At 40.9% G+C, this 121896-nt stretch overlaps 4 protein-coding genes across 9 annotated transcripts; 3 read left to right on the plus strand and 1 right to left on the minus strand.

Moving 5' to 3' along the window:
• Positions 1 to 10127: 10127 nt before the first annotated feature.
• Positions 10128 to 12039, plus strand: SLC18A3 (solute carrier family 18 member A3). The gene has a single exon (XM_054832138.1). It carries the CDS (start codon positions 10264 to 10266, stop codon positions 11848 to 11850), a length of 1587 nt encoding a protein of 528 aa, XP_054688113.1. The 5' UTR covers positions 10128 to 10263; the 3' UTR covers positions 11851 to 12039.
• Positions 12040 to 13711: 1672 nt separating this feature from the next.
• On the plus strand, positions 13712 to 48453 carry CHAT (choline O-acetyltransferase). 4 transcript variants are annotated; one of them, XM_054832721.1, is made up of 15 exons: positions 13712 to 13849; positions 17102 to 17246; positions 19323 to 19514; positions 21702 to 21820; positions 23231 to 23284; positions 25953 to 26133; positions 27127 to 27304; positions 31381 to 31550; positions 33586 to 33686; positions 33893 to 34021; positions 35223 to 35345; positions 36841 to 36982; positions 40145 to 40207; positions 44248 to 44385; positions 46074 to 48453. In XM_054832721.1, exons 2-15 carry the CDS (start codon positions 17184 to 17186, stop codon positions 46341 to 46343), a joined length of 1923 nt encoding a protein of 640 aa, XP_054688696.1. In that variant the 5' UTR covers positions 13712 to 13849; positions 17102 to 17183; the 3' UTR covers positions 46344 to 48453. The 4 variants fall into 4 exon arrangements, with proteins under 4 accessions (XP_054688696.1, XP_054688695.1, XP_054688697.1 ...); XM_054832720.1 differs by lacking the exon at positions 13712 to 13849 and adding an exon at positions 14028 to 14155; XM_054832722.1 differs by lacking the exons at positions 13712 to 13849; positions 46074 to 48453 and adding exons at positions 14028 to 14155; positions 44738 to 45101.
• Positions 48454 to 51849: 3396 nt separating this feature from the next.
• Positions 51850 to 53691, plus strand: C7H10orf53 (chromosome 7 C10orf53 homolog). Its single transcript, XM_054831929.1, has 3 exons — positions 51850 to 51853; positions 52695 to 52814; positions 53545 to 53691. Exons 1-3 carry the CDS (start codon positions 51850 to 51852, stop codon positions 53607 to 53609), a joined length of 189 nt encoding a protein of 62 aa, XP_054687904.1. The 3' UTR covers positions 53610 to 53691.
• Positions 53692 to 63645: 9954 nt separating this feature from the next.
• Positions 63646 to 120179, minus strand: OGDHL (oxoglutarate dehydrogenase L). 3 transcript variants are annotated; one of them, XM_054832674.1, is made up of 24 exons: positions 119935 to 120075; positions 118277 to 118362; positions 115006 to 115236; positions 109184 to 109363; positions 105447 to 105549; positions 101963 to 102078; positions 100006 to 100160; positions 96923 to 97069; positions 96230 to 96320; positions 95540 to 95719; positions 95030 to 95158; positions 94472 to 94651; positions 94051 to 94203; positions 92585 to 92687; positions 91838 to 91966; positions 89363 to 89513; positions 86059 to 86186; positions 75290 to 75468; positions 72054 to 72125; positions 70660 to 70785; positions 69976 to 70048; positions 67770 to 67933; positions 66984 to 67138; positions 63646 to 66246 (listed from the first exon to the last, which is right to left on the minus strand). In XM_054832674.1, the coding sequence occupies exons 3-24, from the start codon at positions 115210 to 115212 to the stop codon at positions 66123 to 66125; spliced, it is 3045 nt and encodes a 1014-aa protein (XP_054688649.1). In that variant the 5' UTR covers positions 115213 to 115236; positions 118277 to 118362; positions 119935 to 120075; the 3' UTR covers positions 63646 to 66122. The 3 variants fall into 3 exon arrangements, with proteins under 3 accessions (XP_054688649.1, XP_054688647.1, XP_054688648.1); XM_054832672.1 differs by lacking the exon at positions 118277 to 118362 and having other exon boundaries at positions 120048 to 120179; XM_054832673.1 differs by lacking the exon at positions 118277 to 118362 and having other exon boundaries at positions 119935 to 120070.
• Between the last annotated feature and the right edge of the window lie 1717 nt (positions 120180 to 121896).

The raw sequence follows: 121896 nt of genomic DNA on the forward strand, positions 1-121896 counted from the left end.
AGCAAGAGCCTTCCTTGGCTCCAGACACTCTTCAGCATGTCCTTCAAAAACATACGTAAATACAGCACACACAAAAATTAAGTCGTGCATACATGAGGGAAGGGGAAGGATAGCCATCTTCCCTATCAACCGTCAGGGAAAGTCATTACAGAAGGGCAAATTAGAGCACTTTAAATTAGCCAGTGCCTGGCACAGAGAGTGCAAATACTCCCCCTTGCAATAAGTCAGCATATAAACTCTTGCTCCCTCCACAGCAGTACCTACACTGCAGTTGAGGCCACTGTACACATTTCAACACCCACTGCTTGCTCACAACACAGTAGAACACCCATTTTCCAGGTACAAACACATCACTATCTTGAGGGTATGCTTATGGGGCTTAAAATATCTGCTTAACTGTCTGCTGTTAAAGGAAGCTTTGGACCAGTCTCACTCCCCCAGAAGTAGTAGCAGATGCCTATTCCCAACCCCAGGGCAGCTCTATGGCAAGCCAGCAACCTTCTGAGCACCCCACACTCCCCCTCTCCCCTGGAGCAGCACCAGCAGGCAGGTCCCTCACAGCTATTGCCGTGGCCTCTCTGGAAACAGAGGACACTGGACGCTTAGCTGCTTCACCACTTGCCTCACCGTAATGCAGCAGCAGCAAAGTGAGTCCTGGCACTAGCTGATTTGTGTTGACCCAAGAGAAACACTTAGCAAAGAAAGGGTCAGACCACCAATAACTTCATTTCTTGGAAACACTGACAGCATTTTAACCTCACTCTTTAGGCTTTGGTGATCTGGTGGACTCACAAGATCAATCCCCACATGCTCTGAGATACATGGCAGAGTTCCCCCCACACCTCCAAAGAGTTAATCCTTATGTCACCCTTTATGGCCCCAGTAGCACTTGGCTGTTGCTGCTTGAGGATAAGCTGAAGGTGACCTGCATGCACAGGTTTCTCTCCCTGAGGAAGGTAACAGAGCTGCAGCAGAAAAAGAGTGTCAAACACACAAGCACAATGCTGGGAGTGTCCCTTTGCATGAGCTCTCAATGTCTTAGCTCTCTTGCTTTTCTCCAAAACATACTTGTGTGAGAGAGTCCCACAACTCACTGATTTTCAGCACAGTTCGACTTTCTTTACGTTGACCTGGCAGGAAAGGAGGAGATTTCTATTGGCCCCAGGTGCATTACACTGACTGTGTTTTTCCAGCTATGAGTAGCCTCACAGAAGAGAAATCTTCCAGGGAAAACTCAAGCAGACTCAAGGGAAATGGAGGACCAGAGGCTTTCATTAACTCACACAGGGCTTGGTTGAACTGGATTCAGGTAATGAATACTGGCTGAGGAAGACATGAGTTCATTCTTCAAGGACTCCTGTGCATTTTCCTTAAACTTTATTAGGAGCTTGCAATGCATGCTCTAAGGGTATAAGGCTGATAGACACGCATTGTCAATTTGACTTTTCACAAGTGGGGAAAATAAAAGCTAAGGAAAAGAAACCCATTTCTTCTTTAGAAATTCTCCCCCCCCCTTTTTTTTTTTAATTAAATTCACCATAATGACCACTGCAATCTAAATCTAATAAGAAGTCTGAGTTTCTGTTTTCCATTGGTAGCCATTTGCACTGCACAATTTAGGCAACTCACTAAAGCATAAGAATAATATTGCAAGACAACCTTCTTGAGTCAGTGGGTAAGAAAAGCTTACCTAGACAGTATTAAATCACTAAAATTGATTGAACCCTATTGCTTATGCTCCGATTCCACTGGCAGGAAAGGTATGAGCTGGCTTATTTACACACACACACTAGTGAACTCATTCACACACAGCTGCTTTCTACCTCAGAGTAATAAAAATTAATAATAAAAATAATTAAACCTCATCAGCCTTCAAGCACTTGGAAGCCCCAGAGCCCCATCACCAGATCCTCTGAAAATGCATCAGCCTCCTCATGAGAGGAATTTGGGCTCAGCTCCTGCAGGGACTGGCTGCCAGAACTACCACAGTGCCTGGTTGTCACACTCCAGCAACAGATTATTCCATGGTATTGACCCCCCTGCTCTGGGTTAATTCTTTTAATTGTCTCGCCACATCTTTTCCCATTAGGCTGATGTAACTTGTTTAAGCATACACAGATTGATTTATGACAGCACTAGGGATGTTAATCAGATGCCTGCTCTCCAGTTAATGCACGCTCTGTAAGAGATGCAGGACAATAGTCTCCCATATGGGAGCTCCAGCCTTTTGCCTTGAAATCAAAGGCAGCCTCACAGCAAGAGCAGAATTACACCACACTAACAATAGGCAGCTTCCACCAGCGTTGTGGGTAAGGCAAGGTCATTGCTTCCTGTTCTCAATTCTCAAGTGCCATCTTTTTTAAATATAGCTGCAATCAAGGAAATGGAAAATCTCTTTAAAAGTTCACTGTTAGGAATTTATTGGAGCCCACTGAAATCCTAAAACCTTGTCAGGAGGTAAAGGGTTCCCTTCAAATGCAACCTCATTTGTCTCCATTTAAAGAGGCACTTTCCTTCACAGTGTACGTACAACATCCTTTAGCTCAGTGCTGCATGTTCCCTGCATTTCCCTTTTCCTGAAGGGATGTGATCCACTCTGCTAAAGAAAACTGAAGTTCTGATTCTGACACTAACCTACATAACCAGACACTGTTTGGGATTACAACCAGGACACCACCAGTCTCATCACATTTTGACAGCAAATCCCATGCATTTTCCCACCAGCAACAGGGCTCAAAGCAGGAGCTCTCTCAGCTGATTCTCCCAAGTGCTCCTCCTGCTACCCAGTTGTTGCTGCCTTGGTTAGCAAATGGACTTTATCTCCTCAGATTTGCAAATCTTCCAGAAAGCTTTCAGTACAATTTCTAAACACAAAGTTACTGGATGTGCTGACAAATCTCAACATTTCTTAAGAAATTTATTCCACTTAACAGCCTGGTCTTCTCAGATTCAAGGGGAGGAGGAACTCATATAAAAATTTATAAAAAATTGCAGGAGTATCTCTTGAACTGAGTTCCAGAGCCATCTCAGACCCATTAAACACAGCAGAGGGGAAGCTGATTTGGAAGTAACCAAGAAAAGAGAAGAGCAAATACAACAAGGCCTAAAAGTGACCAAATTGATGGCCACAGCAGAGATGGCTTTGCAGAGGAGAAACATTCACACAGTCAAAGCAGGGACCTGCTTCCAGAACTAGGTAACAATACACCCACCCTTTCACAGTTTTCTTATCTCACTAGACTTTTTCTGCAGCCAGACCACAGTCAGTGATGCTTCTCTATCAGTGCTGTGCAGTCTGGAGCCTGCTAGTGGCAGCCCTACAGCCCCTGAGCTGGTGCCAGGACTGCCCTGGGCAGTGAGCAGGATATGCCCACACAGCACTGGCCAGGCTGGCATGCTGGCCAGCACTGCCTGCCGCTCCACTGCCAAGTCCAGCAAGGACCTCCAGAAGCATAAACCCCAAGAGAGATTTCCCAGAGCTCCTCATTAGCATAGACATGCTAAGGATGAGACACCAGGAAGGCGAGGGGAAACCAGCACTAACTCCACATGCTTCTAGCCCAGGCAGGGAGGCAACAGGAGGTGCACAGCCCCCAAGTGCCAGGCAGTGCAGTCCAGGTTTCTAATGTCAGGTATCTCATATTTACAGCAAGTTCTTTGAGAACAACATTCATGCTGAGGGCAACTCACAACACTTTCAAATAAAATAAGTGAGACAACTGTAAAGTACCTTCAGATGATTCATGAACAAAGACCAAAAAAACCTTATCTAATGTATTATTAAGTATGACTTATTATTCAGCTCTATTCAAAAATACCAAAGGCTGCTTTGATAGATCTAAAAGCTCCAGCAGGACCACTGCCCTTTGCACCTTGCTAAGAAGGGCCCCAGCTGACAAGAGCCACAAGGACCATATGCTGCTCTGAAGCAGCACTGGCAACAGAGACCTCAGCGGATATTCCAGGTGACAAAAGGCACTGTGAAATTACTACCCTCACTCTCCTGCTTCTACCCACAATTTATTCCAGGCCCTCACTCCAACAGCAGCTTCAAACCAGCACTGGTTTGTCCCACCCAAGACTGACCTCACCTATGGCCTGAAGATAAGGCTCACACTTATACCTTCCTGAGGAACCAGCCCTGATACACACCAAATGTCCCTTCCTAAATATGTGTGGATACTAATCCTACACACCTGCCAGTACCTACAAGGTGGTTTCAATCTCCACTGATTTTATCTATGCTGCAAAAAGGAGCATTTTCTCCCCTTGTTCTCAAGTGTTTTCAATACTTTGAAATGCCACAGCCATTCAAAATGTTAAGGCAAAGGATGAAAGCTACAGAAATATAACTTCTTATGACCACAAGAATGCAATGAGAAGAGATGGGCAAGACTGGTGATAAATTCTTCCACAGCCACACCTAATATGCCTATAGTGTATGCACACGAGTAAATATCTAAGGCACTGAGTAGTTGTCTAGTTTAATCTTTTCTGGCTTTTGTAAGTCATATGGAAAAGTAAGATTCACTACAACATTATGTTGTTTGTCTCCAGACACTAATGCCGATTGCAATAATTTTGTAGAAAGGCATTACAAAATTTCCAGATGCCAGAGCTTTTCTTGACAGTGAATTTTCACTTAAATTGTATGAAGATACAAGCTGACTTGTATCCTGTCACTGGGATATGTCACATACAATATATCTTACAAACACGTTTTTAATTCTTTGCCAAGAGATTTGCCTCCCCATTTAAGTAAAACATTCATATTCAATTCATTCTGCTTGGGACAATGTTGATCACTTTACAGATTACCAAACCAAAATATCTGACAGGTTATTTGAAATATCCTTCTTCTGTAGCCAGCACAAGGAGAATGCCTAGTATGATGGAAACCTACATTTAAACTGTCAGCAAATCAGATTGTCAATATGATACCGCTTTTAACGTCACAGAAACTATTTGTGTGTGGAAGGTGTGTGCCCTGCTGTCTTAGTTCTGAGAGGCTGTTAAGCCACAAGGAGCTAATGAGGAATTTCATCTGGGCTACAGCAAAGTCCCAAAGGTAAGTAGACATGAGCGGCTAGTGGAGAAGCACATTAAGAATCAGTAGCATCAAAACATTTCTTCAGTTCCTGCTCCCTGCAAAATTGGATGAGAAATGAGTGCATGCATGAACCTGAGGGGTTTTGAAGCAAGAATAGGTTCTGCGGTTTTGCAATTGAAAAACTGAAAATCAGGGTAACTTGGGGAAAAAGCAATATTTTTATGGTTGGTTGGAGAACATTTTGACAGGCTTCCTCAAAAGAGCAAAGGCAGACATGATAGGACAAAATGATGGTAAAGTACTAGGAAGAGAAGCAGTCATTGGGAGGAGCAGGATCTTCCCAGATCTTATAGCTGTTTCTTGCATCTCAAAGATAGACACTATTTGTAGTCCTCATCTAGTCCGGGACTGACAAAGCAAATGTTTGAAGGATGTAAAGAAGAGAAAAGGGTGGTTTAAGGAGACACACACAGTAGACATAGACATAGTGGGAGCAAAACAGGAAAAGAAATTTCAAAGTGATCATTAGGAGACTGCTCAAGCCGTTAATTTTATTGGACAGCTAAGTGTTCTCCAAGGGGGGAAGTGGAAACTCCACTCAGCTATTTAAAAGTAGAGATGTGACTTTATTGTAGAGAATACCCTGTACTTTCGGAGTTGGAAGACAAACTATAATTTAATAGCTCTTTTTTAACTCTAACTGCACAACTGTCTATTACAACTAACAAGAACATTGACTATTGCTAGAGTTTAGACACAAACCCTGGAATTACTTTCTCTCTTCTCTTTCTCATCTATTTTTCTGTCTCTCTCTAAGCATTATTGTGAAAGAGTAAAGCAGCATGAAGTACAGGTGTGACATTTAAAAAAACAAAACAAAACAAAACAAAAAACCCCAGATCATTTACCATTCATAAAAAAATAAAAAAAAGGTTATGACAACCATTTTTAAAGAGCAGTTTTGCTTATGGAACACAGCTTTTACAGAGATGGACAGGCACACTCTCATGTACAGTCCCCATCCCTCGTCACACCTGTCTCACACATGAAGTTTTGACAGAGACACAGTCTCCCCAGAAGGCTGTGCCTAGTGGCTATTCTCACTAAAACCAAAAGCCCCGCTGGCTGAATGGGTTAAGGCTTGTCCAGCCAGTACTGCCAACCGGACCTGCCCAGCAGGAACCCGAAGCAGGACCAGGGGCACCAAGCCTTGCCTGGCCTCCCCCCACCCGGTGCCACCACATGGCGCCACCAGCCGTGGGATTTGCCAGACCCTGCCCGGACGGGCTCCCTCTTTCCTCTGCTCTGCAAAGCTCCTGTGTGTGCCTTTGTGTGCCTCTGCCTGCGCCCACGTGTCTGTCTGCCTTGGGAACAAAGATTTGAGTGCCCAATAGGAAGGGCAGGAAGCTCAACTACCTCTGACATACAGGAATATGTCAATGCGTAAGGCAAAATCACCAATGTTTTCTCAATAATTCCACTCATGGCAATAATTTATCCGCTTCTGTTTGACAGCCCCGCTATTTTGTGCACAAAAATGCTTTTGAAATTAAGTTGTCGAAAATGGACTTTACCTTCTATCTCCTCCCTTTTCCTCCACCACACTTCTAAAGATTATAGCATATTTGTCAAACTAGGTGAGCCTCGCCTATCTGGCAGAATAAGATTAGCAGGTCTTTTAATCAGAAATTAAAATTAGAAAAGAAACACGTAATTAGTTTAGCACTAAGTGCTAAAAAGTATTGCCATATCTTTAAGAGGACAAGCTCTCTATTGCAGACATTAAGCACTCGGGCTATTAAGAAAATTAATATTTTGCAGACATGAGGAACTCTAACTCTCTGACTCATTGTGTTGGGACTCTTCATAGCAAAAAAGTTTGTGTCCTGTGGAAGAAAGACTCCTAAGGATGCACAATTAACTTAAGTCCATTCCTGACAGCAGAGTGCATCGCAGCAGTTGTTGCTTCTCTCTGTAAAATCAGCCTGATACAGCATCAAAACCAACTGTCATTCCAAAGAGCAAGGACAATCAATTCAGTAAGTAGCAAGACACGCAAGCACAGATTGTACACAAGTCATTTTTTTCTGATTAACTGCTCAGATATTTATTTTGATGTTTGGAGAGAAATCTTTCTCATTTTTCCAAAATTTCCAAGGCAGGTAGGCGTTTCTTTTTAAACTAGAGTGTTAGAAGTGTAACCAACTGGTCATACTAAACCCCACTTTCCCTTCATGTTCAACTTGAAGTGATATCATCATCAGACATGCAGATTTATATGCTCATATGTGTGTTACATATTTTCTCTTGTTTCTGAAATCTTTAAGATCCTAAATGTAATCTCCCTTCCTGGTCCTTGGGCTTTTTTTGGACTCAAGAATAAATTCCTCTCTATGGCAAAGCAGTCATCATGAGCTGCATTTTCCTTCATCTACAGCCTCTAGAAAAAAGAAAGTGGTAAGAAGTCCTGGTGCAGCCAACTCTGTTCTTTATACAGACCTAAAATCTTTTCCATCTCCTTGACATTAACAGTGGCTTTCCAAAACTGCATGTTCTGCAATGGAGGACAGATGAAGTACATCACCTCCTCCGCACTCCTCCTCTCAAACCAAATAGTGTCACATCTTCTGGGCTTTGGGATAAAAGTACAAAATTTTAAAAGTCATCTTATCTCACCCTGAAGTCCCTTCCCAAATATAATTATGAGTTTCTAAGCCTAACACCACTGAGACTTTTTTTTAAATTTTAATTTATTGTGGGTCCATCAACTTTGACCACATTTGAAGGTACGTTTTCTCCCCATTGGTTCTGTCTAGTCAAAGAAGCTCACGTAGCAATGACGCATCTCTTGCAGATAAGGGTATCTGCTGATTTGATTTACTAAGAAGGCTAAATTTATTATGCAACATTTTACAAGTATAATTCTGCCTTCCCTTGATGGTAATAAATTCGATATCAGCTCCCCTGAGACAAGAAAACCAGTCCCTTTATTATCCAGACATGACCCCCAGAGCCAGATTCCATTTTAGAGACGGGAAATGGCCATATCTCTGATTAAAAGGGAAACTTTAATCAAATAAAGTGCCTCATCAAGCAAGAGCCAAGATTCCAATACTCCTGACTGCAGCACAGCAATGATCCAAAGTCGTATCTGCCCCCAACCCATTACCGCTTACTACAAACGTGATATCCATCCCAAACAGGAGGTGCATCCTTCAGCAGTTTCCTTATCATCCTGGGAGCTGCTCCTCCTGTGCCCAGTCCCTTGCAGAAACATGTTCTCAGGCTGCTACCCCAGGGTCTGTTTGAGGAATCAAGAGGAGGATGGGCTTTGCAGTCTTTGGGTTGTTTTTTTCCTCCCAACTAAATCAATCTTGCATATGACAAGTAGCCTGAACCATGCAGCCATGGCCTTCAGCTCAGTACCTTTCTAATAACATTCTTCTATTCTCTCAGACACTTTCCTTCTACACTCTGAAATGATCTTTTGAAGCATTTAAGATGCTAGCTTATTTAGACTCTCAGGTCAAAAGCTTTGTCCCTATTGTCAGTGGTGTATTTCTGCAGTTTTACAGCAGGGTAGTAAACAAATAACAAATAATGATAACAATGACAATACAGATGTCTAGGGGTATTGTTATTTTGAGTGTGCTTTAAGACTCCAGTTCTGTGTAAGCACAATCGGATCTGTATGCCACTCCATGCAGGGATCCATCTTAAAGTCTTTCTGGCCATTCAGACAGTTTTTGTGCAACAGAGCAAGATACAGCAACTGACAGATAAATCATCCCCCTTTCAGCCACAGAAGCCCAGCTACGCAAGCAAATGAAGGCGCCCAAACTCCACATCTACTCAGGAACCGCTCAGCTGAGAGATCCAGTTATTTCATACAGCTTTCTGCAGAGATCCTCCTTGGATCAGTGTAATTTCTGCTACAGAAGTAAGGATATTTACCCTCTGCTCTATGCCAGAGTATCTTCCTAATACCAAAGCCTCTGCACCAAGTGAGGCCCCTTGCTCTGCAGGGCTTCCAGCTGCAGCATTAGCCAGGCAAAATGCGGGAAGTATGTACTACGACTGCACTTGAAGATTATTTTCCTAGTATTTGTCAGAGTGCTACACACACACTTGCACTCACGCAGGAAGATGGTTACTGTGTTGCTCTCTGCTTTCCAATGGAGCTTCAGTGGCTTCCGAGTTGGGAGCGCTGCCCCCGGTGGGGCACACCCCCCGCCTCGAGGAGAGGCAGGGCTCAGCCTGGCCCTGTCTAGCCTCGTTACCGGTTAGCCCGAGATCCCCCTGGCCGCCCCCGAGCCCTGCCCTGGCCACGCCGTCGCGGGGAGTATCCTGGGCGGCGGAGCTGCGCCGGGTGTCGACGGCCTGTCCCGGCGAGTAGCTCTCGTGTTAGACGGCGGCAGCCGGTGGGTCCGGGCTGCGCCGCGGAGGCACAGGGCGGCCGGGGAGGAGGCCGCGGCTCCTTGCGGCCCCATCGCGGGGGCAGAGGGGGCCTTTGCGGCTCTCACCGCACAGAGGCCGAGCCGGTAATCGCCGACCTCCGCAGGCGAGCCAGGCTCCGGACCGCCCCTGCAGGGCGACGGCAGCGCGGGGCCGCAAGGACACGCGACCGCTGCCCGCAACACCGGCAGGCGCACGTCGGACCCAGCCCGCTGCCCTTGCGCCGTTCAGGCCCAGAGGGAAACGACGGAGTGAGGGCTCCGGGAGGCTGCCGTGGGAGCCGAGGCCGAGTACAGGGCCGCCCGGGGTTCCGCGGGCAGCCGCGCCGTCGAGGCGGCGAGAGCTGCCAGCGGTCCCCCGCCTCAGGGGTGGGGCCGCCTCCCCACCGGCCCCCCAGGCACACCCCCGGGGCGAGCAGGGACCGGCAGCACCCCTGCCCCGCAACCCCTTTACCGAGGCCGGGCAGAGCTGTCGCCGCTAGCGCGGTACAGCGGGGCGGGGCCGAGCCGGGCGGGCGACGGGGGGGCGCGGGGCCGGCGCGGTCGCGGGGGCGGGTGGGGTTTCCGTGCGCGGCGCTTATTAGTGTGTTGATGGAGGGCCGGCCCCTCGGAGCCGCCTCGCAGCGGCGGCGCGGGCTGGCGGCGGCCACCGGGAGGTGAGCGGCGGCGGGCGGCTCGGGCGGCGGCGGCGGAGGCGGCGGGGCCGCCCCCGCCGTGCCCCATGCGGGCAGCGGCGGGGCGGCGGCGGCGCTGAGGGCGATGTCGGAGGCGGGGGGCGCGGGCCGGGCGCGGGCCGCCGTGGCACGGCTCTCGGAGGCGGTGGGCGAGCGGCGGCGGCGGCTGGGCACCGCCATGGGGGAGGCGCGGCGGCAGCGGCGGCTGCTGCTGGTGGTGGTGTGCGTGGCGCTGCTGCTGGACAACATGTTGTACATGGTCATCGTGCCCATCATCCCCGACTACATCGCGGCCATGCGCGGCAGGGAGGGTGCCGCCGGCCCGTCCGCGCCCGTGGCGGGCAACGAGAGCGGCGGCGGCAACCGGAGCCTCCTGCAGGCGCGGTACCCGCCGGCCGCGGGGGGCAATGAGGACGTGCAGATCGGGGTGCTGTTCGCCTCCAAGGCCATGCTGCAGCTGCTGGTGAACCCGCTCAGCGGCACCCTCATCGACCGCGTGGGCTACGAGGCGCCGCTGCTGGCCGGGCTGGCCGTCATGTTCCTCTCCACCGCCACCTTCGCCTTCGCGGAGAACTACGCGACGCTGTTCGCGGCGCGCAGCCTGCAGGGGCTGGGTTCGGCCTTCGCCGACACGGCCGGCATCGCTCTCATCGCCGACCGCTACGCCGAGGAGCCGGCGCGGAGCCGCGCCCTGGGCACGGCGCTGGCCTGCATCTCCTTCGGCAGCCTGGCCGCCCCCCCCTTCGGCGGCGTCCTCTACGAGTTCGCCGGCAAGCGGGTGCCCTTCCTGGTGCTGGCCTGCGTCTGCCTCCTCGACGGGCTGCTGCTGCTGGCCCTGGCGCCACCCTGCGCCGCGGGGGCGCGGGCCAACATGCCCGTCGGCACCCCCATCCACCGCCTCATGGTGGACCCCTACATCGCTGTGGTGGCAGGTGCCTTGGCCACCTGCAACATCCCCCTGGCCTTCCTGGAGCCCACTATCGCCAACTGGATGAAGGAGTCCATGGGGGCCAGTGAGTGGGAGGTGGGCCTCACCTGGCTGCCCGCCTTCTTCCCCCACGTGCTGGGTGTCTACGTCACTGTCCGGCTGGCTGCCGCATACCCCCACCTCCAGTGGTTTTACGGGGCCCTGGGCATGGCCATCATTGGTGCCAGCTCCTGTCTGGTGCCAGCCTGCAGGAATTTCGGGCAGGTCATCATTCCCCTCTGTGGCATCTGCTTCGGCATCGCCCTGGTGGACACAGCCTTGCTTCCCACCCTGGCCTTCCTGGTGGACGTGCGTCACGTCTCTGTCTATGGCAGCGTCTATGCCATCGCAGACATCTCCTACTCTGTGGCGTATGCCCTGGGGCCCATTGTGGCTGGTCAGATTGTGCACACCATGGGCTTTGCACAGCTCAACCTGGGCATGGGGCTTGCCAACGTGCTTTACGCCCCTGTCCTCCTCTTCCTCAAAAATGTCTGCCAAATGAAACCCTCTCACTCGGAGAGGAACATTCTCCTTGAAGAAGGACCTAAGGGACTCTATGACACCATCAAAATGGAGGAGCGCAAAGGCATGGGCAAAAGCCTCCGGCCAGCGGGTGAGATGGATGAGAACGGCATGGACTCCTACCGCAGAGACCTGACAGGGGTGTCTGAGGAGGACTCATCAGACTATGAGTACAGTTAGGTTGCCCCACACAGCCCAGCCCTAGGAGCAAAGAGGGACATGTGGGAGAGAGGGAAAGGGGGGGATGAAAGCGTTAACTGCATTATGTTTCTGTACCAATGTGCAATATATACAGTTTAACCTTTGTCATGATGTAATGGCTTTCTTCTTCTAGACTTATTTTTAATTGGTATTTCCTTCAGCATTCTGGCAAGGTGGAGGGGGTGGGGAATGGGGGGACAATCCTAAAGAAAATTATCTGAATAATCATTGGCATAAATCGGGGGGGGGGAAGTGTCCTTCCAAAAAACCACCAACATCAAAACAAAACAAAAAACCCCAACAGCCTCGTAGCTGGGGTATAATTGTGCAAAGTTTTCTCAAGCTGAAACTGTGTGTGACATACTGTATATCTCTGTAAAAAATATAAGAAAAGCAAAAAAGTCTGTGTAAAATTTTGAATGGTGTATTCAGGGACTTAGTAAATCTTGTGTACATATACTTAGATTTTCAGTTGGTTTCATATATTTAAGAAGAGCAACAACTATCACAACATCTTATTCTTCTTTGGGAATAAACTGAAGTATTGTACTTTTTTTTCTCTGTTGTGCTGCTCTCCAGTAAGTGCAATATGCTGTGTTATGTTGAAGTCTAAACTACAAGAATAATACGATCTGAATAAACGGAATTGAAGGGGATTGATTGTCTTTGTTTCATTGTTGAGGGCTGCTTGAGGGAGGGAGCTGGTTGGGCTCAGTGTAACCCCTAAGGTAACAATTCCTCATAACACAAACCTCATCGGTTACCAGAATCGCCCAGGAGAAAACCCTGTACAAAATATCCTCATTTATTCTTCAAAACATATCTTAACGGGTCCAAGCAAACAACATCGCACTGCAAACATGCTATTGATCACCTAAAACCAGCTCCTTGTATTCTCACACGAATTTAATTTTAATTCTTACAATCATGAATTTCAATTTTCGAACATTCAAAAAAATGACATTACCAGCAATTAGAGACACAATGCTGGAAAACGCCTTTCTTGGTGCTGAATGCTGCCCCAATGTAGCCGACAGGAACTAAACAAAACAAAAGATGGGTGAAGTGCTTCATTCAAATCTTTGCAAAAAGTGGAAACCTTCAATCCCACCACAAGGGAACCAGAGTGCATATTTTGCCCTGTAAATTTATCTTGATATAAAAGAAAATCGTTTATTTAAATTCCTAGCTCATTAGGAAACAAAATAAATTACTTATAATATCAAGAGGAGAAAAAAATTATATAAACGGCCACAGTAACTATTAAAAAGCTTCCACCCGTCCCTGGGGAGCTAGGCGCCACGAAGGAGCCGCACAGAAATCGCCCGACTGTTCCGCTGAGCTGCGCGGGACGCGCGGTCCCGCCGCGCCGCAGGTCCTGTCGGGGCGGCCGAGTCGCTGCTCATGCGACGCAAAACTCATGAAAACACCGCGCCGGTGCTTTGGCACGGCGGGTTTGCCGAAGAAGCAATGGCCACCGCAGTAGTAGCTGAGCCTCGCTTCCCAAAACCGCAGCCGCCCTCTTTGCGGTAAACGGCAACAGCGGTGCCTCCTCTGTCCCGCCGCCCCGGGGCTGCCCCCGCTTCTGGCCCGGCACGGTCCGCTGCTGCCGCCGCCGCCCCGGGGCCGCTGTCGGCCCCAGGGCATCTCCCGCAGATCCCGAGCCCCTCCTGGGACGGCTGCCGCCCCGTCGCGGGCTGCCGCCCCTTCCGGCCACAGTGCCGGCAGCCCACAGGCAGCACCGCCCGCCCTGTTCGGCCACGGAGCTTTCAGGAGCCGCAGACGCCCCACGGTGACACTACTCGACGCTGGCGACAAGCTGTGTGGCAACGCGAGTCACCGAGAGCTGTAACCCGCAGGGGCTCCCCTTGCCGCCGCCGGGGAGCCTCTCGGCTGACCCCGACGGTGGTAAGGGCGCGGGCAAACTCCGTTCTGCCGGGCTTCCCCCGCCGCCCTCCCGGGACACTGCCGGCACGGGGTGAGCTGGCGCCGGTGCCACCACCAGGCACAAGCCTGCAGAAGGGGCAAACAAGAGCGGCGCGACCCGGGCGGAGGGAGGGCGGCAGCGCCTGTTGCACGCAGCAGGAGGGGCGGGCAGGGCCGGGCCGGGCGGTGCTGGGGGCGCGGGGCGGGGAGGAGCCAGGCGGCGGCGGGGACGAGCTGCTCTCCGCACGCCCCCGCCCAGAGGGGACCTGGCCGCAGAGGAGGCGGCGGTACCTTGGACAGAGCCGCCGCGACGCGCGGAGCCCGCCCGGGAGCTGCTCCGGAGCGCCCCGACGAGCAGGTACGGGCGGGCGGGCTGCGCGCCCCGCGACTCCGACGGCGCGGCTGCAAGTGCCGGGGCGGGAAAGCCAAGGGCCCGGGAGCGGGGGCGCTGGGTCCCGCGGCGCGGAGCCGAGAGGGCTCCTCTTGCCAAACTCCGCGGCGCCGGCGGCTCCCACGGGGCCGCCCCGCTGCCCGCGGATCCCGCCGCGACGGACGGTCCGGGAGGGAAGGGGCTCCGCCGGGGCTGAGACGCGGTAAAGTCTCGGGGCGCGCCGGCAGCCTCCGGCGGAGCGTAAGCGCTCCCCGACGGGCCCAGCCGCTGCTGCAGCCCGCAGAGAACTGACGGATAGCGACAGGGCGGCTCCTTTCGTAATGTCAACGGCCGCAGCAGCGCACGCTTCACACATGTATTCCTGATAACGCATACATTCCTCTTAACTTTGAGCATAGATTCCTGAGAAGTTTAAGCTTATCTTCCTGCTAACACTGAGAGTGAGGATGAATAGATGGGGGCTGAGTGTAATGCCCCAACAATGTTATAGACTGCAAGTTGCCTCCCCGAGTCCACAATGTATGGAGAACTCCAGTATAAGCACATGAGCTTATTTCAGTCCTCTGCTGTCTGCTAACAGAGAGATCGGTGCCTTTTGTTGTGGATTTGAGCTGCTGCTTTCAGCACCACCCTGCTCCCCAGCCTGCCGTGACTCGCAGCCACCCTGCTAAGCTGCTCACCCCAGCCCTCCAGCTAAGCCAGCTGTAAATAAAACCAGCTAGGATTATTTTTCTTTTGCCTAATAACTTTGACAATGCACCTCACAGCCATTCCAGTGAACAACTTTGAAGTCATCTTGAATTTCTGCAGGATTTTCTCTTGTGTCAGTTTCCTTGTCCTTTACTAAGCAAATATAGGATTGGGCGTGATGCTAAGCTGGCAGCGCATGAACCAGAGACAAAGCCTCAGTTCATCCCCATGACAGAGAAAAGTACAGTTCAGGCCACCACCCCCAAACTCTTTATCACACTGATTTTACAGATACGTGAGTCTGTTATTAGTAGCATTTCTCACAGACACAGAGCCAGTATGGACTTGCCATCAGCGTGACTCCATATTGCAGTTTGACAAAAAAAACATAAGGAAAGAAAGAAAGAACAAAAGTCCCAGCGAGAAGAATACCAGCTGGATTTTTCCTTTAGGAGAATACAGTTTTAGGGGCTCTGAAGACAAAATGGCTGCTCTGTATTTGAACGCAGATGAAAAGCCGAGGCCAGCCCATAAACAACTGGGAAGACACAGTCTTCCAAGAGTTACAGGGCATGTATGTCTGCTATTTGAAGTGCTTTGAACCTGGGTTACTAGGAGAAGAGTGCATGGCTAAGTGATGAGACCTGTGTAGCACATGAGAGGGAGCAGAGCAACGCAGCGGGTTAATGTGGCCTTTCTGTGAAGGAAATCTTTCTCACCTGGGTTGAAATTGTGAGCAGATGACAGATCAACACGAATTTGCTGTGTGGCTCATTGCAGAACCCCAGGGACACCTCTCAACCTTATACAACCTACTTCACAGCACATGGCCCCACTGGCAGCCGGTGCAGGACAGGGAGAGGACAGGATCAACACAAGGTGTCAGTGACCATATACACATTGGCAGACCCATGCTGAAGCTGCAAGGCTGGAATAGCCAAGCTGATTCCTCAGGAGAGGAATCATGCACAGCCATCCCTGCCCATTGCTAAACAAAACTCTTCATCTCACTTTCATACACTGTAGGGCTTTAATCAAATTGTTTGTAAAAGCTGTTGTAGAAATAATTCAAGTGCCCTGAATGTATAGTCCCAAGGGCTTCAGAAAGAAAATATGACATTCTTTTCTACTTAGTCAGCACATGTTGTCTTTTATACTTTGCGCACACACAGTGCAAAGTAATTTAAAAAAAAAAAAAAAACAACAAAAACCTAAAACGCTGTGATCTGTCAAGACCTGACTGAACACATAGAACTTACGCTGCTTTAGCTGTACTACCGTAATTGAAGGACAACTGTTTGGTGTGGGCACTATTATATCAGAAGAAATATGTGTGCCATCTAGCTTATTCTTGTACAGAAAAGGAGTAAGAGGCATCTATAGGAGTGAAAACCAGGATAAGCACAATACAAGAGAGACACAAGTGGAAGTATTTGCTCTGTCACTGATGACTTCTGTGACTTTTGACAGGTTAAGCCATCTCCCTGGATAGGTATATGCTATTTTGGAAAGACTGGTGTGTGAAGCAGCTCAAATGCAGTGTATGACACCCCTCCCAGTCCTCCCACTGCCAGCCTAGGCAGGCTCACAGGGTCCCCCAGCCCAGAGCTATGCCCCAAAGCACTGGCACCCTGCAAGCTTCTAGCCTGCAGGGGGCAAAGGCACATCTTCATCAAGCTCCTTTCCACAGTTTCCACATCTTTAACGCAGAGATGGCAGTACCTCGCTGTGTCCATGAAACTGTGTAATGACAAATACATTTAAAGACTGTGGTGCTTTCATATAAATTGATAAAGGGAGGACATATAAGATCCTTAGATAGAAAACTGCAACCTTATTATTACCTGTGTCGATGTAAGTATATTCAAAGAAAAGTCACCTCTCTCCTCCAGCTAACATATAACAGTAATACAAAGTGCGCAGATCATGGCATAATGCATTGTGAAGTAAATTAGAGTGACAAAATAAACCATGCTGAGAAGGGACCATTTATGTGCATCAGATAGTTCTGGATAAAGAAATTTATAGTGAAATGAGACAAACAGAATGTCAGAGCAATGTCCACAGGGCTCAGTTCAGCTACTTTTGAATGTTGTACTTCTATTTCTCTTCAGTTTTGCATTCTGAAGCTTCTGTGTATGCTTGTGCAGGGAATACTCTCCATGTACATTTTGGTTATAAATAATGGGTACTGACTGGACTTTAAATCTTTTCTATTTCCAGAACTGAGGCGTGAGGCTCCATAAGTGCCCCCAAGTGGGTTCAATTTCTGTCCTCAACAAAAGATATCTACAGAAATGCAGGAATGCCTGTCCTAGAAAAAAACATGCAGAAGAAAGAGAAAGATACATGCAGTAAAGATGAGACAGTAAGTAACTGTTTCTGGGAAAAGAAAAAGAAAAAAAAAGAAAGGTTGAAGATAGATGATTTAACAGCTTTTAATGCTGTAAATTAATATAATAATTGTAAACCAAGCTCTGTTCCAGAACTGATTTCTTCATTTCAGGGAACACTAGTTATCCTGCAGCAGTTTATAATCAGGAACTTTGATAGTTCTGTAATATTAAGAAATAATTATATGCCATCTCTGACTGTAGTAATGCATCTGCTGTTGTCTAATAATATTTCACTTACTGGAACTCTTCATGGGATTTTGGGAGGAAGAGTGTATTTGGATATGAGAAGCACTAATGTTAGATCAAACTATCACATATGATTCATTTTCAAGCTGGTTTAAAAGATGCCGATGTGGATGCCTATAAGTAGTCAACCCCTTGGGTTTAAAACCTTTTTCCTAACCAGAGTCATGAACTGTAGAGTAACCTTACCCAGAAAGATGGTGCCAAAGCCAGGTATCAAAAAGAAATACTATTTGGCACATCTATTGCCACTGACCAAGAAATCAATGACAGAAGAGATATGCCCTGACTAAACATAGCTTGAAACTGTAGAATTACCATTCTTTTATTTCTGAGATCCAGGGCACATTACAGGCTAAATTGGATTTGCATTTCCATTAATAACAGGTAATCCTATGACACTTTTTATGAGTATCTGAAATCTTCAGTTTCTAGATGGGGAAATATAATGCAGCACTGACTTTTCTGTGGATGTCAAAAGGCAGAGCTGGTATTTGACCTCAGAGGATACCCACTCCCTGCCTTCTGTTCAGAGCACTTCCTTCTACCCCCTCCCTCCCTGCATGCACTAGCGAAGGAGTTTGCAGCTAGCCTTGCTCTGAGCAGCAGGTGGGACTACATGGCTGCCAGATATCTCTTCCAACCAAAATCATGCTATGGTCCTGCGATCCTTTGAAAATGAATGTCTATTACATCAAGAGCTAGTAAAAAATATATATAAACTTCACCTGCTTTAGGAGACAGGCAAAAATCAAATTAGAGGAATAAACCCTCCAAAAGTTTATGGTCTACACTAATTGCTAACAGACAAGCACAGCTGACTTAGACAACCATTTCTCAACTAGGAGACATGTCCACCTCCCTGAGGAACCATGCTTAGAGCATCACAGCCTCTTGCAATTTCCCAGCCTTTCATGGATTACCTCCTTGCTTGATTTTCCCACTGTCCCCATAATTCCTCTGGCTTTTAAATTACTAATTACACTTCACTTGGGTAATTCAACATTAAAAAATAAAGGAAGCTTAATTGCATGGACAGCATCAGCTTCCCAGATACTATTGGTTTCTGGCTCCAAACAGGATAAAGCAAGTATAAGCAGAAATGTTTTATCAAGCCACCTAGGAGGGTTCCAGACTGGCCGACAGCAGAAGTTTGGCAGGGTAAAACACAGATTTAGTTGAGGATTGTATGTAGTCAGTGCTAATAAACAGGTAGACCTGCACGTTTTCTATTTCTGCAATTTTATAGTGTCATATTACCAATCAGAGAAGCATTAACCCACAGTTTTACTGATCACAAGATAAATGCACTTATTTACTAATGAAATACCTTCTCTTAATGCATTATTTTATTATGCTGTAATTTCTTCGAAGATTTTCTAGAGTCTAGCTCAGACTATATGCTTGCATCATGCCTATTTGCCTGTTTGTCCTAGGATTTCTAGAATTTTTACCAAGGAATATTCTCCTGTTTTCCACTAGTTTCCTGACTTATCCATTCGAAATCCTTATTGGTCAAAGGCCTACAAATAGAGCTACTGGAGACGTACTACTGCTTCAGTATTGCATACAACTGCATACTATGTCCTAAAATCCAGGCACTTTAAGATCTAATGAAACTCCACTGAAGTCAAACAGTTACATTTGCAGTAATCAGTCATCTCAACTGCTAAAACAGAATAAATGTATTTTAAAAGGGATGCAATATATTAATCAGCAACAGAAGGAAAAAAAAAAAGAGGACGGTTTGGGAACAAGTAGAATTACTTGTTAATCTCTTTTTTTTTTTTTTTTTTAATGATTAGGCAGTGCCAAAACTTCCAGTCCCACCACTGCAACAGACCTTAGGCATGTACCTAAAGTGTACAAAACACTTGGTGCCAGAGGAGCAATTTAGAAAGACCAAGGTCATTGTGGAACAGTTTGGAATTGCAGGAGGCCTGGGGGAATCCTTGCAGCAAATCCTCGAGGAAAGAAGGGAAAAGACAACGAACTGGGTAAGCAGAGAAAAATGGATGATGCTCATTTACAAACTCTTTGTGATGTTCTATATGTGATCACTGCTTTCTTTCAATGGGTCAATGCAAACAGGGGTCACATCAGATTCTACCAAAAGGAATGAATATTTCAGACATATTAGGCTAGAATTTTCCAAATACCTCAAAATCCATGTCATTATTATGTTTTCCGATCAACAATTTTGTTGACATAAATGAGGGAATTCATGCACCTCAAGTGCATGCATGCAGGTGTCAGCTCTACCTGTAGGAAGCACTATATTACATCCTTTTTGGATGTAATTTCTTTTCCTTTAATAACAGGATTAAGAGTTTTTATTAAAATAAAAAAAGCTTTATGATAGGGCTATAAAAAGTGGCTTGCATACCCATTTAGCCAAAGCTCTGATGCAGTCAAATTATTCTGGAATGGAATACTTTAGGATAAGGATTACTCTTTTTAAATTAAACTATTATTTGTCATTTATTGTCACACCATACCAATGTAGTTACCCTGTAGTATTTACTTCGTTGAATATACACACACATGTATACATCTCTCTCTCTCTCTCTCTCTCTCATAGACCATGATGAGACCTCAGCCTTTAAAAAGTCCAGCTTTCTGCTTCCCAAGACAGGAAAATTAAATGAGCCATAGACAAAACAGATTTTATCATTCCACGAAGTCACATTTCATGCTGCCTACATTAACCATGTTAGAATAGGGCAGCTGAAAACTAGAAACACTGATTTTATTGAAGTCCTTTTATTCCAGCAAGGAAGAGAGACACTGAATCATTTCATGGATTCAGTGAAATCCTGCAGGCTTGCTACTGATGTCAGTGAAGTGTGGTTCTACCTTAACTTTTCAGTTGTGTGACCCGCAAGAAAACTCCATCAAATTGCTGCTATAGTCAGAAAAAAGGCTACGGTACTGGCAGTGCTTTTATTTTAAAAGCAGTGCTTAATTTCTGAGCTACTTGTTGCCACAGTCTGAGAGCTTCACTAAATGCCACCCAATCCCATTTTGTTATTCTGATCGTAGAACTTCATGGTTTTGGTGACTAAATTAGCCATCGCTTAAATAATGTTCCTGATAACAATTAGTGTTCCAGGAGACAACTGTTCATTTAACCACTTACAGCATGAAAATTACAGAGGAAGGATGTGTAAGCATTTTCTGAAACATCTCAACTTTAAATACTGGTTATTAAAATTAAATACCTGATTTTTAAGATAAACAAGAAGTGTTTTTATTTGGAATTTAACTTGCCACGAGTACAGCTCTAGCCTGTTCTCCTGAAGACTCCAGAGACTGTGGGGGAAGCATCTGTTCTAACAGCAATGAAATATCTCAGAGGAAAACTTTTTCAACTGATGCATGCATTCATAATTATTTTTGCATAATTTTGTTGTTGTTTATAGTTACTATATGCAAAACATGCCCACTAAACTCAGAAAGACCATTTGATCTTTTTATGAAAGCCTCCATTTTCCAAATAATGATTCTTCAAACTCTGCTCAGACATAAAGGTTGAGGTTACTGTACATCTGTGTTTTCAATAAAAATGGTTAGAAATTTAATGTGTGCCTGTCTGCGTCAAGCATCAGTAATCTGCATTTGTGTCAGTGGACCCAGAGGGAATTCTCCAGGGGCCCTATCCACATGCCAGTATCTGCAGGACTGAGCCGTTAGGCTCAACAAATTCTTTTCCCACTCTGTCTTGCCACAGGACAGTATCTGATGGCTAACAACAGAGCATCTTGGAATCATTGACAAATATTTGAAGCCCCTGGAGGAAAGCCATTGCTGGTAAAATTCTGTCTGTCTCTTAAATATATCCTGATCACTATTCAAGAGTCAGCAGTTAGCATGTTGTATTCAAACATTTTTTGTTGTTGTAGAGAGAAGCAAACAACAAAATACCCAGACCACCAGAATACAGAGCTTGTTTACTTTTTAATGGAACACACTGTAAATTGCCATTGATTGAAAAATAGGATTATGGAATTGCGGCTGATTTCAGCTGAGCTGAGGTCACAGAGCCCAGACTGAAAATGCTCAGCAGCTCCATTAATCAGAGCCCATGCCTGACACCAGGAGCACCAAGCACTCTCCCCTCACCCCCAGACTGCCTTTCTGCACATTGTTCGTAGCTTTTAAGGTTTCATGTCCCCTTCCTTCAGGTGTTTAACTACTGGCTGGATGACATGTACCTCAACAACCGGCTTGCTCTTCCAGTCAATTCCAGCCCAGCAATTATCTTTGCTCGTCAGTATTTCAAGGATGTAAATGACCAGCTGAGGTAATGTACTACGACTTCGCAGATTTTGCTAAATGAAAGGATATTTTAAATGTACTGCTTTTGCAAAAAGACAATCAACTTTCATTAAAAAATAAGGGCTGAAACCATTAAATGATTTCCTACAAGGCCTGCTGACTGAGGGTAGTGTTTCTGGGGTTACTCATACTGATATTTAGAAATAAAAACGTCATTGCTATTACATTTACTGCATGAAAAAAAATACCATAGGATTTATAATTTTTTAAAGGAGAATTTGCAAAGCTTTTCATTGTATAGGTCAAGTAAACCATTTTGCAAGAGAATACAGAAATACTAATTTCTGACACACTGTTTAAAGAAAAACAATCTTCAACATGCCATCACTATGACTTGTTTCCACCCTGCAAACTGAAAAGGCCACGCTGGCATTAAATTGTCCCTCTCAGGTCCCCAAAAGGGCACCAGAAACACAGGGGATCTAAGAATAAGAATTCAGAAATCATTCCTCCCCAAGAACACTGTTTCCTTCAGGCTCATCCTTCCCAGCCCTGAACTGACCTTTCTCCTTTGAGTTGTTATGGGCAATTACAATCATTTAAAAAGTGAAAAGGTAAACAAGTAGCCAAGCACAGAATATACCTCTCCAGACACCCTTAAAACAGAATTCCATTCTTCAGCCTTTGCCAAAACATTCTCTCCTTTTGAAACAGTAAACCAGATCAAATCTACCTTCATATATTGCAATTTTCCTCTTTGCTTTTAGCACACTCTAGCTGCTCATTACTGAAAGAATTAACTGCATGTGAATTTACGCTATTATAAAACAGCCAGAACCTTGAAGCCGATATGTGTTATTTTAACATTTTGCATAGACAGAACATGTATCTTTTTACTTTAAACATAACTATAAATGCTTCCATTCATTACTGACTAAATTTACTGTGCACGCAGCTTTCGAAAAACCTCCACTTTGCATTTTCTAATGCATGTGCTTTAACAAGGAAATATTTTTCTCAGAGCTTCCCATTCAGACACAGTGCAAATAGGCAGTGTCAGGAAATAATACACCTGTCCACAGCTCTGCAGAAAGAATATCTGCTTAGGACAGGAAGTACTCTAATAAATCGGACAGCTTATGAGTATTGATATGGAAACCCATGTTAAGGATTCTATTAAATATTCAGCCTCTGCTCCCATTCTCTAAATAAATGCTTTCAGGCTTCTTCCTGTGGTAGTCTGTTTAACCATTTGAAGGGACCATCTCTAGGGTTTCATATTTTTCTTGATGTTAATTCATTTAGGTTTTGGGTGGAGGCAGGGGGCTCTCTCCTTGTGCTGTGTCATCAATCATTCAGGCTCTCAGTCTCTCAGAAACAGCCCAGTGTTGCCAAATGGTAAGAGTCTGATGTCACTTCTATCTGCTACTTGCAGGTTTGCTGCCAATCTCATTTCAGGAGTGCAAGACTATAAAGCTTTACTGGACACGTAAGTAGTTTGGAAGGAGAGCTGCTGCTTGAGTATCTGCAGGTTTCTGATTCAAGGGTGCTCTAACATGTCCAAAGTCAGGCTGCTCTCCACCATTTGGAAGAGCTGGGGCTCCAGCATGCTTCAGAGCAAGCGCTTCAGCATTTTTTAAGTGCTTTCTGCTTTATTACTGCAATTTAACAGGTTGGAGAAGGATCCTGTTTGATGCCTGGTAGTCATCACTAGCACATGCAGTGCAGCCCAAAGGACACGCATTCTCTGCCTAACACAGCTATTGAGAACACATCAGGAAGTCTGTGCTTCCCAGACCCAAAGAGCAGCAGCACTGTGGTTACACATTCTGCACACCTTCCCCGGCACTGGACACCTGCCAGGGTGCTGCACCACACACACACATACACCCCGCCCCTGCGTACTGCACCCCCTATTTAGAACATCAGCCCCCCTTCCTCCCCCCCCCAGGAGAAGGAAGCCTCACCACAGACAGGCTGGTTCAGTGGCTAGTAAAAATCAGAAGTTACTTATGCCATTGTTACTTTCTGTATATAAACACAGGGGAAACCCATGATTCTTTAAGTCATGCATGAGGTAGCTTATAACAGCATTTTACATGGCACTTCTTAACCTCACCTAATATGTTGCAGGTTTACTGCTGAAATCACTGCTCCCCGAAGAATAGAAATAGTGGGGAGCCAAGCACAACAGACACAGCACCATAGTAGGGAAAAGGTCATTTTCCTGTCTGGAAACACAAGAGGCCTATGTGATATGCTTTAACCAACGCTTATTTGGATGAGGAAGGCAAAGTCCATATTCAAACAACAAAGTCCCTATCATCTATGAATTAAAGAAAGAGGAAGGGGCTGTTCAATTTTTCACTTCAAAAGTCTGACAGCTACTCAGAAATTATAGAATAGGTACTTATTTAAAAACACGTGCTTTTGTCCAAGATACGCCATGCAACTGCACACACCAGCGCTGACCTGCTGTGAAGTACTACTGCATACTAGTTTGTTGCATCTTTACATAACAGCATCTGAGATAAAGAAACCACATTGCGCAAGAATAATTTAAATTCTTATTACTTTGACCTCACTGCTGTAGATCCAAAGACTCACGTGATTAGATTTGCTTGCCTTAAATCAATAATAATTTAAATCCTCACTACTGTGTCCTCATATTGTTATTACTGTTTGCCTATCACCCCTCCTGTATAATTATGAGGACTGTAATTGTAACATTTTCAGTTCCATGTTGCTGTTAAGGACTTGTACCAGCAAGTGTACTGTTAGCTTCTCTTGGATCATGCCACATACAGATGCATAATATTCCAACCCAAACCCAGGCATTTAGTTTTAACTGTGCATGTATTCCATGCAGTTGCCAAGACTAAATATTTCAAACAAAACCTAACTTGCTCACATAAGAGAGTTGTAAGATCTACACAGACAACTCCTAAATCAGTACAAGATTTTCTGGTGCCATCAGAGTTAATAATCCCTTTCTTAACTGCTATAATTACAGATTGTCTTATCTAAATCTACCATGCTATTTCGCTATGTTCAATCATCATAAATGCTCTTTAAAAACTTAAATATAAGAGGATTTTTGCATAATGCAAAATGTCAGAGGAGAATGCTAATAACCCTGTTTTGCTGACAAAGAACAAAAAAAAATTAAGCACCTGTACAAGGAAATAAGTGATCCAGAGTTTGAGAGCCAGGAACCGAAGGGAATATCCCTGGTTTAGAACTGCAACAGTTCTAAAGAGACAGTTAAACAAGATAAACTAGCATAAAATGTTACCCTGTATCAGCTGTATGACAGTAACCCTCCTCCTATGCTTCTTTGCCCCTGCCCCTCTCTGGCAGGCTGGAAGCTTAGTCCTCTTTTGCTGAGGGAAAACCTCAGCACCACAAGATCTTCCTCCTGTGTTCTCTGCCACCTCTCCTGAGCAACAGCACCATTATTTCCGGCTGCAGTGTCAGTGGAATATTTTACAATGCATAATCATAATCGTGATAACTTCTGAGGTTTTTTTCTGGGCACTAAAGAAGCCTTTTAGGAGGTGGTGTTTTCACATGCCTTCCAATAAAAAGGGATTAGGGTTTCAGCACCTATTCCCCCATAGGTCTATGTAAGGATTAGCACATAAGCAAGGCTCTGTGGAAAACAGAAATGCCCTCTGTATCGCCCCAGTCATTCCTGTTCATCAGGCAAGGCCCTCTCAACAGATGCTGTAACCACTCTGCACAGTACAGGGCCACTGTGATTTGCAATGAATTTCATCAGTACTTTTTTTCAAGGTGCTGTGTCTTTTCCAGCTGTTCTGCTGACTTTTGTCCTGGCAAGTTTCCGGGGTCCCACCTAGGCAGGCTTCCCACGCACATTGCAAAGCTTCTTGTGACCTGCTATTATTTCCATTTCCACTAGATGATAATACAATTGCTTAATGAATATGCATGAAGCTGCCAGGAATGATGTATTTAACTTTGGTATGGGAATTCATCTATTTCCCTTATACTGTAATCTCGTTTTATTATTCAATTTGTGTTATACCTGATCTAATTGTAACAGAACAAAGGACAGATTAGATTTCTTTTCCTTTCTGTCTCTCTCCCCCCCCCTCTCTCCCTCTGGCTTTGTTTTTCTCCTTCTCTCTCTCCAGCCATGCTTTACCTGTTGATTTTGCTCGTGGACAGCTGTCTGGTCATCCTCTCTGTATGAAGCAATACTATGGACTCTTTTCTTCCTATCGTCTTCCAGGACATACCAAAGATACCCTCGTGGCCCAGAAAAGCAGTGTAATGCCAGAACCAGAACACATCATTGTTGCTTGTAACAATCAGGTAAATGAGTGTTCTTTTTTTATACCTTTCTATATTTCTTAGTTTGCTTAATTTCATTCAAGAAGAGCCTAATCTAATCACTGTTCAGAAACACAGTTAGCGTGCTACGTATGAGCTCACTTCTTACCAAGCATTCACTGTCAATATTTTCAAAAGATGCTTCTGCAGCATTTTTGTGCTTAGCCCACATTATGTTCCAAGTACAGCGATGCAGAAAGGAGGAATGTGGCAGAATACATTTGCTTTCTCATTCACATAAAAATGTTGATTAAACAGTGATGAAACCACAGAGAAAAAAAATCTTATTAGAGTGCATTTGCTGGAAATGCTCGTCTTGACAGTCATGTATTGGCACACAATGCATGGCATATATACCACCATCCCATGTAGCGGGGGGTCTAAGCTATGCCTGATGAAGTTAGCACAGGTGCAGGCAGAAATATTGAAGTATTAGAGTGAATTGGTCCCAACTGATAAACGCCGTTGAGAAGCAGAGTATATTGGCTGGGAAGAGTACCTTATAACCCAGCTTGACTATTTCTAGTACTGGAGCTGTGCCTGCAGGCCCTCTTGGAATGAAGGGGTAGATCCCAGTGGTCCCTTTTCCAGGAGGAAGTCCTTTCTTCACCTCAATGGGAAGTTCTCTAGATTCTCTAGGTTATTTTTAAACAAATACTACCATGGAAATTATTTACATACTTCCTGATTTTATCTCTTCAGGGTTTTTAAACTTATTCAAATAATGTATGTTTTATTTGAGCCCAACACACATATAAGTCCCCTATAGCAACTGGCATTACACTGGTGTAAAAACATAGGAGGGGTAAGCCCTGGACCAGATCCCAGTGTTTCTGTGCTCCATTGCCCACAGGCCTGGTTCTCCAGGCAGGATTTCAGTGTCTCAACACTCACCCAGGCGAAATCAAAATGTTGGACCAGTAAGGGTCCAACCCATCTGTGATTGTTCTTCTGACTCCTGTCATTTTTTTGCAGTTTTTTGTTTTGGATGTTGTCATTAATTTCCGTCGTCTCAGTGAGGGAGATCTTTTCACTCAGTTACGAAAGATAGCCAAAATGGCAGAGAATGAAGAGGAAATGCTGCCTCCAATTGGCCTGCTGACAACAGACGGAAGAACAGAGTGGGCAGAGGCCAGGACGATCCTTATGAAAGGTTAGCAGCAGCAATCCCAGCTTTGTCGTCTTCATCATCTTCCTCCTCACCATCATTGCCTTTCTTTGCTGGGAGTGAACATTACAGCACTGAATGTGCAACCACACTGCTGATTTTTTCTAGCAGGAGGAAACTCAATACCTGTAAGTGTTCAGATGTGTGTTACCAGGGAAGCAGCAGATACAGTTTGACCCATTGGCTGTGTATGTTTAAGTGTTACGCCATGTAAACAACTCTCACTCCATTATCTGTTTTTCATCCCATAAATTACATCAGATTTTGTGATTTGTCTTTTTTGATATCCATTTTGTATCAATAGGAATGATATATCCTCTTAGTTTTTGGCAACTATTAGACATTTTTCATCTCATCTAACGAAGGTATCTACAAGTTAAACACCTGTTGAATCTAGCTGTGTAGTCTCTCTAGTCAATGGAGAAAAATAGAAAGTACCGGGGCTGATTCATTCAAATCTTAAGTATCTAGGAAAGGTGACATCAGTTATTATCTGGGGATAGTTGTCTCTCTCTTCCAAGAACAGGCAGCATTTAGTTGTCTTGGATTCTGGACTCAAATGCTTGACTTTAAAACAGATGAAAATAAAGGGTGGAATTAGTCACCTCTATCATTTCACACTTTATATATTTTACCTTGAAGCTAAGTGATGCAAACACCCTCTTTTTGCCATTTTAGATGAATTAGGGATTCATTCCCCACCCTCATCCCTCACCCTCCCCCAAAAAATAGTCAATAGTCTCAAAATATGTTTACCATCCCAAGGAAGATCTATCCTTTTCTTATTCAAGTTTATCTATGCTTACAATAACTTTATATAGATACACATACAGAGTCCTGGCCATTATTACAGCATTATTACATGGTACCAGTCTCATCTTCAGGCTTTCCCCTCCCTGTCTTTTCTTTTTAAAGCAGGAGGGAAAAAAAGATTCCTTAGTTTAATTAAAACTGAGATAAACACCTAATTGTTTATTTTCATGCCACGCTTTTAAGTAAAACAGTGACTACCTTGAAACCAGCAACAAAATCATCTTTGTAAACCTACATCGTCCTAAAGAAAAAAAAGACAAATCAACAAAAACTAGCAGAACCATCTCTATGGTGTTTCTGTATTGCCTGGCATTTGATGAAATTTTAATGAGGAAGTAAACCAACTCAGTTACACAGCTGAAAAAAACAGATTCTGCACTAGCAAATATCGCAGCACTGTGATCTGAGCCTTGTCTAATCTAAGCAAGAGTCCCATCCTAGACCACTCATATTAGCACAGCTCCTCTCTATAGTATAATGCATTGCTGTTGCATGTGGATACATGATTCTTAAAAACCCTTTTTTTGTTCTTATCTGTGTATCTCTACTCTTCTAAGTAGAGCAAGTGAATTCTTACTCCTATAGGGACTGCTGTCCCACGCATACTGTATCTGAATTTGATTCAGAACTGTCTTTTCATATATTCCTTTTAAAGCAAAAGCCCCAACTAACCAAAAGCTGACTGGCCAATTCAATGCAATTGTGTGCATTAGAAAGAAAGAAGGAAACGAAATGTCTTGCAGGGCTTTAGCCTTGTTCTCACAATTCTCCTTTGTTTCAGCTCTTTCTGGAAGTATTTATTTTCCATCCCAAGTCATGGTTCATGAGTTCTTGTGCAGTTCATTGCCTGCTTTACATGATAATTTTTTCAGTGTTTGATCAGCTCTCTGCACGTATCTGTTTCCTTCTGTAAGGGCATCTTTCCCTACTTTTCTGTTTCTAGCAGACCTTAATTTTATTCATTCTAATATCTAGACTCAAGATACTCTGAAGCCATATGTCAAAATAAGGGCTTCACATCTGTCAAAGATGTGTGGGCAGCAGCCACAATGAAATATATATAAACCTATCAGACAATATAAAGCAGAACGCTGAGCAAGCTGTGAGCAGTTTGTAAATCACTATCCAGCCAGTTTTTCCTTGAAGGTGCCTGTCCGCAAATACCAGCAGCTGAGTACACGGGGCAACTTCCATTCACAAGGATCTTTTCAGCCTTTGCGTTCATGTACCCAGACTATCAATGGAATAAATACCACAATTACGGTCAGCCCTGCAAATGTCAGATACTAGAAGAGTTTTACAGCCAAGAGGAGAGGGACATGTCTTCTCCTTTATAAAGCTTCTGAATACTTTTGAAGACAATTCATGGGGACGTCAGTGTTTCATGTGTTGTAGGGTGACACAGATCACGGGCAGAAAGCTCAGCCTATCTGTGTGCCCCCATCAATTAGTCTCCTGGCTCAAGTCTTTGTAGGAGGTGGCAGGAATGCCAGGTGCCTTCCCTAGGACTCTACTTCTGTGGGCAAGGGAAGACAACACACTGTACTCCACTAGGTTCCCAGTTAGCCTGAAAGAAGTCATGCTGACCACCTCTGTCACTCGGGTCATGGTTGCCAACACTCCCTCACAGGAGCCGCCAGACAGCAATAGACAGTACCTTACCATGTCCTGCAAGAGGCCACAGCTCCCCCTCTTCCTTCTCAGCCACTGCTATCACTTGACTCTCCTCTTGACAGTTTTTTCATTTCTTGCATATTTGAATCTTTTTTACCACACAGCATCTGGAGAATGAACCTGGATGATAACAAGCATCTGTATTTTTTCCTAGCTCCTTACCAACCTATGTTACTCATTTTGGGAAGACACATTTTTTCTTACTTTGAAAAATGCTGTTCTTTCAGAGGATCAAGCTACTTTTCATATTTGCAAACATTAAAAACATGCACATTTTGAAATGGCTCCATATTTCAAATGTAAATCAGAATTGTTTAATTTTAATTTTTTTCATTCTTTCAGCTAAAATAATCTCCTTAATTGAGCACAGATTTGTTGAATTTACCATAAATTTGCAAGAAGTTTTGATCAATCTGAATTCATAGCGTTAGTTAAGAACATTCTGAAACAAAATCATCTGCTAGCAAAACCAGATGACAGCTGATTTGTTAAGAATGGAAGGAATTTTAAGTTGATGTTCTAAAACCTTTTTTCCTTTGATCTTGTTAGCAACCATTTAACAGAAATTAATGATGTTATATGCTTTTAAATAAAACACGTTCTTGTTATAGGTTCCACACTTTTATGCTTTCAATTAAGGGCTGTATTAAGTATTCACAATTAACTATTTTCTATGCTTCAAATTTGCCCTCAGAAGCAAACAAACCTTTACCTTCATAATATTTCTGAGCTAAAGAAACTGAGAAAAAAACCCCCACATAAATACACCATAAATAAGAAGGAGGGCACTGAGGACAATGTAAAAATAGCTTTTGTAGTCCACCTGTAGAGGCACGAGTGACAGCACAGGGAAAAGAAACAGAGAAAGAGAGCCAGAAGCAGCACATTTTATTCATCAGTACACTAGTGATAGGAGGGAAGTGGAATGTGGCAACCCATGGTTTTGGCAATACCATGTTCAAAACCTGAACCTTACAACCTCATCCACAGATGTTTCTTTGTGTGATGTAGGTAATATGCCCAGTCCAGGGCTTATTTCTCTAAAGTACAAGAAATGACCAGGAACAGGAGAGAAAAGAGGGTTTTAATACAGGAACACAAACCCAACATGGGCTCTGCTGTTCCTTGCCTAGAAAACGGCTTTAATGGGAGAACAGCACAAAACCAGTATAGGCCCAGCTGTTCCAGAGCAGAATACTGCAGCAATAGCGTGAGCTCCGAAATCCTCTACCTGTCCCCTCTGTAACTGTTATATATAAAATAAGTAAGCATTACTGGCTTTAAGAGTAAAATAGATCTATTCTATAATATAATTACTTCAGGAAATGAAAGGCAGAAAAGGAAAGTGGATATTATTGAATCATATGAAAGATACACAGAGATACTGCAAAAGTTAACACATGAATGAATATCTTGGTGTAATATTTCCTTGTACTGAGACGTTCTGCTGTTGAGAGAGCTCTGCAGACACCAGCTCATTGCAGAGTCAGATCTTCAATGCTCTCCAAGGCAGAAGGGTTCCCCAGCCAGTCCTGCACTAAGAGGATGTGAACATTTCACTCTTTTATCTCCAGACTCTACTAACCGCGACTCTCTTGACATGATTGAACGGTGCATATGCCTGGTGTGCCTGGACAGCCCAAGCGGGGTGGAACTCAATGATACAAACATGGCATTGCAACTGCTACATGGGGGAGGCTACCATAAAAACGGGGCCAATCGTTGGTATGACAAACCTATGCAGGTAAAAACCTTACAGTACTATAATATTACTTGCACTTGGCAAAGGACTCCAGTTGCCCTCATGGTAGGGACCACTTAGAATCAAGTGGGAGAAAGAGGGGAAGGTGGTGTCAGCATCTGCCAAGGCAGGGTCGGTGTAAGCAGCGCTGTTCCTTGCAAGGCAGGGAAAGCAGACCTCCTGCCTTGCTGGCAGTGGGGGGGCCTTCTCCAACACAGATATGCTTTCACCTTCCCTGAACTTGCTCTTTGCACTTGAGAAGGTAGACAAATGCACAGACATACAGGTAGGTAGACATCTGATTTAAAAAAAAAAAACAAAACCAAAAAAAACCCCCCACAACAAAATAGTATGCATTTAATTACACTCAATCAAATGAAATAAAAATGCTGGACTAGCATCCCAGAACAAAAAAGAAAAGCACAACAGCTTTCTCTGTTTTCTCATACATTTTCCTGAAGTCCTAGAAATACTACTGCTTATAATTTAGCATGTGTTTAAGTTAGCATTAAGTTCTCACTGAACAGACTGTTTACTCATTTAATGACATCCTTGTCGAGACTTTCCTGGAAGTATTCATTTCTCCAGCCTTTTTCCCAATCAGATTTTGATTGTCATATTTGAAAGTGTCGCACTGTTATTTTCACATTTTGCAATAGACCCAGGGTGAAGCAATGTATTAATCTCCAACTGTCAACCATGTTGACACCTCACGAAAAATTGAAAAAAACCCTGATACATTTGCTTGCGTAATGCTTGTTGCTCTTGCCATATCTAACAACAGCAACATGAAAAGAGAAACCACTAAACTAATTTCACTTGCACTGACTTACCCCAGCGCAAATACATTTCAGTAGTCATTCCTGATTTATGCCACTGCAAATGACATTATTAGCAGACTTCAATGCTGTGTTTTTAAAGAACAAATCATTTGTCTTTAGTTAGAATCCTCTGCTATTTGCAGGGCCATGAGGTATTTCAAGCAGATGAGAATAAACAAGATTTTGCCTACTATCAGAAGGTAGCAGAAAGCAAATAAATTTGCATAGCACGAGAGAGCTTCATCTGTCCAGATGTATTCAGGCCAGAAGTAGTTCAAAGGCAAAGAGAAGTTCTTAGGGAAAAAAAAAAAGATCCCATTTTCTTTATTATGTAGGAAGCCATACTCACAGCAGGACTTGTTCTTTCTTTCAGAAACCGTCCAGTTAAACTTTTTGCATCACACACTTAACTCAGTGAAAACCTCATGGGAACCAGGGAGGCAGGATGCATATATGTGATATAAATGCACAGAGCTGAGTGGGAGAAGTCCAGCCAAAGACACTTCAAAATAATTGGGGAAAAAAGTCCAGAAAAAGGACAGAAAACACGCAAGACCAGATGCAGTTTGGTCCTAGACATCTGCTTTTGTTTGAGATGCAGAAGTAACCAACTGCATGGGAGTATCACAGAACTATAGTGAAGCAGGTTAGGTCTCACAAGTTATACCATGTGTATGCAATGAAATCAGCAATGAAGACAATAAGAAATGAAGAAACCACCACAAAAAAAAAAAAAAGGTAAAGAGGAAGCAGGACAGTAAAACAAGCTATGAGAAAGCTATCAAATAAGGATGAGCTTGCTTATTCTATACAATATTTGTAATAAAATGTGATCCAAGGGACTTCCCAGATACAGAAATTTAATTGCCCCCAAATGTGGAAGGAGAACCCTGGCACCTGTCTTTCCAGTGACAGGTTTTCTCTGCCATAAAGCAGATGCTAAATCAAATTTCCAGACTCCAATGGGAAATGGTAAAATTTACATTCTCTCAGGACTCAGTCCAAAGGAGCAGCATGAAAGGGATCCAATGCAACACCATTCACAGGAGAAGAAAGTGTCCCATGATAAATCTGTAAGTCAAGGAAGTTCCTGATGTGAGCAATAAGAAAACCACGGGAGAATGACAACATCTTTTGTTAGGTTGCCATCATGGGTAACTTACCCAGAACATGATTTATTCACTATATATCTTGCGCTGGTTCTTTTCCTTGCTTAGTTTGTGGTAGGAAGAGACGGAGTCTGCGGTACCGTGTGTGAACATTCCCCTTTCGATGGCATCGTACTGGTGCAGTGCACTGAACACTTGCTCAAGCACATGTGAGTCCCATTTCAGTACAGCTATTGTACCCACTCTGGCCCCTGGGAAGCATCTGCCAGCGGCAAATTCCCCCTGGTGCACAGGGCCACTAAGACCCATACAACTGTTGGAAACCAATCATTTACCTGATTAAAAAAAACCAAACAGTGTTTAACAAATAGATTATTCCTGTGACCTTAATGTCTTTTCTCTCAAATACTAACAGGAAAGAAAGCTCCAAGAAATTAGTCCGAGCTGATTCAGTGAGTGAGCTTCCTGCTCCACGGAGACTAAGATGGAAATGTTCCCCTGAAATTCAGGCACATTTGGCATCATCAGCAGAAAAACTCCAAAGGTAGAACAGATGCCTCATTTTTTTCAACAACGACTGCAAGCTGGGAACTACCCAGCACACTGTGTGCAGGCATGGGTTTTCTCCTAGAGGACTCTCCCTGCCCTCCTGCTCCTCCTCATCTTCCCAAGCTGGTCATACCTAGCATGTCTTTGCAGGATGGCACCCTTATGGGCTGGAGCTACTTCACTATATTGAGGAATTGCATTACCATTGTTTTCCTTCTATGTAAATATTATGAAAGATAAAGATCACTGGAAAAACACTTGAGTCCTATTTGCGTGGATGCAAACAGTCCAGGTTCTCTGTTCTTATGGATGTGCTTTCTGGGTTTGACCTGACTGAAGCCAAAGCCAGGGCAATGGGGATACATATATGGGACAGAGGAATACAACTAGTTTGAATAAACAATTTCAATTCAGGAATGTAATTTGTTTACATCTATGTTGCTCCTACAAAGGTTAGTTCTTCTGACTCTGTTTCCAGACTGTAAAAGATTTGCATGATCTTTGGGGGTGGGGATGGCAATGAGATATTTTTTTGTTCAAATTATTTCATCTCAACACTTAGGTCTCTGATCTCTCTGTAGAGAATTTACACACTGTCTGCATGATCAGCTGTACATATGTCCAGTCTGATTGCATTAGACGAGACCTCGAAGTGGCTAGAAGCATATATGAGAGTATGAAAACATTCAGGATGAAGAGTAATTTGGTTTTGTTTTTAAACAAAGGTAGTAGTCCTCTAAATTGAAACTTGCAAGGAGCTGACAGCCTTTATCAGGTTTTAAATCCACTTATTTCTCACACTAGTAAATCTCACAGAAATTTGTTGAGAACAAAGGAGGCCCTGGCTTAGGCTTCAGGAGTAGAAACACTAGGGTTTTTTAAAAAAAAAAAAAGAAAGAGAAAGAGAGAGAGAGAGAGAGAGAGAGAAAGGTGTTTTACTCAAATGAACAGAATGACCTGAGTGCCACAGCTCATGTTAAGGCTGCAGATAACAAGCCCAGTCTAGAACCTGTATGAATAAAAGTTACTGACTAGGAACAAGTTATCAAAGGCCAGGACTGTCTGCAGAGCAGGAGCCCACTCACCTCCAAGTGGGTAAAGGCAGAAAATGATCTCTGGGTTTTATTTGCAAACGGAAATGGAACATGAGATTCTTGCATCTCCCCCTGCAGTAACTGCCTCTGTTTGTTTTCCAGGATAGTAAAAAATCTGGACTTTATTGCCTACAAGTTTGAGAACTATGGAAAGGAATTTATTAAGAAACAAAAGATTAGCCCAGATGCCTACATTCAAGTAGCACTTCAGCTGGCATTTTACAGGTGAGGTTAATTCAAATCATAGGAACAAGGTAGCACAAGAGGAGATTCACAATTTGTTTTTTATACAGAGGGTCCATTTTTTCCTCAACACCCAAAAGCCTCCTGCATGGAAATGAGTGATCTTGCCTAATGACTGCAGGTCAGACAATTGCCACCCGGTTCCAAGACAGAGTACTTCACTCCCCCACTCGTGCTCTACCTTCCCATCCCCGTGTCCCACACACACCATTCCCAGCCAGTACTCTCCCCATAGCTGCCCCTACACTTGGCATAGAGAAAGAGGGTGAGCGGATGCGGCTGGGAGTGGCAGACAACCCTGCCACCCACAGCAGCAGAAGCAGCTAAGGAGTCTGAGTCCCTGGGGCAGAAACACTTCCTTGCCACTGTGGGTAGCTTGGGAGGAACCATAGCAGTAACGCATAGCTCACCACATATGCATCCCTTGTGCCACAGGGCAAAAAGCATTCACAGGGAAAAATACTACAGTGGCATATCAGATCAGAGTTCCTACACAGAATAGTAACTACTGCTGCTTCCTTCTTCACAGGCATCCCAAGATTTGATAATATCCTCTAATTTCAACGTATTATCCAAGTTAAAAGATACTTTCTACGTTGTCAGAACAGCTAACGCTCCAGGCTAGAGATCGGTTGCATGGTTTCCTGCAGAACAGCCTATTACACAAATCATTCTTTATCACATCAAATTAAATCCTGAAGCAGTCTTTACCTAGTCAAAACCAGAGATGCCTAACACATTTTGTGTATGCCATTAACATCTATTAAGCATCCATTTTGCATATTCCATTATCGGAATCCAATCCAATATTGGACCTGGTCCGAGATTTTCATCAGGATTCCAGCCATGATATAAATCCCATGTATGCAACTAAAACCTTAGGCGACAGTTATGTTCTGAGACCCCTGCTTCAACTGGAAGGCACAGTAGGTCTCCTGAAGCAAGGAATAGTAGCTATATACCTGGACCCAAATTAAACAATAGTCTTCACACTCCGTTCTATTTGCTATGTGGGTTTTCATTCCAGCTCAGTCTCAAACAGCACCCTTTTCCTCTTTCAGTTTTTAATTTTTCATTCACAGAGTGCATTTTTTCTTGTTGTAAATAAAGCATATTTCAAGCCCATAAGTAAATGATTAATTACACAATTATTTTATGATATAGTACAAATAAAACATTCCTTGAGATCTTTCAGTAAATTTTAGTTTTACTAGCCTTGTTTTTATGCAGCAAGTAATTTTTTACAGGCAATGCATAACTAAAATGTATACAGCTGTATGCAGCTCCTCATATTAGAAAGGAGTGAGCATCCATCTTTTTTAAGTTTCTTATAGAATTCTATCAACATTAAGATGAATACTATGCAAAAAATAAAATTGTGGCTGTAACAATAAAATGTACCAAGTCTATATTTCTTTTAGTCTTTATGACTCCTTGAAAATAATTATTCTTTGCTTTTCTCACTTTGTTCTCTCAGATGCCACAGGAGACTTGTCCCTACCTATGAAAGTGCTTCCATACGCCGATTTGATGAGGGCAGAGTCGACAATATTAGGTCTGCTACCTTGGAAGCATTTGCTTTTGTGAAAGCAATGACTGATGACAAGACAGCTCTATCGGTATGTTGGTCTGGCTCCCTCTGCCTTCTGTGGCAAAACACTAAGCAAATAATGCATTCATGATCCCCATTCTCTCACCTTTTAACTGTTAACCAAGAACATAAAGGCATAGGGCAGGGTAGCAGACCTTACAGGATTTTGCTTTTTGTGTGAACCAACCACTAAGCTAAATATAAATATTCCTTATTTTTATTTAAGCATCCAAAAGATTCAGAAATGCCCAGATATGACATTATAAGAAACAAAGCATCTGATTTTAGACTTAGTACTGTCTTCTGAATGATCTATCATCAGTTCCAAATTCAGCTCCCTGGAGAGATTGAGGATGAACATGCAAAGTTCAGGATCATTATACTGCCATACCAGGGGAATTGCCTTGCAGTTCCCCTGCAGTAGATAACTCTGCTGCAGATTGCAATGTGTGAAGAGATATAATTCACATGCTTTGATTTCTGGATAAAGTGGATATGTTCTGGCTGATCTTTTTTTGTTTCAAAGGTATGTTTCCACCAAATAGAGTTAGTTTTATAGGATGCTCAAGGGGGCTTAACCTTCATGATGAAAAAACTTCATCAAGCTAATAAAACAACTCCCCAAACTGTCCTGACATCATCCTGCAAAAAGAAAAATTAAATTGCCTTTCTTTCAGACACCACCATCTGTTTGCCAGAAGCATGAGTACAGTACATAGTAGATAGGGATACAAAGAGGTACAGCTGAGAGAGCTGAGACTATAGGTGCACAAACAGCTTTGTGCACTGTCCCGCCTGCCATCCCTGGAGAGCCTCTCTCAACGTCTCTCTGTGTGCCGCTTCCACCCACTGCACTTCGCTGCTGTACAGGGAATTTCCAGGTGGTTGTTTAGATGCAAAACGCTGCCACAATATAGGTTATTTTGCACAGTAAGCCCACTCCAGTGGCAACAGCCCACATGGCTGTTCTTTAGAATCTAGCATAGCATTGCCAGCAGCATTACTGGGCTGTAGATTACATATGAATTAATGAAATATTGTAAACCAAGCTCTAATGTCCCAGAGGATGAGGAATTTGCCCAGAGAAGTGCTCTGTTCCTCCACTGCTTCTTCAATCTCCTTAAGGTTACCATGCCCAGAACTTAGCTCATGATGAACAAGACTCAAATAAGTTCCATGTTAAAATGATAACTCAAAGGAAACCTGAAGTAATTCCCTACACTGAGTGGGTAATTCAAGGCAGATTATAACCATACTATTACGCATAATAGTGAATACCATACAGCAGACAAGAAGAGGCTGTTGTTATTTGCTATTAGTGTCCTGTCTGACAACATGGTTCTTAATTGTATTTTATTAGAAGCTGCTGTCATCTGTGCACAACTTCCCCTCCACACTTGGGCACTCAGCATACCTCCAGCCCCAACACACATTGCTGCAGGCTGACTGTATTCCTAGGAGGAGTCAGCCTGCTCCTAGCACGTTGTTTTGCCAGATCCTTCTTGTTCTCTCCAACAATCTCTTCCTATCTTCATTATTCCAACACTTACTGACTTCTGCAGCTCTCCTAAAGCTTCAGCATTTTTCACTGTTTTACCACCTACATCAGAGACTGTGCCCACCTTTCATAGCATCCTAAACTGTACTACTTCACACAAGCAAGCTGAAGAATGCCATGTATGTCTAGAGTGAGCTTGGTCTCAGCCCCCAAATCTTTATATTGCATGCTTTGGCAGTACCGAATAGGGAGAATAATGGTTTCATTCGCCCTGAAAAACCTGCAATCATAAGGCAAACCAATCCACTGATAGTTTTCCTGGTTTCTTGTCCACTGAGAGATGCAAAAGACATTTAAACTGATCTGCGATTGTTCTTTCCCACAAACTTTTAGAAATCTGCGTTTTGATGCGAACATCTTTATCTTTCAGTTCAAAACAATATATATTATTATCACAGAATCATTAGAAACAAAATTCACTTAACACAACCCTATTGCAAGGTGATTTCTTTAGACCTGTAAATTGCCTCTGGATGTGAAAGGGTTAATTCTATTTTTTGGACAAAGAGATGCATCACTTGGTTTAAGTAGCCCTGGACTCCCCAAAATATTGTTTGTTAATAGCCATTAATCCAAATCAAATTAAAAACAATTTTCTACCTGATGCTAATAAAAATTATCTTCCAACGAGAACTTGAACAGTCACCAAAGATTGATCGAGTCGGATTGATTCTCTAGCAGGAGAAATATCTCATGCATTTGACACTTGCTGTAAAAGAAGCAGCCACTGACACTGCAGAGATTGCTTGAATAGCTGTAAATTAATCAGTTCTAAAGACTGCATTTGGTAATTTAATCTGTATAAAAGGAACTAAGGCCTAGCTCTAGCCCTATGAAAAAATATCAGGCTGTAGTTTGAAGGTCCCTGATGGTGGCCTTGAATAGCTTCTAAAATGAATTCTTTGTTCAAAAGATCATTCATCGTCCATAGGGGCTGAAGGTTCCCTGTTTATCTGGAGACCCAGTCATTTCTGGCTGTTTCAGGGTCTACAAAGTTGCAGCATCGGACTTGATGTACAGCAGGGCAGCACTTCTTAGGATCGTTCCCTTAATATAAAAGGCTGCCATTTGACAGGAGTCAAAATTTACTAGCTTGTTATCTGAAATGTGAGGCATCTGTGGAGGATAGAGCAGCCTTGGAAAATTCTAGATGCCCTTTCACACAGGGGAGTAATTTTTTGACTGGCTAGTAAAAAAGCAGTAATGGCTTTCATTAATATGACTGTCATTGTCTAGATAAACCATTCCAAAGAAGATATACTGCCTGGTTGTTTTGAAAACACTGAGTTACACTAGGCAATTATTTTCTCTACTTCAGATGGAGTGATTGAATTAGTAATAACCTACACCCCAAAACCATGGAAGGAATCCACAAAAGGAACTGCAAGTCTTTCCTTGACTTCAAAAAACCCACCACCAATAAACCTGTTCGAGCCTCGCACAACCAGGCATTGTTGCTGATCAGGACATTGAATCCCCATGGCTTTTCATTTATAAAGAGTACTTACACCTGAGCCAGGAGCAAAGGACATTTTTGAGAGTGCTTGCAGTTTGGCTGCTGGTTAATTGATATAAGATGCTATTTCAATGAGAGTTTATTCAATAATACATCTATTTTGATTCCCCCAACAGGAGTCTGAGAAGATGCAGAGATTTAAGGATGCAATTGCAGCACAGACTAATTACACTATTCTGGTAAGTAAAGCACCGCTTTGTCTGAATAAGGACTAGTTAGCTTTTTCAAGAAAAGTATGAAGGTGCAATCATTAACTATTTAAGCATCAGAAAACATAGACATGTCTAAACAGGAAAGTGCCTGCTGTGTCACACTTACGAACATTTCAAATGACCCAAACACCCTCCAAATAGCCATATTCAACTAACCTCACCTTAAAAAATACTTCCTGGAAAGCAAGATAACAAAATTCTGCATTAGATATCAGTGAAAAGACATCACTCTTGGGCATTAGCTCTCTTATCTAGAATTGTCATGGAACGTAAAACTTTGTATTCAACATATTCACAGGGAATGTGCATCTGTGAAACATTTATGATTTGTATCTGTGCCATAATTAGGAGTCCTAGTCACAAATTAGGATTCCATTAAGCTTGGTGTTGTACAAGTTGACAATTGAAAAAATTGCCTCCATCTTAAAGAGCTTGCAATCAAAATTTAATAAAGGAAGTTTTTAATAAATATTGAAAGGTTTGCAAGGGAGAATGGTAATGAGATGAAATAAGCCTTTGTTCTGTGTGTTGTGATCAACATGAAATGTCAGCCATGAAGATAGCCAAGAAAAGTTTCAATGAGATATTCTAATGGGGTATGGCAAGTGGACAGCTGAAAGCCTTATCAGGATAAGAAGTAAGCAAGTCTTAAAAGCAACCAACTTAACTGCTGTGTAACATGCATGAGAAATAAAACTGCAACTGCAAAAGCCAGATCCCCCCCAAATTTGCAGGTATTTAGACCCATAAGCTATAATGTTACAGATAAGCTCAAGACAGCTGTAACACATCAGGAACTCTTTTCTTCCCCCTAAACCTAATCATTTATGCATTTTCTTATGTTTCTCTTTCCTAGAAGAGAGAAGGCCCTATATGGGACCTGATCGTCAGATTGGTATTCTGGAAAGTGTATTCTGATATTCCAAAGTGCCATTTCTAATTAAGGTCATTAACAACGAGGGAATTATTATAGTAAGTTCTCTTTTAAAGACTGAATGCAGTGTCTAATAAAAGGAAGAGATGCCCTCCAGTGAAGAAATCAGTTTAGTATCAAATACAACTAATTTTCTGTTGATTAAAAATGAGACAATTCAGCCTGGGTAATGCTCACATCCCACTGTGCCAAGACAAAGCACAGACTTATTCTACAAACAACTTAGTCAAACCACTCATGAAATTAATAAACGTTAATAACCAGCTACGTTAAGAGAATTTGCTACCTATGGTTTTGCCTCAGACCATTGCCTAACAAACCCACATTGCTGATTACTGTTTAAATACTCATAATATTCAAGAAATCATTCACTTCCAGAGGCGGTTTCAAAGGTATACTCAGAACACTGGGGAGGTGAAGTGTTGCTTTCAGGCAAGATTTGTTCCTAAGGCTGTGAAACAAAAGAAACAGGGAAGAAAAACAGTTTTGTGTTTCAAGCCTTGTGCTGTGAACCCACATCTTAGAAGCTGAGACTCCACGTCATCTCTAAAGCAGAGGCAAGTCTTCAGGGCAACTGTCTCACCTGAACCATCTCAGTGTAATCTCACAATGAACACAACATACTGGAGGTCTACTAGGTCACAACCAATGGAATTTCTGTACAACATCTCTTAAAAAAAAGAAAAAAAGAAAAAAATGAAAAAATTTCCATAAAATCCCCCCTCCAAGCCATTTCACTTCCAGAAACTGTTATAAAAATCAGGATCCAGTGTAGCTCATGGGAAAATATTAAAATCACCATAGGAAAATTAATTTATCTTTAAATTTAAAAAGGTCTCCAGGTATTTCTACTCACTAAGCTCCCCTCTCTTTCTCAGAATAGCAGAATGTAATTATTTTGCCTTTAAACTATGGGCAAGACTTACATGGTCTAAATCACGTGTAACAGACTGAAATGTAATAGTTCCTAAGAAAAACAAAAAAATCTACTTCATAAAACAAAAAACAATTTAATGATTTTATTTCCCCTTGTTAGGGCTTACTAGTAGCATCGCTATCTTAAATGTGGAGCTCTAAAATTCAATTTAGCACAGTTTTTTCCTATGCGTTGACTCACAGTTTATTTCGTTAGCCTGTCTCGGCCTCTCTTCAGACATGACATTGATCTATGTTGCAAAAATGTCATTGCTAACAGCCTTATAAATCTTGTGTGATAGCAAAATATTTCCTTCGATTATCAAGTCAGTTTCCCTTCTATGCGAAAAACAACATAAACACTGCTCTGATGTATGCTACTTTTTTGCAAGCATCCTTGCACTGTCTGGGCTGATGAACAAATAGCCCCTTTGCCAATGGGTGCCTACTCCTTAATAAGCCAAACAAGATTATGCACTCCTGGCCCCCTGCTTCAGGCACGTATTAGTGGTTAAAATGATTCTCCTCTTAAGAGGAAAAGCAGGCTTGTGCTCTTTTTTAAATCCTGCCTTCTCTCAGGTTGCTTGTTTCCCTCGTTACAAGGGTCCTGTGTCATGGGGATAGAAGATATCAGTTCTTTCAGTGTAGTAAAATGTCCCTTGTTTAGCATTCCCTTCCTATATGACTTCAGCCTATTACTGAGGATGAGCTACAGCTCAGTCCTCATAAGCAATCCTCTCACCAGCTAGAATAAGCCTAGACTGAAGGATTTTAAATGCACGTTTTCATCTGAGGCAAATCCTGCCTGGTTGGAACAGCTCACTGCTGTTCTTCAGATGACAAAAATTTTGATTTGGTTTCCTAAAAAAACAGAACTCTGTAACTATCCTGTCTCCCCATCTCCCACTAGTGACTTTTGATCCTGTTAGCCATCTTCAATCACATTTCCTAGCAGGGCAAAGATCTTAAAGCTAATAAATTCCTTAAGTCTATAGCATTACGTAGCTGGATAGAGCAGAGAGACCCAAGCATAGCAAGCTCATTGCAGAAAGACTTACCGCAGGCTCAGCAGTAGTTCTTGTGAGCTGGCTAGCTGGCCACCAACATGCCCCTGCTGCTGATGTTCAGCCAATGCACATGCTGCCAATTGCCTTGCCTGTAACCATGAGACAGGAGAGGAAACTGGGGACATTCAGGAGCAGGGGCAAGCATGGCTGGTTCTGAGCTGTGGGTGATGGTGAGCAGAGACGTGGGCAAGGAGGATAGCAAGCAGACTGCTCTAGGTCTCTTGCTCGTCAAACACATTATTCTCCTTTGTTAAGCCCTGTTTAATTTGATTCTAGACTCATGGTACCTGGACTACGGCACCATCCACCTATGCTGTCCTACACTTACTGCTTCCAATTGCTTCATTAGTGTGATGCCTAAAGTAAGGGCTGCCCCTAAAATAATCCAGCTCTGCAATGAAGCCAACACAAGGAGAGGGGGAGGGAACTGGAATGTTTGGGCAGTGAATTAAATTGAGAAGCATCTGTGTCCCTAATCTCAGTCTTCTCAAGTGGTGGGGTATGCTAGTAGATCTGTGATAGATCACTGGTAAACCTATCTGTTATTGTGTGATCACCGATAAATCTGTTGCAGACATCTACGAGATCTTTGGATCTAAATTCTATGGAATGACACATGCTTTATCTGCTAGAGTGAGATGCAGGCATCAAGGCAATGAAAGATTAGTTTATTCCAGTTTTGAGGTGTTTTGGAGCCTCTTATCTTGAAATATAATCCAAGTGACGCACAGGAAATTCCAAAATACACTCAGAGATTTCTGGTGTGCTATATGCTCTCCTCAGCAGCTTTGGAAGCTCAGCCCATGATATTCAGCTTTTAGAGATGATGAACACCCAGAACGCCAGATAACATCAGCACGTAATATATCCCAAGACCATCTCCTTCTTAATTTTTACATCTTCAGAGCACCATGTGAATGTCTAGTTACTGATCATCAGCAAAGTACATACTCAGAGTAATATCTGAACATTACAGGCATTATATCATTCAAACCAAGTTCATTGACTCTGACCAGAAAACAAGGCACTAACAGCCAAGAAAATGTCTCCGTACTCCATTAAATGCTGGTGTCGTATCATGTTGTACACAGGCTATTACTGGAATGGCAATAGACAATCATCTGCTAGGGCTCAGAGAGGTGGCACGGGAACACTTCAAGGAACTGCCAGAGATATTTACAGATGAGACATATTTGACAAGCAATCGATTCATCCTCTCAACCAGCCAGGTGAGTTTCTCCTGTTCACTGGTCTTGCTAAGCAAAGGCTAATTAGTTTGTGTTCTACTAGGCCTTGTAGCTCACAGTGAAAATGATGTAAAAAAAAAAAAAAAAAAAAAAAAGCTGGTACCATCAAGAAGTCTGCAAAATTCTGCAGATTTTTAATCTGGTTTTGGTCCATTCCACAAAATCAGCACAGTAAACACTGACTGAAGTTATCGCTTCCCTTTCCCTTGCAATATCCCAAAGCTCTTCCTGGAAATGCACACAAACTCAGTAAAATTCGCATGAAGGTTCAGTGTTTCCTCACTTTCCAAACTGCATATCTTCCCATTCCCTTTCTTTTCCTCCTTCCCCTAAGGTGACAGCTTTAGTGGGAATTCTTTGCTCCAGTGACAGTACAGCCACAAGCCAGACAGGCTGCCACTCCGAGAAACAAAAGCCAAGAGCCATGAGGAAATTTTACTCTTAAAAGTAGCTGTGTATGAAATCTTCAAGAGCCTTCAGTTACTCAGTGTAAGACTGCAACCTGTGCAGGCATGCACCTTGGGTTTACAGACATTTTAGAAATGTACAGACATTTACAGATTTAGTTATTTGCAACTATACTAAGATACTCTAAGAGTCAACACTTCCTACATTTAATGTTCTGAATAATGAAACATCTTTATAGCATACAGGCTAAAAATTAAATGTTTCATTGCATGCAGTAGTAGTCCTAATGAAAGGAGAAATCTATGTAGGAATTCATTTACTGAAACACTAACCCAACTGCACAGATTGGAACTATGCAACAAAAGAGACTTCTAATATGCTATAGCATAAAACCTTAATAAGTAATTTGATCTTGTCATAATGTTTGTAGGCTTTCAGACATGAGTGAATGTAACCAACATACTACTACATAAATTCTCCAAGAAACTATCCATGAGCAAAGAGCGCTTCTGAATAGCTTTATGGCCTTCGGCTGTTGCACAGCAAATTTATCTCACAATTCTATGGCTCTATTAGCAGGACTAATGGCTTGTTCTACACCGTTAAAAAGCCAAATGTCATTTGTGAAGGCCCATGTACACAAAGTCTGAAACATACAGATTTCTAACTCATCTTTTATTTTCTGCAGTAGGAAGCGTTTCACTCCTGTATTATGCCATGATTAAACCGAGGTGTAAAAGAAATATAGCACCTAGATGCATTAAAATATGTTTTTATACGGCATCACAATTATAAGTGATTATTAGAAATGGACAACACTACTTTCTATAATTGATTACAGTCTTCACTTCACAAGTTTAACATAACCATAAGAAATTAAAAACCTTAAAGTTTTATGTGTCATAATTTTATGTACCATAATTACATACAGCCTTAAAAATTCCCTATCAGTAACAAAGCTTATAGCTGTTAAAGATCTATATAAAGTGAGCAAAGAAATGCATTATATCCACTTCAAATTATACCAGTTTTCAAATGGTGGCAAACAGACAAAGCGAACAAATTCTATACCGAGATCAGTTTTTACCTTCCAAGCATCAGCTCCAGGTCTGGACTTCTGAAGGAAGTGATATTCTACAAGGGGGATTCACTACATTTCCAGCATTTGTAGCATTTGTTTGTCTTTTTCCTCATTCCTAACCAGCTGATTTCAGGTGCCCTGATTAATCAGAGATCACTCCTTACCTTCTCCCTGCAACCAGGTTCCAACTACTATGGAAATGTTCTGCTGCTACGGGCCTGTGGTGCCCAATGGTTATGGGGCATGTTACAACCCTCAGCCAGAGCATATATTATTCTGCATTTCAAGCTTTAAAGACTGTAAAGAAACCTCCTCAGACATGTTTGCAAAAGCTGTGGAAGAAAGTCTCCTAGACATAAGAGATCTGTGCAGCAAATGCAACTCTACTATGGCAAAGCCACTTGCTAAACAAGAAGCAGACACGCAGCCGCAGAGTGACCGCAAACTCTAAGAGGCTGTGGGAATTATTCTCCTGAATTCACCTTATGAAGAAACAATGACATAGTTGTTCAAAGGCAAGATAGTACTAGTAATACATAGCGTAGATCCAAAACGTCATTTGTTTTACATTGTTGCCAACATTTAAAAACCTGTAAGTACTAAATCTACCATTTCTTGCTTGAGAGTCACCAAAAAAGGTTTGGTCTCATTGTCTTAAATGAAGGAGGAACTAACAGGAGTATGTGTTGTACTACCATTTCTAACCATAATTATCTTATGCCATTTTATCACCTGAGAAATTGAGTAAGATATTATATGACATAATTTAAATACCAAGGCACACCAATTAATTAATATTCCCCGTAAGTAGATCTAAAATATTCACATCTGTTCCTGCAAGATTTGCATGGAAAGAAAAAAAAAGAAATTTCCCCTATCGGGAATGTTGAGAGTAACATTGTAAATAATAGGCTGATGTCATTAAATCTTGAAAATTTGCATGAAGAGTATTTAAAACCACCATGCTATTTCCTACATAAGAAAAGCAGATTATTTTTAAGAGTGGCTGCTGTGTATTTCCACAGACAGAGTTTAGGAAGATTACACTAGTGTTTGCATGTTCCCCCAATTAAAAAATGCTGCAGAAATAATTTAGCCTTTATTATGGTTTGCACTGGCCTCAAGCACAGTCCCATTCTGAAAGCAGCATGTTGGAGATAAGATCCATCACAGACAACTGGGAGAATTTTGTCCGTAATTAATTGACTTAATTATTTCTTTCTATCAGTGAACAAAATCCAGTCTGACAGAGAGGCAAAGCACAAAGCATAAGTGCAATTCAATCCTACTTAAGACCTTTTGTGTTTGCACAGGAATGAATTTAGTCACTGTGACTAGCAGGAGAGTGTATGCAACCACACAAAATCAGAAAGCAATAAATAACTAGAATGAAGGGCCAAACTTGCAATATAAGGAAGCCTCCAAGCTAAGGCTATAAATACCAGTTTAAGAGTAGTGGTAGTCATATCAGCTTTGCATCATCCCACTTGGGACAGATTTTTTAATAGTAGATATAGGGTATCGTATTCTGCAATATACAGTAAATTCAATCAGGAAAATAATATAGTATCTGGTAATTCTCATATTCTGTGAGTGTTATCCTGAAGGTTTTCTCATTGTCTCTTTCATCTCCTACAAATCCCTCCAAGGACTGATATTTTCAGTTACCTTCTCTCGAGCTGAAATATGTTGCCTTGCTTAGAGGTGTTCAGTCATCACTGTTAGAATACAACTTACTGACTAAAGACACTTACTAACTCCAGTGCAGATCCTTTGCTAGGCAAGCTGGAGCACACTCGGAAGCCTGGCCAGGGATTGCTTACTTGCCTGTGGAGAAGCAGAAACATTTCTTCTTCCTTTGTAGACTGAACAATAACATGCTTAAGCACACTCAAGCCTAAAAGCAGGAGAATAGATTTATTACAATAAACTAGAAGCGCAGATAGGTTTCTAAGAACTCTAGATACAGATTCAGTAGATTATATATGTCCATGCTTATTTTACTGCCTCTTTGGAGTTGCATACATGCAATTAAGCAGTCTGCTGGATAAAGGCTATCCACAACCCCATATATGAAAGCACAGTGGGCCTGATAACCAATTGGAGCAACTCAGCTATGTTGGAGCAAATCAACTATGATGATTTACAATGATTGAGAGCTGGGCTCATTTTTTAAAAGTTAATGTGCTCATTTAAAAATACCTATGTTTCATTACTCCATGAGCTGTGGTTCAAACCAAAGATGAAATCTATTTTTAGAATATATAAATAATATTATGGCATAAAAGCTGCCCCAAAGTTAAAATGTAAAAAAAAATAAAAATTTAAAAAAAAAATCAAGAAAACTGTTAGTTAAACCAAATGTTCACTTAATGAATATACTGTTCAAAATGTGGCTTTAAATCGTTCCTGTACTATAATTACAAGAATTATTTGAAACATTCCCAATAATTTTTTGTTCTGTCTCATATCACTACAAAGGCATTCTGCATTTTTAACATAAACGTAGCACTACAATCTCAAGATTTTTTCATAGAATTGTATATGTAAAATTATAACCATATTTTAAGTGTATAAAAATGCTGTTAATAGTTATTTGATTATTTATTAATTTGCTTCTAATGAATATATAATTTTATTTTGTATTCCTAGTTCCATAGGTACTGATATTTATTTGCAAATATTACCTGTGCTTTTCTTTTACTTTTTTAGCTGGAATTTTAACAGTAGCTCACACACTGTACTCAACAGTCACTGAGAATTCAGGCAGAAACTACAACCACACCTGAAATTTTATACCAATTTTTCATTAAGAGCCTCTTACATATCTACAGCTGTCAGGTGTTTTGGATTCTCCAACACTGGAAAACACTGACACCACATTTTTACTCAAGGAAGAAATGAGTGACCACACATGCTTTCTATTCATTTAGCTAGCCATTCCATACATGTATGTTAGATACTCACTGATCCAGTTTTAGTATTTGGCCTGAGTACATGAAATGAACTCATCCCCTCCAGAGGAAAGCATTTGTGTACATGCTTAACCTTAGCCATTACCTATGCTAAAAGTAGTATCTGCAAAGTACCTGACTTTGACTTGCAGTTCAAGAAACTTCAAACTTGGTTCAGGCACGTTTAAATTGGAGGGTCCTGATTAAATTACAAATGGGTAAAATTCACAGCACAGAGCATAATAAACTTCATGGTTTGCCAGCAGAAGCTTCATAAGGGACTGTGCTGCTTCTCAGAATCCCCCATGCCTATGTGGTATGATCCCATACTGCAGCCACAGCTATTAAGGATTTCAGGAAACAGATAGTTTTCTTAGGCTCTTATTTAACATTATTCCTGTTATACAAATGAAGTTCTCTTCTGAAGTTTAAAAATACACAGTCTGTGCACATGCACCTATGGAAATCAAATGTGAAGCTTTTAAAATGTTTCCAACCAGAAAACTATGGAATAGATTGTTCATTATAAAAAGGGAGAAAATCTTGATTGACTAAGTGTAATTACATTAAGGTAAGAAGTGGCAATGATTTAATGAGACCTCTTGGTGGGACTCGGGACATACAAACCCCATGCCAGAGAATTTAAAGGTGGTAACTATTTCACTCTCTCTGTAGGTGTACACCCACATACACATAGCACTAGGATGTAGAAATTATAAAGCCAATTTTTGTGAACTTATACATTCACCATGAACAAAAGGGAAAAAAACTTGACTTCAAAAGAGTGGCGATTTAAGGGTGTGAGAACATTACCTCACTCCCCTGCGTGGTGTCAAAGCCCCTGTGTGAGCTGCAGCTAAGCAGGACATGGTTGTGACAACACAGCTGAACTTCTGGCGTATGAGTTGCAGAAGACATAAAAATATTTTAGTGATACTTTTATTTTTATAAAATAGTATAGATTTATGACAGATGTAAATGCGTATTTATAGCACATTTTGTTCCTGTTATGTTTAGTGCTCTACTGAAATATATTTATCTGTCTATATTAATATGTATGACCTGAAACGTACACTGGTAACACGAATTCAGCTTATTTAAAGATGGAGTTCCGCGCCGCAAATAAAAACTACCAGAGGAAAGACCCTGTCGCCTTTTTGTGCCAGGCAGCCCCCCCCGCCCCACGCCGCTGGGGAACCTCTGGGACGGCCCCCGCCGCCGCTGCCCTTCCACGACCCACCTGCGCCGCGGCTTTACGGGCCGCCCCTCACGGGAGGGGAGACGGGACGGCACCGCTAACGGCTCCCAACGGCTTCTAACGGCCGCGGCGCGCGACCCCGCGACCCGCCCGGCGAGCCGGCGCGAGCGCCCCGGCGCGAGGCGCGCCGCTCACCGCGCGGCACGCGCCAGTCCGCAGCCGCGGCCTCGGCGCATCCCGCCTGCAGCGCCCGGGAGGTGCGGGGCCCGCGGCAGCCGGGTCGTTCGGCAGCACCAGCCGAAGCCCCGGACCGCCCCGAGGCCGGGCTGGAAACGGCCCCCACCGCCGCGACCGGCCGGCTGTCTGCCTGCCTTTGCGCAGCAGGCAGGGCAGCGCCGAAGGCAGCTCGGGCAGGACTCAGCCCTGCGCAGACGCCCGGCGGGCGCGTTTTCGCGTGGCTTCTGTCTGGTCAGGCCGTAGGACGGGTCTCGGTGCTGCACGGCCCGCAGGCTGCAAAGGGAGGCTCTAGCTACTGCGTTATGCGCGTGACAAAGGAAAGAGCTGGTCCTTAAATATGCCTCAGAAAGCATAAACACTTCCATCTTTCACGTTTGCTAAAATAAATTTATATTACAAAGTGTATATGTTTTTCTTTTCCAGTTACACAAACCTCATTAAAAACCCAGTCTGAAATAAACTCATAAATCAAAGATGAAAATGCTTAAGCTGAAATTCAGCTGTAAAGCAGAGTACTTGGGACTACAAAGTAACTTGTCGCTTACAGCCCACCTATAATTCCCAGCAATTAACACAAGGTCAGTGACGGGTACCCCCAGGCTCGGGGGTAGCCGTGCGGTGTTTGGGAGCAGAGCTCTCCCCACTGCTCCCACTCACAGCCATGCTCCAGCTGGGAGCCCTCAGCTCGGAGCCGACCCGGGTCTGTGGGCTATTTTTTCCTGATTCATCATGAATTGGCGTAGCCTAGTTTCTGTTTATTGGGGAATGAGCAACAGTCTTCCTCTGTTCTAATGCTTTTCAACTATAAGAGGATACATAATAAAAACTTCTGCCTAGCAAAATTAATCTAAGGTTGTAAGAGAAATCAAATTGTATGCATGTGATCTAAAGTATTCAAATAAGTAAAATTTTGTTATCATAAAGGCTTTAGATCGCACAGATGCATCCAAAAAGATAAACTCAGTATCAGACGAACAACAAGTGCTTGACACTGGAAACTTAGAAAGAGCGTGAGTTAATGCAATATATAGGCTACTGGCAACTCATTCAAATTCTTTTACTGGGGTTTCTAGGTCCTGCCATGGACCAAGACAGACCAGGCTTCAAGCTAGGGAAACCAGTAAGCATTTTGGTTTGGTTTGTTGTTTGGGTTTTTTTAATTTATTCTTAATATAGAGCCAACAGTATAGAGATGTCACCTCTCTCATCCATTTTATAAATGTGAATTAATTGTCAGAGATTCCCATTAAACTTCCTAGAGAGCAGCGAGAGCTGTTTGATGAGGATGACAAAGCAGAAGGTGAAAGCATGCTGCTTTATGAACCAGTCTCCTTCCTCAGCCATTTTCTGTAGTTTTTCAATAAGTTGAATTAAAATGCTGCAAACAGCTGTCACAGGTGGACACAGCTAGGTCAGGGGTTGGAACTAGATGATCTTTGAGGTCCCTTCCAACGCAAACCATTCTGTGATTGTACAAAGTGTTTGAGAAACACTGACCCTTAACAAGTCATACAGCTACAGCAGAACCAAGATAGAGGAAGCGGTACCTCTACCTGCCAAAATAACCGATGCGTATTGGTCAATATGCTGTCTCAGCCTTAACACATAGCTGATAAAAACCTGAAAAGGTGAAACCCTGAATGTTTGACTATACAGGAATCTGCTTTTGCCTTGTAAAAACAAGTTAATAGAATTAGATGAATTAAAAGAAAAAAAAAAATCTATGGGGTCCCAGGCAGAAGCACGTGGTATTTCTGTTTTCCTGGAATTGCATTATCAGCCAGTTCTCTTATTTCCCCAGTTCTGATTAATTTGCAACAATGCTACACAATGTAGCATAATAAACCCCAAAAGCACCTAATTCATCTAAACAAATATGTGGGCCGAGAGAGGATTTTGTCCCTTCTGGTTTGATTCTCAGCTTCACAAAATCTCAAGTCTTTAACGTCCCGAGGAATTACTCTTTGAGCAGAAGTGAAATGAATTATGCGTCGATGAACAATTGGGTTATCAAGGTTGTTCACTTAATGTTCCAGCTGTTCTATAGCACCATCTTAACGTTTATTGGAGATTTCTTTTGAATTTAGTCTTATTCCATGGTACTTATAAATACATTGCATTTCCTACAGCTGCTGTGCCAGTTAATAGCAAACACAAGTACATAATGAATTTCTTGCCTTTTACTGCTAGAACTAGAAATGACAGAGGGTGGAGGCTTCATTCAAAGGAGATCCATTAAGGTAATAATAGTGAAGCCAGAGATTAAAGCTGATAGGATTTGCGGGGAGTTTTGTACAGCACTTAGGTACATTAACACTGTTGTTTGCTCCTTGCCCTCCTAAGTGCTAAAACTTAGATATACTCGGAAACCAACAAACACAGCACTGGCCACTGCTTCTTTGCCCTTTTCCAGCTGTCCTGCAGGCAGATGGACATCAGCTGATTCTGGAAGAGACATCAGACTGGAACGCTGTAGAGCTGGCGCTCAACGGGGAGACTGTATTTCGCTGCAACATGCATGACCTGGATTTTGGTAAGTACAGAGTTTTATTCATCGCGGTTTCTCGCCGAAAGCACTTACATTTTGAAATGAGTGCTTCCTAAGGCATAAACAGTCCGAGTTCTGTTAACATTAACACTTTGAAGCTCTGCACTCCTTCATATTTGAAGCAGTTTGGAGGCACAGTCAGGAAGAGAGGATGGTTTGGGAGTTAGGGCCATGCTTGGGAGAGCACTGTTTGGGGCCTTCCCATATGCGCCAACACACAATCACAAGAAAACCTGCCAGGTTTCAGTCCACAGAGGTATCAGGACAGGTGAGACAAGGAGTTCTCAAGTTTTCTCACCTCCTGTGCTAGTGGCTTCCAGAGTAAGGCTGACAGCCACTGCCGCTCAGCTCCCCACTTTTCAACAGCCTCTCTGGGGCTGGGGGCGGGAGTTGGGGAGCAAAAGCAGAAAACTGACCAAGGATAATGGCATTTCCAGCACCACAGCTCGCTTGGTTTCACCTTCCTCAAGGAAGGCAGACAGCCCAAGAACCGGGAGGTTCCAGTTGGAAATTTCTTCCGACAAAATACCCCATCTTAGACCTACACTGGACAGTGAAGTAGCGGCTAACAGGCCGTGCTACTGTCTGCTGAACCCCCTGCACTGCTGCGATCACTTTCTGCTCTGTGTCAACTCCAGATCAAAGCAGAATCAAACTCAGATTATGCAGCTGACCAGGGCAGAGCCACGCTGAGTCCAAGTACTGTGAGGGAGAGGCGGGGATGGCGAGTTGGATCCACTTTGTGAAGAAGCCAGAAAAGCAGTGTTAAATGTTCACTGATTTACAGGGACACAATCCCGTTTTACCTTGGTTTTCTGTCAGACAATTTACTTGTATTACAAAGTTATTAGAAATGTCAGGATACAGTTGGTTCTTTACACTTCTAGGCCTCTTAATGAAGCTCTAAATAATCTTACTTGTTACATCTGTGTGTCAACCAAATAAGAATATACTACTTTTTCCAGAACCAATCATATGTTACCACCCTGAATATTACAAATTCATGTAGAACTGTGACTTGAATGTAGTTCTAATAATTTGATTTTAATTAAAAGAAGAACAAAACTCCTGGATATCTTTCATCCTTTCAACTTTTAGAAAATTTCCTATGTCAAAGATAATGATTTCAGTCATTCATAGCTGACAATCAAGCCATACATCTTCATACGGATGTGCCAATTCTGCTCTTTCCTTGGCCACACATGTCCCAGAGAACATTAGTGCATCGTTAGACACAGCCCAAAGGTACTGAGAGAAGGAAGTTGGCATAGCCCTAAGGACAGGATTAAAGCTGACTAGGTGTGACCACAACTGATATTGCAGGTTTCTCAAAAGTAATGCTGCCTTTTCCTCTCCATTTCCCCCCCCCACCAATAACTAGAGTATGAAGCTTCTTTTTTGCTTCTGATTTGTGAGCATAGACGCTCAACCCTCAGCTTCATTTTAAAAACACTTTTGACTCAGGTAAATTCAGCAGTTTGCAAATAATCATATGCCAGAATGGTGGTGCCCTGAGCAATTTTCAGTTTGGCCTGTAATTAGTTATGCAAGAAAGAAGCTGTTAGTCTTTGCATCCTAACGGAGTGGTGTGAACAAAGAAACACAGCATTTCTTGAGGCTCAGGAGCGCTAGGCATCAAAGCTGCAGTTTCTAGTGTGGCTGCAGGAGAGACAGGCTACCCGGCATAAAACCAAAGACAAAGAAATCCTGTCACTCAGTATCTCCTATTGGCTGTAACCTGCAGGGAGATAGCTGTACTTACCAACAACCAAACCACATTTATGGTACTACTGATCCAACACAAAAATGTTATCAAAATAACACTATTGCTATGCCCAAATACAGTCCCCTTACCAATGACCTACAGATGACAGAGGCATTAAACCAATATTCTTTAGTGAGAAAAGAATACTCAAAGTCAAGCGAAACGGAAACTGTATTGTCTCTTTAGAAGACTGAAACATTTTTGCTTTCTACAACTCTGATATACAAGACTAGAAAGTGAAAACATTCCAACTGAACCACATTGAGAAGATCAATACAATTAAGCTTGTCGCAGATAACGAAGGCACTTTCCGCAGCAGACATTCACACAGACAGCAGACTGGGGATTCAGCACCTGCCCCGCTCCAGTCATGCCCTGGACAGCAGCGAGTCAGTTCACACCTCGCCTGACCCTGCCTGTGCGTACCGAGCAGGCTGTCCTGCACCACCACCCAGCACCAGCGCGGCCCTCGGCACAGGGAAGGGCTTCAAACAACCCACCCTGCTGCATTTGTCAGTGGGACACCAACAAATGGCTTTCTGCTCTGGCAGTGAATTGTTTATTGGCCTCTTCGGTAAGTGCAAATTAATTAGACTAAGTTAGTTTAAATAATGTTAGTTCTGGGCAGAATTTACTCCCAAAAATAGAAGAGTAAGCTCCCCAGACCTCTTGAGCATGGAATGCCAGCCATGAACATCAATGGAAATGCTCCAGGCAGAACAGCTCACCAGTGTGAGTAGTTTACTTTTTTAAAAAAAGTTCTAGTTTTGCTGTGTTCATTGCCCTCTGTAACATCACTCCAAGGACATTTCTGACATATCTCCAACTTAGAATGCCAGAAGTTCTGTAGGAAGATATTAAACCTTAATAGACCAACATGTTTAGCCGGAATAAATACAGATAAGCTTTGAGGAACACAAGGCTTCAGGTCTGAAAGAGAAGCAGCAAACTTCAAGACAAGTATGGGTTGAGAACAACTGCTCTGACTTCACTTTAGAGTAAAATTATGACCAAATTGTGAAAGACAAGAGACAGATGAGAAAAGATTTTTAATGTCACAGTGAGAGATCTTCCAGCGAGATAAAAAAAATTAGCTCCATCAGGCATTTTGAACACAGCCAACTAGAATGCATAAAGAGATCTCAGGCCCTGTATTGTGCTTTTGTTACAGAAAGGAAAAATAAATACAAATTTGAAGTAGCCCTTTCAGTTTGGTACCCGTCCCCCAAACACTACCTGCGATTAGTTGCCATGGCACTAGCAGGCAGCTGGATATTTGAAGGCACTGTAGTAGCCACTTGGACAGAGGCATTTAATTTTTTTATATGTGAAATAACCACTTTTTTTCCTCAAACTCTCCCTCATTTTTAAGGGGATTATCTGCCCCACAGATAATCGTGGCCATTTGAGAACTGAACCTAGCCTGAAAGTCCTCTCTACAGTGACTTTTATCCAGACTATTGTGATAAAGTCAAATCAGGAGGAAGAAAGCAGCAGCAGCAAATTATTCCAGTAGTAACGCCAAATAAATTGCTGTGCAGCTTTTATGGTTTGACTAATTGTCTCATTAAGACACATTTCTGATCACTGAAATGGATCTCAAGTATTTTTAATCACTGAAAAAATTGTACCGCTAAGAGCCTCTCTCCCTTCTATCCCTGGCACTATTTGCAATGGAAAACACACAAAGGCTCCTGTTGATTGGAGCCCCGCTGCTGCACAGTTGGCAGTCAAATGGTACTAATGGCACAGTAACACAATATAACTAAAATAGTTGGCCTTTTAGAGTAACAATCTCTTATAACATGATTAAGCTTTATCATGTGCGTTCCCTTACGTTTTGCAAATGGCTCAAAAAATCTGACAATTTTTCCAGTAATTTCTTCAAAAAGGGAGGGAAAATAAAAAAATCATTAGCTATCAAGAAACAAATTAACCACACTTGATGCATTAAAAAAAAGATGAAAACAACTGCACCAAGGACAGGCTGCACAGCAGCATGGTTGTGTGGTACCCAGTCCACTCCCCCTTGGAGAACACACTTCCAAAGACCGAGTTTGTCACATTTAATTGCAGACACTTTATTGAAGCACTTAATTTAGGAGCTGGCTTGCCCTAGGCTAGCTCTGTAAGTGATGGAGAGAGGCATCTCCACAGAGCAATTCAGATCTCTACTGAGTGGCGACTGTAGGATCTCTGGGCTCCTAATTTAGGTACTTTTTTGGTGTTTGGTTTCAAACAATATTAAGAGAGATGAAGCTTCTTCCTCATATGAGGAGCACATTTCAAAAGGAGCAAGCTGGCATTATCCAGCATGTTACTGACATGCTCTTTACACTCTCAAACAGGAAGATCTTGCTGTCAGCCACCACACCCAGCAGCTGCACAAGCCATACCTTGCAACAAGACGCTTCCCCTTAGAAGGGTTGTAGGTGTTTGTCCCATACATTATCATATGAAAGATGGCAGCCACTTAATTTTCAAGTCACTTATTCTCAGAAGCCTAATGCAAAAGTGGCACAGCTATTGCTAGGAGAGATGTACACTTTCATCGTGGCCAGCCTGATCAAAAGAACCTGCAAAAGCATTGAAGCTCTTTTGTAGAAATGGAAGTGATGCATGGGAAGGAAATCACTCCATACAAGTACTCCAGAAGAATTGAAAAGATCCGATTTATTCTCAGGCATGTTTTGCTTGTTTTAAAGTGACTGTATGAAGGTAATCATCAACTTGCCATGGCTGCACTTCTGAGTGTGTACTTGGAAAAATAAAGCAACATACAGCTGCTATCAGCACAGTTCTCAGAAAAGAGTTTAAACTTCATTAGACGAACTAAGTTGAATTATTTGAATAACTGGAATTTTTTAAAAATAAAAAATATCAATGATACTATAGTTAAATTTCCTTCCTGTTCATTTTGCATATTGGCCATCCAATAACATGATATTAAACATGGCAGCACTAAGAACTTCCATGCATCGTTTCTACATATTGAGAGTCTGTGACAGACTCGCTTTGCAGTGGGCATGAAATCATTTCTCCATCTCCTTCATATGAAATGGAGAAAACAGCTTTGAGTCACAGAGATCTTGTATTCCCTAAAGCATTTTCCAATTCTCCAGTAAAAAGTGCTGTACAACTAGCTGTATGGCATTCCACAATTACTGCAGGGAAATGCTTTATTCAAACTGTCCAGATTTCTTTTGGTTATTTTAAGGTATTTTTGTTTAAAATACTGAGAACATTCCCTATCAATGCCCATACACATTATGAGTGGAAAACAGCCCAAGAGAATACAGGCAGGATTCTTCTGCTCTGTCAAGGCACATATTTACAAGACCCATAACTCACTATAGGCTCATTCAAGTGAGAGACAAGATGCATTACTAATTTAAGATGAATTTGAAATGTGGCGATTTACTCCTACAACTTTCAGGTTTTGTCAAATTTGTAAGGCAGTTTTTTTTAAAAAAAAAAAAGAGACAGGGTTGTTCTGCACCCACATATAGGCACTTTTCAGACACAGAAATATTTGCTCCCATAAGTATATATGTAAATGTACCCAGGAAGGCATCCACCAAGGTCATAAGAAGTATAATCAGAAGCATTACAAATTAGTGGTCTTTGTCATAGGCTTTGGAATTAATTCTGAGGAACAAAATATGCCAGAGAGATCTCTCTACTTCCCTTTGGGCTTTGCTACAGAGACAGGTACCACAAAGTTACAAAGTTCTGCATAAATCTATGGAGCTCATGAGCTGCACAATATTGTGCTAAGAAAAATAAAATTTTACTGATAAGTCTAATAAGGGGCCTGAGAGCTGTGATAAAGGCGGGGGGGGGGGGGGAGGGGAGAAGGAAGAAAAAAAATAATCACACTTCAGGTAGCATGTCCCTAATTTTTTAATGCATGTAAATATCAGAACAGTGATGCTGAAGAGAAGGAAAAATATTAGTGGGTTTTTCTGCTGACAGTCCCTGTAGAAGCTATTTATGTGCAGCCATATATTGATGTACTCAGATATATTTTCCTGAAGCCTGTAGAGTTTTGTCTAAGCAAGGGCTTCAGAATGTGTGTGTAAATATATTAAGGAATGTCAGCTTCATAATGAGAAGGGTGTATTGTGGTATAAATATTGCAGAGTACATTAAATAAACATGGTCACATATGACCAGGTATCTATTAAATGAGCACATTACAGGAGAAGTTAATTATCTAAGATGTAACTAGGAACTATCTAGAATCACTGGAGATTAAGTTGCTTTATTTCTGTTTATCTTTCCTCCTGAATAGGCAGTAGGTTCTTGCAATGAAGAGTCCCAAAGCAACACAAAGCTTCAGCTTTTCATCAACTCTAGGACGACAGAGTTTTGTCAACAATAGTTTGAAGTTCTGATAAACCAAAAAGTTTCCTCAAAGTAATTTTGTGCAAAATATGCTGGCACAAAACAGTATTTAAGGTGTAAAAGTACAAAATATTTATGGTTCTTTTGATATTTTAAGCTACTCAGGGGAAGGAAGACGACTTACATGGTATATTTTATGTATATGTATTTCTCTCATATATTGCACCCCCAAAAAAGCATGCACAGGCTTCTTCAAATCTGAATGTTAGTGTCACAGGCTAATATCCCAGGAATAATGTATACATTTACTATATTAATAAGATTTTTCTAGACTTGAAGAGCTATTGTGTTTCAGTCTATAAGCAAAAACATTTGTTCTGATGGAATTTGATTTTGCTTGGGCTATGAATTCATGAAGAAAACTGTCTGCTCTTCTTCCTATACAACATAATCAATGTTGCAAACACTTTTTAGTTAAGGATATGTTTGTGCAAACCACTCTAGCACAAAGACCAACTAATGAAGAAGGATTTAATCACATAAAATTCTTGAAAGCAAGACAAAGCCAATCCCTTTAAATTACTTAAGTACTGTTTAAGCCCTGTCATTAACATATAGTAATAAATATTTCATCTTTAACAAGCCTGTTGGGAACAGTTTGTTAAGCATTCATTTCTAATCATGGGAAATTATGTATGATCATTTTATCATGTTCTGTATTAGAAAATTTTATTTTATCCTCTTTATCCATAACAGTGGACACACTCATTTGGGGAAAATATACTCTTTCCTCAAACGAGGGGAAACATACTCTTTCTTCAAACGTGTTTTGCTTTTTACTAATTAAGTTTACCCTTGCAAAGTCCTGGGCAGCACACAGTGATGGTTCACGTTTACTTGGTGGCCTCTCCTGCGGAACTGACTTACTACACACAGGGGAGCTTTACTGGAAACCCCAGCAAGACTACCCAAGGCATCACTGCAGAAGCAACCCCGCAACCTGGGCAAGGTCATTTTGGCAGACTAAAGAACCAAGGTCTCCTCCATGGCACAGCCAAGCACCAGACAGAGGATACCAGGGGTGCATTTTCAGGCGCCTTCTAACATTGACCCCCAGTTTTCCCTCTACCCTGGGTAGCATGGCAGGTGCAGGGGGAAATCTATGAGAGCACTAAACATCACTGCCCTTCACCCAAGGCCCTGTGCAGACAGCTGTTATTCCACTGCAAGTCCAACTGGAATACGGTCACTTAAACCACTGGTAAAACAAACCCATTATACTGATAGTGCCTAATGTTAAACCAAGGGGAAATAATCGGGAGCCAAGCTGAGGTCTTACACAGAGCTCCTTCCCTTGGGATAGTCTGAGCACACCCTCCGTCCTGAAGAGGGAAGACTGTAAGGCTGGCTGGGTATGACATGGGCAGGAAGTTTCTCTGTGCTCCTTTATGAGAGTATCAGTGAATTTACAGGCTATTGAATAGGAAGTAAAGATTTCTGCAACAGAAATTATATTTCAGCATTTCATGCAGCATCTTTAGTGATGACTACAATTGTTTTTCCCTCTAAACAAATTAGATCTCCATTTGCCATTAATGACTGCATCACTTAAATATCACAGAGGAATTGCCTGGTGCACTTATTAAAAATTGAAAACTTTGAAGAACTCTGTGAAACATTTTCAATCAAAACTAATAAATCTCTAAAATATTCTTTTTCCTGAATAATTTTTCCTTTTGTTCTTTTACTCTCTTTGGATAATAAGCTACATTTCAAATAATAGCATTAAGAAAAGCACAATCTGAAATAAGAGTTAAGAAATATCTAAAAGTAGAAGTGGTTTCAACAGTTAAAAAAAAAGGCAAGAATTAGAAAAGAGGCAGTATTAATCTGTTTCCTTCTTGCAAGTATGCTGAATTTCTATTTCAGTCTGTATGCTGTTTCCTGATATCCTACACTGATGATTAAGAAAATGTAACCACTTAATCTCTGTCCTTCTTCTGCATAAACATGAAGAAAAAAATTCAATAATCATTTTTTTAATCAGTAGAATCCATCAAATCAAGACTCCTATTGCTACACAATTGGACTTCACAGAACTACTAAAAGACCAAAGGGGGGGGGGGGGAACACCCAAAACTTTTTCATCAGAGCTAATAGAAATCTTGGATGCCTTTTGCCATTTAAAGCTTCATGTTGGAGTTATTCTACTCAGTAATCTTTACTACCCAACGACAAGGGCAGAAACCCAGCAGACCTCACCTGGGGATAATGGCTGCAGCCTGGCAAAAGGCAGGTCATTCTCCACCTAGGGAAGGACAAGGGATTTTTAAAGGCTTTATTTTGTTGGGGTTTTTTGTTTTTGTGGTGTTTTTTTTTTTTTTAAACAAAACTGTATTTCTCTACCATCTTTCACTCAGAGGTTTCCTCACCTTTTCCAAACAAACCTCACTGAACTTTGCACTGCAACTGGCAGTAATACATCCCAAGCAGCTTTTGCCAGTAGCTTGAATCAGAAATCTCCAGCCACACTGTGAGTTTCTCTCTAGGCCTTGAAGTTCTCAGAAGCTCTGATAATAATTCAAAGGACAGTGTTCCCTTCATCCCAAGGGCAGGATGAGGCACCCCTACCCAGTGCCCACCAGCCAGGTTTCTTACCTGCCCATAGAAAGCACCAGCAGCCAGGAGCCCGTGGCCCCCTTTCCCAGCAGCCAGCCTCAGCCTCCTTTACTGTAGCGTAACTCTGTAACTCCATGCTTCCTACAGCAGGAACAGCCAGCAATGCCCCACAGAGGCCCATACAGGGACCCACTGCAGGGGCCCAGCCACAGCCCACCATGCTGGGGAAAACAAGGTGAAGTATTGAGGAGGTGACGAAAGGAGCTAGAGAAGAGCCAGCTGGGCCCAAACCCTGGGCTTTAACTGGTTAACGACAGGCGGGGTTTGCTTGGCCAGTCCCATCAGCCATAATTAAGTAGTCACCTGTACTGGGTAACTCATTAGCCCTAGCACCAACCTGAGCAGTTGCCTGTGAAATTAAAACATACTGAATTCACCAAACCAACATGCAAGATGACAGCAGACTTTTTTTGCTTCATCTTTGACCAGAATTGTTAACTTTACATAGATATCGCATCTGCTTTTAGCGACATTCTTGCTTTACATGATTTTTGAGTGTGCCTCTATTTCATGTTTTAAACAATGATCAAAGTCATCTGTGCTACTGGCAAAAAGCTAGACTGAGCAACAAGTCTGTGACATCTGCATAAGATTAATAGCAATCAAAAAGACTGATTTTTTGACACAAGTGCACATGTGTGTGTAGAGCAGGGGTTCCCAAGCTTTCATTTTGTTATTATTACTAGCAGTTGTTCCCAACTCTGTATCACAGGCAGCTGGTCTGTTTGTGCACCAAGGTAAGAGCTACTAGAGCTCTTAAGACAGTGGCTAGAGAGTCCAGCCAAGGGGTTCTTTAAAAAAAACCCCAAAACCAACAAACAAGCCCACAAAAAAAACCCCAAAACAAACACACACCCCCCAACACACATGTTCATCTACACAGTTCAACCAATGCACACACCCTCCCGTTTCTTGTCTAGTCTCATACATTACTTTTTACCTCCTAGAACACGTAGAATGGTTCCCTTTCTGGAGAACGGGTTCCTCCTCTGCTCTAGCAGACTGACTCCAACTGCACCACAGGTAGAGCAAAGGTTTCCACCAAGCACACCCCTGCTGTTAGCGCAGTTCATCAGGTAGCTACTAGGAAATAAAAATAACTCTGTGACAGGAGCTGTTTGTCTTTGCAAGTTTTTTGCTGTTGTGGGCAAGCATGATGTGGTACCTCACCCACACATACGATGAACTCGATTGATTCCAAAATTTGGTGTTTCTTCCTTCTGAGTTACAAAGCTGTGATTTGAATTTCAGTGCAGACTACCTGCAGAAGAGGCTTATATAATACTTCAGTCCTTTTCAAACACTCTACAAAGATTAATTGATAGCTATTTAGTATGTAAAAAGTATTTAACTTGTCAGCTAGTTCTAACAAAGTATTTGTTTTCTGTGAGATCAGAGATCTGGTTTAAAGCTGCCATTACAGAAACTTGCATTCATTGTTGATAATGCACCTATTTAATGTGCATCTATTTAAGAACTCTCTGTAAGAGTTTTTTATTCCAAGGGCCTCGTTGAAGAAAAGCAGCAGAATTCTGCAAATAAGTATAATCTATGCATTTAGCAATTTATAATGCTTTAGTAGCTTTTGAACATTTACTATCTGAAAGTGCAGACAACAGGAAAAATAATTCAATAGAAACATATGTTGAGCCGACATGTTAAGAGAAATTAATTTCAGTGTTTAGAAATTAGAGAAATTAATTCCAGTCTAGTTCCAGTATTTTAAAAATTCTGCTTGAAATACAAGTGTGTTCATTTATTACTTTAAAAAAATGGTAATAGGATAAACCAAAATATTCTAATATAACCTCAATGCTATTACTACTTTTAACCCAATGGTTTTGAATAATTATCTTTTTCTACTCCAAATACTCTCTCCCTCACTGCTACTATATTTAAATAAGCCACTATTGAGGAAACAAACAGGGAATGGAAAAATGAGCTGCCTTAGCACTCTTACCAATGGGATGCTAATGCCAGCACTCAAAGGAGAAACTGTCAAAAACAACAGCCGTAACAGAGAAATTTGTTTTTACATATTTTTATTTTATTGGGTTTTTTACATTCTTTGATGGAATTTTTATGCAACTATTATGCCACAATCTATGATACACAATGAAAAAGGAAACCTGTCATTTACTACTTAAATTTCTATGTAATTTCGTTTTCTGCCTCTGCATACACTGTGGCATAAATGCATTTATCATATTTCATGCAGCACTGACCTGCCTTATGCAAACTGAGAATACAATGAACGGTGCCAGCAATATTTAGCAGCACTCAATTCTTGCCACAGAAACAAGCATTTATAAAAGCATTAAAAGACCTTGGGTGATGGTTACTGCCTATCAACTTAATGTTTTGAGCTACAGAAATGGACAGGAGACAATCTTTGCTGCTGTCAACTGCAGTACATTCCAAGTTCATTAGGTTTCAAAAGACTAAATTAGCTTCACTGTTTCAATGAGAGAAAAAGCCCAAGGCAACCAGCCCGATTTAAAAGGATGCTACTGAGTTTCACGAACATTAGACTACGTTTGGTTCTGGATCCCATGGTAAGTATCTTACCACAACAATTTTATGCTCTGACAGAAGGATTATTTTTTTCACCATCATGTTGTCTCCAGGCCAAATAAAGAGACAGCATAAGGCACACATCCCTTTTTGGTAATCTGCTTGGACAAGTAGTACCTGATCATAGCTAAAAGTTTTTAATACAGTTTTTTATTTTGATGAGACAAGAAGCTTTCCAGCATCACCTGACTCAGCCTTATGTCACAGCCAGTACAGCAGCAGCAGGGTAAAACTTACTGCCAAGAACACAACTATGTCCCAGGAGCACACTCAGGACAGGGAACTGGAGATGGGGGTGAAGTCTCATCTATGTGTTTTCCAGTCACTTGCTATGACATATCAAAGGGAAGAAGTCTCCTGCCACTACACAGTCCAGTGTTGCAGAAATCTGCAGTCACAAGATTCACCCAGACCCAAGTTCTCCTGGGGCAAAGGGAACAGGACTTCTGCCAACACTAGTTCTTGTATTAAGAGGGGAGAGGAAAGCAGTTCCCACCTGCCTTCTAGCACTGCGGAGGAAGCACAAGCAGAGGCACTCAGACCGCGCTGCTGTGCAGTGCCTCCCAGGAAGCCAAGCACTACGTCTGGAGAAGAGGAACAAGCCCTGCTGTTCCCTCCCCTCCAGCACCTGCTATACATCAGCTGCCTTACACAGAGGTTCATTTTATGTCCATGCTGAAAGTACATGGCAATTGACATCCTAATTGACAAGTAAACACAAGGGACAAAAAAATAATAATCGACTGCTGCTTGTACAAAACCACAGCATGTACCCTTCAGTCAATCAGCAACTGTTGCTTGCCCACCTTCCTCTTAACATAAAAAAGGGTGACTAAATCAGGAATTGCCACTTCAGAGTTGAATTAATATCAGCAAGGAGATCTGAGGCAGGCATTAGCACTGGACAAAGCAGAGAACCCACTACTTGCTGCACAAACACAGACCTCTCATCCAAACACAATCTTTCTACGGGTGCTACCAGGTCAAAGTAAAGCAGAGCCTAGTAGTGTGATGAGGGAGAGAGAGTTCATCCAAAATGAGGATGCTCACAGGACCTCACAGTTCCCTAATACCACAGAGCATCAAAGCAGGCAGCCTAGGGAATGGGAGCAATTGGTGCTGTCACCTCTTACTTTTGAAGTCATTTGATGCTGAATTCTCCTGCTGATCACCCACTGCTCTGTCAGCTGTGGTCTTGTGTAGACTTCTTCCCTCCTCAGCTATCCCCAACAAACCTTTTCTTGGTCCTTTTTATTTCTGCCTTCATCCTCCTCCACCTTATATCTAAGTGGTTCACATCACTTTTGTTATCACCCATAGTTCAGCAACTTTGTAACCTGACTCCCTATTTCCAGCCTGCTCCTCACACACCAGGCTACCTTACCATCTCCTTCCAATCACCACAGCCAGTACATTTCTTTACCAAAGTCATCTATCAACTCTTTGCTTTTCAGTTTCATTACTTCTCTCTGATACATCTAGAAATAAGTGTCAACCACTTTCCTCGTAACAATGCACCTTGTTTCCTTAGTGGCTCCCAAACATACTCTTTTCCTTTTCAGGGATGTGCACAACTGTCATGCTGTCCATGCCTGCTCTGCTTACTTACAGTGATTACAGTGCCCACAGACTGAGACTGGAGTCTCACTGAGCTAGACACTGCATCCTTGGATAGGACACCCTCCTTGTGCCAAAGAGGTCCCAACCTAAATAGACAAGTGACAAAAAATGGTGGAAGGTGAGTTGAAATTATTTTTTTTTTCCTTACAAACTGGGGAGCAAGGTGCAGATTAATCAAGTCAGCTGCTGGATCATTTTATCTGGTAAAGCAAAAATATATTTTTCCAGTATTTTCCCCGCTTTTATTTCCTCTTTTGGATGCAGTGATTTGAGAGACTACTAGACAGAGATGGGTCGGTGCCCTGCAGTTAGAATGTTTTTCCCTCAAAGGCCTCCAGGTTGAAAGCTGTATCCAAGAACCTTCTGAGGGACACCAGATGCGTGTTCTTGTTGCCTGTGGCAGCTGCAGCAGCTGGCTCTCGGCCAACATACCTATGTGACAAAAAGAATTGGGCAGTCAAATGAGGTGAGAAGAGACACTATTTTGACACTAACGAGCATGAGAACATGCTGCTACATGCATTCAAGTCAGCTTGGCAGATTTGGACATTTAATCATCAATCTTTCTTAAATAACAACCAAAGTTGCACCATCAGTTATACCTTCTGGTCCACTTCCCCCTCTTTTCCCCCTTCTGTCAATATTAAGCTGCGTCTTCTCCCCCATCCCTCCCAGGACAGCCAACTACACTGTCTCATAATTAGATAACTTGCTTTTGGCAATGAAGACTCTCATTCCTCTGACAGCTGCATGGGCAGATCTGAGAGTCAATCATCTAAAATAAATGCAAAGGTACCTGGATTGAGCTCTTACGGCAATTGTTTCCTAGTATTTGGAGTGAAATTCTTAAAAAAGACAGAATCTTAGACAACAAGAGAGAAAAATCCGGAAGAGCTAAGTGCTGTGCTAAGTGGCAATATAAAGCTAGTTGCTACTGATTTTCTTTTAGATCTACAAGGAGGAGCAATATATCCATGATGTATTTGAGAAATAGTCATCTAGACTTTTCCCTCCTCCACCCATGAACCCAAACTCAGAGGTTTTGATTTGTGACTGACTTCCCCAAATCAAAAATAAATTTAAAAGAAAAAAACAAACCAACAACTCAACCGAATTTAAAAGCAAACAAATCAGCCCAGGAGATAGAGAAATTGTTTAAAGTTGCATACCATATAGGTCGAGTGTGGTTCACAATAGTGCGGAAACGAGGTTTGACATAATCATAGTATCCACTGTTTTTGTGTTCCTCCTGACACCAAACCAGATCAGCACCTGGATACTTCTCAAGTTCTTCTTTCAGCAGGTCAAAGGGGAATGGTGAGATCTAGAAAGAGAGGGTAATAACTGGCAAAGCTTTCTCTTACATGGTGTTAGTCCATGGTAAGAAAGCCTTCTACCTATTGGGTATTACAACCGGTCATTGTAATTAACCATTTAGTACCTAATATAATTGCTATATGTTCTTTAAAATAACTCGTATTTCTTTAATTGATTTCATGCTGTCAGAAGTGAATACACACATATTTTATAGTTGCACCAGTATTAACAGAAGTATATCATAGTCCAGATCTCCTGCATTTCTACGGTATTGTCACAGCTACTAGAAAAACAAGTCCTTAATAAGTTAATGACAATATAGCTGCAAAGTGTACTATTCACAACATTTAAACCTAGCAGATTGGATATAAAAATTTAAGATGCCATCATATCGTAACCTTCACTTCATTACATTATTCTGGAAAAGTCATCAAACTTTCTGGACCTCATTGTCCAGTATATTATTGATATCTCCACAAGGCCATGAAGAATTAGATAATGTCTTGTAAGATGCAAAGTGCTGTAAAAATGCTAACTATCACCATGCTTTCTGGCAAGTGTTACCTATTTAAAAGCACAGGAAGCCCTTGCGGAGAGTCTCCTCAAGGACTCTGTCTTCTGAGGATCAGGGAGCTCACCTGTTCAAGTCTGGTTATAGCTACTTGTTTCTCCAGGTCTTGATTCTTTCTCTCTTTCACAAGATCATAGTACACTTTTCCTGTGCAGAAAATGACTCGCTTGACCTCATGCGGTGCATGAGCTGCCAGCCCATTCTCAGGAATCACACGTTGGAAAGTGGTACCTAGTTAGAGCACAAATTAGAAAAGTGCTCTCAGTGGTACTGACACTGTAATATTGCAGCCCAAGAAACAGTCCTCTACTGAGCAAGCAGCAGGTTGCAATGGTCACGGGGTTCTGTTGCCTCTATTCCTACTTTTCAGATGGGTAATTCTGCTACAGTGACTTTCAGCAGTTTAGTTTCAAGAAGATAAAAGATTGTCAATAATCCATTCTTTCACACTTAACAGACAGAAACATATTAAAAGTGGATTCTTTTTTAGCTCTGTGTTGTGCATTACACCTTTAATTTTAAATTGATTGGATAGTTCACCTTTGCTTACAGGTTTTTTCAGAGAATTACCTGAAATGTTGTTTCTTCTTTACAATACAATCTCAACCATGTAACATTAATATAGGTTTAGAAAATTTTAGAACATTTTTATATAAAAGCATAGCACACATTCATAATGCAACTAAATCTGGCAACTGCAGAACTATTTACACAAGCACACACATTACTGCCATAAATATACCTGATTTAAACCTCTGTTTGAGAGCTAAAGCAGCATTAGCCAAAGGAAGAATTAGCATAGTACTGAGCCATATGTGTAAGTGATAAGGTACAATTTCAGACGCATATCCTCACTGGTAGATGTCTTTTCCCCTGTGATATCATCTCTCAGGATAACAATTTTCTTGGGATACATGAAACTGGAAGAGGGACTTGATAGTCTAAAAGATCCTTTTCTTTGCTCTCTTATATGATTGATTAGAACTATTCCCCCATTAGCCAACTGCAAGGCAGCAGACAGCAACATGACCTCCCAATCTGAATCCACACACCCACTTACCAGGAGAATAAGCTCCTTTTTGAACCATTTATCTTGGGGGGAGAAAAGCAGCAGCACAAACATGAAAGAGGAACTGATTTATCTCAGAATTATCCTGTCTCACTGAACAGCAGAATTCATCATTAAAACAGACTGAATCTGTGCTTCATTGGGTCAGCTGGAGTCAGTCATCTTCTCAGCTTTCCGTTAAAAATAGAGCAAGAAGAGGTAGCTGAGAGTCAGCAATACTTTACTACTTCTTGTCTTCTTCAGCAGGAACATGAAAGTGTCAGAATTCAATGTTAATTAGGAGTTTGGCCATTATTGAGGGTTAGCCTGAAGGAGAGGGGACTCCCCAAGACAAAGTGACAAATCACAATCCCTACAGAATTTCTAATCTCACTCATTCTACAAAGCTTTTAAACAGTAATCAAAACCAGCAAATGCTTTTGCTTGAGAAGCAAACTGTACTCACCTACAAAACAGAGATAATGCAGTATTTAAGCATGTTTATACACTGTAACTTGCTTTTAAAAAACTGAGCAGTTACTCTTTCCTGACAGCAGTCAAGACGCCTGCTAGAACTGGAGACAGACCACCACACCTATGCACACTCTCACTCTGAACAATCGCTTTAATCACTCACTAACTACATTTCACTGCATTTCCTCGTGCCACTGTAGCACATTCTAACCAGAGCATGGCCAGACAAATCACTCTACCTCTTGGTGCCGACGGCATGCCAACAGCAGCTGGGGCATGGCCTACAGCTCTGAACTCACTGATCTCACTTTAGATCACTGGTGTGACATGGCAGCCCCAGAACTGAGTATTGTAAGAAGAAATGGGACCCTCATTCTTCCAAATGGGCATAGTGGGATTACAACCTATCCCTCACATCTAGGTGGGGGCAGTACAAAGAACAGTTTTTATAGGAAGAGAAAAGGAGCAGAGGGACCTTATAGCCTGTTGATGGGAGCATCCCTGCAGAGAGAGGAATGCACTTTCCACTGCCTTTAAGATTCAAGGCTGGTTACAAGATAAGCCTGTTAAAATTAAGAATCCATACTTGCAAGCAGATTCTTCAGCAAAAGTCCATGCTAGATCTCACTACAACAGCTCCATAGAAATTACACCAAAGGAAAAGGCAAAGTCTCCAGAGCAGATTCTCTTCTTCACAGTCTGACATGCAACTTGGTATAGCTAATTATTTGTCCATAATACTTTGACCTACCAGACACCATTTCATCAAAACTGGATTTAGCTTCTGGATGCCTCAGCAGTGACTTGGGTGTCAAAATAATCAGCTGAAAGACAGAAATTTTTCCAATGCTCAGGAGCTGCTTTATCTACATTATTACATGCAACATTTGTAACACTGTTCATACAAAACCCACAAACTGAATATGCTATAGATCAATTAATGTGAATAGCAAACACAGTAATTTTTTTTTCCTGCTGCTAGCCTAGGAAGTTACAAACTTATTCAAAAGATTTGGGTACTCCACTCCCTTTAAAGGTTCTGAAAAAGTACTGTGTATGCTTCTCTTTGAAAACAAAAATAAAATCACAGGCTATCAACCAGTGAAACATCCAACAGTTATATCTTAGTTTTTTCAAGTTCCAGCAATTAGACATGCAGATTGTAGTTATGCAACCTGTTAGCTACGCAGTGTCGTAACAAGCTCATCTGAAGGTCTGCACAGCCAGAAGGAAGTAAAGCTGAAAATCAAGTTTTAGAATCACCGTAAGTCAGAGCTGAGTCTCATTCCACCAAATAAGCAACTTCAACCTGTGTTCATTTAAGATTTTTCACCAACGATTCTTGTTCTTTTCAGCAGTACGTCATATGCAAAGACCCCTCTTTATGTGAGGATTAATATACCTAGAATAATCAAGTCCATTACAGGAACTTTACCGGTTTTCTGAATGGCAGCAAGATCTGTCTTCTGAGGACGTGAAAGTAATTGGCTGGAGTTGAACAATTCACCACAATCCAGTTGCACTCATACAGCTGGGAAACTTCAAACTGCTCACTGAACTCCTGAGAGAGACATTAAAGGCATTAGAAAAATGTCTAAAAGATCAGGGAAAAAGGCTTGAAAGCTATCCTTCTATTTGTGACTCTCAGCAGCTCCCTTCCTCAAAAAACTTAATTAGCAGATCTCTGCTGAGATTATATTATTAGCTAGGGAAGCGTCCCCACACACTATTCTCTTCTGTTTCTACTTCTTCCTAAAAATGTATGCAAATACATGCAAAAAGCTTCCATTAATTTCAGCAAGCTGGTAAGTCCAGGAGGAAAAGGTGAGGAGGACTGGGACTTCAGTAGGTGGAAGACACAAAATATAACCACTTTGAAAGAATCTGAAAACTGTAATTCATTTTTTGAGTGTATAGTTAACTCTCCCATTTTTTGGTAGGTGTCCTGTCCTCTTATACTACTTTAATACATACATTTCATATGTTATGTATTTATGTATTTTATGAATATAGGGAGTTTTATAGATATGTACACAGATATGGATATAGGTAAGCATATATATAGGTATAAGTACAATAGTGTCATTACAGATTGGTACAGTATCTAACATGACTTCCTGGTCCAAGGTTTGAATTCCTACCTTCTACGATTAAAATTTATAACTCACTTATTACATGCAATTCACTTTTAGATGAGGAGGAATGTGGCTTTGGAACTATCATTGCCTCAAGGGTAACAAACTCAGGGCCAAAACTAAAACATCCATTTTATTTTGCCTTTTTTTGTTGTCGTTAATTAGTGGGCTTTTCAATTAACATATAGCAGTGTTTCTTAGGAAATCTGCAGTGGGGAATTGGACGCCCAGTATCCTGTAGAGCTATGTACTTTCTGTAGAAATGAATGACCGAGGTACGAAGGTCTTAGCTAAATCAAATTTAGAAGTTGCTTATTTTCATGCTCCCAGCAGTACAATTTAGCTCCACTGCAAAAAGCCAGGAGTAGTCTCACTTGGCCTCCTTTAGAAATTAGCTAGAGACACCTATTTGCAGTACGCACAGCAACATAAACAAGCAGAATCACTGGCCCTGAGGAACAGTCATAAAAAGATCATGCTGCCAGAGATTAATTGCATATGACCTCAGCCTTGAAATGAAGCAGCACATACTGCATACTGCTATTACTTTTACTAGGATCAAGTTAAAGTTACAGCAACTCTTGAAGCTTAATCTTAACTCACTATACCTAGCTAAAAGGATGCTTCTTAGAAAAAAATATCTCTGAGATGTGAAGAGCAAAAAAAGGACATGGCCTTTGACAAATCTACTTACTGGATAAGCATCAGAATCATCATTGCTCATCTGCAGAAACCTCTCAGGCCTGGCTGATGAATGCTCTGGACCCTGATAAAAGTATCATTTAAAACAACATTAAAAAGCCAAATCAGCAGTTAGACATCAGTCTAGGTCACTCACTGCATAAGTACCTCCTGTCACCCAGGCAGCTCTGCCCCAGGCTGCACACCTGCCTGCCCCCAGCCAAAGGCATCAGCAGCGGCAGCGAGAGAGGAAAGGGCCCATCGCAGGACTGGAATTCTTCGTCTTCCATAAACTGTTTTCATAGGAGAAGATTAGGTTTTCCATGGATTTCCAATGCTTTTACCAGCTGCAAATAATTTCTAGCCTCAGTAGAGCTGCACAATGAAGACCAGTGAAAGGGCAGTAGGTCCATGTGGGCACAAGAACAACTTTGCTAATGCAGGGCAAAAAGGAGCAGGAGGAACGTCAAGAGCAGAAACACTGTGTGACACTCACTTCTTTGGGCCAAAGCACACTTGCACACTCAACAGGAGCAAACACAAAATTAAATACTATCTTAGCTATATGAGCAACACAAGCAGACTCAGGGTCTCTCTCCTACCATTGTTCACTGTTCAGTACAGGATACGATAGCCTAGATGAATGTGTCAGCTAAAATAAATCAAAATACGCGTACACATTATCTGCAAAACTAACCTATGATAAATTTTTTCCTCCTCAGGAGGTATTTTCCATTCTGTCAAAGTACTGAACACTCACATCTGCTGTCCTACTAGCAGTACCCAAGGTAATTTCTTTTTGTGCACAAACACTGTTAGATCCATGCTGGTCACAGGCAATATCAGGAATAAGGAATGTAACAGAATCTATTATCTTCCCTCTCGTGTTCTTGTTTATAAAGAATGAGAGAAAGTTGTGACAAGTACAAGAATGCAGTGTGCTTTTTTTATATATTGCTACTGCTGGCAGCCTTTGCTTGTTCAAGTGACAGTTACTGTTAGGAAGGACTTTCATTCTGGAGACAGTTGCAAGGTATTTTAACCTGAAGATATAAACTATTACACCTCTCAAATCTCTCCATGGCTCATAACCTGTGTTCATAAAGAGCTTTTTTCTTTATATGGCCGTCTCTCATCATAACTTCCTCTGTTGAAACCTTAACGTATGTTCTCCAGAATCACTCACTGTTTTGACAGCTAGCAGTCCACCTTGATTCAACACATCATCCTCCCTGCTTCCAAGTGCAGGATTCACTCTGCTCCCTGGACTAAGAGAATTCAAAGGAGAAAACACTCCACTAGCAACAAAGGAGTAACACAAACAGCCAGGATCTGTGTCTTGCACAGATACTCTTTTGAAGCCTGTCTCCACTTTTGAGGTGTCAGGTCATAGATGCGTAAGGGCTTGAGAACAAGAAGCAAAGCCATGCAAAACTATGGTTCACAGTAACAGGCCAATATTGCAATACCTCTGCTGTATACATCTATTTGCTGTAAATCAAATACTATACTAAGTACAACCTATGTATGTACAAACATAGTGCTTAACAAGCACACTGAATTCAGTATGCTGGAAAAGGAGATGTTACTAGCCAACAATTACAGGAGAGACACGCGAGGCTTCCCTAGCACACGTACATATGCTGCCCCAGCAACAACCTCAATCCAAAGCCTCAGTGTTCACATCCATCCTTGATTTCTCTGCTGACACTGCCAGTAGGCTTGCCAGCAACTGCTGTTGGGATGGGGCAGGGTTTATTTCCACTGTGACTGCCTAGCCAGCGAGACCTATACTGAATCCATTACCTAGTTTTAGATGAGTCCCAAAAGAGCCATTAGGCAGCAGAGTCTTTCAATCACAGCCAACTTGCGTGTGAATGCGTGACCTAGAGGTGAAGGGATCCATATCCCATTACTAATCATTCCCCAAATCATTCTTGTCCCCATCACTGTAGTCATAGAGAGAATAACACTCCTGTCATGGAAAGCTCCTCTGACAAGATAACAGATTTCAACAGCCTGGTGGTATTCTTAAATATTCCAAAACCACCTGACACTCATAGCAAAATAAGCATCGCATCTTGGCAAATCTTAGCTGCCAAGTCGCTAAGAGAAAAGAAAGATTAACTGTATTATAAGTAGCAGAGAACCAGCTCCCCTCAGCTGAGTGCTTCCCTGCAGAGGACCACACCTCCTGCTGAGGGCACATTCAGGCAGTCCCGCAGGATTCATTTAAAAAAAAAATAATTTATCAAAACTCTTGTGAACAGCAACAGACCCTTTATTCTTTACACACAAATGGGTATGGAAAGCCATTCATAAGATATGAATGCACTCCAGTATATCAGGACAGGATTATAATTGAATGGAAATAAATGAAATTGTTTCTGAGAATGGAAATGACGCAGTTTGTAGGGAAAGGGTCTACAGCATTTATACAGATGGAGATTGCCACTCTGGCACATACTATGCTTTTCTTAATAGAAAACTAGAAACATACATGCATCAATTCATTAATGTTAATGCATTTGAAAAGGAGAAAATCAACCTAGCCTGACATGATGTTCATGTAACCTTTAAAAATAATTTAAAAGACTTGAAGAACAATTCTACTGCTGATATGAACTTCATATAACATTACATACAGAGCTTGCCCATGCCATTTCCCTCTAAGACACTGTCCAGTTCCTCCTACTGGCCACCAAAGAGAGTCAACAGCTAGTGCAAACATTTTCCTTTCCAGAAAGAGAGAAAGGTTACCCAATGTCAATGATTTTTGAAGAAGTTTTAAAGTTGTTCCATGTCATTTCATTGCACGTGAATTTAGTGCAGAGTTTACACGGACATACCTCATGCAAAATAAAACCAAGCAAGTACTGCTAGACACTAATGATTTCTTCTTACTGTACGCTAAGAATCCAGCTTTCTAGGGAAAGAAGAAAGAAGGCACTGGCTTGGGGAAAGATAAAAAAAAAAAGGAAAAAAAAAAGGAAAAAGCGGTACATGCCACTAAGAAGGACACAAAGATAAGAGCTCAGAAATATTTGTCAGTTTTCTTTGATTCTCACTGATCAATCTATCCACAATCTTTTCTGTAGCACTGAAACAGTTCCACATGCTAAATAGCGCCTTCCTCCCCCAGCTTTGTATCACCATCAGATCCCCAAGACATCTTTGGCTTTTACAGCCACAGAGGAAGGCACAGTAGCCAGCAATTCCCTCCCGCACGTGCCAGCCAGTGGCCCTCACCATTCCTTCCATTCCATGTGGCAAGAGCAGGACGATCCCGTTGTGACGAACCCACTTGGCCTGGCCAGAGCTGATGAACTGGTCTATTATACACTGCGCCGTGTTGTGGAAGTCACCAAACTGGGCCTCCCAGCACACCAAGGCATTGGGACTTGCCATAGCAAAGCCAAGTTCAAAACCTGAGAACCAAACAAGTAGGAGAATTAGAAAAGAAACAGACTTGCTGAGAAATCTTTTCATTTCCCATTAAAAAAAAAAATTAAAACCAAAATGAAAGCACAAACTGGATTTTTGTAGCCCTGTTATAAATCATGCAGTTTTCAGTAGTACCATTTCCCTCAGAAGGATTAGCAAATAACGTTTTTCCAATGCTGACTCCAATCCTTCAAACTTTTCTTCAAACATTTAAATATCATAGGAGTTTTTAAATGAACAACTAAAACCCCTCCCTTAGCTCAGACTTTCATGTGACATTTTCCTGAGAGCTCCCTGGGGTAGGTACCATCTTTACCGGTACAAATCCCCTTACAGCCTAGTACTAGTTCAGGAAGCTACATGTTAATTTTATTACTTGCACATCCCTGCAAAACACTGTCTCCCCTCCCCCTCATATGCAGGTGCTGAACAACAATCTTTGTGACATCAGCCTTCAGTCTACAGGCTGGATCATAGTCTTCAGATCTTCAAAAAAACTTGAACATAATAGGTGCATGGGAGACACATCTGGGACATGGGTAAACAATCTTTTTTTTGGCAGGGTTAAGGACCCTTTAGGTCTCTGCCTCAGTGGCCAAGAGGAGACCAGAAGTGCTCATGGGGAGGACACTCACTACAAGACAGACATGGAGGTGCTGGAGCATGTCCAAAGAAGGGCAACAAAGCTGGAGAAGGGTCTAGAGCACAAGTCTTTTTAGGAGCGGCTGAGGGAACTGGGGTTGTTTAGTCTGGAGAAAAAGAGGCTGAAGGGAGACCTTATCGCTCTCTACAACTACCTGATAGGAGGCTGTAGCCAGGTGGGTGTCGGTCTCTTCTCCCAAGTAACAACCACTCCATGTCAAAGATTCTCAACCCATTTTCAGGTGGTTTACAGTAGCAGGTAAATGCAGGAATTTCTCTAAACTTGTGCTGTAAATTCACCAACTCCCTACAAGGCAGAAGGGCCACACATTCCCACTTACTCAGCCATGTCAGGTTAACGCAGCAGGACAAACATATAGCAGCAGCCCAGGTGTTCTGCACACAGCACGCCAGGCAGCTTGTTGTCCGCTCTTAAAACTTATCAAGGCACAAATAAAACTGAAGGCTCTTGACAGGCTCCATGGGTATATCTTAAAAGGCAGAAACAAATTCTTGCTCTCACTGAGAGACCTGCTGCAGTATGATGAAGCCCCAGCTCTACAACAGGACCCGGGGAGATGATTGGCAAAGAGAGAAAAGAAAACCAAATCAAACTGTTACTGCAGTGTAAGCTAAGTAATTGATTCCTAGTAGCTCTGCAAAGGCAAAAGATAGAAAACTACAATGGTGTTTGTTGCATGTGCTACATGGCCTCTGCTGTGTAGCTTTAAAAAAAAAAAAGGCAGAATTTTGTGTCAAGTCAAAACATGAAAACCTAGCTATGTGCAATGTACCTATCTCAGTTTAATGACCACTCTTAAATTTAAGGTATTTTTCTATACCATGTTCCATAGTGAACACCTAAATGTACCTAATAATATAAAATATATATTTGATCTCTGCTCACATTTTCCTTTGACACTTCAGTATAGCTGAGCCTGGAGTGCTGAGCTAATACCTGTACTCATATTCTACACCTATACTTTGGAATGATTAAAACCAGAAAAGTTAAAGCGCTCAGTAAAAAATAGTGCTATGTAGCACTGCTCTGGCTGTAGAGGTTCTGGCTGAGGGAAAACTGCTTCAATACCCAGAGAGAATAAATATTTGATGGCTAAGTATGTTTTAAGTTGAAGTTTTTAAGTTCTGCACAGAATATAAAGATCTGTTTTCAAATATAGAACTGCAACATGGAAAGACTCTCACTGAAGGCTACTCCAACAGAGCAACTAGCTTTTCTGTTGTAAAATTTTATTTAAAAAGCTATGATAATGAGTTGTAATTCTTTCCTGAGTAACTGCAAGACTAAAAAACCTCAGAGTGAGCTAACAGACTGATATGGATTTCTTATCTCTTTTACAGCGTTATTCTAAGATCTGCACATGTAACCTAAGTTGCAGAGAGAGTTCCATCCCACTACCACTGATCTACACTGAACTCGGCCTCATATTTTTGCTATATAAAAGTCACAGCCATTTCCATTTTTGCCTGGTTTCCTTATAGTGACAAATGCTGTTCTACAACATAGGCTTGATAGCAAAACCAGTTTAAGTAAAAACGAACACAGTTTGCGGTAACGAAGTATCTGTGCTGCTTAATTTGTCCCACTGGCCCTCAGCCTCCTCTCACCCCCAAACAGTCACAAGAGTAGTGTACGTTTAATTAAGACAGAAATGTGCCTAAGACTGACATTTGGGATGCGGAGAGAAATCCCTTCATATCTGAGAGGATGGTACACCTATCTAGATACTATGCATTAATTTGAGTTTCTCCTTTTTTAACTTGCAGATATTCTCAGGAGTACAGGACAAAAATATCAATCTGTAAAAATCTCATGTTGTGGATAATATTTCCTAGACCCAAAGGTGGCTATGAGCCCAAATGCAATCTTTAGTCAGGAACCTAATACACCTAAATATTGTATATCAGTAAAATCCAATACTGCTTTATGACCAGTAGTATTTAGTAAACTACAGTAAGCTGTTGTGAAGCCATGAAAAAACCCAAAGTCATTGGAACTATAGTTTCTGATTCTGATCAAAACCCCTCTACAACTCTTCTAATTAGAGAAGTTTCAGGAACTTCAAAAAACTCAGGCTTCCTTGAAGAGAGGAGCTTAGCATGCTACAGGGTCACCAGCAAGCAATAGCTGACATCTCTCATATACTTATCATTTGTGATTTATAGTCTGGTGACTTGAGGCTGCAGCCCCTCTAGGAGAGACTCTCTTTGTGAAATTCAGTGGATAAGAGAATTACTTCAAAGAGAATTGTAATACCAAAAAAATATATAAGGAATAATAGAAAAATACCTAAAGTATCTTTAAGATGGTCTGGCATTCCAGGTATTAAAAAAAAAAATCAATAAATTATGAGATAGAAGAGAACAACATGTGGCACATATAGCATACCAGTTATTTCCAGTGTTATCAGTGCAAGGTAATTGACTTAGCTACGGAGGAAGATTTCAGGATCAAGTCAAACCTATTCAAACCTCTTTGTTCTTTTTTGGTTTTGTTCAACTTTTTACTTTATGGTCACTATCAGAGAGATACTCTGCAGAGAGCTCTAAGCTAAGATTGAGGTCTTTGTGTGCTAGGTGCTACAAACATACACAAGTAGTTCCTTCCCTAGAAGTTTTACTGTCAAACTGGAGTGAAAAAAAAAGGAAAGAAGAAGGAAAAAGAAAAAAAGAATGAAGGACAAGCATTTCCACCTTACGAAGTTGAGAACTAAAGAACATGCAGTTACAGAAAATTTAAACTTGTCCAGTTCCACAAGGAAAACCTTCAACAAAACTAGTGAGATTTGTCATGTATCAAAGAAGTCCCTCTCTAACACGAACTACAAGAACATCTTTCCAACACTTGACTTGAAGTTTTGACATAGGTCATCTATCATGAAACTGAAACTGCTTTAGCTTAAGTTGATGACTACAGCTAATTGGAACTACAGGATTTCGTTCTTCTGCTCCAGGAACAGGCTCTTCAGTCAATGTCAGTATACAAACTTTCCTGGAAGGTTAGTAGAGGGACAACTGCAGGACAAGTTAACTGCATGAGAGAAAAAGCAACAAGAGCTTCAAGTGAAACTGTTTATTCAGAGAGAAAACAGTTTTACATATTGTTTTTATAATATGTCTTCATGGTCTGCTCCTTGGTAATTCCAACCCAGCTTTTTGTTTACCATCTCCAAGACAAGAAATCTTTGAGTCACTTGGCTTCTGGACTGCTGAACTCTGAACAGTCCATCCATGACTCCAGCAGATGCTCATGTTCACACCAAAAGGCAACTAGTAAGTTAGAGGCCAAAAGGTGACTGATAAGTCAGACAGATGGCTTTTCATCTGTGAGTCACCGTGACAGCACATTACCAAAGAGGATGGCTTTTGCTGACCATTCCTTTGGCCTGACTGCCTGATGAGCCTTTACTTTCAGAACATATTTTAAATCTCTGTCCTCATTTGTGTGATTCTATTGTTTTTAACACAATGCAAACAGTGGAAAAAATTACACAACTCCTTCAATTCTTGTTCCCAAAGGTATCTGAAAAATAGATTTCCCTAGATAGGCTTGAATCCCATTCTAATTTTACACAAGCATTAAGAGAACATTTCTACTGATTGGGTGACATGGTTGAGAAAATATGCAATATGTTCAAGACTTATTTGCGCATATGCTGCTCTCTGTAAGGATGGGGTAATCCAGCTTTTAGAGAAGAACAAACTGAGGTCTTGACTGCTTGGAGTTATCAATAATCACACAATGCTTTTCAAAGAGTATGGAGCTCTATGCATATTTAAAACTTGGTCAGAGCACACATCTAATTGTGTTTCATATACCAAAATCACCCCTAAAATTCACATGGAAAAAAGTGAGTCATTTCTCATTTCCTATCTTGTTGCCCACTTTGTGATAATAATCTCCACAGGGTGACAAAGTCCCATGTAAAGCTGCATTGAAAGGTGTGATCCTAACACAGATACCTTTTGTGAGCTTTCTGACAGCCATAAAAATATCTGGGAAAATATACCCTAATGTAATCTATACATTCTGATTAATATTTTCAAATTAATTCTGCCAAGACTACTATTTCATGGAACATGTGTCTGTAGTATACCCATGTTTGGTATACCAGAACTCATTTTCCACCAGGCAAATAACAATGAGAGTTCCTAACATTAAAGCTATTCCACCAGTGATTATAGCAATTGCTAGGGAGTCTGTCAAGAATTACGACCCCTACCCGTATGTGGAGAAAATCGTTTAAAGAGTAAGATCCAAACTGCTAAATTAAAAAAAAAAAATTATTGGTGGAAAGATGTCTAGACAGATGCAAGGTGAACAACCCGGGAGAGGGTGAGGTGCTTCTCTTGAAAGGGATTTGTTGGGCACCAGATGCATCAAGGTCAGGGAAGGTGACCAGAGCTGGAAACACTCCACAGTTGTAGAGATGGGACAGGAACTGCAAGGAAGCGGGCTCCTACCCAGGCCCCCATGAGGGCTCAGCCTCAGACCAGAGTAAAGGGTTAAAAAAACTGCAGCAGAGACCTTGCTAACTTTTATTGTGTCTGCAGAGACAAGAACTGAGCATTTCTTCAGAATGCTGTGCAAACTTTGTGAGTTTAAAGGATTAACTCTTAAGCAGTGACAAACACAGAGAACAGGTTTCAGCTGTGAGGAAATCCAGTGCACAGACAACGAGGCTGCAAGATGTAGCTTTCAAAGAAGGACAGATAAAGAATCCGCACACCCAAAAGGTGGCAGAGAGTCACCAGCCAGCTCCCAAACATCAGGCAGCCACTCAGAGCACACCAGGGCACAGGGAACCAGGAGCCAGCACAGCAGTTTGGTAAACTTGCAAACTGAGGGGAGAGACGAAAGAAGAATACACAGCTCTTGACTAAGGTTGCAAAACTAATGCTTTAATTGCTGAAGTTCATTAAGGTCCCTAGATGAGAAGCATAGCAGAAATACTTGTTTCTATTAGTCCAGTTCCTGCTGTGCTCCCTCACTGTTCTTTCGTCACTCTGGCAGAGGAAGAGGTGCTGTCAAACAAAGTGGCAGCTTACACAGCATATTATGCTGTGTTTTTCCCCACAGCACTTTTCCTGATTGTCATAAAAACTGTAGTTTTCCAATTAACACAAGTAAGGCTATAGCTTAATTCAATATGATTTCAAAGTGACTTAAGGCATGAATGTTAACTAATGGTTACAGAAGGCTTATCAGTGCAGGGATTTAACGTCAGAATGAGGAAAGTCACAAAGACAGATTTGTGCTATGTTTAACAAAAAATCTAAGCACAGGGACTAACGGAGGAACATGCATCCTTTCACAAACCCAAACACAGCCCAGGAGAAAGTGAAGTTAATACCCATCTGGTGGCTGATGCTATTAAACAGAAAGACTGATGCCTTCTCAGAGCTCCATGCAGATGCCATTGAGAACCTGGTCCTTGGTTAGTACAGTCTGTTCTATTTACTAACACAATTTCTGACAGATGTGTATTTTTTGTATTTGCTACTTCTAACCTTAAAAACATGTTGTTCTGAGTGAGTAGTAAAACCACATATTTCATCCTAGGAGTGTATTGCAAAAAAAAGTTTAAATCAATACCTGTCCTCTTCCCTTCATCTTCTGCTTTAAACATGACCTTCTCCCTTGAAAAAGCTGTACTCCAGGTCTCACGGTGCACCAATTTGCTGAACTATGCACTAGTTCCAGGTCTATCTTGCCTGGATGTTCCCGATATGGGATGTTACAGTCCAAGACCTCTCAAAGCCAGTACTGAATCTGACAGAGAGAATCATACCTCCTGGATGGAGAATCAACACTACACAAATCATTCTGAGGGCAGTAAAGAAAGACAGGAGATCCTTTCAAGTACTTAAAAAATGCTGAAGAGGTAGCATAGACTGCCTGTAAGTTACTTTTGCTTTTCTCCTCTATCTCAATCAGCAAATAAACTCAAACTTCTTTGCCTAAATGACTTCACACAGCCATCACACTCTCAGACATTCAGTTTCAGTAAAAGGGAAAATTTATAGCTAGACGAGTGGATGCGCAACTAAATTGTAATAATCTGAATATAGCTAAAATAGTAGACATAGGCAGTCAGACAAAATTATCAGAGGTTGTTAAATACTCTGATTTAATGCCTCAGTACACACACTCCACAGCTTCCTGTATACAAAGCATAAGCAATTGTTTGAACTACAAATTAACAAGACTGCCTTTGTTTTATTTCTCAGTGAAATCAATCTTGTCAGAGTATCATTTTAATGGAGCAGTTACACCCCAGGTGTTCCTAACCAGCTCAACAATAACTTGGTGCAAAGCTCACAGCTCTGAACAGATGCCAGCTCTTGGTTTACGGACCTGCCAAGGAAATAATCTGTAGTTTTACCATGCTGGGCTGTTCAATCCATTTTTACTTAGCTCTAGTTCACAGAAACTAAGGGAATTCCCAAAATGCTTCTGAGGTGCTGCATGTTAACACAGTCATAAATTAAATTCTTAACACCTTTTTTTTCTCCCCCTTTATATCCTCTCACAACCCTCCCACACCCCACCAAATACTTTAGGGCACTAATCCCAAAGTGTTCCTTGTAACAGGCTTATATAGCAGAAAAAACAGAGAAAATAAAGTTTTGGGGGTTTTTGCTACTCCTGAAGAATCAACTCCTTGAACTACAAACTTTCACTTATTCTTCCAAATACTAGAAAGGAGACCTGCTGATGTTACCAGCCAAAAAGGTAACAATTCCAATAGCTCCTCTTTGACTGAGATGCTTAACTAGAAGAGACACGTTCACACACTGCTGCTTATCCCAACACTGTCTCTCTATGGATACAAAACACAGGAGTAAACATGTTGGAGAAGGTTGATAAGTAAAAGCTAGCAAGGGAGAGGAAACTTAATTATAAAATGACTTCAACATAGAAACGTGGCATTTTTAGTTAAAAAAAAATCATCACTCATCAACTATTTCTATCAATTTAATTTCCTTTACTGTTAGAAAACATCTCAGACATGAGGGGTTTAAAGTTCTTAACAATTAAAAATATCAATATTGTTAGTTTTGAAGAACCTGTTATCACATCTGCTAAAGCAGAACTGCACAGAAATGGTATTCTTGTTTTCAGTGTATGAACAAACCCATATTTTGCCCTATTGCTTGTATTCAATGAAAGTTATTAAATCAACTTCCACATTTCTGCTGCTAAAGAAGGGGGAAGAGCAATAGTGAGCAGGATGAGATCAAGAAGGAGAAAAAAAAAAAGAGAGCCCACGGTTTATTTTTTAAAGAACAGAACTGTGGCAATAAGAATTGCCCTTCACACCATACCAACACTAGGCTTCCTAGACCTATTGAGGTGTAATTTTTGGAACAAAATCAGATTTCAACCATATCCAGACATTTGTCACTTTCACATTTGCATACGTTATTTGAATGTTAAAAAAACCCAGCAAAACCAGAAACCTTTGACCCACTTACCATAAAATTTGCAGCAACACTGTAAACAGGCTCAAGTTAAGAACGCCTAGACCAAACTGTGAGAAACAATTGGAAATTTGAAACAAAAAGTCATTCTTTGAAATTAAATTCTTGGGTTTTATCTATGCCAATTATTTTTCTTATGTTTATACACGTCTTTTGCACTCTCCTATTTAGAGTGTGCATTTACATGTTACTATATTAGCTTACAGAGGTACAAAGTTCTGTTCACAACACTTCTGCCACAATAATACCTGCTAACAATAATACCTAAAAAATCTCAGCTCCTCAGCCCATGTTCCAACTATACAGTTTTATGCCATTTTAATGTTAATATTATTAGCAATAGGTAATACGTAGCATATCTTGTGCTGGTTTTGGCTGGGACAGAGTTAATTTTCTTCATAGTAGCTAGTATGGGACTGTGTCCTGGATTTGTGCTGAAAACAGTGTTGATAACACAGGGATGTTTGTTACGGCTGAGCAGTGCTTACACAGAGCCAAGGCCTTTTCTGCTTCTCACCCCACCCCACCAGCAAGGAGGCTGAGGGTGCAGAAGGAGTTGGGAGGGGACACAGCTGGGACAGCTGACCTCAACTGACCAAAGGGATATTCCATACCATATGATGTTATGCTCTGTATATAAAGCTGGGGGAAGAAGGAAGGAAGGGGGGGGACATTCAGAGTGACAGCATTTGTCTTCCCAAGTAACCATTGTGTGGGATGGAGCAGTGATGAATGAATTCCTTGCTTTGTTTGTGTGTGCAGCTTTTGTTTTATGTATTAAACTGTCTTTATCTCAATCCATGATTTTTCTCACTTTTACTACTCCGATTCAAGGGGGGGGGAGGGAGGTGGGAGTGAGCAAGCAGCTGTGTGGTGCTTAGTTGCCAGCTGGGGTTAAACATGACATATGTAAAAATGACTACGTGATCAAATATTTCCAGAACTTTGAAGCAAGCAGCTATCAATTACCATCTTTACTACAATGTTTCATCTTTTTGCTTTCACACTAGCTCTGAAATGGATATGAAACAATATTTCATTATTTATCCATAGAATCAATAACATTTTTGATAAATTATTAGATGTATTTGTTTCATGCTCCACATTCCTCTTGCCACCCTCATCACGTCAGAGTGAGGTTATTCATTCTCTGTGGCTGAAGGTAAAATGCCTGTCCAGTACCAAAAATATAATTCACTATGATTAATTCTATCACTAACAAGAATTTGTTTTCTTGAAATAACACCATTCAGAATAGCAGTTCAGATAAGGCTAGGATGGATTTTTTTATCTATATTACAAAGTGTCCCTGATTTTGTTGACAGGTCTCTCCCCTTTTGAGAAAGCATTAGGTGCAGTGCACGTTCCAGTATTGCCAAGATCAACCACAACAGATGGATACTTTCAACTGAATCCCATAACTGTAAAATGTGGGGATGCTTAAGAGATGCCAGAACCTGAGAGGGAGAGCTTTGATGCCTGTTTCATATGAACTATTTTACAACTTATTTCCACATTGTCTTTTTTGCTGAGCTCTGCTTCTTGTACAGCTACGTTATTCTCTGAAATTCATCTTCTGCCATTACTATGTAATTTCCTGTTGAATAATAATGAGACCAATGCCAGCATATTCTGTGATTTTTCCATCAAAAGCTGCCGAAGTCTCCCAGTTAATAGTTTTGAAGTACAAGCATGTTCTAAGCAGCCTAAACAAACAGGTATACCATTTGAAGAGTGCAGAAAGTTTTGCACTGCAAGCACACTGAAACCTGCAAATTCACAGGCAACACACTCAAAAATTAAACAAGAAAAAAGAAACAAACCCACAAACACACATCTGGATGAAGTTTTCCCTTCTAATTTTTAATTTATTCTAAAATGTTAAAACTGAAATATACATTAAAACCAAAACCCATCATAGGACACTGTAGGAGAAACACCCAAGAGTTTGGCTTAAAGTTTATACTACAATGAGTTTTTTAAAAATCCTTCAAGATAAGACAACAACTAGGGACAAATCTCACAATGAACAGGGCAAATTTATTTAATCTCTTGGTAGAACTACTTTATTCAGGGGATGAGATGGGGGGAAATCAGTTTAGGCATTTTGATTGGATTTTAGGGCCTTGTTCTGCAATTCCTGGCTCGCACCTGATACAGAACTGCTATGAATGTGATAATGTCAAGATACAACAAAGGCAGAGTTTGTTTATTTTTAAATGCCACTAGCAGGAAAATTTTGTTCGTTTGTTTTGAGGCTTGGCAAACTCAAGTAACAAAGTAAAACTTTGTAGCCAGTAGGTTTAACCACATTAAAGCACAACCGAAAAAAAAATCCTCTTAATTAGCAGTCATCAGTTCCTACATCTTGTTTGAGACCTATTAAAACATAAGCAGATCTGTCAGATAGGTACCCCGAGACATACCTAAGACACCATATTCGGAGAGGGAGCTGTTACACACTGTATAGGGGGCCTGCTGCTCCCAGAGGTGATTCATGGGAACACACGTTCTCTTGTCAACTTCTTGATCATGAAGCACGTGATGACGATGGCTGCAAACAGGTGTTGAAAGAAATTTATTAGCTAAGAATAACTTTGGGCTTTAACAGAGCTATTTGCAAACCTATGTTCTAGAAAATGCGCAAGCAACACAGTTATCTTTGCTTTACACAACAGCCTGGTTTGGTTGAAATCTAGCAATACCGTCACATGTCTAAACACAATTGCTGCATTATAAGGACTTTCACTGACTATCCAGGCTTGTTCTCAAGCACTCATGGAAACTGAAAATACCTCATCACTAGTAGAACTGGGGGGTGGGTGGGGGGACATAGGGGAAGCGATAGGGAGGTTGTTGCTATAAAATAGACTGATCAAAGTAATAAATAAATAAATAAGAAAAAAAATTGTTATTAAAAACATTTCACTCTGCCTCCATGGCGAATTCTATTAATCTTTTCCTTAAAGCAACTCTTGTTTCTCTTTTATGCAAAAATTTAATCTAATCTCAGCACCAAGTCTTGAAGTAGTTGTCTCCTCTTTCCTGGTATTTCCACTCACATGCACCATTTACAGTTCTCTAGAACACCATTAATCAGCATTAGAATGGGGCACCAAGGAACACTACCAAGACAGAGATGACTGAAGTAATTACTGTAATCCATTAACTCTCTGAGCAGACTGAGTGAATCACACCAATATGTCCAACTTTACAACTGCTAACATAAGGACAGTTATTATACTGGTAACAACTACTGTGTGTTGTATAGCTGCCAGCACTGAACTGAAGATTGAATCTTTTTGTACTTCCCTTTGCTATAATGAATGCTAGCGAAAGAGCTCTGAAATGTATTTAGAAGTCAACAATATAAGGCCATGAAAAGACAATCTTTGGAGAACAGCTCAGGGAGGGAGGCAGATAGATATGGGAACATACACACACACACCCCCCAAACAGCTGTTAGGCAGAAATAATTTTTGCCACTGTCATTTTATTTTTGTCATTCAGCCGAAGATAGAAGGTCTAGCTATGCGATAAACTTCTTGAGCATGAACTTTTGTGTTTCCCCAGCAAAAGGTGATTGCAACGAGCATAGATGGACAGCCAGAAATACACAGACATGCACGTCAGATTTTGCTGTTGCGCAATTGTCAGGCTTACTGACATCAAACCAGCACAGAATCAAGTCTCTCCCTCCCTCCCCCTTCCTTCTCCAGAGTGTCTCCAAGAAGTGAAGGGGCCCAGGCCTATCTGCAGCTTTATCTAGCTTCTGTCTATTGATAACATGGAGTACTGAAATAGAAAGAAAGCAAGTTGTCATCACACTGAATACTGACAGAAAGTACTATTTTCTAGACAGCACTTTAGAAACTCTAAAGTAATGAAAGCACTCCCATCATGTTGTTTTCATTACAGCAACGCAGTATCTTCAATTCTTCCCAAATTCTAGCTGATACTCCCTCTTCAATTAGTCCCAGAGATTTGAGACATTATGTACTTCAAGGATTTTTGGGGGTAGGGAAGGGTCTTCTCAGTACAGCGAGAGGATAAAATGACATATACTTTCTATGTGTTTACAATGTGTTTTTTCCAATAAAACTGCACCAGCATTTGCAAATGTCTTCAGTTGTTAGGGAAGTTGTTCAGCTTTGTTATAAATGACAAAGAAACCAAACCACAGCTGAAAAAGAACAGCTTTACTGAGAACTGCAGTATCTCTTAGATGTGTTTGCACCACAAGTTAACTTTTCTTCTCATCCTTCTGACAAAATGAGCCTGAATATAGTATAACAGGCTGTCTTAGACATTTCTACAGTGTTCTCTTCTATTTGACAGAGTAGTTGAATGTTATCTGACTTCCTTGGGTCCAAGGCATTTTTTTAATCTCACCCTTTATTGTTCCACTGCCATATCACACTCATAACAAAAATTCATAATCACACCATAGGCTAGTATTTTGTAGATTCCACTACTCATCAGGCAAACTCAAAACCCAGCAGTAAAGCAGAACGAGGTTACTGTAAGTCAAACATCTGCAGTACCAGCTTCAGTCCTGACCTTAACAAGAATTTGAATGCCTTTTTACTCCTTTTCCAAAAGACTGAATAGTAAAATCCAGATGGCAGAGGAATCCTTAGCTAGTCTTCGCCAGTCTGAATAGTTTTTTATTTGAACACATTTTTTCTTTTTCCCCCCTATATTGCTGTGAGCACAACTATTTTTGCTTAAATAAACATCAAGAAAATCTGGACGATAGTTCCGGAAAATCCTCTTCCACCAGTGAGAGAACTGGGAATACAGAGAATCAGTAGTCTCAAGACAAGTCTATAGGCGTGCTCTAGCCATGACTAAGCACTCACCTGAGAAGGTGGGCATGTTGCTAAACAATGAACATGTGTGAATCGAGGTTGGGGGGATCTCCCCATTTTCAGTTTTGTTTTCAGGTCCTGTCTGAAGGATTTTGTTAAACTGCCATTAGAATTGGAGTAAACAGAAGAAAACCCAGCAAGACTGGATACCAAATGAAGCTCAGCACAGGAACAGAGCACTGTACCAGAGAAGGCAGGCACCAAGATTTATCTCTCTCTCCTGCAAGCGTTCACAATGAGGCACAGTGCAGCTGCTAGTTCATTCACCCCCAGCAATGGGCTTTGCATCAAAGGCTTCAATTAAATACATCATTAACATTTCACTCCACGGAGAATCAGGTAAGGCAGCAGAACTGTATACATTTTTACCAAGTGATCTGATTCTGCGTTCATTCATGCTCCAAAATTCTCGGTATAAAGGATCTTGTTTCACTTAAAAAAGCCTTGCCAACTGGCAATGTGCTTGTTCACAGGATACCCGAGTTCCAAGGAGTCACCACTGGAATGGTATTTAAAAGACTTCAGAATCTGCAGCAGCAAATGCCCTTCTTTTACTTCTCAGCAATTAGATGGACTGCAACTGAATTTTTAGTTAAAAAGCAGAAAAAAAAAATTCTGCTTTTCAGCAAAAGAAGGAAGAAAGTATCTAAGAACATTTGATCTACCTTAAATACAATTCTTTAAAATGCTGTTTACAGAGACACAGGAGATTTGATTATTCTTGACTGCCAGAATCTATAACATCCAGATTGATGCTGATTAGCCTCAACATCCCCTTCCCTGCAGAAGATCATATTGTTTAAAAAATGTGAAGGTTTTTAAGTATGGCACAGCATTTAGCAATTATCTCAGTACTTACCTAAAAGTACCCCTCTCCACATCCTGTCCACTTAGTCGGACATGGATCCCTTCTTTCAGAAAAGAGCCAAAAGCCATGTATTCTGCTAAGGCCCAGTCAACAACCCTGTTCTTGGTCATTTCCAGGCGGGCTCTCAAAATCCGAGAGAGTCCTACATTGGAATAAACATCAGAAATCGATGGACCTCCTTCAGAGATATTTCATATTCACATTACATTCACCATTCTCCTTCCCCACTGGCTAAGTTAAACACCGATCTTTTTAGGATCTACAAATTGTTCTTCTAGAATTGAACCGCTAGCAAAGCAAAATAATTTGTTTCCCAGACAAAGGGTTGCATAATGTTCATACCTTGTTTTAGAGGAAGAAAATAAGATTGGCTGTGTCAGAAACTACTGAGGACAATTAAAAAGACTCATGGTGAAATACTTCTTAAAGATCTATTTTAACATCTCTAACACCAAGTATTGTTTTATAAGAGACTAAAACCATCAGCTATCGGGTTCGTGATTTTTTTCTTCTTTCTCCCTCTCTCTCGTTTTTTCTTGGCATTTGTCTTATTGGACTTCTGGACATGTTACAAAGAGAAACAGGCCAGATTAATCAATACTATGAATATCATATAAATAGGAAATTGTAGCAGCTGCCAACAGATTTTCAGTTGGTAACCAAAAGCTGTTTGGTTTTTTTTTTTACAGTAAAGATTTTATAACTCCATAAGCCAAAACACAAGTTGCAACACTGACTTTTAAAGGGAATAAAACTTCAAAGCTGCACATGGGTGCTTCCAGCTTCGGGGCTATAAGCCTAGTGTGTTTAGTGTCACTTGACACCATCTTATTTTCACATATGCACTGATGCTTTTGGCAAGCTGTTCTATTTGATATTTTCCCATACTTCCCTTTGTTACTTTCCCCATTTTTACAAAAAATCACCTTGCTTGCTTTCTACATAAAACTATTCTGTCATCAAGATTATTGCATTTTAAGTAAAAAAAAAATCTTGGAAGTTTTCTTTTTAGAATATACTAAACATTTGATAAAATAATCTTCCAATTGTTTGTTGAAAGACTGCTAGAGATAAAGCTGTTTCTTTCTAGTGGAAGAACGAGGTACTTCAAAGGCGCTCTTCCCCTTCTAATTCTCCCAAAATTTTCTCTTTCATGGCCTTTTAAACTGCATAAAAGAATCTAGCAGACCAAAGTTTGCTTTGAACAATAAATCCACCTTATATACTGGCAAGTGTTACTTAGTGTCAATGGTTAATCAAGTTACTAAAGAGAGACTGTCTTACTTTTTTAATTAGAATGTCTACTAATAGATTTTATTGGCTGACTATAATTTCAAATTTATCAGTGTCACAACAAAGTGCACAAATGTATAGAAGAGTTTTAATGTTCATCTATTAATTGTATCTGCTCAACAAACTTGCAATTGATAACTGGGAATGCCCTATCGCCATTACTTTTAACAGTGTTTAATTGTCCCGGAAACACACAAACACATAGTACATGTACAGGAGACACACTTTATTCCTTGATGGATGACACTGGAGAAGAAAGATTAGCTAGAGATTTTACTCAGAAAAAAAAGCTCTTTCTCCTGATCCTAAGTACATTCCAACATACCAGCAACAAAAGAAAAAAGATCCCTAAACAAAGCGTCTCCATGTTTCCGCATGGAATGAACATGTTATTGCTCCCTGTAGAGCTGCTAGACTTCAACCTGACCAAGTAGTAAAAGAATTAACTCAGAACTTTGACATAGTGCCAGGTGCTCCCCAGTGAGACAGGCACATTTAACTTCTTACTGTAATAGATGCCAAATTCAGAATTGAGTCTCTTCGGACCAAAAGCTAAGACTTTGAGAAAACACTAGATTTATGCAATCATCAAAGCTAAATGGTAAGTTGAGAGGAAAATTGTATCCGAATTTGCCCACAGAGTCCATTCAGCTGTACTAAAACTAGGCTCATAGTGTGTCAGCAACGTTGCCAGGTCTGAAAAGACCAAGCTATATTCCTGAGTGGAAAGTTATCTAACAAGAAGAAAACTCTCTTAAGTGGACCTCAAATTACCAGTGGTTTTAGCATTAAAAAACCCATTAATAGTGCTTCCTGAGATGGGCACCTTATTTCACAGTAAGTCCCACAAACATGCTGCATTTTCCACAAGGACTTGAAGAATGAAAGGAGGTATTAACTTAATGTTTCAAAGAGACTTTTACCTCCCTCAGAGGAAAACCTATTTTAATGAGGTAGGGAACAGAAGTGGCGTGATACTGAAAGAGCATTACGCTGAGAACAAGCAGCAGGACCTTAAATGTCACATTCTCCTTGCCCATGGGGTAGAAGAGTTAAAATAAAAGTCACAGGCATTTTCCTCTTTGGGAAATAGCCCAACAGCAACTCGTGTGCAGAAATATAAAATCTGAGCAAGAAACGTAGCCACTAGGAGAAACAAAGACTCCAGCTGACCTGCATGTATTTTGAAGTCTTTGACTGGCACTGAACTAGCTACGTTGCCAATGTGAGTCAGCAGGTCTTCTGAAATGCCAGTTGGAGGACAAGACATGCTCTTGGGTTCTCCATCCACGTTAAAGAATCCTGGAAGTAAAAGATTTGGTGAGAGGTTCAAGGAGTGATTAAGAGATATCTACATGATTTACAATTTATTTAAAAATTCACAACTCTTCAAAGACATTCCAAGCAGCAGCCTAAACCTAGTTCTTCACCTTTCACTGAGAGAAACAATTATTCTGATTGTCTGCATGACAAGAGAACTTGACCTTACAGGCACAACACGATCTGTTTTGTTTCTGCTTTCACTCCCTGTGAAGTCCAACTATGTGGGCAGAGGCAGCCAATAAAAGGCAATCAATCCCCCCCCCCCAAAAAAAAGAGGAGTATGAGACATACTCCTTCTTCCTGAAGGCACAAGACAGTTATTACAGGAAAAACACTTCTCTGCTGAAGTGAAAAGATGTCATTAGAGGTCTTTTTCAAAGTCACACCTTACTTTGCGTGTTTTTTTTTAAGAAAAGCACCTCTTTCAAGTAGATCTGGCAGAATGTTTTATTTACTATTAACAGGGGCAAACCAAAGGTCACATATTTTATTTTAAAGGAGCAGTCTGATAAAAACCATTGAAGAGTTCTATAACATGAACTTGAAATAAAAGCACAGTAATATTAACACCAGGATAAGTGAAAGGACACTTCTTACCAGGCCAAGGTGAATCGAGCCAGTGCTTGATATGTAGGATCTTGTTATCCTTAGATCTAGTATATGCTTCTTCACATATTCTGTCATACTTTGCAATTTCTTCCTGCAGAACAAAAGCTTTCTTTTTAAAATGGATAAACATAACCCCTTTGTATCTTACAGATGACATCTACCATACAGTATGATAAAAAGTTGCTTAACTCCAGAAGAAAATTTAGTTACAGTTATGCAAACAAACAATTTCATTTTATCTAGGATCAAATTACCTTCTAGAAACATGCTTGCCCACATTAACCTAAATAAATTATTTAGTTTATTGGACAGGTGTTAGAATACTAAGAGCTGAAGTTGCAAGCAGTACTCTAGAATGAGACAGAACTGAAGTACCAAATATAGTTTACAGTCATACTTCTAAGATCAGCACTATCCAGCTCTCATACTTCACTATACAGAAGCCACTAAAGACTAGAAAAGAACTTCTAAGAAAACTAGTCTGGCTAAGAGAGTTTAGCTAAGAATCCACTGGCTACACCTATCAACGGCAAGAGTTACAAAGCCATATTCCGTAGAGGCAGAATCCCTCTACAATATCTATGTTTCAATCCAAAACCATACCCAAGTTACCGAGCTAGCTGATCTTTAAAGTAGTTAACAGCAATGTTGAGCTCAGTCTGTACAGCAAAATATCCATCCAGGATCCTGGATCCAGTCACCAAAGCCCATGCCACTACTGGCACACTCTTACGACGATTCAGGATAGCTAGTTCTGCATGAGCTGTGATCATTCCTGCAGATAACAGAATGCACCTACATGAACAGCTTTTTTGTTGATCTGCAATACTGTGTCACTACATAGCTAGCCGCACCTTCTCAGAAGGTCCTTTGTTGCATCTGCACCCTACACATTCCCTTTTAAAAAGATTAAGTTAAAGATCTAAGCAGCTTAATACAAGCACCAGATTCTACACTTCATCCTTCCGGAATATTTCAAGTGATCTCTGAACTTAGTTGAATCACTGCAAGAAAATAAAAAGGTTAAATTGATTTTATTGCATTACTGCTGGATACAAGCCTGCCAAGGTTATCAATATGAAGCTACGCAGTTACACCTACAAGCATTCAAATACTGCCTTACTGCTGAATCAAGATTCTAGAGATGAAGAAGAGCAGCTGACAAATGCCTCCATCTCCAACATTCACATCTGATCACCTTTTACAAATCTCAGAACTGAAGCATTTTTTCTGTGCATGATGCCTTAATTACTTCACAGTACTTTCAGTCCTTTTGTTACAATGATACTATCTATTTTACATTAAAATCCAAACCAAATTGAATCGGAAAGTGTCAAAGGGTGAAGACTCATCAGAGTAATGAAAGGAAGGTTTTTAAGTAGACAGCATACAGTGACAGTTGTGTCTTCCTACTGACAGCTTCTTAAGTTCCCTTCAACTCTGTTGTCACGTACCTCAAACTCCTGCAGTGTTACAGTCCCATCTGCAATCAGTTTGTCAGCATACTTCTTTAGCACTGGCACCTGCTTATGAATCTGCTTGTACATTAGAGGCTGGGTGAACATTGGTTCATCCATTTCATTGTGCCCTCTCCTACGGTAACAAACCTACAAAGGGGAAGATTGTTTCTGTTGGTAAGGAAAAATGTACAATGAAATCCTTCAATCTCAGAGGTTTACAGAGATTTTAGGAGGTTTATGATATAAAAACATTTATGGATTTTTGTGGGGCTGTTCATTGTTAGTTTTTTTTAAATGAAGAAACTAAAGGCCATTCAAAACAAAATATGTTTCTTGACTGGGTCTTCTAAGCCACAAAAAATAAGAGAGTACTATATAACACAAGGAATGAAAAGTTAAGAAGACCAAGACTTACCAAGTCAACCACCACATCTTTATTGAATGTGTTTCGCCATTCTGCAGCTACACTGCACACATACATCACTGCTTCAGGGTCATCAGCATTCACATGAAAAATGGGAGCATTGACCACACGAGCAACATCAGTAGGATATGGAGAAGAACGGGCCATACGGGGGTCTGTGGTAAAGCCAATCTAAAAATTCCAGAAACTTCCATGAAAATGTGGGCATCTCCCTCTACTTTGTTTTGAACGCTTGAGGTTTTCATTTAATAGTCATTTACACAGCAGTTGTATCAGCTTTTCATTTTGGCTAGCTAGCTTCTTTTTGCTCCATTAAAGACAAAAAACCCCCAAACCTAATCCAATTAGGTGTTATAAATGGAATTAAATAAATGTAGGTGATAAAATATTATCCACTCAAAGTTGCTAGATACTATGATCGCTTTCAGGAACACCCTAACCGTTCTAATAAATGGAGAGGACAATGCACCCAGCTAATAACAAGAATAAAACAAAATACACTAGCAACTATTCAGCAGACAAGTTTTTGGAAAATGCTCTACTCGTTACCTGGTTGTTGACCACAACATGAATAGTGCCATTCGTGGTGTAGGATGGGAGGTCACTAAGATGAAACGTCTCGTAAACCACTCCTTGTCCTGCAAAGGCAGCATCCCCATGTAATAATATGGACATAACCTAAGAGGGAGGATTATACACACACATCCACACATATATTAGAAAGCAAAACTGCAACTTAAGCTTCTCAGCAGGATTTCTTTGCTCCATATTTCTGTAGTGCTTATAAAACAGAACTGTATTTTTATAATAAACCATAGACTTGTCAGCATTCTGCTGCCTTTGCTCAGTTTGCAAATGAAAAAGTTTTAAGCCTACTTCCTGAAGTTACTGTTGAGGTACCCTGTCAAAAACCTTACCTAGTTCAACAGGTGACATATCCCTTTTGTGAAGGAGGAAGAGAGGAAGATTCTGTGATACAAAAGTACTGGTAAACTACTTTTATTAAAAATAATATGAAAAACTACTGGTAAGAGTTACTATATTAAAAAAAATCTTTACCTTTTTCCCTGCCGTATCTCCTCGATAAAACTGTTCGGCTTTTGTCTTCCCTTGCACAACAGGATCAACTGCTTCCAAGTGAGAAGGGTTAGCCATCAGCGACAGAGTGATTTTCTTGTTTGTTGCTCGGTTGATCCTCTCATGGTACATTCCCAGATGATATTTTACATCCCCAGATCCCTAACATGCAAGATGTAGTCACAATTCAGGAATGGCATTCATAGCAGCTACAGCCGATTGACTAAGCCTAAAATTTGTGCTTCAGTCTGAAAAATGCATCTAGCTAACTATACATCAGTATGTACTATGGGTTTGACACCATAATTTCAAACTAGAGCACTGTTCCTATTTTTTCATCTTAGTGTCACTATCCAATATTGGATAAATATTTACAAAATACTGATATTTATTTCATTTATGTAAAACAAAGAAAAATGTTTAGAGATTATGAACTCAGTCAAATGACCTGGAACTTACTTATCTACAGACATTCCTATGACACCTTCTGCATGTTAGAGGTACAGTATAGTCTTCAAATTTGTTAAGAAATTTCACCAAATCATATTCCTCAAACTAGAAAAGAAGACAATGCATTTCAGCAGCTATTTTCATAATAACCATGACCAAAATGACTAAAAACTACCTCGAATGTTGACCTCTCTATATAGTAGTTTTGAAGAAGCATCTTACCTCATCAGCTGCTTCAAGTTTGGGATCAAACTGACAGAAGATCTGCTCCAGCTCTTTTCGGATTACGTTAGCCAATACATTCAGCCTACCTCTGAGAAAATTCCAAACATGGTTATGTCTCAAAAATGTTAATAACATAGTTAACAGCATAAAACTTATAAAATCAGCAAGTCATCTCTGTCAGAAACTTGCAAGTAAGAAGTTCACTTCAAACTTCTGAACCTGAAACCTTTCATTCTACCCTGCTCCTCCCATTGCAAAGTTCCTCCAGTGCATTCGCACAGAGATTTTATAGCACCTAGCTATCCAAGTATGAGCAATGAATTTTGTAGCTATCTAGCAGTTTTAACACGATGACATTAATAATTAAGGCAGACTGCAAAAGTAAGTTTGATACTACCTTGCCAAGCTTTCTCAGTTCTAAACTCTATGCAATAGGATAGATACCATGGCTGTCACATTTGCTTGCAGCTTCAAAGTACACTGAAGAGAGTTTCACTAGCATTTATCTGTGAAGCCTGTAGCCTCTCACCGACAGGTACTTGTTACAGTTCTGTGATACCATTACTCGCTATGACTGACTCTTGCTACCCTAGCTTCTGCAATATCAACTTTGTTAATAAAATTCTAGAACACAAAACTTGTCTTAAGACAATAAAAGCCCATTTGTTGGGGGCTTTCCATTGACATTACCTATGAGGCATCCCCATTATAACATATTCAATTCCCATTTCGCTGGATTTATCAATGATGGTCTTAAGTGCAGGAATCATTACTTCACATCCTTCCAAACCAAATCTCTTTTCAGAGGACCACTTGCGAGCAAGGAAGTCTTCAAATCTTTGCCAAAAAGAAACAAAAAAAACCAAGAGGGAGTTTTCGTATTAAGATAATGCAGAAAATATAAAAAATACTTACTGACAAACGTTTTTTAGCAAATAAAGTTACATTACACTGTTTTAAAATATCTGTGAAAACATGTTTTTAAGCCTCTGGAAGTGAGTCACATGTTGGGAGGGAGATGTAGGAGACAATTAAGTCTTTCTCCTCCATCTGAGAAGTATTTACCAGGACTTTGAAACAATTCAGACAGGAAGAAGAGTCTCCACCTCAGACAAAATTCACTTCCCAAGTTAAACTCTGCTCCTTCCCATGTATACAAAATGTATACTGACCACTGGGAAGGCAGAGGAACAGCAAAGAAGTCTCTTCTATGGATTGAAGAAGACATAACAGAGAACCTGTATTTTCTGGAAGTAACAATTAAAAACTTGGAGAAACACAGTTGAAAGCACGCCTATTTCATAGGTCCTACTCAATGGCAAGGCTCCTTAGACTGCGTGATGTAACAGCTGGTAATGTGCCAAGAACTAGGACACTGGTATCTTTGCCTCAGCTGCAGCAGAAAAAAGATGTCAATCCTTGACAACTCTATGTTCTTTCATTCTTTAATGCATTTGGGCCAGAGGCAATGTGAGTGGCTAAAAAGTACCTTTTAACAAACGCTGAAAGGATTACATGTTGTAAAGCTTGGAGATACAAAAGGCAAAGAAAATACATCTTCATGAAAACAACTGTATTGGTTACATCATCTGTGCAATGCCTTGACTCATAACATTGCCATAATCCATTAATACTCCAGCTTATTCCTCACTTAGAATGCTGATATTTACCTGTTTAGGTTGAAATCCTAAAAGCAGTGAAATGAAGAATTGCTAAAAGACTCCTTATCTCACCCACCAACACCCTTACAATTCAGGCATCTAAGCAACAAGCCAGGCCCTCAGCTGAGCTATGCTTCCTCGGGGAAGTTTGCAGGGCTATGGCAGTTTATATAACCTGAAAGCAGGGTCCCATGTGAACAGCAAGTCCTACAGGGCAAATCCAAGTGGTGGCTGTACACACTATTTTGCTCCTCTTTGCAGCTGCACGTTAAGCCAGTACTGATCAAGCCGAAAGTTCATTATTTGAGGCAAACTGCCACTAAGTGTGCAGAACTACAGTATTTCACAGTCACATCTTTCAAGTCCCCCATAAGCCACTGTGCGTTCATGAGGGCTGGCAGCTCATCCGCTGTCACTGCATGTGTTCAGTACCCAACAAGGAGTAAGTCTTGTGAAAGATGGTTACTCTCAGAAGGGATAATCTAGAAATGCTTGACCCTGGACAGCTTAAGAAGTTGCCCAGATCAGACTACGCAATCAGGGTCTAACATGTTTACTAATGCATACACAACGTAGCTCAAAAGATACACAATGAGTATTTTACAGGAGGAAGAATGAAAAAAAATGACTCTTTGTTCAATAATCTATCAGTGAACACCACAAAGGATGAGAAATCCTACTTTAAAAATAATTTTCGAGTACCTGAAGTATGCTGTACTTGGAATGAACACTTTTGAAAACAGTATTCTTGAGCAAAATCATGACTATCTGCTTTACAAAGCCACAAATCTCAAGAGCACAACCAGTTTTCCATAAAACCAGATTTTTTTCTTGATCATCTTCAGACAAAAAAAGCACACTAGAGACAGCTGAATAGAAATACATGTAAAACTTTTTTTTTCCATTTTCAGCAGACAATTAATTTGGGAGAAGGTGAACATTCGGCTCCTTCATGCTACTAGAAACCCTGGATCTTTCCACAGCTCAGACAGACAGGAATAAATGCACAAATTCTTGTCTCAAGATAAATGGAGATGGCTCATACTGAGGGCTTGTTAAACAAACTTTCTCAAGTGCAATATTCATTTGACCATTAAATGATTTTTTTATTTCTGTTTAAATGAAACTTTTAACCAGACAAACAATCTTGCTATAATATTGGCAAACAAAATCTGGCAAAAATATCTTCCAACACCTCCAACAAGCACTTCATTTTTAAGTCTTTGAACATAGAAGCTTAATAAAAAAATATGTCTTTATAAATCTCTAACTCTTTGTTTATCCAAGGATATGCAAACTGTTTCAGATTGTAAGAACTGTAATAAATCTTGTGCCTGAGAAGACAGTCTTGTCCTAGGGGTGAGAGGGTAATTCAGTCTCTGGGATCACAGTATTTCCATACAGATAGCCACAAGAGGAGCAATCAATAAGCTGTTTCCAAATGTGCTTTCATATATTGCAGAGACCAAAAATACTGCTGCCAGGCCATGCAACAGTACAGCACATCTTGGCATACCTCAGAAGGAAAAGGGCAAATACAGGACTTGAAATCATACTATGCCTCTCAAATCCAGTCCCACCTTGGCACAGCTTTCCAAAGAGACTGTTAGCATCCCAGCGAGTCAAACAATGCTCATGCCAACATTTCACCCATCTAAAAATTCTCCATGAGTTGACTATTAGGACGGCTTCCTTTGATCATATGCTACTAGAAAGATGCACAGTAGCTAGAATATAGCAGAATATCAGTATCTAATGTTGTTCTGAAACAGGTTATGACTATTTAACACAGATGCATATTACTAGTCTGTTGAAGTAATTTTTCCCAGTTTATCTCCACAAGCCAATGAAAAGATTGCCAGATATGCCGCTAAAGGTTGCACAAGTGTTACAGAACACAACTTGCCTTTCAAGAAAACAGAATGTTAAAAGTCACTACACAGACCCTGACATATCTCACAGCACACACTTTCATATTGCTACCAGGTTAACTACACCCACGTGCACTCCAGATTTCACTTGGACTCTTCACCTCCAGCTCAGCAGTTTACAGACCGCACCAGCTTACACTTGGCAGTCACAGAGCAGTTTCCCAGCACCACCCCAGCATACCTCATTGAGCGCACCAGCCTTGCCAACAAAGTCCTTTTTTCCTCATTAGTAAACTTCATAACTCCTGGAGTCTCAAACTTCTGCCGGATCCACTGGCACTGCTCCACATCATTGATGAACATAAACTCCAAGCCAATGTGTTGGCAGTAGGTATTCTAGGACATGAAAACACCAACATGGAAGCTTTAGGAGTTAGTGCACCATGAAGAAAATATATTTTTTAAAATGTATTTTCTATATATATTATTCTGTTGAAAGCTATCTTGTCTTCTTCCTCTTCCACTATATCTTCCCCACAGTAATCCTGTAAGTGATTAAGTTATTTTACTGAATCTAGTTTTGTGCCAGAAAGCTTTCTCCACAAAGTAACATTTCAAAATTTTGAATCTGGAAGATTCTCATTTGGTAATGCATTCAAAGTAGGCCAATAAACCTGCCTTAAACTGAATGGCATATTTCACCTAACTCACTATTGTTCTTACAAGCATGATAGTCTTTTCTTTAGGTGCACCCGCAAAGATTTCAAGTCATTTATCAAAATTTACCCTGTCTTTTTAAAATGTCACCTGAAATCAAGCAATAAAGACAATAAGACAACAGCTATGAAGCCTCATGCAAATTATAACTGTCAAGTCTCAGAAGGATGGAAATCTGGAAATCCAAGCAGCTGAGAGCAGAGAAAGGACAGGCAAAAATGCAAAGACACTTCAGAAATTTTATCTCCTTGTTGCAATTTTATTTTTCTTTTTCTTACCTTAAAAAGAATATTTCACCAGAAAAATGTGTCCAAAATACAACAGAAGAAAGACGTATGGTGAATTTGATTTGCGACAAAACCACTCTGAACACATACTATGTGCTCTCTATTGCCGTTACTGATTTTGTCCATTTATTCACACATTACAATTTTAAAGATTATCACTTGAAAATTGCTGCACAGACATGCTAGAAGGGCAAAAACCAAAATAGCAAATATAGAGCTCAAATGCACAACAGAGCTGTTGTGGCTTAACAACTTACCATGCTTCAGCTAAGCCAATGTAATAGTCAAATGTGCAAGTCAACACATTCTGTCACACTTGCAACAGGTCAAAGCCATGAACTCTTGTATGCTCAGTAATTATTTTATTTTTACATTCTTGTAACTCAGTTCCATATTTCATCCTTTAAAATATTTCCTCACCCCTAGCCCTTTTTACTCCAATGGATTTCATTACCATGCAACAGAAGTCTCTACAACTTCAGTACTCCAAAATCCTGGGAAAAGCACAATCAGGAATATCCAATACTTACTAACTCAGTAGTTGACAAATTCATTACCATTCCTACTTGCTGTTTTGTTACTTGGAATTCTCCTCTAATTATATTTATTCGTTTAAATTATTTTTGCTTTAAATTATTTTAGCTTTGATGACTTCACATGGCATAACCATATCACCTGTCAGATAATGAAACTCTAGAAAAAAGGACTGGGGATGGAAAACAAGGACCATCACTATCTACAAGCTACAGCTGGGCTTTCATGAATTTGGTACCCAACCATCATATTTTTACTCAGGTAAAAGTCTCACTAAAGCTAGGGCTCTGAGAGCAACCTCTGCACGTCCTGAGTACTGTATGCAAAGGTGTTTTAACCATGGTAGGACGCTTAAAAGACAAGGCTCTACTCCTTTTAAACAACATCAGCTCTTTACAGAACTAGGGCCTGAATTAGTATCCTACTATATTCACCCCTCTCATACTCATCCTTAACCTATGTATTTCAGATATCCGGGCAATGAAACTAATGGTGCTGCCACCTCTAGAAACAGCACAAGGGTTGTTTTTAATGTCATTTGAATTCTTTATATGCTCTATTAATAATTGACAAATGATAAGTTTTTTGTGACTGACAATTGGAAAAAGCTCACTTCTGTTTGGACAAAAACAATCACAAATCAAAAAACATCCCACTGACCTCCAGCCGTTTGATGATCTCTCGTAAAGAAAGACTGTTCTCATTTCCTCCTATGAAGGTGGTTGTAGGCAGCTGAAAGACTTTGTCCAAATCCGATTCATGCAAACCATAAAACCCTACAACAGGTACATTATCAATTTGTGAAGCAGGGCAGAAGACAAAAAGGAAACCACCACTGTTTTTTAAACCACCACAAATTAATTTTAATAAAGCAATATCAAGAAAGAATGGACCAGATTAAAAATTGAAAGTGTGAATATTTTGGAGGCATCCTTTAGTACAATGCTTTTTAGTCTGGATTTTAAAAAGAAATGTTTTAATTAAATAGTTATTGTTTGATTAGAAGCACCAAACCATTCTTTCTTAAATGCTCAAATAGAACAACTGAAATTAAAATCGCCCAAACCTTTTTAGAGTTTAACATATATGCCATCAATTCTCCTATATCTTGCACTTTGCTGTTTAGTAAAATAACTAACTGTAATGATTGGGATTTCTTCTTTGGTCTACCATGAGCAAACACAAAAAGAACCACTCTTCACAGACAGAACCAGTTGGTTGGAATTATACTAGATTAATTTAAACATTAATAGACAGACTAAGAGCAAATACAGAACATGTTCAATGTAATGCTGTGCAAACACTCCAGTAGAAGTTCCAAGGTATCTCTGCTCACCACCTTTCCCTTTATAGGGAAGTTAGTTTGAAATAGCCATGTAATAACCTGTACAGCTCTATTTCCCAATCAGTCACCTCTTACAGAACAGGCAGATGTACACACACACTCACTAACTAAAACAAAGGCTTGTTTAAGTATATCGTCCCATCTTCATTTAGACATATCTCAACTTGTTCTGACTGAGAATACGGTTTAAGAAAATATTTAACTTAACTATTATGCAGTTTCAAAAGCCAAAATACACAACAGGCAAGACTGAAAAACTGGTATCAATGCAAGTTAAAGGCTTTGCATGATAAAGTTTAATCTAGACCTGTTAAATGAAGAAAGGAAAAACAGCTTCTTACAGTTGTAAGAAGCAATGTGTAAAACTTAGAATACACATTACATACAGTTATAGAAACTTATATACACATAAAAATTACATATGTGTATGTGCTCATGTAAAAATATTTTAAAAACTAAAAATAGCTCCTCTACTTTTAATTTTGAACTCTTTATCTTGTTTCCGGATAAGCTGCAGGCATCCACTTTAACATTGGTATGACAGCCTGCACATAACTCTTAAATCAATATAGAATAGTGCTCCACATCTCCCGTTAAATGAATTTTCTGAAGATGAAAGTGCAGAAGCAATTTAAAGATGAAATAATAACAGAAATTAGCATTTAGAGTCGAAGTCAGGCCATAGGACTGCATTGCCAGCACTTTTACTATAGAGCACTGTCAGTAATAGCAAACTTTCTTTTTAAAAATTAATATATTTTAAAATATTAATTTTGTTTTTAATAATAGTTTTAATAATATATTGAAATGTCAAATCTTGAGTGACCAAAAAAAAGTGTTTGTGTACCACTATTTCTCCTTTTTGGTACCGTAACAGGTTTTCCCAGCACCAAATTAATTCTGGTTTTCTATAATGCTAAAAAAACCAAACCAAACAAACAAAAAAGGAGAAAAAAAGGAGGAGGGGGTAGGAACACAGGGAATGACAGGGAGTTTAGCATAATTTGAAACAAAGCTGTTTTTTTTTTTTTCCTCTCCTTTGCTGACTTTCTCTCAGACTTCACAGGCTCTTCATGTTATTTCATGCAAAAACCAGAACACACACAGGTGTGATTTGGGCACATGCAAAACATCTGTGCTTTGTACTGCAGCCCTGCATATTTACTGAAGCATCACCTCATGTTTAAGGAGATATAAACTTACTGAAATCTAAGAGCTCCTGAAAGCAATTCTATAACTTGAATCATGCAGTAGGTACACCTGTAACTACCTGCATTTTAGAAGCAACTCCCAGAAGAAACTTCCTACCAGAAGGTTTCTCAAAAAAAGAAACCAGAAGATGGGACAAAGAAAATGCACAGAAAAATCAAACACTAAAATACTTTCTGTACTACCAGAGACCTTCCATAAGTTTCCTCCCTGGAACATTCAAGGATAGGCAGCATTTCAGCTCCTTCTCTTTTTTGCTGTGCCAAGACTAGGTTAGAAATTTTGTTTCCCATCGCAAGCGGAAGTATCACCTCAGTTACACTCCCAGACACATCCCCCATCTCATTCAGAGGTCTAGCATATTTTTCCCATGCTCATGAGAACTTCAGTACGATGCCTTCTGACCAGTCACAACACTCTGTGCTAAACTGTCTGTAGAGTTTAAAGAAATACGTACTGATGTGCTAGCAATCACCCATGCTCCAAACAAATTATATTTACTCAGCAAATGCCTAATGTATTCTCTAGTAGGTACTTTCCTGTAATTAAAGCTGACAAACTTCAAAGAGAACCCCTGATTTGTGTAAGTGCCTCTCTATTTACAGCCTTAAGCACTCCACTGCCTTTATATGATCAAGGGTCAGAACTGCTTCTTTTCCTACCATCAGAAATAGAAAACCCAGCAGCAAAGAGGCAGCAGAAGTACTTACAGTAAGATTAAGCAGAATGTGTTTTATCTACTACTTGCACTATATATTTTACGTCCCGTCCAAAAAGCTTCCCTACATATCAAAGAAAAATTGATTCAGTGTCTTTATCAAGTAGAAAACCACCCTTTAAACATACCAGGTAGATTGAAGAGTAGAGAAAAAAAAAATCAATCAGATGTTTTTTTATTTAAGGAGAGAGGAGCAAAGAAATTGATCAGTGCAATTTCTCAAAGACATGCCCTCTTAGCAACCAGAACAACCTCTGCTAAAGCAAGCCCTAGTGTATTACACTCTTCCAGCAGTAAACTAAAACAATCACCATTGGATTATGTACACAAGAATTCTACACTTTCCATGCTTTCTTCTGATAACTTCAAACAGACTTCTTCAAGTTGTACAGAACAAATAAGTATCAGAGGCTAGAATCCAAATGTGGTATGAAATTTACCCTAAGTTCCTCTATCTAGCATTTTGTTTATTGTTCTTTTCCTATTGACTAGCCTTCAGATGTCCCCGGGCAAAACAAGTATCAAGCATAATAGTATAAAAGTAATTTAGATTACCAGAATCTTGGCCTAATGTATTGATTGCTATTAATTTCTGGTGTGGTTCAAAACCATAAGATGTGAGGGTTTTATAAAGTGTTTATAATCATCATCAGAAGATGAATTCACAGGAATCTCACCTGTGATCTCAAAGTAGAAATTCCATTGTCCTCAGATTTGAGCCTTCTTACAGATGCTCAAAGAAACTATTTCATGATACCAGCAAGCAGAAAGGGTAGAAGGTTCCCTGAAATGTCTTATTAAAGCACCTCAGCCCAATGAGACAGAGAGAGACAAATAACCATCACAAATAACAAGACATACAGTGTACGCACCAAGTTTATCGATTGTAGTGATTAAGTCAGATGGAACAAATGAATCCAAGTCTGCATCCAGAATTCCAAGGGGATCCAGCTGAGCTACATGATGGCCACGGATCTGAAAAAGGAGGAAAGTGAGAGAAAAATGAAATCACACTAACAAAAGTCAGACGAAGAGAAAAAGTCACTGATATTTCTCCATAGCACGTATATCAGCCATGAAGTCAGATAAGCAAACACCACTAATGTCACAAGAGGGTCATATTTCCCAAGTTTTCCCGTAAGAAGAAGAAATAAGCATTATATCTCTGGATACGTATACTACCTCTATTAAAAAATGCTGAATACACATTAGAACAAAACCTTTATTTTGTCTGACATACAATTTAAACAGGAATTACACTGAAATCTATGTAAAAAAACCCACCAAACCTACTAAAGATTGTACTCTAAATCTCTGTGAAAAATTAAGAAACTATGACTAGTCTATAGATCCTACCATTTGTTAATTCAGTCATTTTGTATTTTTGCCTGAATCCTCCTTTCTGTACCTGCTGAATACTAAAATACAGCACTGCTGACCTAAAACATAGATTGGTGCTGAAGAAGTTTAAATTGGAAGTGAAGGGATCACTCTTCATGAGCTCTGCTCCACATCAGGTAACATTTATTTTCATTCATGAAATTTTGGGAATTTCATCTAGATAAAATTAACATTCAAGACAAAGAACACAAATTCAATGGGGAATTTAGGCAGCTTTCAGTTATCAAAATGACCGGTGTTAACGCATATGTTGCTATAAACTAGTGCCTTATATTAACATACAACATTGTTACAGAAGAAATAACTAATTGATTCAACAGAGCCATAAATAAAAAACATTTTTAATATAATGTCTCTTGTGTGTGATTCTCATATACAAATTAGCTCATTAAAAGCTTTTTATAGATGAATATATGTATATTTTCTCCTTAATATTTTTCTTTTTAAGGACAAATTCAGATCACTTGGGTAGAACTTCATTCACTCTACTAGTACCCTAATTGTCTCTGAAAACAAAAATATTAGTAAACTGCAGTATTAATAATTAATCACATCACACAGTAACAGAGTATGGTTCATCAAGAAGTGACTTGTAAAAACACTATTCAAATGTTTTATGCTTGCAGGAGAGTTCATAACAATATCCTTTCCACTCATAAGCAAACAGAAATACGGCATCTTTTTTAGAACCACCAGCCCTGTAAATTCAGCCTGGCCTCTGAGATTCTTTGCATCTTATGAATCACCAGTAATAAAACTCTGACATGATGCCCACAGCAACATCTGTGCCACCTCATTGTTTACAGTGGCACAAAGTCTACCTGACTGGAACTAAGCAAATGATTCTGTCTCAAGCATCATCAACAGGAAAGAATTCACCTCCCTAAGCTACATCTGCTCTGCAGTATTAGTAGGAAGAGGATTAGCAAGAACGCCAAAACCCAGAAAAGCAAATGAGTAAAGCACTGTGCTATATTACACTCCAGGAGCAGTTTGGTCTTTAACTAAAAGACAGTATTTTCGTCAATATACAGTTATTTTTAATACCTTCCACTTCTTTCACTGGATACAGAAAATAGTAACAACCGCAAAAATCAGAGATCAACCTTGTGAAAATACATGCATGGAAAATTTTCATCAATTGCCATAAATTTGACTAAATGAAAGTACAGACTACCTGAAACTAGACTTTAAAATCATATTTTCTAGACACAGATGCAAAAAAAATCTACATGATAAAAGAAGACTCAAGAAATTAATTTATCTAGACTCATCTTTTGTTAAGCACAGACATTTCACTGGAAATCCTTCTATCAGTGTGTCCAGTGCCCTGCATTAGAAAAAGCAATAGATTAACTGCTTTTTCAGAAGACCAGCTCAGACCACAAAGCAGTTTACCACAAAAACCATAAAATACTGACAGGTTTGAGAAATGAAAATTCTGTATCCTTCTCCATTTCATTTCATTATCAGGCAAAGGAAGGTCACAAATTGATCGTATCCCTTCAACACTGAATTTAGAGGGTATTAAATACCTTTTGAAAACACAATTGCCTTAGGTAATCCTCTTTCATTGTTTGTCACAGCCATAAGGGTGCCTGCCATTTATACAGACATTTATGTTCCATCACTTGAGTCGGACAGCACGCTTTTAAATACAAGAAACAAAATGGCAATCCCTGAACTATTTTCAAGTAAATGGTGTCAAAGCAGCCTAGCGTTCTCCAATTTTCTGTAATTCTTCAACAAATTTTTACTGCAAGCAAAAGTGAATGGGCTGAAGTGGTTGTTTTCTACATAACTATTTCTAAGCAAATATTCTTTATATTCACAAACCTTTCTACTCTTTTACAACACGTCTTCAACAGCTGGATTAACATGGTTCATATCTGAATCAATGGTGACAATGCAAAGTGTACAGAAAAAAGTTTTTTTAAAGAAGTTCCTCTCTTTCTCTGATGATAGCAAACAGGAGTTAAAATTCTTAGTGCAGGGCAGAACAGATCTGCTCAAGTCAAGCTGGAGAAAACTTCTCGGGAAGTTACATACTTATTTAAAAACAACAACAACAATCCTCCCCCGAAAAAAACCCCACAAAAACCCTAATTTAAAAATCAAACTGGAATATTTTGCTCAACAGAGATCTACATGTTTAGCGGGGTTTTTTTGTTTCACACTGGTTTTAAGCCTTTTATTGAAATTAAGATATCAAACACAATTCTAAATAAAAATGTTTAAACTTGTTTTACATTTAGAAAACATCTAACCAAAACTACTCTGCTATTTCCAAAAACCTTCTCCTTTTAGAGGAAAAAAGGAAATTAAGTCTTAATTTCTTAATTTAATAACAGGGTCAAAAAAAAAATCTGTGTGTGACAAAAAGTCAACTCTGATGAACACCTCTCTAAAATTAATCAAAGCTGACTCAAACTCAGCACCATCAGCCCCACAAAATTCAACTTCTGGTTAATTCATTATTTCTCCTCTCTCTTTTTACCTATAATCCTGCTCAAATCAGGAATCTCAAAAGTCACACTAAATGTATGAGAAGACAAGCACATTTCCTCCTTTCTTAAAGGAAGGTAGTAATTAAGAACTGTAATACAAACTTCCCCAGAGGTGAAGACAGACTGGGATCATGGAAGTTTGCTGTTGAAGAGAGTTCTTATTTCACTGCACACATCATGAGATTCATTAGTACCAGTACATCCAGGACAACTACCTTCATATGAAGCAAAACTATTTCAGATAACTTAGTTTTCTAATTTGGTCAAGTAACTTACTGAATCAGAGACACACACACAAAAAAAGTCTTAATAGTCAAGTGAGCCAAAAGAATAGTAAAGGCTAAGCTTTCACATGTTTGACTCCTGGTAAATGGGCAAAAACCCAATAGATTAATGTTCCCTTTCACAAACTCCTATGTCCATAAAGAGCTTCCAGATCAAGTCAGATGACCAGCATCAGGGCTGTGGGTAATGTGAATCCAGAGTTTGCTAAGCCAGAAGAGCATCCCAGTCTGAATCTAGGACCTCAGTGTTCAGATACTGTGCAGGGAAGAAAAGACTGTCCAGTTCAAGACATTTTGGATCAGAAGCAAGACAATAGGCAAGAGTTAAGACCGGAAGACAAACAAGAACATAAAAAGGAAGAAAAAGGTTGTTTGCAGAGGAGAGGCCCTCCCACACCTACCCCAAAGTACACTTACTTGATATGCTCTTATCAAAGACTGCACAGCAAGGTGATCTTCAACAAGCTTTTCAGCTTTACCTGGTGTCTGGGCCAAGCCATGGCTCTGAAGAAATGATGCCTTTCTTTCCAACTGATCTGGTAGATGGGGATCATATGCTTGGCCAGCATTAGCGTTTCGGAAAAACAAATCCCAGGACTGGACATGTGTACAGAGAAGGAAAGAAGGAGGAAAATTTATTACCTCAAACAAAAGTCTCAACCAAAAGCGTCTCCTTCAAGCTGCAAATGGTACCTCACTACATTACAGTATTAAGTACCAGTAATAGCCAGCAAAAAGAGAGCACTGATATGTCCACATCTCAGTAGCAACAGTGTGTTTCATTTACACAGAGCCCTTTTCATCTTACAGCCCTTTCCTCTGTAAGAAGAAATTCTTACACTGAGCTTCTTCAGTGGAAAACTCTCCACCACATATGAGTGCAAAGCATCTTCGTACATTATTCATTCACACAGCTCATTTTAACTGTGTTTATTCAGGCAACCAGTAATGGGTATGGTATTATGCTGCTGGTAAAGAGTATCAAGCCTATAAAACTGAAAACCTTAATAAATGAAATTAATCCATTCCTTTAATGATACTTAAAGAATTTATGATACTTCAAGGCACTCACTGAATATGCTTAATCAGGATCAGTCCTTACGGGCCTTTCTTGAAGAAACTGTTTAAAAGCAATTACAGCTTTTCTGACTGAGGCTTTTGGTCTAAGATCCTTTCCTCACTAGCTTAGGCTACCTTGCTATGAAAGAAATTATGGACCTGGTTTCAGGTGCAAGTCATAACTTTAGAGGAGTACATATTTCAGAAACTTAATCACAATGAACAAAAGATCTTTTTATTTCCATCTGCGCTTTTACATAAGCCACTTTCTCCACATATGCCCAAATCTGTTTTTTCTGAACTGTTTCCATTCTGATGAGGTGGTCACTGTCCCCGGTTAGAATGGTATCAGATATATGGATGCCAACAGACAGCAGCAGAATGGGATAAAACGTCTGAGATGCTTATACCCAACAAAGAAGAAAGCCTGCACTAGCAGGGGACTAATCAATACTTGTGCTTAGCTTACAGTTTCCATCAAAGGTAATGAAAGGTCCTCCTCCCTTCTCTCATTTATGCCCATTTCCTATATTCTTCTTACCTTGACACCTTGCTAGCTGCACTGAGAGTAGAAGTCTGAATCTATACAACATCCTATACATGATCTACAGGAGTCTATTAGCATAACTGCATTTCCTCTGATATTGTCTCTATACACCTTCTTACTCTGTATTAAGAACAGCGTTGTTATTCCATGCCTATAGCACACCTACTCTGAGAGTCTGCAGATCCCAGACAGTGAAAAAACAGATACAATCCCTTTGTGTTACAACTAAGGCTACTTAGACTGGAGAAATTATTTTGGCAATACACAGTTATTAACTTTCACTAAATTAGGAAATTCCAAACACACATTTGGATCCATGACATATCTGACATTTGGTATTCATTCAAAGTTTTAAAAAGAATATGCTTTGCTTATGTTAAGGCTTCTTCCTCGCTTTTTCCAACACCATGATACGTATACAATGATGATAATATAACTATTCCTTTGTTGAGTCAACAGCTTTTCATTTAGATGTGTTACACAGTCCCACAAACAATTGAATATGTTTTTAGACAAGTGCTCTGCTGAGACAGTTGCTAATAAAATCCAAATAGACTTGCCCAACAAGCTACCTGTTTAAGGAGAATAAGCACAGGACTTCTTTCTTCATGCAAACCCACAAATATAAAGAAATACGTTCAAAATGTTTACATCTGAAGATGCAGCCAGCTGGGACAGAAGCAACCCATACTATTTTTTCCCTATTGCATTTTTGAACTTATTGATTTGTTGGGCAGGCTTGACATTTAATCAGAGGGGAGGGAAAATACATCATTTGGCTACAGAAAATTAGGTTTTTTCTATATACACATCCATCAAAGCCTTTACAAATTTCTATAGTGTCTTTCAAGATTGATACCAGATCATAGTCTTCAAGTCCTGTGTATCAATGTCGGTCTTTGGCAACAGCATTCACCATGTGTCTGAACAGACAGACCAGCTTGGTCTCACAGCAAATCCGCAGGTTATCAATTAAATTACTAAAATTCTTTAAGAAAATGGTAGAGGAGACTTATAAAAGAAAAATACATCTGTAAAAAATAAATTACTAGAGTGATACATGATACATTCCTTTTTTTTTCCCCCCCATCAGCAAATCTATGTTGTAGTTAACCATTATTTTCTCAAATAATATACGATTCAAGTGATTCAGTGGCAATATTCTACTCTCATATAATAAACAGTGTTGCACTTAGAATAACAAGTAACATATTAGTTATCTTGATGGTTTAGGTTTTTTCTAGTGACATCACAATATTTATCAACTGCAGTGAGGACAGTAAAGCCTTAGAAGACACACACTGAGCATCGCTACATCATTTAAATTTTTTTTAAAAAAAAGGGGGGGGCGGGGGGAAGGAAAAGGATGAAGTCAAACCAGAAGAAAAATCCCACACTTTTTCCAAGTACATAAAACAAGGAAGTCATTACACACTCACGGTAGAGCAGCTGCATACAGGACAACATGGTAGGCATTATGTACTCAATATCCAACCATGCAGTTTTGTAATTAATCTTGTGATAGTAATAACTGAGCCTTGTCAAGCTTCTCTCTTATGATCTATGGCCCTGACACCATGCTTCAAGGAGAAATAATGATGCCTTTTTCAGAGCCCACGTCATTTTATTCTGATTGTTGTTTTGGCTACTCAAAGGATAGGAAATTCAAAAGACAAGGAAAAGCAGGAAATCATCAGGAATGGATTCACACAAAGAATAAAATCACATACGGATATTAATGCATATTCCTTGATATATAACCATGGTATGCATAGAAAGGAAAGATTCTTAGAAAAAATGCTAGTAACACTGAATACGCTCACTGGAACGTGACAGCCATATTTCAAACAGTTTTAAATAAGCATACATGGGAAGACATGTCCAGTCAAATCTTCTGAGAAGGAAATAATTTGAGGAGTCTTGATTAATAGGAGTTTCTAAGTAGAAGTGAGTAGAGTATGATTTTTAAAGCCCAGGAAAAACAAGGCTTTTTCGTCTCATCAACTAGAAGGCGGCACATCTCCTCTAATAAGGGGGAGATATCCAAGAAGAAACATGAGGAAAAATAGGAAATAAAGAAGAAAGACAACGTAATGTCTATCTTTAAACCATGCTGGACATACTAGATAAAACAATGAAACATAAGTGGCCTGCAGAGAGAGTCAAATTACTAACAATACCATAACCAACACCACATAATCCGTTGGTGTTGACGTTATTTTCCAACACTTCCACCACTTTCTGTAGCAGAATGACAAATTCACAACTTGCCTACAGTCATATAATTACAGCATGGATTTTTATGTATTTTTAAGAAAAGAGGGTGAGTTCAACTCTCAATATTTTTAACCTGTTTTATTAAAGCCCAAAATGAACAATTTCTGTCAACAAAAGTCTTGGGTGGGTATTTACAGCTTTCAGCTTATGAAATGAGATGGTTTTCAAGAAACCAAAAATTAATTTTGTTGATGAAACAAAGTAAAATTAATCGGCATCATTCTCCTCCTCCTCTTTTTTCTAGGCTGTGAAAAACCTAATTATTTAGACAAGAATAGCTGTAAAGTAATCCATGATGTGCATTAATCATATTCTTTTAAGCCTCATAAACCAGGCACACAGTGAATTTACTTCAGTTCATTACTGTTGTAAGTATATTACACATAGTTAACCTGGAAAAGAATTCACACATTTTTAAAATGCATCTTGAATTACCTGGGATCCACTCCCTAGGCTACACCCTGCTCCACCAGTACATTTACATTCCTCTGTCAATTCACTTCCGCTAATTTATTGGTCGTTATTCAACCTACAAAATGCAGCATCTCATCAGGATCCATCGCCCAATTGTGCCTGAACTGACAGACGATAGTCTTTTGGCAGGATTTTCAGCATTTCCGTCTACCCAAAAGTATCAGCAAAATAACGAGCAGGTCTAAAATTAGCAGAAGCCCTTGTTTCCCGCCCCCGCACAGGACGTGGCTGGGCTTTCCGCAGAGCCTGACCGCGGGATGGGCCTGCGGTCCCGTGCAGCACCTTGGCCAGCTCCGGTCGCCTGTGAAGGGCCGGCCCGCTCCCGCCGCCCGAGTGTCCCCCCCCGCGGGAGGCAGCCTCGCTCTACCGCTCCCCGCGGCCTGCTTACGGCTGATTTAACACTTGTCTTAATTTACTGAGGTTTAAGCCCCATTAGAAGTTTGCAATACTTCACAGCAGCAAAATTCACTGCGTTGTAGAGGGACTGAACAAGAAATTTAATTCATCTTACAGGAAAGAAGGTTGTCACGAGTCAATGCAACTTAAATAAAACAAGTAAAAACAAGATGTCGCCACACATGCTCCTTCTGCATGACTTCATTCCTTTAGTGTCCTCAAAATAAAGGGTTAATATCGATCTATAGCACCAACACATCACGAGAGCCTCTCAGAAATTAATTCAATGCATCCACACAGCGTGCTACCCTGCTCTACACCGGTTGGAAATTTAGCAGGCAGTTATATGACAAAGAATCAAAGACAGATGGGACAAGAGGAGTCACCCCTGGAGAAGGCCTCTTCAGTTCCAAGTTAAGGCATTACACAAAAGACCCAAGATCTGTCTACTATGTGAATAACATGCAGTCTTCAGAGTTGTCACTGCATATGTCATCTTCCAACAAGACTAAATTCATACACAACATTCAAAAAAGCCACCTACAAAACTGCTTTTTTTTGCCTCCTTTATTTTTTTTCCTCCACATGCGTCACTTCCTCACACTCTAGATAGATTACCAGAGTTAGAGCAACAACTTCTAAGTGACATTTTGATATATGTGCCTCAAGAATAAGGGAGCACACAACCAATTTGGTAAACGTTCTGGGCACAGTTCACATTACTTCTCTAGAAAATGACTTGTCTGTCTTAGAATTTATCAGACTTCTCATCAGCTTCTTAAGTTACTATACATGTATCACCATAAGAGAGCCTTCCTTGTCAGCAGAAAGCTTGTTAAAAAAATAAGTCTATGTGTTTTGCCCACAAGAAAGGATTTGGGCAATAAATTAAAAAAAAAAAAAAAAAAAAAAAAAAAGGCAAACAAATGTATGTCGCCTGGAGAGAGAGAGGGAGAGCAACAGAACACAATATTTCTCAAGATACTTAAGAAGGCTTTTCTGACAATTTCAGAGTCGGTTTTAAGGTTACAACTTCCACAGCTACCTAAAGGGAACTGAACATTCATCTTCAGACAGTTTAGAAGTACCAATGTCAACACATACTATTTAAATATAACATATCCTTTGATACAACCTTATTACAAGAAACCAAAAAATTAAAAGTATTTTATTTCTTGGGTCTTCTTCCAGATGTAACTAATTAACAGACTGCTTGAACAGCATTTCCATGGCAAATGCTGAAAATTTCTGTGCAGCTTACTATTTCTGGTCTGGAATTCTCATTCTTTCCGCTCAGCTCACCGTGCCTGTGGCTCCTCTGTACTTTTTCTGTTGCAATATCACATCTTACAACAATCAATATGTGGGAAATTAGTTTCACATTTTTCATTTCATACCTTTTTGTGGACTTTTTATAAAACAAGTTAAAAAAGAAAAAAATCAATTCCACCTAATATTATCATTTACGGTCAAGTTTTAGACCTACCTTATGTACACTTTTAGGGTTTTCAAGCCATGCATAATACATTTCCTCCACATAATTTGAATTACTCCCACTCAGGAATGGTTCTGAGGTTCCTGATGAAGCATACCGTTGGCCATGTAAAAATACCTTTCTGGCTATATCTTGCTTTTCCAGAAGTTTAATGCCATGCCACTTCAGTGTAGCCGCCAACAACTTCAAATGACTCATGTTTGCTTATTAGAAGATCCAAGCCTTTTAATAAAGACAAAAACAAACCTAATCAGAAAAAGAGCCAATGAATTGCAAGCGCATTTCAACTTCACAGTGAAAACTGAGGTTTATGCCTGGAGCTTCAACAAAGCTCAGGCTTAGGGATGAAGTTTTCTTCAGGAGAGAGGCCACTCCATGACTGATTGTAGAGCTATGCTTATAGCAGTGGAAGCATTGCTGATGGCCATCCCCACATCAATCAGTTCACCTCACAGCTTCTGTAACTGATAACATCGCCCTGGTTCCTGAAGCAATCATGAAACCACTTGTACTGCAGGCCCCCCCCCCCCCCCCCAGCCCCAGTTCCCTGGGAACAAATGAGTCTGCTAATCATGCCTTCTCTGGAGCCCTTGGCAACTGTAACTGCTGTCTCTCGGTTGTAGAAACCTGAAGCCTTGGTAAAACCAAGCCAAACTGGGGTAGGTTCAATGAACGGCATCAACTGCAAATACAGTGGCTGAAAAAAAGCCTGCTACCTCAAATTTATGCCATGAATAATGGCGCTGACAAAATAATTGTTAGTTAAGTGTTCATATTGACATTAGCCTTCAATCAAACAGTGCTACGCTAAGAAAAGGCTCAGTTTAATTTGCTTTCCTAACCAGCAACAGTTATCTTGCCCTGCCACTGACCTCTTATGAGTTTTTTAACAAGGAGAGCAGATTCCCTGTAATTTTTAACACAATGAGAAAAACAGTAAGGGTTGAATCTTGGGAATGCTGAACACCATCAGCTCCAGTGCTAACAAAGGGACTCAAAGCTCACCTTCAGAATAAAAAGAACAAATGTAGCTTACAATTAGACCACAAATAGTATAATCTTAATGCTGAAGTTGTTAAAATTGCAAAGGAATAGCAATAATATGAAAATAAATCATTAGTTTTGTTTCCACTTTGTAAGTCTTTGGAAAGCGACAGGAACATAAAGGGTAGAAAACAAAATAAGAGGAAGAAAAATCAGATTTAACTCTGAGGTGTCTCTCATTTATTTTGTTGTCCATCTAGAGAAATAGTTTATTTGGTCAGAAGGTAAAATCCAAATTTTTTGTTGTTTAGTGTGACTAGTTGAACAATTGCTAAAAACAAACAAAAGTACTAAGCTGCCAAATGAACTTTAAAGTGTTTTAAAAACAACACTGTCACTTTAAGTAATAGATCAAATTTTATGTTATCTAGTACAGGTAAAGATTATTTTATCTCTAATTCAAGAAGTAATAGATACATTAAAAATTCTGTATAAACATTTTCTGTATATAAATCCCATTAAATTATTTTCTCATTGGTTTTCCTATTCCCCTTCTCCCTCCAAAAAAGGAAATACACAGTTCTAAAATTCTTATAATTTGTAAAGGATAGGAAGAGCTATATTTTTCATAATCCAAATTAAAAATTAGTATTGGCCTTAAAAAAAAAAAAAAAAAGGGCTCCTACTGAATAAAACAGTATTACTGCATGCTCTTCTCTGGCATCACGTTTTTAACATCTATTTTGAAAGCTGCTGACTGGATCACCTTCCTACTCACTGACTGTAACCATATCATCCCAGCAGTGAACTCTACTCCTTTATCACACCAAGTTCCTTTGTTTCCTCTTTCAAGACTTCTGCAGCCTTTTCACTCTCATCCACTCACAGATCTGATGACTAGCGCGTAACACCAGCTGCCATCATCCACTTACTGAATTTTCCAAACAAGCACTTGTTCACATTCTCCATGGTCCCCAGATACATGGAAAGTATTCTCCCAAGGCAGTATCACCAGAACTAGCATACAATCCTCCTTTAAACCTCCAAAACCATACACTCTTCTCTCACCACTTGGCATTTTCAGCAAATTGGCAATGGTTAGGCTACTAGTATGCTGAATCCCCTATACATTAGCATTATTTCCTATCTAGCTATATTCACTTGTCATTTCCCACTTCACAGATTCAAAGCTTATTACAACACTGATTTCCTCCTGTGTCAACACCCTGTCTATGATTAGGGCTCCTAGGCAACTGTAGGAACACAAATACCTTCAGCACCATTTTGAGAGCAGATTAAGTCCTGCAAAAGCTCAGAGCACCTGGGACAACACTGGCAGAGTTAATATATATTGTCTGCATATGTAATTCTCTTTAAGATGTAACGGCACTAAAAACACTATGTATGCATCATGTCATTTTGCAAAACTTGGTAAGATTTCAACACATTGTAACAGTAAGAACTGAGAGGCCACCATGGCACTTAGGACTTCATGTCTGTGCCCATTCTGTTAGAAATTATTATTCCACCTATCTTATTCCATGCAAATCCCACCCTCTACTACCAGACTTCTGCACATGTAACTCAGGGGTGGACACTCATTCCTAAAGCATTACCTACCATCATTTAAAGTACATTGCAAATTGCTGGGAGAGAAGGGAAAGAGAGGAACATTTTTCTCAGTTTAACATACTATACTGGCAAGCTTCTTAAGAACAGGTAATTCCAAATTCTTTCTTCCTATGTCTGCTTGGAGTGCATGTAAATCTTTCTTCTAGCAGTTAGCAAAGAATGCATAGCAAAACAACAACAATTTGTCAGGGAGATTTGAAAATGGATTCAAATGACAGAACATAGAATAGAAATGAAGAGTGGTACCAGTCACTTCCCTCCAGTTCCATTTAAATCTCAAAATGGGGTCAGAGCCATACTTTAAGTCGTAACTACTGAATACACTGATAAGAGTGGGTATGGGCTATGCCACTCCTGTGAAGATATAAAGATCATGGATGAAGAAAACTGTTATCACAGACATTATTCCCATCTCATGAAAAAGTAATGCCTCCATTTTTATGCAGGTATGAAACAAAAATGGACAAAGCCACTAATCGTGTAATCCCAGTCAGATTTCAACTACAGATTAATTTCACTCAACAAAACTGACTTCTTCCCAGTTCTTCCTTTTGCACACACTGCGCTTGAGCACAGATGTCAGCTGTCAGCAGCTAAACGAATTGGAGACCACCAGCATGATCATAGACCACTCCAGCCCACTCACCCTTGAGACCGTCAGTCAAAAATCAGCACACAGGACAGCAGGCAGAAGTCAGAAATAGTTAGGATTGTTCCACTCTGCTATGTTTCCTAAATCAACGCCAAAAAGAAAACAGGGATTGGCAAGGAATCAAGCTGAGCTAAAAGCAACCTAAAGGAAGGTATTAATTAAATTTCTACCGGAGGTCAAAAATAAGAAAGAAGCAGTGAACCAAAAGAACAACCTGGTGTTCAATGCACCAAAACACCCTTAAAATAGTGGAAGTAAATGAAAGCCCTAAGCAGCTGAAAATTTCTGCAGCTGTTCTGCAATACGGCGTATGTGTCTCAAGCTATGAGCTAGCATTCACCTTGGCACTTTCAACTTTAGAAGTGACCTAATGTCATGGACAGTCTTGTCAATTATTCTGCCTGAGTTTCTAGAGGGTAATAGAAGCATATGAAAGAGAGACAGAAAGACACTTCTAAATGCAAAGTGTTTATCCAAATTTTTTCAAGATCACTTTAAACAAAAATACATTGCACAGGCTAGTATCATATGCATCAATAGTCTCCTGGTATTGCCACTACCCTTCCTGAGTTTCTTAATACACACATGAAGATCTGCTGTCAATGCTAACAGAAGTTCTTTATGCTCTGCAGAAGTAGTCATTAATATACCTGGTCCATATTTCACAAAAATGCTCTTTCATCCACTATCAGGGTCATTTTGTCCTATATTCCCCACACAACTCATTCCTAAAGCTCTTAAGATTGAGTAATTCTACTGAAACAAGGCTGACAGCAAAAAATAATGGATGAAGATAACAAAGCATCTCCAAAAGCCTGTCATGGTTAGTTGAAAGTAGAGAGGCACTGAATATCCTTACCAAATAAGGTTACTTCACGAATATATACCTCCATATGCTAAATGTTTCTTTTCCTTCCAGCACAGATGTGCCATATTGTATAACGAAGCATAATCCAAAAAGTTGACCTGGAGGAAGGTTTACAAACCATGCAATCACCACAAGGCGTACACCGTAAGTCTTGGGCAACGGACGCACCTCCATGCAAAAACTACCCAATATATTACTCTCCCCTCAAAAAAACCACCTTCACCAGGTACCAAAGGGATAACCTCACCACAGGCTCTAGGGTACCAAAACATTGTAAAAGATCCAGGGGGAAATGTCTGGAAGGGGTCAGTTTTAGTCTTCTGCCCCTGCCCACATCACAAGGACATATCCTTCCATGGCCACTCAGCAAAACCTTGCCACGCCAGTGTCCTGTTCACCTTGGCCGTGACTGAGGCCAGAGCCAGCAAAGTTGTCAAGGTGCTCCCGGCTACGACGGAGCCGAGGTATCGCTGGAGCTCGGGCCAGGCGGGCTGCTTTCCCCCCTCATCCCGAGCCGCGGCGCCCCGCAGTGAGGCCAAGCCCGGGACTCGGCCCGGCCCTGCGACACAACCCCTCACACCACCACGGCCAGCGGCCCCCGCCGCCTCAGAGGGCCTGCGCGGGGGACGGTGACCCCGACCGCCCTGCACGCTCACACGGGCCGAGCCAGGCCGTGCCGTGTCTGGCTCCGCCACGCCGCCCACAGCCTGCCGCCCCCCGAGCCGAGCCGAGCCGGGTCCGGCCTAGCCGCCAGGCCCGCCGCCCCCCACCGGCGCGGACAGACCTGCGGGGGCGGGGAGGCTCCGGCTCGTCGGCGCACAGCATCAACACCGGCTCCCCCGCCACCACCAGAGGCACAGGCCGCGCTGAGGGAGCGGCGGGGCGGGGGACCGTTACCTGAGTCACGTGAAGCGCGCACCACAGCGGCTGCGGCGCCCGGTGCGCGCGCTGAGGTCACGGCGGGGCGGAGCCGCGGGGCGCGGTCCCCGGCACCGCTGCCCACAGGCGCGGCAGCCGCGCCCACGCCCGAGGCCACGCCCCTGTGCGAGGCCACGCCCCCTCACCACCGCCCCTCAGCGCCCAGCGTTTGCGACGCCATTTTACGGCCGATACTCGCCCCGGCAGTGCCTGTGGATCGGGTGCGAGGCGGGGGAAGGTGTTTGCGCTGGTGTGCTCCAACAAGGAGCTGGGCATTCCTGGAAACCCCATGGTTGCTCCAGTCACCTCTCCCGCTATACAGTGAAAACATTGCTGTGCTGGATGCTGCCCCAGTTGGGGTGTGTGACCCTCTGGTAGGGCCACCTGCCGTGGGGTGTCCGCAGCAGATCTACCTGGCAGGAAGGAAAACAGGGTAAAATGAACATCTGTCTGCAAGATTGCAGGTTGTCAAGAAAACTGGTGACAGAAGCGGACACCTTTGCAGCTGCGCAGTGCGAGGCATCATGGAGACATAAAAGATTACCCTGGCCTTGAAGGCAGTGTGGTACACCTTCCTCGTGTTAATCTTCAGACCTGTAAAGATACCAGCGCAAAGAAAGTAATTGCTGTTGACATTAATGGCAGAGGACGGCATTAAACTTTATGTGCACATAGAAAGTCATTTGGTGATCCCTGCCCGACAGTTTTCATTAAAAATAGAATAAAAATATAAACAAAAGCACTGATCAGATAAATTTCTGTGAAGGGAACACGGAAGGAAAACACATCTTAAGGACAAGTTCACACAACGGTACAGGAATGACTGGAAGTTTCATAAGGGAGATGTAAAGTGTTCCAAGGACACTTAGGCTTTCTCTCCAAAATTAGTACATAAAGTAGACTGAAAGTAATAGACCTTGAAAAAACGATTGGAACTACGTTTGAGGCATTTTTTTGAGTGAGTTATTGTCCCAGGTTATGTGGCCAAATATAAAATGCAAGACAATACAATTTCAAGTGTTCCTTTGCTGGCAGAATTTTTATTTATATCTTCCAAGTCTTCTGGATGTCTTCAAATTACAAATGTCTGTCCATTTTCTGTAATAATTCAGATCATGACATATTTGTTATTTACCTGCTCTTAATCAAGTTACGCAGTACATACAACCAAGGTCAATCGTCTATACAGACACTAAAATTGATATTTCAGGTAAATATTGACACCATCACATAAATACCAATATTTGATAATTTTCTGGGTAAATTATAAGATATGAATAATGGGAAAACTGGGCATACCTTAAAAGGAAGGAGAGAAAGAGAGCTATTATTTGTTTTGTGCTAAGGGTATATGGCAAAAATTCGTTTATCAGGGTCAGGTGGGCAGAAACAGAAAGTAAAAACCTTGGGAAGGTTTTTACACAACAGGCTTCATCTGGGGCTTTGTCACCTAATGGTCACACAGATTTTCATGAGACTTATTGGTTATTACAATTGGTGATTAGACTAAATTTAATTTCTTCTAGATAAAAAAAAGATTGTAATCCTCACATAAATAAATCAAAAGCCTTATTATCATCTCAGCAGTTTTCCTAGCAGCTGTGCATCTTCGGGGAATTGATAAATACTGCAAAGTGAAGGTATGAATGATTTTGTGTTAACGTTTTTGTGAGACAGTATTAATGCAGGGAAGAAGTTGCGCAGAGAGAGAAGTTGCGCAGAGAGATGGCACAGGAAGCGCTACGGGACTGCCCATCCCATGGACAGAGGATGACGGCCACGCTGGCTGGGGGAGCCCACTGCCACTGAAAAATTAAATGCGTGCTGA

Source organism: Grus americana, chromosome 7 (assembly GCF_028858705.1).
Source record: "Grus americana isolate bGruAme1 chromosome 7, bGruAme1.mat, whole genome shotgun sequence".
In the NCBI taxonomy this organism is placed as follows: Eukaryota; Metazoa; Chordata; class Aves; order Gruiformes; family Gruidae; genus Grus; species Grus americana.

Excerpts from the sequence above, each read along its gene's own strand:
- CHAT (XM_054832721.1), top strand. The coding sequence starts at position 17,184 with ATGCCTGTCCTAGAAAAAAACATGCAGAAGAAAGAGAAAGATACATGC. Across the intron at positions 17,247-19,322 it reads CATGCAGTAAAGATGAGACA|GCAGTGCCAAAACTTCCAGT; the intron begins GTAAGTAACTGT and ends TTTAATGATTAG. Across the intron at positions 33,687-33,892 it reads GAACACTTGCTCAAGCACAT|GAAAGAAAGCTCCAAGAAAT; the intron begins GTGAGTCCCATT and ends AAATACTAACAG.
- OGDHL (XM_054832672.1), bottom strand. The coding sequence starts at position 115,212 with ATGAGTCATTTGAAGTTGTTGGCGGCTACACTGAAGTGGCATGGCATT. Across the intron at positions 97,070-100,005 it reads AGGCTGGTGCGCTCAATGAG|ATTTGAAGACTTCCTTGCTC; the intron begins GTATGCTGGGGT and ends TTTTTGGCAAAG. Across the intron at positions 91,967-92,584 it reads GCTCGATTCACCTTGGCCTG|GATTCTTTAACGTGGATGGA; the intron begins GTAAGAAGTGTC and ends TTTTACTTCCAG.
- SLC18A3 (XM_054832138.1), top strand. The coding sequence starts at position 10,264 with ATGTCGGAGGCGGGGGGCGCGGGCCGGGCGCGGGCCGCCGTGGCACGG.
- C7H10orf53 (XM_054831929.1), top strand. Across the intron at positions 52,815-53,544 it reads CATGCATGACCTGGATTTTG|GCGGGGATGGCGAGTTGGAT; the intron begins GTAAGTACAGAG and ends TGTGAGGGAGAG.